The following is a 144,179-nucleotide window of genomic DNA, read 5'->3' on the forward strand; positions in this document are numbered from 1 at the left end:
TCTAAAACAAAAAGGGGGAACTGTAGAGAGCTGCGGAATGCTATGCCTTAAAGATGGAGCTGGTTTCCGCCTTCCACCTTCCCGATGGTGAGTGCTCTCTGTCACGAACAACTCCACATTTGGCTAAGGCCGAGGATCTGGCTTGCTTCCATGTATGTGGACCTATCTGCATTGCCCCCGTGGCACGCCTGGGTTGGCTACCCAGAGGCTATTTAAGCTATGGGCTGGCTTTCCCTGGGGTCCGAGGATTGTTCAATGTTCCTGAATAAACTGCATTGAAAAAAAAAATAAAAAAAAATAAAACAAACAAACAAACAAACAAACTAATAAACAAAGGCTAGGGAGGAAATGTCTCAGTCAGGGAAGTGCTTGTCACACAGATACGAATTTAATCTCCAGAGCCCAGGTAAAGCCAGTGTGGTGATACATGCTTGTAATCCCAGCACTGGGGAGAACGGGGCAGGCCAACTCAGTGAGTTCCAGGCCAATGAAACACCTTGTCTCAAAAAATCAAGGTGGATGTTTCCTAACAGACAACATCTAAGGCTAACCTTCAGCCAACATGCTCATATATGTTCATTCATGTATACCCACATACTCAGACACAGAACCAAAACATGAAAAAGAAAGGAAAAAAAAAAGAAAAAAAAAAGAAAAGTGAATAGTTGGAGAGGAGAGAGGAAGTGAATTTCATTTGAAATGACAGGACTTTTTATTGCAGAAATAAATATTAAGTAGGTACTCATAAAAAGTATAAGTAAAAAAAAAGAGGTAAGACACTACTATAGTTACATTAAATAAGTTAAAGTTAGTCATGCAGTTGAATTAAAATGAAAACCCAATGTACCTTCAATAAACAGTTCCTGAAGTAGTTGTTTCGGGAACTGGTGGGTCCATAGGGCCAACATGTTTCTTTGTGAAAATATATAAAACACACACACACACACACACGCTATATATGCATAGTCATGAGTCCCTAATATCTATGATTGAAAGCTATCTTAGTTAGGGTTTTATTCCTGTGAATAGATGCCATGACTGCAGCAACTCTCATAAAGGAAAGCATTTAATTGGGGCTGGCTTACAGTTTTCGAGGCTTAGCCCACTCTTCTCATGGCGGGAAGCATGGCAGCATCAGCGTGCAGGCAGACATGGTGCTGGAGAAGTAGCTCAGGGTTCTATATTTGGATTAGCAGGCAGCAGTGACACTGAGCCTGGCTTGAGCCTCTGAAACATCAAAGCCCACTCCCCAGTGGCACACTTCCTTTAACAAGATCACACCTCCTAAGAGTGCCACTCCCTATGGGCCTATGGGGGCCATTTTCATTCAAACCACCACATATAAAAGCCAAATGAGCTTTTAGAGCATATTTGTGTTGATAGCTTCGAACCACAAAGGACTGTTTTTAGTGGCTGTTACCAACACCTGGTACCTTACAGATTACAGATAGTGAAATGGTGCTAAGTCCGACTTCTGTTGTTCTGACAAATTCCAGAGAAAGCAGGGCATGGTGTCACACATCTTTAATCCCAGCATTAAGGAGACAGAGGCAGGTGGATTACCATGAGTTCTAGGCTAGCCTGATCTACAGAGTGAGTTCCAGACCATGCAGGGCTATGTATTGAAACCCTACCTCAAACAAACAATACCCAAAAGAGATCTACTTAGATGGAGGAAAGGTTTATTTGGGGTCAAGGTTTCTGCAATTTCTCTCCTGTTCTTGGTTGTTTTCATCACTGTGGGCATGGGATGAGCATGAACATCATGGACAGGTGCAAGTGGAAGAGCAAAGCTACTCAGCCCTTGCTGGACAGGAAACAGAAAGGGACAAACAAGAAGGACCAGGACAAGATAGCCTTCAAAGACATGCTACAACCAAGACTTACCTTGCATGGTCTCACCACCTACCAATGTTCATCAGATCTTGAGTCCACAAATTTATTAATCCACTGATGAAGGCTGGACCCCATGATCCAATCACTTCCCTGGAGCACCACATCTGAACACCAGCTGCATCAGGGACCAAGCCCTTAATATAGGAGTTCATTTGGGGGACTCCCCACATTTAACCATAACAAAGAAGAAATCAAATTTCTTTCTCTTATTGTGTCATTTTAAAGAACTTTGATGAGACAACTAATCATGTTTTAAAGTGTTACTAATATCCTACCAACCCACATTGACCAGAGCTGCTGATGAGACCTGGCAATTTTCTTTCTTGAAAGAGACATATTTTTTATTAAATTGGACATAAGGCAAATCAATTCCTAAGATTCAAAACAGAGTCTATTCTATTTGCCTTTCTGAATGAGAACTAAGCATCTTCCCTTGGGTCCTCCTTGTTGTTTAGCTTCTTTAGATCTGTCGATTTTAGTATGTTTATCCTATATTATATGGCTAATATCCCCTAATAAGTGAGTATATACCGTGTGTGTCTTTCTGGTTCTGGGTTACCTCACTCAGGATGATCTTTTCTAGCTCCATCTATTTGCCTGCAAATTTCATGATTTCCTTGTTTTTTATTGGTGAGTAGTATTCCATTGTGTAAACGTACAATTTCTGTACATCCATTCTTCATCTGAGAGACATTAAGATTGTTTCCAGATTCTGGCTATTATAAATGAAGCTGCTATGAACATAGTCCAACAAATCTGGGCCTATGGTGGCCTGTAGAAGCTGACATACCAACCAAAGACCATGCATGAGGAGGACCAACCCTCCTCCTCTCTGCTCAGATATAGTCAACAGGCACCTCAGTCTTCATGTGGGTTCCCTATTAAGGGGAGAAGGGGCTATCTCTGACATGGACTCTGTTGCAGGCTCTTTGATCACTTCCTCCTGATGTGGAAGGGGGTAATTCATTGCCAGGCCATAGAGGAAGAGGATACTGCCAGTCCTTATGAAACTTGCTAGGCTGGGGTCAGATGGTAGGGGAAGAGGGCTCCTCCTTTCTGAGAAATAGGGGAGGGGAATAGGGAAGGAGGAGGGAGGGTGGGACTGGGAGGAGACAGGGAAGGGGGCTACAACTGGGATGTAAAGTGAATAAATTATAAAAAATTAAATTAAATTAAAAAATGGCAATAAAATAAAAACTTTACTTTTCTAAAAAAAGATTCAAACAGTTCAGTATGATTAAAAGGGCTCTAAAATAATCTGAGAAACACATGGCAATCTCTTAACGAAAGTGTTTGTCTTATTCAATTGGAAGGTTAATTAGTTAACCTTAGTTAATTTAACAAAACTTGGTTTGATGAAGGGCTCTTATCATCTTGGTCTTTCACTCATAACCAAAATTTGACATCTTATTTGAAGTAGTATAAAGAGTAAGAGCCCAAAGGCATGGGGAAGAATACCTGTTAGCTCCTCAAATCACTGGATACTGCCACACTGGGAATCAGCCATCCTGGGCTGATTCAGATCAAGAATGGGTCAGAGTATTGACAAGAAAGGCAAAAGTGACGAACATCCACCAGTTCTCCAATCCCACAACTAGATTTACTGGGGGTGTGCTCTTGTAGTGTTGTTTCCAAGATTTATCTGAATGTCAGTGGCCTTGAGGAGACCAAGACTATGTGTTCCTGGGAAGGAAGCTAATATTTGAAGAGCACACCAAACATCTGGTAGGTATTGTGCTAAGACGTTTACAAATATTCCTTTGTTTAAATTCTGTGTATTTATTTCCTGAGCTTCAATTTCATCTCAAAACAGGGGGAAGGCCTATCTTGAAAGATTATGATCCCAAACTCTTAATAAACTAGTCTAAAAGCAAACAGTTCCTGTATTGAGTGAGACTTACAAACAGGAAGGTAATTGATATTAATTGAACAGCTACCACGAATTAAGCACTCTGTTAGTCCCACCTTAAAAATAAGACAAGTGAAATTAAACAGAAGTGACCCAAACTATATTTCCCCAGTGGAGAAATTTCCAACAAGAACTTAGAAAATATTCATTGAGTACTTATGATATGGCAGGCATTTTTCTTGCTTTTGGGGAACAGAATAAAATAGATTCTAACCTCAAAAAGAATTTTGCCATAAGTTTCTAGAAAAATATCTGGAGACAGAGTGAGGTAATGGGTTGAGGCTAGTGATAAACAGTACATCTTCAACAGAGGCACTATTTAAAGATATTCATTGAAGGAGGTTGTTTAGGAGAAAAGTAGAGATGGAGGGTATGATTAAAAGCAGAAGTCTGACAGGGGATAAATACCCAAGACTACAGAACTGACCCAAGAGGTAAGCAGGGCATTGCAGGCATCTGGGGTTATGGAAGGCCAAAGAAGTGTCTCTAGGAAGAAGCCACCACCAGCAATTCTTTTGAGAAGTACAATACAGAGCTCTGACCTCAAGTTTTGGTGGAAACATGGCTTCATTCAACAAATACTATCAACCATTTACTATTTACTCTCAAACTACTGTTTGAAGAGTAGGGATACATTGAGGGACAAATGTAAAGATTCCTACTTCCGTGTGATTCACATTCTACAGGAAGGAAAAATACCAAAGAATGGGCAAAGTATGTGGAACTGTTGTCTGAAGACAGGGTTAAGAGCAGAGACCCTAGCTGACCTCCTTGATAGTGGGATGATGGGAGATAGTATTGATTATTGACAGACTTTTGGGGTGAGTGGTGGAGGCAGAGGCTGAAGCAGGGGAATCTGTTAAAGCACATCTATAATATATAAGCTAAAAACAACCAACCAACCAGTGGGTGCTGAGCCAGGAAGTAACAGTGAGGCAATTAAAGGCTTGAACTGCAAGTATTTCCTGAGTGTGAAGCTGGTGAGATTGGCTGATTGATTAGCTACTCTATGAGGCTTATCATTCTACCAAGGGTGTCAGCATGGACAACTGGAAGGAAGTGGGGAAAATGTCAGGGAATTGGGGCTTTGAATATATTAAGATGTAGACAGACATTCCCGTGACAATGTCAGAAGCCAGGTAAGAGTTTGGAGATAAGGAAAAATATGTGGTTTAAGACACAAATGTGTTGGCTCTGTGTTGTCTTCTTATGGAGGCTCTGTCCCCTCTGGATCCTTCTGTCCCCCCACTCTTTCCTATGACTCCCTGTGCTCTGCACAAAGTATGCCTCTGAGTCTTGGGGTCAAATGGTAGGGGAAGAGGTCTTCCACTTTCTGAGGAATAGGGGAGGGAAATGGGGGGAAGGTATGGAGGGTGGGACTAGGAAGAGAAGAGGGATGGTGCTACAATTGGGATGTAAATAAATTGTAAAAAATAAATTTAAAAACTAAGTAAGTAAATAAATAATTAAAAAGATATCATGTGTGATGGGCTGGGTGCAACTGGTTTTTAAATCCATGAAAATAGATGAGATTGGTGAGTTTTGGGAAAAGTTGTCCAAGGGATGATGTAGTTGACAGCTGAAACTACAGAGCTGAAGAGGGACCAGCATTATGTGGAGTCTAGCAACCTGAAGAACCAACACAGCCAATGCTGAGTGAAACCAGCAGGGAATCTATCTCTGAGTTTAATGTGTCAGAAGACAGGGTCTCAGTGGGCAGCAGGGCCAGCTTACCTGCCCTGTGTGGAACATGCAGAGGCAGGAGGCTCACAGAAGTTCTCTCTTGATGGTGTCTATTCTTTTCAGTGAAACAGCAGTTGAAGTTATTATCACAGAGTGAGTATGCAGGGAAATGTTTGAATTTCGAGAAGAAACGGTTGACTGGAAGGGGTGTTGGTGAGTGAATGAGCATAATAATATTCAGCACCTGAGACCCACGTGACAGTAACACAGCAGTGTTTCTCTTGTCTTGCTAGGATGCATACACACAGAGGACAGATGGAACTATTAGTAAAAGTTTCCTGGAACATGAAAAAGAAGCAGACTTGATGTTCAAGGGTTCCGCAGGCCTGGTGATGAGACAAAACAGCTTCAGCTGCAAGGAAGTGTCTTCAGGAAGAGACTGGTTTCATTTACAGCATGGAATGGAAAACAGCATTCAGAGGATTGGTACACAGGGAGACCCAGCTAGTCTCAGTAAAAGCTGTTTCAATATTGTGGTGAGGGCTGACTGGTCCAAGTGGGAGAACAGAAAACAGGCTGAACAGTGGACAGGTGTTAAGAGCTGGGTGAAGGCTGAAGGTACGGTAGCACATACCTGTATGTGGAGCATGTTTCAAGAATCTTGGCAAAAGCAAAGGCCTTGAGAAGGTCAGAGGATAACGGGACTAAGGCACAGTGGGAAGATGAGACTTATTTGACCCGGATGAAGGAAGTGATAAAGATGGCTACTTCCATCTACACAATTATATTTACACCAAATAAGAGGGATACATTAGTCTTAATAGTTCATTTATGTTTATGCATCAAATTAAAATAAGAAATTGTTCCTCCCACAATTAAGTAGAAAATTCCCAGAGAATCTACTATTATCAGTGTTTTAAAGATGAGAAGAACTTCTCTGAGAATGCATACAAAAGAAATTAACTTAAAGGCAAATATTTTTCTGCTACAATCTTTAAGCAAATACCAAGTAAAGTTTTTATTCCACCTCCCTGTCGCCTAAAACCGTAAGAATATAAGCAAATATTTAATATCAGAGGAGATTATTTGTAGAATTCAGTATATGTGGTTTTTGGAATTATTCAGTGGCAAGTTAGTGACATCAAGAAAGTTTTCCATTCATTTAAAAGCAGTCAAGTTTTATTTAAGGCATAATAAGTTTGTTTTATTGTTGGAGAGACTTAGGCGTCTACTCGGTTTACACAATTCCACTTTCTCCACGGGGGAGCTGCGCTGGATCCAGTCCCATCTTCTTCATGGAGACAGCAATGTCAAACAGGTAATCATAGCATTCACACCTGCAGAAGAAGAGGCGGGAGAACGGAATGTCTGTCAGGACAAACTTCTTCAGTCCGACCACCAGGTCTCCCAAGGTTAGCTTTGCTTTGTTTCTACATTTTCTACTTAGGTCATACCAAAGTTTCTTATTTTGATCCCAACAATTTTCAAACATGCAGAGGAATCACACTGAACTGTGCAACTACATCATTTACTTCTCAAGAAGTATACTGTACACATAAAGCTACAGTTTTTTATTATGTGCTATACTTTTTAAATGAAATGTAATACTTCCCAGTGATTCAGCAGAATGAAAATCAGGTCTCTACAAATAACAATAATAGATTACTGAAGCTGAAATCAGTTAACCAACAGACACATGAAAACCATGTATTTCATTTTAAATCCTAAACGTGTTGAGTTCATTTTCACATCCTGAGTGTGATTTGTATAAAATATTCTTGGATTCAGTCTTACATGGTTTTTGCTTTCTCCCAGGTTTCTCCCCACACGTACACCCCATGACGTCTGACGAGAACCGCACAGGAGTCTGGGTACTCATTCATGGCACGAGCCATCCGCTCTTTGAGGTCCTTTTCTTCAGGAGTGTTCTCAATAATGGGTACCACTAACACATCATCATATCTACAAGAAAGAACAAGACATTTTCTCCCACTGAAATATCAATATTCTATTTGTAATTTTTCCTGTTAGTAACCTGTCAGATACCCTTTATCTCTAAACAGAACTCCAACTTCTCCAACTTCAAAACAAGATGCTGCAAGTTATATCTTGTATCTATATCAAAAGATAACATTGAAATCTGGCAGGGAGCCCTAAGTTTAAATGGCAGAAATTTGTACAGTATACGAGGACCTCAAAAAGAAATTAAGATCATACAAGTATTTCCTTGAAGCAAAGATGATCATAACATTTTAAACATGAGACAGAAAATTATATACCTTACACACAGAAGTGTAGAAAAGATAAGACTTTGAACTATATCTTAAACAGTAGGAGTATTTCCCAACAATATAAAAAAACCCACTATATTTCATTAGGCATAATACCAAAATGTCTTGACAGGCATGGCAGTCAATGCACCAGGTGTGAAACCAGGTGTGCTTTGTGGCACCAGGATAGAAAGAGCCATCTAGTAACAATCACTAAGGTTACGGCAATCCTTTCAGAAAGTCAAATCTGCCGCATTAGAACTTTTGTTTCTACTTTTTTTTCCTTAGTAAATACATGAGATTAAAGTCAGAATATAATAATGTTCAAAGAAGTAACTTTCCTACAAATGAAACTAAGTTCATTCCTGAGGTCAATTGTAACCCATGCCAACTCAGACAAGTGTTCATTTATACATGGACTTCTCCCATGCTGACTTCTCACCAATGCAGTGAGTAAACTTAGCAACAAAAACGCCCCAAGTGTTATCTGAAATGACCACTTTCAGGCAGGCATAGACTAAACAGCTGTCATGTGATTAATAATTTGGGCGACCGTTATCATAGAATTGCCCATGATTCCACTGTAGTTGAGATGGAAGTAAATACACAATATCCACAGTGAAGGAGCGAGTTGCTGGTCTCCCATCTTTCCTGAAACTAGCCAGAAGGGCGGCAGACTTCTACTTTCCCATAGCGTATGCCACGCAGTCAGATATTTCCAGGGGCAAAATAACTTCAAAGCACAGTGAAACCAGAAAACAAATTCAAGGCGACCCTTCATTTCACCAACAGGATGCTGACCCTCACAAGTTAAGTATGAAATCGAGCTGTGAAAGTCCCCTGACGGACCGCCAGCGTCCTTTGCACTCTAGCAGAGGCATGCTGCTATACTGACGCATGTGCATGCTCCCCTCACCTAGTGCTGACTTTGTTTTGCTTGGCTGTGCTGCTAGTGATGGAGCCCAGGGCCTTGCAAGTGTTAAGCACATACTCCACTGCTTTAACTTTTCCCATTTCTATTTAATTTTCATTGAGCCAGGGAAGGCTTTAGGCATACAATAAATAGTCACGGAAATCAAGTCAAATAAAATTTTCAGCACTCTGACTTAAACACGTCCAGCCTGTTCCCTGCAGTCACAGTGGGACACTACTGGGGTGTCTTTAGTATCAGGGGCACTCTCCTCTGACGGAGGGAGAATCAGGCCCTGTAGGAAATTAAGAAGGGTGAAGGTTCACAAGAATGCTACCAGCTAAAAGCAAGGCTCTGCTTGTACCTGGCCACTGGAAGCCTGTTGCTTCAAGTCACTCAAGTCTAGATTTATGACTGGCGACTACATTTTTGCAGGCCGGTGGATTTATTTAAATTTAGTTACAGGGTTATTGTTCTTCAATTTTATGTCACTCACATCACGAATTCTGAAATACAGTCATTTATCCAATTGAAATGAACAGAAAGGTTTCTCTGTAAACAGGAGTGTATCCTAGAAATAGATGAAGTCAGCATGAACATGGTCCCAGCCCAAGCTTGAGGAAGATAAAGTGGAGGTAAGGAGATCTTGCTCTCTCAGTGCTGAAAAGAGGGCTGCCCCCGCCCACCTGACAGACATCCCAGCCGAGACTTTTGCTCACTTCAGTGGAGCAAAAATTCCATTCTTCCTGTTGCTAATAATTCAGCATGGCTGGGGAAGGGAGGAAGAGTCCATGTCGCTGACAGTGCATCTGAAAGCATAATATTAAGTGGGGTATTACTCAACACAGACCCCCTGCACCTCATTAGAAGCATAAGAATATCATAGTCTGACTTAACAAAGAGAAGGAAAAATGTGTGCCAAATAGTTTAGTAAAAAATTATACCTGTAATACCCTCCTGAGGTACATTTCCGTATTCCTTTGATCATCTCTTGATGTGTAATTTTAAACTCCTGTCCTGGAAACAGAAGGGTGGCCAGCACAGCAGCTTTAGAGTGGGTATGAATCACTGCGCCTGCTCCTGCAGCATGAAGGGTCAGATGCTCAGTGAAGAGAACTTACATCGTTAAAAGAAAACAACATATATCCCCTTGTAACTTTATGTACACATGTTTGGTTATGGACTTAACTTTTTTCATAGAAAAAACTGGTGGTGAGTAAGAGGGTGTTCTAGTTAGTTTCTGTTGCTGAGATAAAATGCTGACCAAATCCAGTGTAGGGCTTATTTGTCCTGGGCCACTGAGAGAAGTCAGCATAGGAACTCAAGGCAGGAAGCTGGAGGTTAGAACTGAAGCAAAGGCCAGAGGATTGCTGTTGGCTGCCTGGTTCTCATGTCTTGCTTAACCTATTTTCTTGTATAATCCAGGACCACCTCCCCAGGATAGCACCACCCGAGTGGGCTGGGCCCTCCCATGCCCATCATTGATCGAGAAAATGTCCCCACAGACCTGCCTGCGGGCCAGTCAGATAGAAGCAATTCCTTATCAGAAGTTCCTCTTTCTAGATGATTCTAGCTTGTGTCAAATTGATGAGAACTAACTAGGAAGAAAGTGGAACAGTGGACCTTCTTCACAGGCTAATGAGAGAACGGAATGAGTCGAAACATTTAAAGTTCTTGTACATATCTGATACTCCAGAGCTGTTAGCTAACGCTGTAACCGCTATCCTTTGGGGAGGCCAACTCTGCAAATGTTCTTTACATCAGTTACTTTCTGCATACCTCTCATAGTATAAGCGTTCATGAAAAGAGGAGTACACTGGCTTTTCTTAAGCTTCTTAGACGCTGGAGGCCCACTTATGTCCTGCTCATTGATGTCACAGATAAACATGTCTTCTGGCTATTTATAGAGAGAAAAAAAAAAAAAAGAAAAGAAGATCTTAAAAAACAACAAATGTCTCTACTGTGTGTACTTATATATGCATACACGAATATGTTTAACATTCAAATTAAATGTTCATGTTTGTTTCCCCACAGGGAGATTCTTTTTTGAGTTTTATACTGTGGCTAGTGATGGCTCTGTAGGTAGGCACACGGGCAGCTCTTCCAGAGGACTTAGATTTGGTCCCCAACACCCACATGGTGGCTCAGCACCCTCTGACCTCAGTTGCAGGGACATGATGCCCTCTTCTGGTCCCCATGGGGACTGCATACACACAGTGTACAGATACACATGATGGCAAAACAAAGTTTTAAACTATCAAAAACTTTCTCGAGAGTTAATAAAAGACATTTCTTTTACAGTTTGGAGGATAAAGCTGGATGTAGAAACAATTATGTAATTAACGATGTTGCTGTCAGCTCACAAATTTGGGCCTGCTGTGTCATAACTATTTTTTAGAAAATCTACATAAAGAAATCAGCTTTCTCAGATGGGTGTTTGAACTTCCTTATTCCTTGAGAAACTCAGTAAAAACACCGCTCTTCGGGAATTCGGGAGTATGTCGACCCAGCTTTTCCTTAGTGATGCTGCGTATTTCTGATCTGCAACTTCCAAACTCCAGGGCTCATCACAGACCACAATAGAAACCTTCATGAAGAAGAAACTTTATTTTTCTTCCCTTAAATCAAAGTTGTATGTATTTGGTTAGATTTGGGGAATTACTCTAGCATTGATAGAGAATGCTACTTCTTAAAATTTTGAAACAAAATTTCCCCACTTAAAATTAGAATAGCTCTGCCATTGAAAATATCCATCAGTTTGTGTGAGCTGAGCCCATCAGCAGGCTCAGCTCACTGGCCTGAAAAAGTGGAAGGATGCCGCCGTTCTAACTGCTGCCTGCCAGTTTTCTGAATGGGATTTTGAAGATTTATTTATTTTTATAAAAAATATGCCTGCATGTATGTCTGTGTGCCACATGCATACCTGGTCCCCTCAAAGGTCAGAAGGGTGGCTTTAGGTCCCCTGCCACTGCAGCTACAGGTACTTGTGAGCCAGTGTAGGTGCTGAGAACCAAACCCAGGTCCTCTGCTCTTAACCAGTGAGCCATCGCTCCAGCCCTGAAGGAAATTTCAAAACACATGCTGGTTATGGGGAGGATCCTGGCCATCTTAAACAAGCACTTCATAATTACTCAACAAATATTTAATAATTACTTGGCAAATGTTTGTTGATTAGTTAAATGATCACAACAGAACCACCCTTCAAAGCTAACATAACCTTTTAGAAGCAATTCCACTTCATGAAACAGCATGAAGGAGAGGGGACAGAGGGCTTACAAAGGGTCCTTTGGCATACCTGAATGCGTTCCTTTTGCACGCCTGAGGGAGCAATGTAGATTTCATTGCTGGTAACAAAAATATAGAAATTGGTTTTCATTTAGCTAAATTTCTGGTTTTGAAAAAAAAAAAAAAGCGTATCCTTGCAGTCAAACCATCAAAGCTCTTTAAACATCAAGTCACAAACAGCTGCTTGTTTGAGTGAAAGAGTTAGGGCACACAGGATAGCTACTTTGCAGCACTGGTGGCCTAGACAAATTCATAGTAGCTGCTTTTGTCTTTCCTGCTTTCACATATATGTATTTCTTTTCATGGGGGTAAAAAAATCAACGATAATAACAGCACTATCTAGAGGAAAGATAAATCTAAATATGTAAGCATATGTAAAATATGTAAGCATTTAGCACTTTTTGGCATGAATGAACAGAATTCTGTATCCTATGTAAAATACAGTAACTCTAAAATACAATCAGGTAAAATTTATGTCTGATTGAGAACATTTCTGCATTGCAAAGAATGAGGTTCAAATTTATTACATGAAGTCATGAAGTGCAGAGCCCTCTCCTGGACAGTTTGCTAAATGACATCAGCAGCACAGGGTGACTTTGTAGAAGACTTTCCTCTATGACACAAATCTTAGACATTATATGGCAGCAAAGCAATCACAAAAAGTTAGAAATGCAAGAAAGGTATCGGAGGCGTTTGCACATGCCTATAGTCACACACATAGGAGGCTGAGCAGGGAAGATCCTGAGTTCAAGACCAGCATGGGGAATGCAGCCAGCAAATATCTGAAACAACACACACATGCATGCACACATATGTAAATGCGCACACACAACCCATACCGAGAAAGAGAGAGAAAGAGGGAGAGAGAGAACGCACTTTTGTTTTGGGTGTTAGATCTATACTTTGTACGATTTTCTGCCAGGTCCTCTATGGTGCTGCTAAATTTAACCTGCAACATGATTTCCAAATCTTCCACATTCTCTCCACTTCACAGGACAGTCCTTTGCCTCACTTATCAGTTTGAGTTGCCAGAGCATGTAAATGAGCTGCCACCAAGACAGGAACCAGGCGAGCACAAGCATCTGGAACTCTAGCGTCTGACATGGAGGCAGAAACGCACAATGGACAAGATCAAAGGCTTCACAGTGAAAATGAGGATGGCCTATATGAAGCTGCTGACATGGTTACTACAAAATATACAGTCTTTACACTGACAAGGAAGGCCGTGAAATGAGTTTCTTGGTAAATCAGACTGTAAAGGCCTGACAGGTGAGCAGAATGCAGGGTGTAATGAGCTCGTGCATGCGTTGGGTCTCCTGAAGCAGCTGCAGCGCACAGGGCAAGTGTGGCCGCCCTCCTTCTATAAGCAACATAACAGACCACAGCCCCAGAGACCCACTCCCCAGCTTTGTAAACACAAAGGAATTCTAGCTGTGCCATGTTTGTCTGTATTGCTGTCTTTGAAAATGGGAATCAATTTAGACTTTGATCTACTTTGAGTAAGTCAAAGACAAGCTAAGTAAATTTTTGACATATTAATACCAACACAAAAAGAGAAATGTGAAAAACATATAAGAATATTTTGTTTTAGGAGATAACATACAAAAGACTGAAGGAAAATATTTGCCTGGCTCTATAAGCCACAAATAAAAAGAAATTTGAAGTTCCGGAGAATTAATTCTGGAATTTCTTTCTCTATATTACTTGTGCTTTCATTCTGTGGGAAACAAAAGGAAACAAATACACAAACAAAAACAAGAGTTGATACTACATCTGTGCTCAGGAGTGTCTATTTTTATCTACCCTCTGGTCGTTAGAGAGCGCTGGAATATTACACTTCAGTGGCTTGGCTACCGTATGGGTTTATCAAATATGTTTCTAACAGCATGCAACAGGCTTAGTGTGGCTGGCACATATCAATGAAGACAGAAAATGCTAAATCTAAACATCACAGAGCAAGCCTCAGGGCAATGGCTGCTGAATGTTTTGGAATTACGTTGACGATTCCTATGCGTGTCCTCACTTTCAATCCAATGTGTGTCTCTGCTGTCACACACACTCACTCACACGCACTTCCTAGTACCATACACTAGTCATATAAGCTGGCGTGGATGAGCCAAACATTGCAATCTGTCAATATTTCTATATTCCCAAAGTCTATTGTCTGCATGACTCCAGTACGTTACATGTCTTTTCAAACTTATTTGCACAGGGAACCAGACACAGAAGACAAAACTATCACCAGAAACGTGAAGATGAGTTATAGGGGCAAATAAAGCCATGTAAATATTAGGGATAACATTCAACACTTTACTAAAAATGCCCAATTTTATGTAAAGCATAAATTTGAAGCCAAACAATGACTTAAAACTTTGGCTCTTCCCACTTGTGGCCTCTAGGGGGAGCTCATTGCCCATTAAAAATAAAGAAAACTTCTATATGCGGCAACTCTCCTATAAATTGATTGTAGTGCTATAAAAGCCACTACATATGAAGACATGGGCCAATAAATGGTTTATGCTGGCCACACACAATCAGTGTGTGGACCAGTAAAGTTCTTATAAAAAGAGAAGTCCTTTACAATTTCTTGCTTTAAAGAAACCACTCCTGAGTTTGCATTCTCCTGTTAACTTTCCTGTATATATATTTTAAAAAGCCAGAAATGACTATTTTTAGCTTAGCTTGGTCGGAGCTTTATTATGATAAAAAAAAAATCCTATTTTCTGCCCATGCAAATAACTAAAGGCAACATTTAGAACATGACTTACTATAAATCATACATCAGGGAAATTAAAGTGCAGGCACTTGTCTTCTAAATAGATAAGTGAAACAGGGACAAATTAGTAAGAATTTCAGGCATATTGTGAATAAGAAAACTTGAACGTTTAGGCAAAACGGTCTGAAAATCTGCACAAAGCTGAACTGGCACATTAGCACCTGGGGTGGTGATGGTGAAAGACAGGACACGGATGGGCATGCAGGCCATGAGGGGACACACTTCCTCTGTACTGAGAATCCTTTTATCCACAGCTGACCACGCCGTTGACTAAGGCACCTCTGCTGTTTCCCACTACTGAACTAATATTTCAGGAGTGACACTAATTTGAAGCAGATGATATTACAAAATCGTCATCTTGTGGGGTGTAATAAAATTCTTTTATTAAGATGTTCTGATTCTATTTTAAAATCCATTTCCTATTATGAAATGCAGACTCCTTGGGGAATACATACACATACATATGTACATTTACACACATACATATCGTGTACATATACACTAAACAGATAAATGTCTTAATAACCCAATTTTGCTAAAGAGAAAGGGTAAATTAGAATGCAAAATAAAATTCAGCCTCCAGTAACAATATTCCTACATTTCGGGAGGGAAACATTAATCATCTTCCAGAAAGCCCCTGGGGAAGGCGGCATCACCTTGACAGTCATTCCAGTGCTGTATTTATTCCTCGTCTGCTGGAGGACAAGACAGTCACTGAATCCAATGGGCAGTAGAAAACGATTCCTTCTTTCTCTTTAAAACCAGTGCCTCAGAGGAGTAGATATCAGTGAGCATTGTGCCTATTAATCCTGATATCTCTGCTTAGAATACATAGCACATTTTTTTAAACTCTGTAAACATGGAGTTTTGAATTTTTAATGATTAATAATCTGTATTTAAGTGGCTTTTAAATATCTCTCTGAACTTTTGGAATCAATCTTTGACTGCCTAGAGAAGATCTTGCTAAAGTCCAGGTACATGAACATCCTTGATGGACTGCTACCTACCTACCTTTGGTATTCCAGAGAGGACTAAATTATCCCATTTAGCAACTGGGATTCAAAAGCCTCTACTTACTATGCTTGTTGCGTCTGCTCCTTGGTTCCACTGGGTTATGCAAATAGCCACTGATCACGTAGAAAGCACTCAGCTTCTGTACCACCTTAAACTGACTATCAGCTGGGTGTGGACACAGCACCCGTGGCCTGCTGAAAGGGAGAACTCCTGAGCCGAGATCAGCCAGAGACTTACCCATGCTTCAAGCTAATTCCTCCGCCGGTGCCGGTGACCCAGCCCAGATGGTAAAACTGTTTGCAAAGTTCTGGGATCAGGAATCTGGGATGCTCCTTGTCCTTAAACAGAACATAATGATTGTTTAAATAGACTCTCTGTAATCTGTGTATCCCAGCTGGCGTTTCTATAAAAACACATTTCAGAATACACAGGTGAGCTTTTCAGACAAAACACGTAGCTAGAACACCATAAATCATGATTATCGCATGTTCAATATAGTCTGTGTTGGTTCAGTTTCATTTTTATCTTAAAGCTGTCCTATTTCCCAAAGTGACTTTAATAACATCTCCTATTACAATTGAAATAAATACTATGAAAACAAAAATAAAACAAATAACAATAAACAAATCCTACTCACACATACATAATACACACATTCACATGGTTTTAGGCAAGTATTATGAAGGATAGTTGATAAAGCAGCCTTTAGAATATAAAATTCAGAGCATGGGAGAAAGCCAGACATTCTGTAAAGTTCAGACCAACACAGGCTTAGGAGTCCAAACTACCTTGTATCTAATTCGCTGTTTCCAGGATGCTGAGTGTCCTGGCCAGTTTTTACGTAGACGTGGCACAGGCTAGAGTCATCCTGGAAGAGGGAACCTCAATTGAGAAAATATTCCCATCATATTGGCCTTTGGTGCGTTTTCTTGATTGATGTCTGGTGTGGGCCCAGCTGCTGCTGCCCCGGCTGGTGGTTGAGCTATAGAAGCCACGAGGAGCAAACCACTAAGCAGCACTCTCCATAGTCTCTGCTTCAGCTCCTGCCCCCAGGTTCTTGTCTTGTATTCTTGCCCTGATTTCGCTGGATGATAAACTACAAGCTGTAAGCCAAAATAAATTCTTTGCTCCCCGTGGTGCTTTTGCTCAGTGTTATCATAGCAATGAGAAACCTTAACTAAGACACTGAGCCTCACTTTTATTCAACCATTAAAGGAGAACACTTTGAGGAATAAGGTGAGAAAAAATAAAGATAAAACACACAGCACAAAGCGGAAGAGGTGGCTCAGCAGTTAAGAGCGTGTACAGCTCTTGCAGGGGAACCGAGTTCAGCTCCCAGCACTTACTACTATCCTAACTCCAGCTCTAGCACACAGAAGCTTCGGGCCTTCTTAGGCATCTGCATGTGCACCTATCTACCTACCTACCGACCTCGAACTGGCCCCTTCCATATAGAGACACATAGACACAGATACACACACAATATAAAATAACAAACGTTGGGGCTGGAGGCATGGTTAAGGCCTACACACTCCTGCAGACGGCTGCAGTTCAGTTCCTAGCACCAATGTCAGGCAGCTCCAATCACTTATACTCCAGTTCCAGAGGACCCAATACCCTCTGCTGGAGTCCTTGGGTGCCCGCATGTATGAGCACATATCACATAGAGCTGCACACGTATATACATGTATTTTAAAAGTCTCTCCAGTACAAACACCCCACACAAAACTGCACGGCACAATGCTGACTTCCTTCCACTTTAAGGAGTTAAAGTTCTTGAACACAAATTATTTAAAGTTAATAATAAAATGGATTTAACTCTTCTCGAGGAATCTAGCCAAAAATTTCTATGCCCCATATAATTTGCTATTTCCTCTTTTTTGGGAACACAAACGATATTTTAATTACATATTAAATACAGCTAATGGAAAGACTCCTGCAGTGTTCCAATCATTAAGACCAAATTTGCGCAACAAATTGCAAACATTACAGAAAATGGTCTATTATTATAGATCCCCTTCCCTTTTGTCTGTTCCCAGTATTGAGGTATTAGAACAATTAGCCGGCTTCCTGCCACTGTAGAGCAATGACAGGGCAGAGCTGTTCCTACAGCTCCCTCTGTCATTCAGATCAGCAAGACACAGCACAGGGAAGGAGTGGAGCCCTGGCAAAGGCACTTGCTGAAGCTGCAGTCATTTAACTGCGCAGTCTCAGCGTGTGAACGTGGAAATGCTGTCTTTGGAACTGGGAAGAGAAGGCTTAGCTTATGTCCACTGTTGCTAGAGAGGGCTTTCAGTGAGCATCACAACTCTATGACATGAAGCTGAAGCCTCACCACAGTGAACAGAAGAGAACTTACGCTGTGCAGAAACAGAAGATGTTACAGACCTTAAAGTGTAAAAAGCTCTCATTCCACTTTGAAGAAATTTCAGCTTTGACTGTCACAGAAAAGTCTACTTATGCCTAACTGTGGGCTCCACTTATTTCCGTTCCTTCCTTTTGTTTCACCTTAAAACCCAGCATGTGCCTGGACCCAGGCCTTCCTCTGGAAGGACTCTGACACAAACATAAACAAGCTCTCAGGCGAAGGGTGACGTTCAATGGTAAAGCATATGTTTATTAGCATAAGCAAGGATCCGAATCTGATCCTGAACACCTCCCCCAAAGGAGAGAGTGTCACAGGTATTTAACTTAGCAGTTAATAAGGAAAGCATTAAGTTATGTTAGAATTGGCTCAAAACAGCATTCAACAAACTTGGGCATAAATAACTAGGAACTTGGAATTTTCAAATAAAGACAAACTGGACAAAATCCACAGGGTAATACTAAGCAGAACCAGCAGTGAGCACAACTTGTCCGCTGTGGACAGGAAGCTCCAGTGCCGGGACTACTCCACAGTTTGCTTAGCTGTGAGCCAGCCTCCAGACAACCCTAAGGCAGTCACCACTATCACCAAGACTGAACCCAGGAAGAGAGAAGGTGCCGCTGAGCTCCCAGGATGGTGTGTGTGGCTGGGCTTTGCTTCCTCCCGCTTTTTCATCCTGTTCTGTGCATTGCTGGCTTCTCTGCAATGGCACCTTCACTCAAAAGAACCCTTCCATGCTTTCACCACACTCGGAAACTTCTTTCCATCACGCAAACGCTGACAGGAGTTCAAAACAGCCTGCTTTCAGCTGTGTTCCCACTTTGTCAGGGATACTTTCTGGGTGGCGGTTTTCTTATATGGATCAGGGATTCCCAGGCATCTGAATTTCAACTGCAGTTTTCTTCCTTTTATTTATGACTGGGGCGAGGGCACACATGTAGAGGTCAAGGCACCGCTGTGTAGAGCCAGTTCCCTCCTTCCCCCTCTATGTGGGCTCCAGAGAATGAACTTAGGTAAACTAATGCAGCAACTGCTTTGCCCACTGACTCAGCTCACAGGCCCGTGGGTAGTTTTACTAATTTTAGGGAATGATATGTGGTTGCCAAGTAATGACACTAATTCTATTTAACTATCCACTATCACTGCCTTCAGAAATGCGTGGATTTTAAACATAAAGAGAGTGAGAATAATGTCAGTATAAAAGTACTTTAACTTCAATGCAATTAATTTGGGGAAATTCGTATTTTCATTGTTCACTTTGTAATCCCAATAAATATTCTCCCAGGACTGACATTTAGGGTAGAAGGTAGGCTTTTCCTGTTTGATCTCTTTATCTGAATTTTCTTCCCCTCCATTCTACCATGAGCATTAAATTAACACAGCACTTTGATCAGTGAGCTTGGTCCCTCAAGTCAACAAACGCTCGAATACCACTTCCTTGATCTGTTATGCCTCTTTCTGTCCTAATCTACTTTTCAAGTACTTTTTCACTGTTGGTTTATATAAACCCCTCAGTTCTAGCCAAACTCCTTATGGAATCCATTTCAAGATGGCTCTTGGGGATCCCTGTATCCTGATAGTGATACTCATGGTCTGCCACCACGGTGCCAGGATTGGCCCATGCACCAACAGGCTCTGGCAGAAGTGGCTACTGTGCCACTTCTCAGATGAGGCCATAAGATGTGCAGGTTCAGTGTCGGGTCTCAGGAATCTCTCTCTGGGGACACTTGTTCTTTGCTGAGCCAGCCCATGCAGAAGGCCACCATGGCCTGCAAAGTCACATGGGTGAACAGATCCTCCTTGTGGAGTACATCCTTGGCATGACTATTGACTGTGGCAACAGCTCGAATGCTGCCTCATGAGACCCTGAGCCCAAGCTCAGCACAGCTGCTCCTAGAGTCCTAATCCTGAACATCTATGGGATACAATCAGTGCTGTTTTCAGCTGCTAAATTAAGGGTGGTTTGCTGTGTAGCAATAGGTAACTAGGTTGTCTTTCTCCCAGGCAAAAATTCAGCTTTGTTTACACTCTGGCTCTTCACACTGGAGCTCCAGTTGTTGCAATTCTCTCAAACCCTGCTGGTCAGCTTTTACTCAGTAAGATGTGGCCATCCTCCCTCCTGGAATTTATTATATACTTCAGTCATTCACTCAGCAAACTGTGAATGCTAATACTTGATAGGCCCTGAAGAAAGAAATATCAGGGCAATAAGATCCACTTTGAGGAGCTTGACCTCATAAAGAATTTCACAGTTATGGGATGATGGTATATAAAAGAAAATGGCTGGGGAATAATGGAAGTAGAGGCTATAAAGAGGAGGGAAAAGAATTGGGAAGAGTGCTTGAGTTGAAGTGTGGTGAGAATGAGCTGTACAGGTGGACAGGAAAACTCAGGAAATGGAACTTGTTGCAAATTAGGTTCTGTGGATACAGCTGGAAAGCAGGATATATTTTTAACTTTGCATGCTTGGTGCCCACAGAGGCCAGAAGATCAGCCATCATATGGGTGACGGCAATGGAACCCAGGTCCTCTGGAAGAACAGCCAGTGCTTTTAACCACTGAGTCACCTTCCCAACTTTTTTTTTTCTTTTTCTTTTTGAGACACCGCCTCTTTTTGAAGCTGCAGGCCACTGTTTCAGCTTGAGCAACTGCCCAACAGATCCTGGGAATCCGCTTGTCTTCATCCTTTCCAGGGCTGGGGTTACAGGAGTGTGTCACTGCATCCAACTTCTACATAGGTACTGAGGATGGATCCGAATTAAGTCAGCGTGCTTACAGTGTCCACTGCGCTTGCCGAGCCATCTCCCCAGCCCTCACACTCTGCTCTCAAACATCTGACTATGGCAGAAGGGAAAAGACAATGAAGGGCAGTGACCAAGAAAACGAAGACTAGACCAGTAAAAAGGTCAGTGAAATATTTCAGAAGTGAACCTGTAAGAGTGACACTGGAAATGGGTTTAGAAGATTTAAAAACTTTAAGAGTGAGAAAGCTAAAGGTCATGCACCTTAGAGAAATGATATCATCTAATTTATCAATCATATGAACCACTCATTATGCCCCTTGGTAACCAATCTCCCCTTGAACTTCAGAAAAGGAAGACTCAAACAATAACTGAGGCCCTTGAGCATCTTCATGTGTGCGAGTATCATTCCACTGAAGTGTATTCTGACCTTTTCTGATATTCTACTTCAACATTTCCTTGCTACTTTTGCAAATCAGTGTGGATTTTTATTATAATTGCTTGAATAAGAAGTCAAGAACCTAGAAATAGCTGATCCTGACCCGGAGTACCAGGAACAACATGAAATGCACAGAAGGGTAAGAAAGTCCCTGTGGGGAACTGGACACTATCAACTGAGGACTACCAGAGAAAACAGCAGGGTTGTCGGCTCTTTTGAGGTCCCTTCTGAGGGTTAAAATAACCAGAACGAAATGGGCAAATGAGCACAGTTGTAGAATGATCCCTAACAATATTCAGCTCCTTGGCAGAAGCACAATGAAGAAAACAGCAGGATTCTGGCTGAGGGCTGCATTAGGTCCAGGGCGTCTGTAAATTAAGTCAGTCTTAATTACCTTAAGTAACATTTTTTTTTTAACTGTTACTTATTTTAGTTACTTGTGCACACTGCATGTATGTATGTGGACATGACACCTGTCAGAGAACAACTTGCAGGAGTTGGTTCTGTCTTACCATGTGGGTCCTGGGGACCAAACTCAGGTGTCAGGCTTGGCAGGGAACACTTCACTGAGCCATCTCACTGGCTCCCTAAGTTTTGAATGCTTTGAAGAACTGGATCTGGAAGCCAGACCAAAGTGGGTTTGGTTTCACTCACTTCATTTAGAAGTAAATGAAATTTGCAGGCATGAAATTCTAAAGATTCTTTCAGTAATGCTGCTATGGCCAGGAGTCCTAGATAAGAAAACAGATGGAAAAACTGGTCAATAAGAACAATTTCCTATCATATGTAGTAGTGGTAGTCGTGTTTTAGACACTATGACAAAATGCCTGAGATAACTATCATAAGAAAGGTTTATTTTGGCTTATAGTTTTATAGGCTCCAGTCCATGATCAGTTGGGTCTATTACTTTTAGGCCTCTGGCGGGGTGCAGGATGTTAATGATAAAGGTACATGGTGGCACAAAAGGCTCTCCTAATGGCCAGGAAGCAAAAGAGAAAGAAGGTACATAGGGTGTTTCATGCCTTTTGAGGCCACATGCTCATTGGTATAAGGATCTCTCAATAGTCTCCATCCTGTGCAGGTGCTTCTACTTGTAAATGGTACAAATCTAAAGAGGATACGCTGTTCATCATACAGGCCTTTGGGGACATTCAAGATCCAAATGATAGCATATCCTAAGAGGCAGAAGTAGAGGATAAGAAGAGATGGAAGGCACAGGAGACCTATGGACTAATAAGTAGGTTCTCTTCTGCTAGGGAAGAGAAACTTTGAGTGGGAGCAAAAGGATGTAATTGTCTTAAACAAGAGGAAGAACGAAGATACAGGTATATATGTGATCAACTATCAACGATAGGAATTGCCAGCATTTGTTGAGTGCTTATTCTGTGTCAGGCACTACTGTTAAAGCTGTATGCACCATTTTATCCTTATACCAACCCTTTTATACTAAAAGATTAATTTGTCTAAGATTACCAGTTAACTAACAGCAGGGCCAGGATTTGAATCTAGGCAATGGGGCTATACATTCCTACTCCTTTACTTTTAAATTACACTGTAGCTGGAAAGAGGAAGAAGCTGAAGTTGAAAAGTTTGTATCTAACAGTTTTCCCTATCATTGCAACTTCCCAGGCTTGGGCCCAAGATGAAGAGAGATTAAAGGTCCTAGAATAGCTACCTTAAGCAGCATAAAAGGTAGCCCTCAAAGGGACAGCACATGGGCAGGACATTACAGTGTATACAGACTCACTGATTCATATACCTGACCTATCCTTTTTTTCTTAAGAGTTCTCAGCAGCTTCGGGAAGAGAAACTCAAGGCACTAGGTGCCCTATAGCGTAAAGCATACTCTGATAGAAGGTATGTAGAGGCAACAATAGGTATGAGAAAGAAAAATGTGTTATGAACAGATGCAGGGATTGATCAGGGCAGATATTATATGGCCAGGGGGATGGGCTGAGAGTAAGGGGAGGTGAAGCTTGGTGGAATGCCGAGAACAAGAAAGACAGAAGGCAGAGATTTAGATGGCCTTTGTAGTACTAGATGGATGTAGTATTAGCACAGAACAAACAACCAGGGTCGCTGCTAGATCTTAGACTAAGTGATGTTCCCCTGCAACTGCCTCCTCGTTGCTAGCAGGAACCTCTGTCAAGTACACTCCCTTTCCTCAGTCTAGGGAGTCAGAGGCAAACTGACTGTAAACACCAGCTATTCATTAACTACATGGGCCTTCTCTCTGTTTCTCAGAAACCTTTAAGAGGGGGAATCCTGCTGTGTCTCCTGGGACCTCACCTCTGTTCAGAATCCCTGCTGTGCTCTGTGTGTTCTTAATAACTTGTTAACAATCTCTAATACAAGAGGGCAATCTGAGTCACACCCAACCAAATCGAACCTTACAGACACTAAATATAAGACATCATGATAGAAGAAGCAAAAGAAAACAACAGAAGTGAAGCCTTCCTGGGATTTCTCCCCAAGCGTGGCTTTCTAAGGAGTAAGAAACATGTTCTTGCTAAGTTATACCTTCCACACTGCTTTGTTCAACAAACAGTGGATGAACTAGGATTGCATTTCTTGTATAAAGAAAAGCCTACGTCAAATGGTTCAAACTGGTATCTTGTGGACTATGCTAACCTGTTTTATGTACTGTTGATGAAGCCTTCCAAGCAGGTAACACATAGTTAAGTCTTTAATGGTACATATGAGTTAACCAAGAGAAAAGGCAATAAGGTGTCTGTGCTGGCTAGTTTTGTGTCAGCTTGATACAAGCTGTGGTCATCTGAGAGGAGGTAACCTTAACTGATCAGGCTGTAGGCAAACCTGTGGGGCATTCTCTTGATTAGTGATTAAGGGGGAGGGCTCTGCCCATTGTGAGCGGTGGTGCCAACCCTGTGCTGGTGATCCTGGATTCTCTAAGAAGCCAGGCCAAGCAAGCCGGAAAGCAGCATGGCCGCTCCACGCATGCCACTCCATGGCAACCGCACCAACTCCTGCCTCCTCTTGTCCTGTTTGCATTCCTGTCCTGACTTCCTTCCATGATGAGGGGTGACATGGAAGTGCAAGCCAAATAAACACTTTCCTCCCCAAGCTGCTTTGGTCCTGGTGTTCCATCACAGCAATAGTCAATAGTAACTCTCTAGGACACAGACCAAATCAAACATACAGCAAGTTTGTTTATTTGATCTCTACAATATGTAGAACTCAAGCTAGTATTTTTAAATCAAGAGATTTCACACAGAATATGACTTTCTAAGTTTCCCTCAAAAAAGCAGAATCTGAAAATGAGCCCATACCTCCACACAGCAAGAAAAGGCTTGAAACATGTAACAGGACCTCCAGTCAAAGTACAGGGTGGCCTTAGAGTTTTCTTTTGGGTCTCCTCAAAATCTGGGCCAATCTAAAATGTTAGGTACTCACAAAGTCTTTCACAAACACTATCTGAAACTACCTTCCTCTTCTGCATTCGAAAAATACCTTCAGCTTCATTACTCTTGGATCACAGCTTATTTTGCTGACCTGGCACAATACTTATAATGGAAAAAAAATTCTGTATTTCTATGATAGCTCTCACCAAGATTTACTAATTAGGGGACATATGTCAATACATCTTAGCAAAGATTCTAATATAATGTTTTCCATTTCTTCATTCCACATATACACCTGCCTAGGGATAACCACCAGTGACCTGTATCCTACATGCAAGATCTCTCTCAGTCTTGCCTAACTTCAAGATTTTCTTTACGAACTTGGGAAAAGCCACTTACTCAAAGACAATAATGGTTCACATTAGATGCTCAGCACTAAAACTTTCCTGTGTTTTATTTTTAATTGAGACCTTCAGCCCGAAGGAAGGCTGAAGAAGGTCTTTCTGCAGGGCTTATCACACCACATCGGAACTGTTTATTCTTCTTTTAGTTCTCTTGTTCACCATTTTCTTAGCACGTAGAAGGCATTCCATAAGACTGCGACTGAAAGAAAAACCCATGCACCCCGAGGGTCCATTCTCCTTAAAGAATCATTTCCATGATCTCCCACCTCGTAATGTCAAGTAAGGCAGGCAAGCACAACTGCCCAAAACGGTGCTGTCTTCGCCATACCAGTATAGTTCCGGTGAAGCAGCCCTAACTTGGGTAGGGAGGGACCTCGGACCGGCGCAGACAAGGCTAGGGGTCAGCCCCACCTCGCGCCGTGACCCCACCCGCGTGCCGTAGACCGCTGTCCTTACCTGCGTGGCACATGGCCGCGAGCAACAGTTTCCTTGAGCTTGACAGACAGACATAGCTCTAACTCCGCTCGGCCACCCGCCCGCGCTCTTTCCAGGCCGAAGCTGCCCGCTCGAACCTTGTTCGGTGACTGAGCGGGCGCCTGGGGGCGGAGCGAAAGTGGGAGGCGGGGTCTGAGAACGTTTCGCCCATTGGGAGAGCGCGCGGCGGCGCAGGCCGACAGGTGGGCGTGTCCATGAGGGCTGGAGGCGGTGCTAGAGGGGCACGTCCTCAAATCCTTAGCAGCGGAGCGCGCCTTGGGGGCGGAGCCAACCCGTAGAGGGCGGGGGCCTGGGCCGTCCTTCAGGCTGCCGCTCTAGCGGTGATATGCGCTTTCCGGGAGAAAGCCGGGAAGATGGCGGCCTCCTGGAGGCTTCGCTGTGACCTGCCGCTGCTACGTTACCTCCTGGGCTTCGGCAGCCGTCAAAGCCTGGGGCTGGCCAAGGGTGCTGCTGCGTGGCCTGTCGGCCGTGGAGCCAGCTGGAGGTGGTTTCACGGCACTCAGCTGCTGCAGGGTGAGTGGCTTGCGCTCTCGGCTTTTCCCTAGCTGAGCGACGGGCCTGGATCAGGGGCGTTCTTGATTGGGGACCCGCGTTTGTGAGTGTAGGTGCCGAGTCGCCCTGTTCCATTCAACCTCCCCCAGGAACGGGCCTGCTGACTTTGCCCATGGATGGTGGCAAAGGACCATCTTCAGACTTGGGAGGGCTTCCCTCGATCCCTGGCCTCCAGAGCTTTGAATGGCTTCTCTGTGACCTTGCTTTGGTTTGAGTTATTTCGATGCCACTTAGAGAGGGTCTGTTTTAAATCCCATTTTAGACCCGTATTAATTGTGTGTCGAAATCCTTTAATTTTATCATTCATCTCTAATAAAGCTGCTCATACATTTAAAGCCACTGTCACCCGTACTTATTCATTCAACGGGCCTGTCCTTATTGAGAAAACCTTAAATCTTCACTTAATGGCTCCTACGCAATATACACGACTTAATTTCTAAATCACAAGCATGGCTAGAATGTTTAAAGTAAAACATGTAGCATGAGAGCCATACAGCGTATTACTTAAGTTGTGCCTGAGTAATGATACTGGCCTCGGAAATATACCCACTGCCCTTCCATTATTTAACATGCAGTATGTAAAATGGTAGGCCTAGCATTATTCTTCCTTACATGAGTGACTGTGGGCTGGGGGTTAGGATGGGGTCAGAGAAGACATTTTTAGAAATCATTAGACACTGAAGCAATCATTTCTTACCGTCCGTCCTCTGGTGCAATAGACATTTCCCACACTTTCTGTGCTGTCTGAGGCCCAGAAAACAAAACAAATCAAAACAAAAAAAGTCAGCTTACACAGTAAAATGAGTGTGTTGAGGCTTCTAAAGAGTAGGTACTAGGGATAATTTACCTAAGTCATTTTGGGTGTAATGTTTACTAAATACCCACTGGATAATGTCTTTAACAACGTAGTGTAAAATATTTTCTCTGCTGTGTCCTCATCCTCATTTGTTAAACTTGAACCTTCCTACACTTAGCAGAAACTGTGACTCAGGTGGTGTTCAGGAATCTGTACCTCTGCCCTTGTGAGTTTTGCTGGGTCACACTTTTGAGACTCTCCACCCCGGAATATCGTGCCATGTTAAAAGCTTAGGACTGGGAAAAATACCCATGAAGGGTCCTATCATTGCTTGTGTGGTCTTTTTGACAGTGAATGCCCTAAACTCTGTATGAAGAGAAAAGAATGTGTGTGCTTACACCCCAAAATGGGTATTTTCCAAGGCTTCCTTAGAGTTGATTGCTTCTGCTTTTGGAAATTCACATAGGCAGTTTTCATCTGCTAAATCTGGTGTTTTGTCTATTCTTCATCCTCTACCACCAGACATATATCTTGAACACCTTGACTGTAAACATCTTCTGTAGAGAAGATGGTTCTGAGTTCCAAGGCAAATTGAATTGAGTAGTTTCTTACCATGGCTACCACTATCCACTTAAAGCACAAATTCATAGTCTTAAAGTTCTTGGGTTAGAAGCGTCTCACGAGGCTAAAGTCAAGGTGTCTATTGGGGAGGTAGTAGAGAATCTGTTTCCTTGTTGTTTCTTTGGTTGTTGTTTTCCAGCTACAGGCTTCTTAGATTGGTGGATTTCTAGTTGTAAAGGAATTTAAATTCAGAACGTGAATTTCTGGTAAGAGATCACATCCAAAGACCTTCTAGGTCCGTGTAATCTGGCTGGAATATAAACACATCTTTAATCTAGGAGACAGAAGCAAGCAGATCTGAATTCAAGGCCAACTTGGTATAGAGCAAGTTTCAAGTAAAGAAAAGCTTAGGTCCAGGACTTTAATTTCAAACAGTGAAGTAGAAGGGAGCACCCACATTTGAAAGTGATGTCTAATTGAGTGGAAGAAAAAGTGACAAATCAGAGAATATTTGACAGAATAGGATCCTTCCAACTCTCAGGAGAAAGGAGTATAGAGAGGAAAGGGAAGACATTTAAGGAGCAATGGAGAGAGGGGGGATGTTTTAATGTAATAGAGACTGTAATAGAGAGCCAGATTGCAAAGAAAGAGATAGGTGAAGACCAAATGAAGCAGAGAATCAGGAACCAAGAGATTAGAGCAGATTGCTGGTGTTGGAGGCCAAGCAGAGCAATTCAGGGGCTGAGAGCGAAGCCAAATTGAGTAAGTCAGCTGAGAGCAGAGTTTGAGCCAGAACAGCTGAGTTGAACCAGCTAACATAACACAAGAAAGGGTGAGTTTAAGCAGTAATTCTCAGAGGCTGAAAACATTATCTAGGCTATGTTAGATTGTATGGAGGCTAGAAGCTTCCAGGATTAGGCTTAGGTTAGCAGAGAGGCAATAAGCCTCCAAGACAACAATTGAAACAGGAGAATAGAAGTTCTTTTTATACCTAGCTCCTGTCTACCCTCCATCTCAGTAATAGCTAGTCTAGTATGAATCACATTTGTATGTCTCTTGCCACTTCTTCCTGCCTTCCTTCCATTGTAAGGATGTGAAGAAGTCTTGTTGGGCCCATTGGGGTAATGGATTTCTCCCCATCTCAAGATCAGTTGATAACAGCCTTAATCCACATTCATCTTAATCCTCTCTTGTTCCATGATATAACATATTTGTAGGTTGTGGACATTCTGGCAGAGACCTCTGGTAGGTCTCTGTAGTGTTATGCTACATATTGAGCTCAAACTTACCAACTCTCACCAATAGTCTTTTGTTTAATACACATGAACTGTTTTAGAAAACATGAATTTACAAGGTTCTTTCTTCATCTTCATGTTAAACTTTAAATATGGTTTAATAAACCTAAGCTGCTTTTTGGATAATCAGAGATTGTAGGAATTAGGTACATTTAGTGAACCCATTTCTCTTTCACATACTTAGTAGGATTTTAAATCTGTATTCATTGGTATTCACTGGCTGCCTTTCTGAGCAATGGCACAGGTTGTGTGCTTAGCACTTCTTAGAGTTTTGTTGTTTTTTTTTTTTTAACTTCTCCTAAATAAAAATTTGGCATTATTGCTATTTATTTGGGTAAAACTACAGAAGCTCAGAAAAATGAAGCCATGTAGTTGTATTGTGAGTGAACTAAACAATGCTCTGTGTCATTATGTTAAACAAATACCTTTTTTCATTCTCTCAACCGAAATGCTTAATGAGAGAGAACACTGTGTTACTTACCACTTGCCTGATTGCGTAAAGGAACAAATGTCTATCAGGTAGTGGGCACATGGTAGCCTACTTAAAGATAGTGATCTCCCAGGTAGGGCACATTCTCGGAATTCTGCCACATGGCCCAGTCAGCCATATTCAGTTCTGGACATGCAGTCCTGAATTTGTTTGACATCTTAATTTTTACAGTATTTACAGACTATTTGGGAGAGAGAAAGCAGTGAAGATAGGATTTCACTGGTATATGCAGTGAGCCCTAGGAAGTAAGTTTATGGTAATGAAGGAAGGTGTCCTTAGAAGAAGAAGCAGCACTCTTTCCAGGCTGAAGGCACAGCTGAAACCCTCAAAGCCACATGTGATAGTTACAAAATGGCACAGCATTTGGAGTTACTCTGTTGCTATGCTTTTAGAAAAGACAGGATTTGGGTTACATTTTTTTTTAATTTATTTATTCATCCATTTGGATAGGGCTGGGAGTGCCACAACATCTGTTTGGAGGTCAGAGAACAACTGTGGGAAGGACTCTGTCCTCTCTTTCCATCATATGGGTTCCACATACTTGGCTGAAAGCTCCTTTACCTATTGAGACTTGGATTTTACTAATGTATTAAGCATTACCCTAGGTATCAAGGCAGAACATTTCTTGTGTTTTGCAATCACTTCACTCACTCTTTTCATAATCCACTTGATAATCCACTTGATAATCATATTTTGGGGTCGAGGCCCTGGGAGGGTTAGAATTAGGTGACACCAGAAGAGTAGTGCTCCCATGATGGATGGCATCAATGTCTTCTTGAAAAGAACTCAAACCCACACCCAAGCTAGCATACTTGGTTACTATACCAAATCCCCTTCTGTTGTATGGCCAGAATTGGTTCATCAATCAGTTACTGACTCAAAAAGTAACAAATGAATTTACTTTCATTAAAGTCACCAACTTTAAGCTCTTCGTTGTTCACTAAAAACATACAAATGAGCCTTGGTGGGGATGTGTGTAAAAGAGTCAGGAAAGATTGGGTTAAAACAATGTCTTCTGGGCAGGAGGGGACCCCTGTACTCCTGAAGCCATAGCGGCTAAGGTTGCCTGTATAGGATCCATACAAGGTCAAGCCAGTCAACCCTCCAGCTTGCGGGTACGGGAGGAGCACTCAGGAGCTATTATCAGATGCTGGCTGCTAGGAGAGGAGAATTCTTTAGGGTTTAGTCCGTTGTAGGTTAACCTCAATCCAATGGATGGCCCCATATTTATGAGTATTTTGGGCAGCACAAATTGGACTCCATGGGCTAAAGAAAAAAAAAAAAGTGTGTCTGAAGTTGGAAGGGGGTAGAGGGTGAGGAGTGGATTAAAAGGGACATGGATCCCACCCACAGTATACCCAGTTGTTCCTGTTTCCAGGAACACCTTGGCTATTTCCTATAAAAAGTATTTGAGCTGCTTTGCAAACATTCTATAAAAATGTAAGAACAAGGAAGATGTATTTTAATACAGAAATTTCAATTGTAAATAAATGGCTAGGTGGTCTATGCATGCGGATGAGCATAGTAACGCCAGTAATTGGAAGTCTTGACTCAGGTGGAGATGTGGGTGAAGGTCACTCATACATTTAGGATCATGAGTCCACCTGTCCCACGTAAACACTGCTTTCTTTTGCTCAGACTCAAGTGGAAGAACTTTCCTCCTCATGTGAATGCCCTCTCCCAAGTCTTTCCATAGAATTGAGAGAGTCCATATGGGAAATAGTGCATTGTAAAGGTAATTGGAGAAGGATTTAGTGACATTTTTGTGAATTCAGGATACTGTTTAGAATGAGGCGCTGTTCCTATTACCTAGAGCAGAGGTCCTCAACCTCTGGGTTGAGACCCCTTTGGGGGTTGAAGAACTCTTTCATGGGGGTTACCAACACAGACATTTACATTATGATTCATAACAGTAGCAAAATTAGTTATGAAAGCTAACATGAGGAACTGTATTCAAGTGTCACAGCATTAAGGTTGAGAACCACTGGCCTAAAGGGGGGCAGTTGGGAAGACCTCTGAGTTTCTGTGTCCTACAGTAAAGGATGCCCCCACCACCTGGCGACCCCACAGGAAGCAGGGAGCTGAGGAAGGACTACCCTGACTTCACCTTTATCTCCTTTCAATTTCCTGACTGTTTTCAGCCCATTGGCTGAACTCAGTTGGAGGCCAAGTACAAGGAGGCCAGTTGAGGTAACCCACTCCATGTAGTGTGCAGGAAGATAAATCAAAGACTTACTGAGTTCTTCCCCACAGTGTGGAATAATTCAAATATATTCTCCTTACTTGGAGAAGTCAAGTATAGCTTCTTAGACTGTATCTGTGGAGCAGTAAGCAGAGGGCTTTACTCTGCAGCCCAGGCTGACCTTGAACTGAAGATGTCTATCAGATATTCAGTCAAGATTTATTCTGTATGTAAAAATAAACACGCACAGCATCTTCTATAGAAAATCGCTTTTGTCTTTAATAAATGATGAAATTGTATACCTATTTTAAAATAGATATCTTTATAATTGTGTGTGTTTTGAGCACATGTACATGTGGAGGTCAGAGGGTAACCTCAGAGTCATGCCTCATACTCCTTCTGTCTTTATGTCTGAGACAGGGTCTGACCGGCCCAGAATGTCTCTGAGTAGGCTAGACCACTGGAGTGGTCTTATAGGGGTCTGCCTCGGGGTCCCTTCACTCTATTGCTGGCACCACAAGCATGCCCCATGGCACCTGACTCTTGTTTTTGTTTATTTTTTTCTTTTTAATTATTTCCTTTATGTTTAGATCATAATATAATCCATAGTTTTCTTCCATTTCCTTCAAGTCCTCCCATATACCCCTCCCTTCTCTCGTTCAAATTCAGTCTCTGTTTTCATTAATTGTTGGTGTGTGTTGTATTATATTTTACTGTATTTTATACATATATAACATGTGTGTATATATAATATGCATTCACATATATATATATTCCTAAATATATCCTTAGTTTGTTTAATGTTATTTGTATGTTATGATCTCAGTGCTGACCATTTGGTAGAGGATAAACAGCTGATGTGCCCTGGCCTTCCCCTTCCTCAGCATTCCTTAGTTGTCTGTAGTTCTTTGTGTACGGTTGAGGTTTCATGGTCTTCCCCTCCTCCACTTTGGCATGTCTGTGGTCCTGTTCAGTTCTTCTTTAGCCAGTCATGTTGGCGAGACTTTATGGGTGTAGCTCCTTATGGGTGTAGATGTAATCTTCCAGCCAAACTCCTGACCCTGTGGCTCTTATGGTCTTTCTGCCCCTTTTCTGAAATGTTCTCTGAGCCTTAGATGGGGGACTTGTTTTGTAGGTATATCCACTGGGACTGGGCACCAAGTCTGTGCATTTTGATTGGTTGTGGTTTTCTGTGGTGGTTTCCATCTGTAGCAAAGAGAAGTTTCCTTGATGAGGGTTGAGAACTGCACTTACTTAACAAATACATTTAGTAATGTGGTTGTTGTAGGTTCTCCTTCAAGATCCATGACATCACTAGCCCTGGGTAATTGGCTAAGTTTCTAGTACCAGGCATGATTTTTCTCTCGCTGAGTAGGTCTTAAGTCCAATTGGGAAGCTGTTGGTTACTCTAATATGCATGTATGAGATATGCATGCCGCCACTGCACCCTTAGTGTTAATGTGCCACGCTAGTTATTTATTGCTGTGGTTTGTAGGTGGCATAGCTGGATAGGACTAGTGGTTGCTTCCCTTCTTTGGAAGCTTGCATGGCACCTTTTTGGTCCTCGTACTCAGGGAGGAGCCTTTTGGGTCAGTTCCAGCTCAGGGGCTCCTGGGCTGTTTCTAAAGTACATGGTATCTTCAGCAATAGGGACTTGCCTTCCACCCCTGGGGAGGGGGGGGTGCCAGAGGAGGGTCCAAGGGCCATAGCAATAGTCTCTAATGTTGTGGCAGTCTCCTGGACAGCCCTGACCAACAACTCAAGAGGGCTTCTCATACCTGGTATTAGATTTTTGTTAGGTGTTCTTTGGCTCTTGGATTGAGCTTTGTCAGGCCAGAGGAGAAAACTTTATTTAAGTGAGATAAGTATTTTTACACAGACTACAGACTTCTGTGTTTATGGGATGGATTTAGGGTTTTTCATTTGTTTGTTTGTTTTGTTTTATTTTTTAATTTTTATTTTTTGTAGGCTAGTTAATAGCATGGTTTCTTCTCACCATGATAGTCTTATATCTACCCTCTGAACTGTAATCAAGCCTTTAACTAAATACTTTCTTTTATAAGTTGTCTTGGTCATGGTGTCTCTCCTAGCAATTGAAAAGTAACTAAGACATCTAGCTATTGTGAATACAGCAGCAACAGCATGGCCTAACAACATCTGTGGGATATAGGATGTTGCGTCCCTTGGGCGTATGCCAAGGAGTGATATAGCTGGAATTATATGGTAAATTTATTTTTAGCTTTTTGAGAATTCACCACATTGATTTCCATAGTGGCTGTACCAGTTTGCAGTCCCACTAACAATGAGAGTTCCCTTTTCACCACACCTTCTCCAGCATTTGTCGTTGGTTGTTCTGTTGATCTTTACCATTGCAGTTGGTAAAATGACATCTCAAAGTTGTTTTGATTTGCATCTCTTAATTCCTAGGAGCAATGAGCATTTTTTTTTCTGAGATATTTCTTAGGGATCTCTTTTAACATTTCTTTTCTTTTGAGAAGTCCGAGTTCAGGTCCCAGGCCTCTTTTTGAAATAGGTCTTTTTTGTTGTTGTTGTTAATTCTTTGTTTATTTTTAGTTCATATATATTCATCATCATTTAGTTCAATATATATTATATATTTAGTTCATTATATATTAGTCCTCTGTCAGATGTGTAGCTGGCAAAGATTCTCTCCCATTCTCTGGGCTTCCTCTTCACTTGATTTGTTTCTTCAGCTGTTTAGTTTTATGAAAATCCATTTGTCAGTTGTTGGCCTTAATTCTTGGGCAAATAGAATCTTATTCAGGAAGTCCTTCCCTACACTTGTATCACATAAGGCACTGCCTGAGCTTTCTTCTATCAATTGCAGTGTTTCACGTTTCATAGTTAGGTCTCTGGTCCATTTGGAGTTAAGTTTTTGTCCAAGGTGTTAGATAAGGCTCTAATTTCATTCTTCTGCATATGGACATCTGGTTTTCCCAGCACCATTTGTTGAAGATGCTTTCTTTATGTTTTCTTTCCTCTATGTTTTTGGCATCTTCGTCAGACATTAAAAGGCTGGATTACATGTGCTTGTGTGGGGGTCTTCCATATTGGTCTGCATATCTCTTTGTGCTGGTGCATTGTTTTTATTACTATGGCTGTGTAATATTCAGATCTGGAATGATGATCCTGCTAGCATTCTTCTTTTTGTTCAGGATGGTTTTGTCTATCTCAGGTCTTTTGTGATTCCATATGAATTTTAGGATAGTTTTATCTATTTCTGTGAAAAATGAGATGGTGATGTTGATTGGGATTGTATTGAATCTGTAAGTAGCTTGTAGTAAAATGGTCATTTTCACAATATTAATTTTGTCAATCCATGAGTATGGGATGTCTTTCATTTTTCTAGTGTCTTCTCAATTTCTTTAGAGGTTTAAAGTGTTCATTGTAGGGGTCTTTCATTTCCTTGGTTAGATTTATTCCTATTTTATTTATTTGAGGCTTATGTGAATGGGAGTGTGTCCATGATCTTTTTCTCTGTATGTTTGTGGTTGGTGTATAGAAAAGCTTTTGATTTGTGCAAGCTGGTTCTGTATCCTGCCACATTGCTGAATTAGATTGTTTCTAGAGGTGTTCTGGATGTTTTGGGATCTCTAATGTGTAGTATCATGTCATCTGCAGATAGGGATAGTTTGATTTCTTCTTTTCCTATTTCTATTACTTTAATTTCCTTCTCTTGCCTTATTATTCTGGCTACTACTTCAAACATAATGTTGAAAAGGAGTGGGGAGAGTGACATCCCTGTCTCATTCTTGACTTTGAAGCAGAACTGCCTCAAACTTTTTTCCTTTCAGGATGATGTTAGCTATGAGTTTCTCATATATAGCTTTTGTTATATTGAAGTATATTCCCTTTTGTTCTGCATTCTATTAATACTTTTATCATGAAGGCATATTGGATTTTGTTAAGAGCTTTTTCTGTGCTTATTGAGGTGATCATGTGATTTTTGTCTTTAAGTCCATTTATGTGGTTTATTATGTTCATTGACTTGCATTCATTGAGTCATCCCTGCATTTCAGGGATAAAGCCAATTTGATTATGGTGAATGCTCTTTTTTATGTATGTTTGTATTCTGTTTGTAATTATTTTATCAAGCATTTTTGAGTCTTTTTATCAGGGATATTGGCCTATAGTTTTCTTTTTGTTGCTGTGTCTTTACCTAGTTTTGATATTAGAATGACACTGACTTTATAGGAGTTTAAGAGTACTCCTTTTGTGGCTATTTTTTGAATAGTTTAAGAAGGACTGTTTGTAGATTTTCTTTGAGTACCTAGTAGAATTTTGCTGTGAATTCATCTGCCCCTGCTCCCCCCCTTTTTTAAACTGGAGGTTTGTTGTTCTAGTATTATTATTATTGTTATTATTATTATCATCATCACTATTGGAATCTCCTCATTTGAATTTGTTATGTGTGTCTGTTTAGGTTGTTGACTTCTTGGTTTAATTTTTGTGGTTTGGCTAAATCCAGAAATTTATCCATTTCTTTAAGGTATTCCAGCTTTTTGGAGTACAGGTTTTTTAAGTATTTCCTTGTAATATTCTGAAAATTTCTTTGTTTATTGTAATGTTTTCCTGCTTAATTCTGTTAATTTAAGTGTTTTCTTTCTTTCTTTTGCTTAGTTGGGCCAAAGGTCTGTCAATCTTGTTTATCTTCTCAAAGAATCAACTTTTTGATTCATTGATTCTTTGTAGTATTTTATTGGTTGGTTCTATGTCACTGATTGCTGGATGCAGATGATCTGGCTTACACCTGAGATCTTCCGGAGATCTGAACTCAGGTCCTCATGTTTTAATGGTCCAGCACTGTGCCATCTCCTCAGCCCTTCTTTTGATTTATTATCAATAAATGTTTGGCTTATATGCTTTTTTGGGGGGAGACATGGTCTCCTGTCCCTCAAGGTAACCCCAACTCTCAGTGCACCCTGTAGCTGAGGATAACCTTTAACTCCTGGGACATAGGCAGTGCACCACCATGCCCAATGCTGATTAATATACTTAGTTTATAAATGTATAAAATATCCCTGGGGTTTCATTAAAGTTTCTCAAATGCAAGGGGCCTGTGAATGAGAAAAAAATTAAGAACCCCTGCTGTGGAAGTCTATGAAGCCATCCCAAAGCACTGCTGTAGCTTAAAGATCCCTTCCACTTTGCACCACTCTGCAGACTACCCCTTAGCTAACAGTGCTTGCCATGTGTGTTTCTTTGCATAAGTGTTTACTTTATCTTCAGTCTCTGTTCTTCCCCTTGCCTTGCTTTGTCTGCCTAACACAGATTTTTTTTTTTTTTTTAATTTTGTTATGCCACAGGAAAGCATGTAGGGTAAAATTTATCATTTTAACTACTGAAGTTGTGTTTTGGTGCATTGACATTGTCATGTAGCTGTCATTACCACTTGTCCCTAGAACATATTTGTCATCCCATTCTGAAGCTGTCCATTAAGCCATAGCTCTCTACCCTGCTTTCTCCAGCACTTGGTAGTGGCTCATGCTCTCTCTCTCTCTCTCTCTCTCTCTCTCTCTTTCTCTCTCTCTGGACCTTATAAGTGGGGTTAATCCTTTTTCACATTATGTAATGTTTTCAGGCGTCACCTCTGTTGTCGCAGGTATTTGAGTCACCATGTTATGACTGCGCCGTTTCAGACATGTTGGTCCATTCTTGTGTTGGCTTTACCTGTGGGCTGCTTTCAGTTGGAAGTATGGGTGGGCACTTATTTGCAAGACTGTATTCAATCTTAGATGATATGCTGAGAAGCGAATTGCTGCATCCTATGGTAATTCTTTGAGTACTTTTTTTGAGTAATTACCATGTTATATTCCACACTGATTATACTATTTTACATTTTCCCAACACTGCACAGGATGCTAATGTTTTCCGCATTGTATTTTGCTTTTTTTTTTTTTTAACAGTTCTCCATCTTGACAGATATTAAATGGTAATGGCTTTGTAGTTGTTTTGCATGTTGATGAATTCTAGTTCTCTGCTCCCATGGTACTTTTTACTATAATCAACTACTTGGATATTTATGTTTCCATCTGAAGTATATATAATATTTTTGAGGTCAAAATTCTGGTTTTGCCTCAGTCTAGGCTGGTGAAACAAACCACTTCATAGGCAATTGTCAAACTCCTAATTTGGCTTTTAGCTCTGGTAGCCAGTAGTATGATGGCATTGAAGGTAAAACCTTTGCCAGTGATTTTAATGAGCGATGTAGTTAGCATAGAGGTGAAATACAGCAGACATCAGAGTTAATGTAGCTTGGCTGAGAGAATATGGCTGGTTGAGGGGGAGAGTTTAGGCTGGGAAGGTGAAAGACACCTGTGACTCTATCTCTCATGAATCCAGGGAGGAATTGTGATGGTCTAGAGTAATCGTTGGGTGTTTATGCAGTGAATGCATCTTCTAAGTTCCTATCCAAAATGTGCTGCATGTCAGTAGTGAGCAGTTGAGACCTAGTCCTCTTCAGAGCCCATCGTAAGGACTTTGTATGTATTGGCATGTCTCTATAAAAGTCTGTGTTGTGACTATACAGAAGAGAGAGCAGGAGAGGAGTAAGGCAACTTAACAACTGATGGAGCTATGATTTGACCCAGGTAGTTTAGTCCTACGTTCTAGTCTTGTTGCTTTTAAAAATCAAGTATTTTATTAATATGTATATACTTGTTACATAAGAAAACATTTCATGTAGTAGAGTAATACATACGCATAATTTTTGCCCAAATACCCATAGAGGCATATAACCCTAAAGTAGAGCTCTGCCCTGTGTCTCCCACTTTTCCAGTAGTCTTCCTGAAAAACTACGTTTTTGACTCTCAGCGTTCTTCTGGCACTAGCCAGTCCTCTTACTTGCACTGGACTTATCTGTGGATGACTTCTGGTCAATAGAGTCCTCTCTTTTTACTACTTGGTATAGTTATTTTGTATTCTCAAGTTTATTTCATAGACACTGCTTGTACTAAACACATACTGTGCCCCAGAGGACCATGATCATGTCATATTTTAATAGCTTGTTACCTTTGTTTTGTATTTCCTGCAGGAATTGCTGTCCTGCAAGACTTTTTGACTCTACAAATGTATTATCAGTCACATGAACAAATGTTTCAGAATACCCTCCAGAGAAGAGTCTCTGGTATGCTGTCAAATGGGATGGGGTTGTTACCTAGCACTGGGCTGAGACACCTGGGTGCCCAGCTCCTCCCTGCTCACCTGGCTTGTCCCTGGTGTAAGCTTTGTAGGGTGTCTTTAGTCAATTTTTAGGCAGTTGTTTACTTTCCTGCTTCCAAAGTTTCGTGCCATTGTTCTCCATTTTCAAAATGATAACAACAAGGGCGTTCCCCCTCCATTAGATAAGCTGGGAGAGGAAATGAGATTCCATAAATTTAATCCAAATCTTACTTTAAAGGGAATAATTAAAAATACCTGTAATCATTAGTCATCAGGGAAATGCAAATCAAAACGACCCTAAGATTTCACCTTACACCCATCAGAATGACTAAGATCAAAAACTCAAGTGACTACACATGCTGGAAGGGATATGGTGAAATGGGAACCCTCCTCCACTGCTGGTGGGAATGTAAACTTGTACAATCACTCTGGAAATCAATCTGGTGCTTCCTCAGACAACTGGGAATAGTGCTTCCTCAAGATCCAGCTATACCACTCCTAGGCATATACCCAAAAGAGGCTCAAGTACACAATAAGGACATTTGCTCAACCATGTTTGTAGCAGCTTTATTTGTAATAGCCAGAACCTGGAAACAACCCATATGTCCCTCAACGGAGGAGTGGATACAGAAATTGTGGTACATCTACACAATGGAATATTACTCAGCAATAAAAAACAAGGATATCATGAAATTTGCATGTAAATGGTGGGAACTGGAAAAGATCATCTTGAGTGAGCTATCCTAGGATCAGAAAGACACACAAGGTATATACTCACTCATAAGTGGATATTAGACATATAGGTTAAACCTACTAAAATCTGTACACTTAAGAAACTAATAAAGAGGGAGGACTCTTGCTAAAATGCTTAATTCCTATCTAGAAAGGCAAAGAGGATGGGCATCAGAAGGAGAACAGAGGGAACAAGTCAGGAGCCTGCCACAGAGGACCTCTGAAAGGCTCTGCCCTGCGGACAATCAGTGCAGATGTAGAGACTTATGGGCAACCTTTGGGCAGAGTACAGGGAATCTTATGAAATAAGTGGGAAACAGTAAGATAAGGAGAGCAACAGAACCAAAAAATCTGAGCACAGGGATCTTTCCTAAGACTGATAATCCAACCAAGGACCATGCATGGAGATAACCTAGAACTCCTGCACAGATATAGCCCATGGCAGTTCAGTGTCCAAGTGGGTTCCATAGTAATAGGAGCAGGGACTGTCTCTAACATGAACTGATTGGCCTACTCTTTGATCACCTCCCCCTTACAGGGGAGTAGCCTTACCAGGCCACAGAAGATGACAATGCAGCCATTCCTGTTGAGACCTAACAGACTAGGATCAGAAGGAAGGAGAGGAGGACCTCCCCTATCAGTGGACTTGGGGAGGGGCATGCATGCAGAGGGAAGAGGAAAGGAGGGATTGGGAGGGGAGGAGGGAGGGAGCTACAAGGGGGATACAAAGTGAATAAAGTATAATTAATAAATAATTTTTAAAAATGAAAAAAAAATACCGTGTAAGAGCTGGGCATGGTGGTGCACTCAGGGTGGCAGAGGCAGGTAGATCTCTGTGAATTTGAGGCCAGCCTGTTCTACAAAAGTGAGTCCAGGATAGCCAGGGCTACACAGAGAAGCCCTGTCTCAGAAAACAAAACAACACACACACACAAACCTGTAATAGAACAGAAAAGCTGTTGTCATTTTGGGTGCATTGGTTTAGTCTTTGCTCATGTGCAAACATGAGTTGGCAGCAAGGGAAGATAATGTATTACTATTGTCTTTGGGATGTTTGTAAGCATGTCAGGCAAGGCCTGTAGTGGCTGTTTTCACACGTAGTGTGTATATTTGTTTCTGTCACAGGCCATAGACGTCTCAGTCTATTTTACCAACACCACGACAAAATAGCGTTGTACAAAGAGAGCTGGGAAACAGTCATTTATTTTAGAGCGACACTGAAATTGCCTTTATTCATTGCAGCGGTCTTACTATAGTCTGTGGCCTGGTGCTAGGTTTAAATCACCTGCCCTTCATTCTGCTATATTCCGTTCAGCCTGCAGATGGCAGGATTGCTTTATTTGTACAGCAATTTTTAACAATGCATTTTATCAGTGGGTTCCTGCATTGGCACGAAGAAAGTATTGGGCAATTTACTTTTGTCTTTGTCTATTCATTTTGGTGGTTTTTTTTTTTTTTTTTTTGTGTGTGTGTGTGTGCGCGCGCTTAGGTTACAGTTTAGTAAATGGGCTAGAGTGTGCTACTTGGCTGTACCTGTGCCATATGTAAACTGCCCAATGTTCTTAATTACTTTTGTTATTGTAATGGAGCTTAGATCTGCTTCATATTAATACCACAAAGCAATTGGTTCTGCATTTGTATTTCAAGTTTCTTTATTTTAATTTCTGTCACCCAGTGACCTTTCAGAATTCCTGTATATTATGAATTGAAATCATCGCTATAATTGGCTTTGCTGAACTAGTAGTTTCATTGCCAAGACAAAAATATACATTTGAGAAAATAAATTACACTGAGATTATTTTGTCACATTTAAAAGTCAGAATTTTGCTGTAGGAGAATTAACAGATTTGAAGGACTATAGTTACTTCAGTTTGGTGATAGATTGTTCTTACAGCTTCTATTGTACATCAGACAACAGCATTCCAAGATGTTGTCATTTCTTATGAGAAAAAAGCACTTGTTCTTATGAGACAGAAAGACAGTAAATTAGTTTAATGGTTTGTGAGACATTTACTCTTAAAAGTTAGTGTTTCAAAATAAAATACTAGAAACATACAACACAGTAGTCTTAACATTTTTAATGATTTATAACTTCTGTATATTGCCTCACTTGCCAACCACTCAGAAATAATCTAACTGGTTAATAAAAAGGAACAAGCAGTGAACCATTAAATTCTAGCAAAATATTAAATTTGTTCAAGTATTATTTTAAATAAACTTGTATAACCAGTTGAGCAGAAACCTGACTTCTTTTATTCTCATATTTCTTCTGTTCTTGCTGATAGCTAGGCAAGTCGGTATTAGTAGGAAATAGTTGGTGCACATTTCACAGCCTTCTCAGTTTGGCAAGAGTAGTGGAATGTGAAGCATATTGGAATGAAGAGGGAGGCCATAAATAATCCTAATGAAAATTAAATAGCATAGGTGCAGCTTAATCCCATCCAGGGAGCTAAAGAAGCATGTACCATTTTCATAGTATTAATAGCAGTCAGAAAGGGCAAATAGTAGTTCTGTGTAGGCCTGTACCTAAAGCCTAGTTTATGATTATAGAGTTACTTTCCCCATTAGGAAAAAAAGAAGACACACACACACACACACACACACACGTTTGGGAAAGAAGTATATAATGTTCCAATTTAAAGATGACCTGTTAGGATAAAACACGCACCCTTGTTAATAAATGAATGCTCATGGTTTGAAATGGCATTTCTAGCAAGAAGGTCTGTGGAGTAATCAGCATATATGACACATTTTACTCTCTGTAATAAGCCAGCACAATCAGTCAAGACACAGCACTGAATAATGGCAACATCTAAAACATCTTTGTTTGGTTTTTGTCACCTTCAAGGAGAGTAAGGAGAGTGATCTACTGTAGGAATTTTACATTTTATTGTCATCATTCAGGAAAGCAATTCCAGTTCACCCATAAAAGGTGACTGTGTGAAGAATGGTTATGATTTCTTTTTTTACTTTTAAAATAAAAATTTTGGAGTTCTTGATGTTGTACTTTGGAAAATAATGCTTAATAAATACAGACATTTCATGATGTAGTCTTTAATGTCAGGAGTAATGGAAATGTGAAGGTCTCTTGGGTGAGAGATTATTATAGGAGATAAATAATGAGTCGTATGATGGCATCTGAGCCAAGAGTAAAAATACTGGAGAGTCTCTGTTTTGAGAGAAGTGATTTAATATTTGTCATAAATTGGGGTATGATTGTGGGAGCACTGTGTCCTTTTATTTCACCTCTCTGAAGTAGAATTCTGTTTGGCAGATTAATATATGTATGATCATGACATATTCTTTCCCATTATGCCAGGCTTGAGCTTTTTAATAAGAGCAGTGTAGTAAGACTTTTTTAAAAGCTATGCTTTTTAGAGAGAGGCTTACTTCTTACCATGATGCTGTTTAGAAGTAAGGGTGTTTTTACCTTTTTATTTTTCCAAGTATAATTGTCCCTATGAGTTTAAAAAATAGATGGTTAGAGTTGAATTTGATAAACATTCTTTTGTTTGTTTAGGAAGCTGTGAAAAATGTAATCAACATCCAACATAATCAGAGATTTAAAAGCTCATTTTATTACTTCAAAATGCATTTCATGTATTAAGTATTGCTCACTTGCTGAAATTTTTCATAACTGCAAGTGTATAATCATTACAATTTGGAATTATACTTGCATTACTTCAATAGGTTTGCATTCATACACACATGTATGTGTCCTTTCTCAACGGATTGTGAGGGAGAGAGAGAGAATTTTCTCTATGTAAGCTCCACACTCCTACTTTCTAGTGGACTTGCGGTTTTGATGGTCCCCTAATAGATAACCGTATTTTGAGGTGGAACATAGACCTTTGCATTGTTTCTACCTATCTAGAATCCTGATATGCTGCTTTTAGTGCATAAATAATTGTTTTACTAAGAAAAAGACATTTTAGAGCTGTTTTGTAGTTGTGATTTGCATCTCAACTACAGTTCACTTGGAAATTAAATGAAATTATTGGTGATAGTTAATTAAAGCCAAAGTGGACAAGAACTGAATGGCATGTGCTCCCGGTCTCTTATCAATAACTATGCTTTAATAATAAATTGGGAGGTAGGAGACCCATTGAATATTTTCCCTCATTTTTTAGATTAATTTTTTCTTTATTTTATTTTCTGTGTATGGGAGTTCTAACTGCATGTCTGTCTGTTTACCACATGTATGCCTGGATCCACAGAGGCCAGAGGAGATCATCAAATACCCTAGAACCAGAGTTACAGATGGTTATATGATGTCATGTGGGTTCTGGTACTTGGACTAAGGTCCTCTGGAAGAGCAGCAGGTGCTCTTAACCACTAAGCTAGGTCTAGCCATATATATCCATCCTCTATTTCTCATACACTTGAAATTAGCTGCTTCCTACTGCATTTGAAATACTCATCATCATTTGTGAAAGTGCTTTTTATTTAATACTATAGTTCTGTATGCTCAAGGTAAAGGTTTATTAGTTATTTTATTAGACTTAGGAAGAATGCTCAAGATAATATGTCTGCTTTGCTGTGGTCTTGGCTGCCAATAACCAGTGGTTAAATGATGATTTGCTTTAAGCGGTATTAAGGGTCAACGTACCTTACCATAGGAGGTGGAAGCCGTGAGTTAGGCAGGAAGACTGAACTCTCTCACTATGAGCTGCAGTCTTCTCATTGAAAATGGGGATTCTGATAGGAAGTGTGGTTTAGACTCATCATTGGGCTATTATGAGTGGCCACTCTGCTTTTCCAGCCTTTAAGACTGATGCCTGTTGAAAGTCAGGTGTTTGGAGATTAGATGAGTAGGTAGAGTCTAAACACTGATGGCTTTGTTGGAATAGGGAATGTCTTAATATTTGAGGATATCTGTGGTTGGACTTCCCAGTCCAGCCCTGTATTTGGGCATTTTGGTTTCAGGCAGGAGGTTGTGTGTAAAAATTGCTGCCTCAAGCCTACAGAGCTCCAGTGATTAGAATAGAAAGCTATGTACTTGTGGACCTGCCTTTGAAGGTAGATTAACACACAGCCCATGGAAGACCTGGGAGAAAACACACAATTTCTACAGACAGAAAATTATTCAAAAACAAAAAAAAAAAAAAAAAAATGAGGACATGGCTCCTTATGCTTTCCCCAGTTTCTCAGAGAGGAATGGAGCACAGACAGAAGAATTCCTGGCTATGTACATTTGTAAGGACTTAAAATGCTTTACAATGAAGCCATAGGCATTCTCCATTTGAAACTATAACATTCATGTTAAATCCTCTTGCTTTTAACCCTATAACATTAACAGAGAAAAAGAAACTGTAGTCCATCCTCTTCATGTTTAGAATGTGTGGCCTGTGCTGCAGTCTTTTGAGAGTTCATCTGGACAGAAGACATCTGTGGAAGCCTTCTGGGATGGCATTTACTGCTATGGTATTTGCTGGAATAACTTAAAAGTCACATAAGCAGTGAAGACTCTTGGAAAAGTCCTGGGTGGTATAAGTGTCTCCTTTAGTTTTCTAAAGAGAGCCATTTCCCAACCGCTCCATTGAGATGTCTCATGGGACAAGGGGTCCTAGGTTGTCCTGCCCAGTCACTCTTGGCTGATGCTCCTGTTCATTCCTACTTGCAAGAACAGTTGTAGAACGAATAGCATAGGATTAGAAGCAACTAAAGCAACCAGGTTCTTAATGTCTGATCTCGAATATCTTGCTGTAGGACATTAGAACCCTGTTTTCATTTTTGTGTCATGTCTTTTGGTCATGAAAAAGAAGCTGAAAATATCCTAAATATTTAAGGATTTTTTAAAAGTTTTGTTTTTTTCATAGTTGACTTCTTTTCCAACTTGCAATACACTTGAGTGTGTGCTTTTTCAACAGGTACATCTTGTGTGTGTGTGTGTGTGTATTTTTCTGTGTATGTTTGGTTAATCCTTTCTTTTTCAATTGCAGCGGATCCTATTAAGATCCTAATGCCATCTCTGTCTCCTACAATGGAACAAGGGAACATTGTGAAATGGCTGAAAAAGGAAGGTGAGCAACTGTGTTCCTGACATCTTCCTTGCTTGTTTATTTGATTGTTTTGTTCCCATTGCATCATGTATTTTACATAATTCATAATATAAAGGATGCAAATATCTTTCTTTGCTGGTTGGTGTAAATTTGTGTAAATAAAAACTTCCCATATTGGGCCAATAGAGTTTGCTGGGTTAAACCATGTCTTTTCACTGTCACAAAATGGTGAACTTTTCAAGGCTTTTCCTTACAACATTTAGTTCTTTTTGTGGCTTTTGGTTTCCAAATCATTGTCATGATGCTTAACTTGGAACCTTATTGTGCTTGTATGTGTCTGCTTGCTTTCCCGGAACCAGGGAGGTTGGGACGTGCTTTCATTAGCAAGGACAAACAAATAAGAATAGAAGGAAAACTCCTAAAAAAGAAATAGCAAAAACAGTGGAGGGCTATGGTTTACTAGTTACTGGGCTATAAGCTTCTACAACTAAAACTGTGATAGATGCTTCAAAACACAGACTGGTGGAACTGAATAGAAAATGGGGCAATAAATACTCATGGATGTTTTGAGTTTGAAAAGCACACAATATTAGATTCATAATTTGTATGTGCCAGGACTAAATTGTGAATGTCAGACACCATATAAAGATAAAAACATTTGTCACGAGTACTAGGAAACAGCTTGCTAGATTCCTCTACAGCTAACAGTGTGGGGGATTCCATGCCTCTCAGAATCTATAAGCAAAAAGTATTAAATGGGATGAAAAAATTAACTTTGTAGGGCTTGAGAAAAGGTTTAGCAGTTATGACACTGGCTATTCTTCCAGGACACCAGGTCTGGGTTCCCACACCCACATGGTAGCTCACAGCTGTCTGTAACTCCAGTTCTAGGGGCTCAAACATTTTTTTTTTCTGGCCTCCATGGGCACCAGGCACATGAGTGCTACACATGCATATATGCAGGCAAAACACTCATACACATAAAACAAAGTAATAAAAATAACTGTTTATTGTTATTAATATTATGTGTTTGTATAGCAGAAAACATGGAAAACCAAATTGAGTCTAGTGACAAACTGAAAGAAGAATATTTATAGCTGATATCACAAAATATGAATATTTCTTAAAAATTCAGTATACGAACAAGTAGGTTACAGAAAAAAGGCTCCAAGTGGCTCTTTAATACAGAAAAAAAAAGATGCTTAATCCATGTAATGATTAAAAAAAATAAGTAAACAATTGCTTCTGAAATACCATGTTATACTATCACTTACAGAAATGTAGAAGTTTGACCAGCTGGTCAATGGAATGGTGAGCTTGCTCTCAGTACTCGGAGTGCAAAATAGCCTAAATGCCAACAATCTTAGTTGCTAGAAAAATTACATTATATGTACTCTTTGGCCTAGCAGCTCTTTCCGCAGAGACTTGCCTTCATGTTACACTGGTAAAAATAAGACAAAGCATACCAGTGTGAGGCTACTTGTTGCAGCCCTTTTTACAGTAGCAGGAAATGGAGACAGCCTAGATGCTGGTCAGGATGAGATCTGTTTTTGTTAACTTTTACCACATCTATAACTATAAAGAAGTGAACAGTATCTCCTCTTAATGTTGTGGAGTGTTGGTCTGTGCAAAAATAGCAGGGCAGGATCGAGGATAGTGTGATTCATCAAAAAGAGCAAGGGCAGTGCCCAGGCGTTGGCAGCCAAGGTCTGTAGTATAGTCAGCAGTAGAGCACTTGCCTAGCAGGTGAGGGGCCCTGGAATCAGCACTCAGAAAAGGATAAGAAAAGAAGCTTAAAAGTAAGTGCCTATGATGGAGAGGACAGAGTGGAGGAGACAGGCTAAAAAGGTAGCTGTCTCTGAATATAAATTTGCTTTTCTCTGTGACTTTGGAAAAATACATGTTTTGCATGATCTTAAAACAAAATTAAAGTGTGAAAGAGCCCTAATGTTGAGACAAATTGAAACAGGTGAATCTGATTATATATCTGATTGCTAGTAAGGTTATTTTAGATGTCAATAATTTTGCCTATAATACCTAGTAGATTCTAGCTGAAGGAGGCCTAAAAACAATCCTGAACTGTTAGGTTGAGTGATGACATTGTGATGGCTGGATTGGTGGTGTTGATGTCAGGCTCGTCTATGTATTTTACAGAATAAATCAAAGGTGTAGTTGAGTTGGTGGAGCTGGGTAACCTGGACTTTGGTGTGATGAGTCACAGACAAAAGAGATGAATGATAGCAGAGGTTAAAGAAAGAACCCATGAAAGTAACTTTCAAGGTCTTTCCTGGAAATATGTAGAAACAGAGACCATGAGCACCACTGTAAAGCATCTATGCTTTAGTCTCTCAAGTCCCAGTTCCCACTGAAGTGAGTGAAGCTCTGTAGAGTGGGGCAACTGTGAACTTAGAATATCCTGCTAACACAGGAAGTGAGGATGTGATCAGATACTTAAGAGGGCATTTTATAGACTTGAGGAGCCAAAGATGGGGTTGTTTCAGGAGCAGTAACGATGATGAAGAGTGTTTGAGTGAACATAAAGTATATTTGAACCCTGAGTTCGCAGTCATACTGAACACTAATAGTAATTGAAAACTTCAGAGGATTCTAGGAAATTAACTTGTTTTGGAACTAGTAATAAATGGAAAGAATCTGGAACTGCTGAAAAAGGGACAGAGATTTGAGCTGGTCAAGAGGTAGGAAAAAGGGAACCAATGGTTAAATTCCAGTTTGATGTGGTTGATCTTGAGAGCTTTCAAAGATGTTGAGCTTGTTATAGGAATTGAAGTTTGAGCACGAGGTGTGGGTTGGTGATAGAAGTGTCGGTCATCAGTGTAGGCAGAGTTCAGTGCTGTGTGACAACTCACAGTTATTGTTGATCTGGCGATCTGTGTGGAGTAATAATGCCCATTCCCTTGAAACTTTTCTCTCATGGGGTTACCTTTGTTAGGCTTTGGAGTTCAAATTTACAGTACTTGGGACTTTGTGAGTGAGAACTCATTGGCCGAAGCAAAGGGTCCTCAACTTTTAATACCTTTAAAGCCATCCTGGTAGGACCAGCCTGTAATCCATGCAGGATTCCAAGGTCAAGTCCCATTTGCTAAGAAATCAATTCCAAACTTAACAATGTGCTCAGAAGCGGTTCTCTAGGGGTTGAAACTCAGTAAGCATAGCCAACAGCAAGGCTAGACGTCTACTTCCAGGATCTGCCACTGGTTGGAATTACTAAATATTTGAACTTACTAAACATATAAAAGAAGCAATTAAAAACAACAACATAGACATACTATGCAAAAACACCCGGCAGAGAAAAGACCAAGTGGGACCTGTAGTCACATAAAGTTGCCCATAATAGTAAAAAATATGGTTGACAGTTAGGTAAGGATGTTATAAGACATAACTGAACAGAAGATCTATGAACTGCAGAACAAGAGTTTTCATGCCACACAAGAAGGAAAAGCAGTAGAAGATTAAAAGAGAAGTTGGGACTGAGAAGAATAAAATGAGACACATCCAGTAGGGCAAAAGGAGAAGATGGAAAACAAAACATATTCAGAGAAACAGCTGGCAGTGCTTTCTAGAGTCATCTAAAGCAAAGCAGCGCTTCACTGAAGCACTTGAGGACTGGCTCTATATGGGTGCTGACATCTTCTAAAATAATTATCAGTGGCTGAGAAGATTCCACATTTATAAGTAATATGATCCATGAGAGTCTGTTTTAGCTTTCTTCCCCTCATGACTTAGAGCTCTGGCTGTTTGCATATTCATTTAAGTAGGGTATTGGCACCCCTAAATAGTGATCTGAAAAGATTACGTCTCTTCACGCTTTGAGAATTTGCAGGCTGGTAGATGTGAGCACTGTAGCTCACTGGCAGTGAAGTGAGGTACTCCCAGTGGACTGGACAGCGTGATCAAGAGTCAGGAGTCGTGCGGCTCAGCCATCTGCTCTGCTTTTCCAACAACACACTTGTTTCATATATGATAGGCAATGATACATTTTAATCATCTGGAGCTTATTTCCCTGTAGTTTGCTCTTTAAATTTTGTATTAAACCAGCTTGTGGGGGGGGGGGTAGGGGGAGCATTATTTAGTAATATATTGGAAGTAATTGAGACCATTCTTAATCCTTGTTTCTTGGTAATTCATGAACTCTTTAAAGACTGTTGCCATTATGATCTAATATGCTGAGTGCAATACATCTATAATGGTTTGGCTAACTCATTTTGTGTTGAAAACAAATTCATGTTGTGACAGGTGGTTTTTATTCACTGTTTTTGTTTGATAATGAGATCTCTATTGATGTATAGTCACTATGATTTATATTTTAGAATATAAAACATGTAAGAAGGTTGAAATTGCAGGGAAAGGCTAGATAATGATCTGAGAGCCTGTGAGCAGGGTGCAATCTTCATCAGCTTTAAGGGTTCCTAAAAGTCTGAGACTTTGTAATTACAGTTACGGCGCACAGTGCTGCTGTGAATACGTATGTGGTAGAAGCTGGAGGGTCGGGGGCAGCGAGGTAAATCCTGCCCTAGAATCCATCATGTCTGTCCGCCGGGCTGTCCTCTCTGGGAGTGAGTTAATGGAATGAAATCTAAGCTACAGCTCAGCTTTGGAATTCTTGCAGAACTGACCTTCATTTCATTTTCTAAGTTACAGAAAAGTAAGATAATAGCATATGTTAGCTGCATCTTTTGAATAGGTGACTCAGAATAGTAGTTTTGTATTCGATATTATACTATTTAATTTCACTCTTAACAATTGAATTAAAAAATACCATAAAATTAGAGAAGGTGCTTTGAAAATGATAGACTGTATCCACATCTTCAGACTCTTGAAAGATGAGGTGAGCTGTAATTCCACCCTGATTGACAGTTTTCTATTTGAGGACATGTTTCAGTATTAACCATGTAAAGTGAGCATAGTTTATTTTTCCTTGACCAAAAGTCAAGTGCATCTTAGAAGATTCTTGTTTCCCTCTGTGTGTAAAAGTCTGTTTTCTGCTCTGTAGAACAAAACCAGACTGAGGTAATGGTGTAAAGTCCAGGTAGTAAGTGCCTGGATGGCACAGGCAGAGTGAGTGGGGAATGTGACTCCTCAGAGCCAGCCCTTAGGCCTTTCCTTACCTCATGCGACTGAGAACTATGAATGAGCCACACCACTTTTGCATAGGTTGTATGATGATTTATAACCTGTGTAGAGTTACTGTGTAAAATTCAGAACCAGTGTATCTGAAGGGCCTGAGTAGGTGCCACTGGAGTCATCAGAGTGGATTCTACTGTGCACAAGCCTTGGCATCTGTTGTTTGTGGCCATGTGTTTGTGATGCTGAAGTGGAAAAATTAGAAAAGTAAATTGCACAAACAACCTTTGTTCAGTATGTCACTATTTTGAGAGTTTTATTGAGCTTACATAGTGTTACAAACATCAATTTTCAGCACACAGTTCCATAAAGGTATACATGATGTAGCTGCCACCTTAATTCAGTTGCAGAGCATTTCTCTCGCCCCGAGGTCACCTGCTGTCAGATGTCTTAGCCTCAGCTCTTCAACCTGATTGTCCTATCTTTAAATTTTCATCGTTTCTCAATGTGTCTTCTAGAACATAGGAGAAAATGGGCTTTTCTGATTGGCTTCTTTCATCGCGTGGTGGTTGCCATGACTCACTGCAGCATGGCAAAGCACATGTCCATACTCTTCCTACAGATCTGACTAACTTGCTCTACAGATAACAGTTGGCTGTCCTCCACACCCATCTTTAAAACAAATGCCTGGTCTTCCTTTTCCGTAGAACAAAATTGTCTTGTAGGAGGCAAGGGACTGTGTTTGTTAATACAATAAACATCGCCATTAACTGTTTAAGACATGTTTAAGAGAGGAGGAAGCATCTGTGGACCTCATCCTCAGTTCCGTCAGCTGCTCATCTGGACAACGGACCAGGAAGATGCTGCTGGCTTCGGTGCTGGGGAGCGGCTCCCGGGCTGGCCTCTCCTCTGGCCCCTCCTGGGGACCGCACTCTTGCTCCAGGCCCGCTCCACCTCCAACACTTACATGAACCAGGAGGAGATGGTGCAGATAGCGGAAGAGCTACCATCTTCTGCAGCCAGCCACGTGATGCTGAGGACTCACCCGTGAGCCTCAGAATGACCCACTAGAACATAAACTCCTGGGCAGAGCTGAATCTTGTGTTGTAGCCAATGCTTTCTTTGTGCCTTCCAGTGTGTGTCTTGTATGTGAATGTTTGCTGAATGATCTGTTTAAATGACGGACTGTGGCATAGGGTGATAGGCTGCTTCTTCATTATTAATGGTTTATTGCTAGAAATATGCCTGCAACTTTATTTTTAACAGAAAATGTTGCAAAATATTATTTAAAGGTGTATGTGAAGTTTTAACAAAACTTAGAGGTCTTTTTTTTTTGATACACATTCAAAATCTTACAGAAAGTTAGAGAGATAAGTAGCTTGCTGGAGATCATCTGTATCAGGGGTTGGGATAAGCGAAGCCGGGGTTGGCACATGTTTCTCGTTACTATGCTTCCAAGCTTTCAATGCTGATCAGTGTGGAGTCGTGGGTTTGGATCTTTGGAACTCATTACATAGTCTCAGATGTCCTGTGTGCACCCACAGTGATTATCGATAGAGCTTCAGTCTCACGACCATTACAGTTAGTGCTTCTTTGTAATAGTTCTGTTTTAAGCTCCTCTGTGACTCAACAACTGACTTGTTTTCCTATGCTCTGCTCTGTTGGTCACGTGCTCCCTGGGTGCCTCAGCATGCTAGTACTGCTGACACAGTGTGTTATATGACTAGAGAGAGATGTGGCTTTAAGAAGAAAAAGAATGTCTTCTTCGGATGTTAAAAATGTGCTGCAAATCAAATGTTATAACCAAGTAAATGTAAAGAACAATTTTGTGTTTTCCTTATGAGAAACTAAGGATTTCTGAAGTTACTGCAGAAATCCTGAAGCATTTTGATCTGAAGTCAGGTGGGGAGCACTGGCCTGAGACTTGGGGTGGGGAAAAAAAAAACACAAAATAAATTCTATTATGAAGAAGCTCGTGACTAGTAGCCATGAGAAATAGCAGTGAAGCATTTCCTGATGTAGTTTGTGATTCTTTTGAGGTTAGCAGAGGAATTTGCAAACAGCAGGAGTCTGTCAGTTGAGTTACTCAGAAACTTGCATGGGCGAAGTAAATTTGTACATGGTTCTTAAAAAGTAGTTGGAATTTAAATGTGAGTGAAAAATAATACTGCATTAGTTTCTTATTTTTCTGTACTGTCTGTGTATCTAAGAAGCATTGAAAAGTTGCTGAGCCTCGCAGCTTCTCCCATTGCTCCAACAGGAACATTGGGGTGGGGGCTCTACTGGAAATAGAGCCTTTTTGCCTCGTCAATAGCATCTGTGATAAGATGCACACGAATGGCTGGAGCGGCCACTCTCCCTGCTGACACAGAGGTCTCAGTTGGTCTGGTGCTGCTGTTCTGCAGCCTACTCTTCACATGGTCCCTTGTTACCTTTGCCAGTGGCCTGAAGTGCCCTGATCTCTTCCTAGGGCTCTGGGTGTGTGCCTTTTGCCTGGTTCACTGCCCTTTTCACTTCCACTGCTCTTTTCGGGGTCAGGGAGCTGTCCTCTTATTCTCAGAAGCTTCTCTTCCCTTCCAGAAATGGAGTTAGATAACCTTCCTGATATTACCCAAGCGTTCCAACTTCGTACTTGCTGTAATTCCCAGTTCTTTTTATGGGGTGTATAGGGAGCTTCTTGAGGTCAGAAGTTCCAGCAAGCAAACCCGCTCTTGTTTCCCACTACTGCATTTTGTGCATACCCAGCGCACAAACAGTTTTCAGTAAAATATATGTTAGCCAGAAGCACCCTGCTGGGGATAAATGAGGTAGGCACCGTTTAGGTGTTCAATATTTACCATCCAACAGCTACATTTACTTCATTAAAATATTTGGTAGTCCTGAGCTACTATAACTGAGGTAAAAAGACCTGACTGTTCATTCTGGTATACAGTGAAGTTTCCATACATTAAACTTTTTTTATTAATCGCAATATTTCGTGGCATGTTTATTAATGTTTTAGGCTTTCCTTTTATATTCTTTTACTGTATCGGCTGGTTAATATCTCTGCTGCATACAGCTGGAAACTGTGTGTGACTAGGTGGTATGTTTATATATCCCATATTTTTATGCCTCTGTAGCTTTGTTTTTGGTCTCTTATAAACCACATTTGCAAAGATTTTAGTTTTGTGTTTATTTTGATGACCTGCTTATAATAGATGTGTTTATATTTATTGTGTTCATACACTAGGCTGATTTCTGTAATTTTTAGACATTTCTGTTTTTATTCTTTTTATTTCTTCTTGTATGCCCACATTCTATTAGACAGTCACTTTATTGCCTTTTGTTTTTCCTGAGTTTTGAATGCTATAGATTTTATTTGTATCTTTAAATCCCTATTTGGCTTCTTAGATCTAGAGTTAATTCCGTTGTTTTTCTTCTAACTGTACCTAAGTTGTAAGCCCAGTTAGCACTCACTACACCTTCTTATCTATCCTGTTATCTTCTATTTTTTTGTTTCACATTTTAAAATTATAAATGTTACATTTTAAATGGGAGACACGTTACCATGTTAGTATGTTCAGTGGTAACTGGTTTCTTGTGTCCACCAGTCCTGTTTAAACTATATTTTGTAAGAGCTCTTTAAAGTAATCTATTAGTAAAGTTTTCTACACTTTATATACCGAAAAATATTTCACAGTTTATTCTTAATTGATGATTTGGCTGCATCTTAGATTCCAGACAATGTTTCCTTCAGTGTTGTGAAAGTTACTTCATTGTCCTCTGACTCTTGCAGCTGCTGAAGTGTGCTCTCAGTCTGTCTTTCCATTGAGGTAAACTGCCTTTTCCTCTGATAGCTTTTTAAATTGTGTTTCCTATTATCAGTTTTGTGCAGTCTCTCTGGTCATTAAATGTGGATTCATGTTTCTACAATCTAATACTCTTTTGTTCCCTGCTGAATTTCTAATCAGATTAAGCTCGTTTAATGTTTATGTGCACACATCCCTTTGTCACCAGCACTTAGGTAGAAACTCAGAGCTTCCCTCCCGTGCCACAGGACACCTCTGTGCACCCATTTTAGTTAGCATAACCATTCAGAGTTCTTCACCCTGACTACTGTCTCTAGTACTGGGAACACCTCAGCGGTGGTCTCTTCACAACTGCTCTGCACTGGTCCCTCTATCCACTATCCCTGAAACTCCTGAGAAGAAGATGCCTCAGGCTGTCACTGGCCTGCTTTTTCCTTCTTTAAATTTTTTCTGTTCGTTCTGCCAGTGCTTTCATTATCGTGCTTTTGCTGTGTCACATTGGTGCCTTAGTTCAGTGGCTTGAGTTTTTTTTCTCTCCACAATTTAATATTTTTTTTCTTTTCTTCTTGATGCCATTTTGTTTCATTTCTGTAATTTTTAAAGATATCTTGTGTTTATAATGGCTATTTTACTTCAAAATGCTCATTTGAAACTAGTTGCTGTAGTAGCTTTTCCAAATTTTAGTTTCTGTTCCAATTATTGATTGTGTATTTTGTCCTTATAACATTAGGTTTCTTACTGTGTTTGAGACACTCATTCTGTGGTTTGTTTTGAGTGGACAGCTTGTTGTTGTTGTTTCCATGTCTTCCCTCCTGCCCACTCTCCACACGCTGTGGGGTTTTGTTCATGTTTTGCCTTCGAGGGTAGCTTGCCACAGCTCATGTGGTTGAAAGATGTTTTAGTTGTCTCATTTGCTATCTGTTGCCTCCTGAGAAAAGCCGTAGTCTATCAGCAAGCCCTGATTGGTCATTCTGTCAGCCCCACAGCATCCCCCCACCCCCCACCTCTTGCTTGCAGAAACCTCCAGATCTGTAGTGTTGCCTCCTGCTTACATTTTCAGTTTCTTTTCTGTTGCATAGAAATGGTCTTTGTTGGCTTCACTGATATATTTTGCTTTCTGTTTATGCTATATTCATTCATGCTGTAGAATGCTAGCAGGGCTTCTGAATTTGTCCTGAAGTGTTAACCAAAAAGTATTAGAAATGATACAGTTTCTGTCTTTATGGAATAGTCAAATTGTGTGTGTGGGAGACCTGAGAGGCAGAAGGATTAGGAATCCAAGTCTGTCCTTGTCTACTCAAGCCTAGCTTGGACTACATAGCATTTCATTTCAAAAAAATAAAGATATGTGGACTGAGACTAAATGCATTTGTTGTTATTATCTCTGTGACTATGAATTCACTTATAATATTTGGTCAGTCTTTGTAGTCATTATTATTATAGCATATATAGCCATTATATAGCTTTTGAAAGACATAAGACATTCATATTCATGTACAAATACAATACTGAGAACTACCTGTATTTCCACAGCACATAATATTTTGTTATTAATTTATACTGTATACATGTTCATATTAATTTTCATATTTAAAAGAACAGAACAGGACAGGTGAGAGGGCTTAGCACATTAAAATACTTGCGTACAAGCCTTGATGACCCGAGTTCAGTCCATGGGACCCATATGGTTGAAAGAGAAAAGCAACTCTCAGGAATTGTCTTCTGACTTCCACACATGTGCCGTGGTGTGCATGCCATGTATACACACACATACACACACACACACACACACACACACACACACGCACGCACGCACATACACACACAGGCACCACTAAGTAATAAATAAAATGCAGTTTTAAATATTTCAAAAACAGAACAACAAAACAAACCCAATCTTGTTTTTTTAGGTGAAGCTGTGAGTGCTGGAGACTCATTATGTGAAATTGAGACAGACAAAGCCGTGGTCACCTTAGATGCAAGCGACGATGGCATCTTGGCCAAAATAGTGGTAAGATGTGGATGTCTTTCTTCATGTAAACTCCCTGAATAAAGCCCCTCCTATGTGTCTTGTTATCTATAGTACCAAAATGTAGTATTGCCTTTTCCCCCTAGATTTTTGTTTTGTTTTGTATATGGTGTTTTTAGGACGGAATTTGCGACTACACAAAGCAAATAACATAACCATTTTTAAGCTTTGTAGGGTTAAAGCATGGCTGTTGGGCTGTGGCATGGCTCACTTGTAGAGTCCAACGAGCATGCTCTCCCTGGAGCAGATAGTGTGGTGTTGGGGTGGCAGCCGAGATTGTAGGCCCCGCAGTCACACCCAGGATGATAGTAACTGAAAAGTGCTGCCAGCTCTACATGATGTGGAGTGAGTAGTAAATTCATTTTGTTGACCACTTTCCCTTATAATGTGGATGATTTAAGTCATGCAGTAGTGGGGACGATTAAGTGAGGGAGTGCATAAATGTGCACTCCAGGACTCTAGTGGTGCTGCCTTGCCCAGCAGTGGCACTGTTGGTGCTACTCGGCTCTTGGTGACCCTTAGCTCCATGTCATTGTGGTGGATTGTGACTGGGCAGTGAGTATTCATTTTGGCCTCTACCACTTGAATTGCACAAGGAAGCTGCCTCTCTGATGGCTGTCCCTTGTGGCTGGATGTTTGGGTCTGAGCCCCCAACTTGTGTCTAGCTGAAGCTTAGGTATAACTACACCTGCCCTTGTCAGTTCTGTCCACACACACAATACTTGGGATTTTATATTCTGGCTCGATGTGGGCCTTTCTCTGTTCTGTGCACACACAGTACTTCAGGATTTTATACTCTAGTTCCATGTAGACCTACTCTCTGCCATTTGTGCTTTTTACTATAAAATGATCTTGTTGGTGGTCTGTTTTCCTAGCTCTTGATGTTTTATTTTTAATAGCCTGGTATTTACAACTTCCATTTCTTGTCATGTATATTATCAGCAGCTCCCTTCAAAAACACTAATGAACATACAGTCAATATACTTGATGGAAATATGATTTAAAGGGAAATTTTTTCTGTCTTTGTAGCTGGAAATTTTCATACCAAAAGTAGTTTGTCTAATAATTTGTACACTGTTTTGCGAAAGAAAAAGATTGCTTGAATTACCATATGCCACAAACTCAACTACGTTTTCCTGTGTGTGCTTTTGGCAGCCTGTTCTTGGTCACAGCTCTGGATTGCTTGGCTGTGCAAATCTTCCACAATGATAGTATTTTCCACTTAACTCCCCAGTAATGCATTTCAAATAGCTAGTCATTCCAGTGGGTCAGTAGTGTCTGTCTTTCTGGTCCTAATGCTCTGAAAAGAAGTAGAAATGGATTTAGTGACAGTTATTTACCCACTGGAGGAATTGAATAGAGATTGTATAGAGATTTTAGGCCTTTGTGACTTCACATATCCTAATGCTTTCTGAGTAATGGGAACAGTAAGCATTGTGTTCCTGCCGGTAGATGTGTGCTTTACCAGGAGAATGGGGACAGAAGCCACGAAGGTGGTATTTCTAGTAGTCTTCTTTCCTTCTATCCCTTCTCCATCTAAGCAAGAGGCGTGCCTTTGCTTTTTCATTATTAAATAGTCCTCATGTTAGTAAACATAATAAAGTTATTTGCTAGGAAGATACACAACAGATTTTTATTCTCAGTCAGGTATTTAGTTGTACTCATTAAAGATAATGGTTCTATAAAACTGCATCCCGCAACCATCATCACTGAAGCATTAATATTTCGTTGGAATTCACATTTTTAAGAAGGTTACAAATGATGTCTTGTTCACTCTTGGTAATACAATTCCTTGGTCATTGAGATGTTTCTGTGTTCTTTTGTACAATTTTATCTTTGTAAGCAGTGTTGCCTACATAGCATGTTAGAAGCCAGACTAGGGCTGTATGAAACCCTGTCTTAAAACGAAGTTCTGTGAATAGTAAAACAATTAAGAAAAGATTTAATCATCGGGATATTAAAAGGAACTGAATAATTATTCTCAGTACTATTCATAGTCTATACTGTCAGCTGTTTCTCTAAATCTATGACATTGCCATTTTGCTAAGACTGTATTTTCTCAGCTCAGCTTTGTTATATTATCCCCTCTTACTTCTCATTAAATTGCCCACCGTTACCTCCATAGATGCATATTAGAGTTTGAAAGCGTATGCTTAAAATTTGAACCTGTGTAACCTTGAATTAGTCTCTTAGAACATGATATTTTTAATTGTGAAAGTACCCTCTCAAAGCTCAGAGAAAATTCTATCAAGTGGAGGCTATTCTCAGTTCTAATCTTTTTATATTGAAGTGGGTGAGCAATGCGTTTTGAGGAAATACGGTTCGTGCCCTGCATGATTTAAAACTAAGTCGGTTTTAAATCCAGTTATGTCCTCTGTTCAGATCCTACCAACTTGAGATGACACTTGGCAGTCTTGAGCAGACGGTTGCAATTTCACTTACAGACATGGTGCTGACATGGTGCTGATCTAAGTCACGCTGTCCATGACTTAGACAAGCTATTCATTTAAATACTAGCGGTGGCATCCCACGTTGTACCCTTGAGCCTCAGGTTCCTCATCTGTTGATCGGAACGAACACTAATTTACCTCACAGGTCGTCAGGAGCATTGAATGTGTCCGTAAAACCTTGCCTGGCACGGGAAGGCAGACAGCTATACCTGGACTTACTGTCTCCCGTCTACATTTTAGCTGTGGTTGATTTGCTTTCCTCGTCATACTTCTTACATTGCTTCCCTTTTAGCTAAAGTTCGCTGTGCTTATAAACCAAGAAGGTAAGACTGAAGAGTGAGAGCCACTTAAAACTGGATAGTTTTACGCTATGTCAGTATGTCAGTTCTGTGACTCAACTTCTCGGCACTAACTTCTGGGGGAACTGCAGTAGTCAGTTCGATTTTAGAAGAGTAAAAGTACTTAAGTAATTGCCTAGGGTGCTGGTTATTTTGTAAGGCCAAAATAAAAAAGATAGCACTTATGATTACTTTCTGTTGTATTTTAAGTGACAGTGGGTCCCACATAGCTCAGGTTGCACTCCAACTCCCTGTGAATACCTGAAATTGATCTCCAGATCCTCCTGCTTCCACCTCTGGAATGCTGGGCTTAAAGTGTGTGTCACCACAGCTGGTTTTATTAGTGTCTTCAGTGTAGTGAACGCGCTCAGATAACCTTTCAGGTTGGAAGTCCTGCTATAGACACTTTACGTCTTAATCTCGAATCTTTAACTCTGCTAATAAGCCTAGGTGAGTTTATAATACTTAGCGTCAGTTTACAGGAGCCTCTCTGGTAAGAGAGAGAGAGAGAGAGAGAGAGAGCGAGCTGGTACTAGGGAGCTAGCCTAGGCTGGGGGATGCAGTTCAGCCTCTATTTAAATATGATCAGAGGCAGCTTGTCTCTTATTATATTCCTGAGTACATCCTGGCCTATTATCCATGCATTTCCAATCCTTACCAAATGTACTTTAGTCTAATATTGGTCCTTGTTGAATATATTTGTTTTAAATTAGCAACTTAACGGCAAACACAGAAATTATAATTATACTTTTACTGTTTATGTGGAGTGACAGGCACTGTTTAAGTCTGGAACTTCTTTATCCCTGCTAACAAGCCTGTGATAGCTACTGTTGCTGTTTTCACTTGGCAGATCACTTGGCATGGTGAAGTAATCATTCTTGCGCACATAGCCAGGTGTTACGCCATAGTAGCAGAGCCAGTGTGGGGACCCAGGGAGCTATCATATGGGAGGGAGGACAGTTGACGTGAACAGACTCAAGATTCAGTATCTCGTTTGTAAGCTATGATAGACCAGAGAGTCAAAATACTTTGTTTTTGTTTTTTATTAAAACACTTCGGCATAAGAACAGTATAGGTTTTTGATTGAGTTAAACGATCAATGGGAGAATCTTGGATGTTTATTATACTCAGACTCCTGGTATTTTGCTAGAGCTAAAAGCCTGGAGAGGGGATATAGCATTTCTAAGTGCGGTTTTGCAGACTATTGTTTCTCTGCCTCTGTTACTGTATCTGCACCAGCTTTGACTATTTGCTAAATGTGATATAAGTAAGTATCTGCACCAAGCTTAGCATGCCTGGAAAAGATCTCTGATTGCATTAAGGAAATAAGGGATGTCTTAAAATCACTTCAAGATTTTATGACTTTAAATGAAACTATAATGACCATTCCCTTCTTTAACTTCTGTTGTATAGTCCGGTTTTAGGGTAGTCTGTCCTCTGTCCTTGTCCATTATATGCTTTGTTCCTATTCTCCACTGATAAGTACTAAGCTTGGAAAGCTTCCTAGCCCATAGAATTATCCTTGTTTTATAGTTAAGGGTAGTGTATAACAAACAACAACATTAGTGTTATTTTGAAATGTCATACCATTCCACAAGTCAGCTTTTCATCGTAATTGTTACATTGGTGAACTTCTTGCAGTCTGTTGCATTATTCATTCAACCAATCTGTAATGAACGTTAGTAGTTGAGAGGGAATAAAAGGAAATCTTAAAGAAACAGCATTGTCTCCCACTCCCAAAGCTATGCAATATTGTCATCCAAAGTTTGCTCAAAACTTATTTTAGTAAGCAAACTACAATTATCCTTTTAAAAACAAGCTTGTGCTGCTGACATGTTTAAAATATTTTTATCTTAAAAAAAATCCATTTAGATTTTCAATTGACAGATACTATCTGAAAACAGTGTTTCTTTAGCTAGGATCTATATCTCTGATGCTCCTGAGATATTTCCTGGGTTTTCAAGTAGATATCCTAGGAAAGACTTAAGTAATAGGCAAAGGCGTAACCTATCCTTAAAATTAACCGAAACCATTAACTAGCTCGATTTGTATTATGGGACATTTTCCCTCCAGAGACTAAATTTACTGAGAAAGTTTTACTTCAGATTATTTCTAGTAGATAGAACTAATTTGGATATCCCTATGAACTCTTAAAATTCTGAAACCATTATAGAAACTAGTGAAGACAAGTAGATGACATCTGTAACCACAGCCTCCATGAATAGCAATTAATTGACATCAAAGAAGTAAGGGAAGCTCCGGTTTTAAAGACTGCCAGAGAAGGGAGCTATTCTGGGTCTTGCTCATTTCCGGAGGCAGCATTAGTACATGGGAGAGGAGGAGGAGTGGGCAGGGGCAGGGGAGAACCCTGTGTTTTGAATGTCCTTTAGCTCAGGTCTTTCTTCTTCACATGTGGAGAATTTGCGACTTCGTTTGACCCTGGGTCTTTCCATTCTGACCATTATATCTTTAAAATACAGGTTGAAGAAGGAGCTAAAAATATACAGCTGGGTTCACTCATTGGTTTGATGGTTGAAGAAGGAGAAGATTGGAAACACGTGGAAATTCCCAAAGATGTCGGTGCTCCACCTCCAGTTCCCAAACCAGCAGTGCCTCCTCAGCCTTCTGCACAACCGCAGACTCCTAGCCCTGCCAGGAAGGAGCACACAGTAGGGACACCACAGTGAGTGTGTTTATTTGAGCATGTATGTCTGATCAAACATGATTATTATCATGTAAAAGGTTACGATTGAAATCAATATCGGGTTCCAAGCACATCCTTCTTCATTCCATAAACAATTTAATGAGTGCCTGTTTTGTTTGGGCCTTCTAAAAGCCTTGATAGTCTCGTACATAATAAATTATCTATATCCGAGTTGAACCTGAATTAGATTCTAAAATTGAAGAATGGCATTCATGAGACCAAACTTTATTTCTTTTGTCTCTTTTCACAGAATTCAGATTACTAAAATGTAAATTCCAGTGCCAGAGTATAATTGGTACAATATGGAATTATCATTTCAGCACGCATTCTTGTTCAAGCAGTTTTTTATTTGAGATGATGACATGGGTAAATTTTTCCAGCTATTCTGGGATAGTACAGGTACTTGTAAACATTGTCCTGCCTCACCCAGCTTTTATGTGGGAACTGGGGATCCAAACCCAGGTGCTCATGTCCCCGCCCCAATATTACTGTTTATAAAGCATACTGTGATATTTGATCACAGAGTACAATGTACAGTGATCAGATCTGGGTAATCAGTGATGATCTTTTAGTTCCATGTGCCATAGAGCATTTCTATCCACATGTCCGAACTCCCTTTCTTTCTCCTTCTCTGACTTATGACATCAGAAGCCATCTCACCTGTGCTGTCTTCAAGGTCTTCTCCATTGCAGAGATAACAGTGTGTGTGCACTGTCTAGCTAAGACTAGACATGCTTAGACACTCATGTGAATCTGCCACGACCTCTTAAAACATGAAACTGCACCATATTGGCCACACAATGACTTTTAAAAATTGTTTTGCAATCAATCCAAGTGTAATCTTACAGAAAAAAAAAATCTTAAATTTTAATGTCTTGAAAAATCTAATAAAGACTTGGTAGCATGACCCTTTGACCTGAATCTACTTTTCCAAAATTCCAGGGAGCATCACAGTTGCTCCCTTCTGTTTGCTCCTTTTAAACTTTTTGACCATGCTTCTTGTACTTTCTTTTTCTGAGTTTATGGACATGTACAGTGGCTACTTTGCTTAAAAGTCTTGATAGGAGAGTCTACAATTACTAGCTATAGGACCACATGTGCCTCAGTGCTTTGCCTGTAAAAATCAATGGAGTTTTCTCCTGGTAGTGATCATGTATATACCATGAACTTGAAGACATGCATAAAAGGTACAATTCGGCAGCAACAGAACAGTCCGGTTAGAGATGGGAGAAAGGCTTAGAGCTCCATCTTCCAGTGATGAGGTGGCAGGGAGGTATGTGAAATGGTCTCTACCACTACATGCCACCAATGCATACCCAGCAAGACTGCTCTCAGAAGCCCCAGCGTGTTGCCAGTGCATGTGGAGAAACTGGAGCCCCTGGGCATTTCCAGTGAGGCCGCCCTGGAAAACACAAAAGGACAAATACTCTATTTTTCTATTTGCATTCCTGAAGAGTTAATTGGGAGAGACAGTTGAACAGTGGTTGCAGGGGCCAGAAGATGAGGAAATCCTGCAGCTGAATGACCATGGTGGCTGCACAACAGTGTCCTCACGCCCAAAACTACTCCATTGCATACCGGAAAGTGCTTAGAGAGGGAAGTTAGCATATAGTTGTTCTATGCTAAGTAAGTGTATGAAGGAGCACCATGGTTGGTTTTCTTTTGGTGTCTGTGATGCAGAATCCTATGCTGTGTAATCAGTCAAATTGGATGCCTTCTCCCAGTGAACACTTACTCTTATTTAAAGATTACTTAGAATTGGTAACTACTTAATGCTTTACAAAAGTGTTTTGACAATAAAATAGATGGATACAGATTAAATTATGTGGCTGTGGCCATCGCTGACAGTCATTTTAGCTTCAGTGTTAAGATTTCACTTTCCTGATTATCAGCAAAACTGTTCACATTTAGATCTAATTGAATCAATATAAGTGATAATTAGTTTAATTCATGTTGGTGTTTTTATTCTTAGGGTCCGCATAAGTCCGGCTGCCCGAAACATTCTGGAAAAACATTCATTGGATGCCAGCCAGGGCACAGCCACGGGCCCTCGAGGAGTCTTCACTAAAGAGTATGTGCATGTATGCATTTTTGTAATTGTCAGTCCCTTCACTTATCTTTTTCTGGTAAACAGCTTCTTCTGTGTGAAGATTTAAAATGAGGCACACTGTTCTTTTTTGGTTTTAATTGCTTTTGTTACTGTAAGTTATATTCTGTGCAAGGGTGTTTTCAATAATTGTACCATTATTAAGAAGTAGGTCTAGTTCAGTGACCAAGCCACATCCTTAAAAAGGGTGATAATGCAGAACATTAGAGCACCAAGCAGGGAGACATACTTCAAGTTGTGTAAAATCAACAGTCACATTTAAACTTCCCAGGTATGGAAGTATACTTTTAAAATACATTCATTCTTAGCTCTTCAGAGCTTGTTTACTTCTTTCAAAGCAATCTCCATCTGCAGTTAATTCTCTTTAGGGATTTCCTTTTCTCCTTCATTGATCTGTGTGTGAGTTAATACCATTTTAATTATAAGTATGCCTTAAAATCTGATAGACACTTCAGCTTTTCCTTAGTTTTGTCACCAAAGTAGCTTTATTTATCTCCTGGATGTAAAAGAGTTTTTAGGCTTCTGTGGGTTGGGGGAAAACATGGTCATTTATGAGATGTATTAAATTGATATCTTTCTAGTCTTTGCAGTCAAGAAATTGGTGCATCTTTGCATTTGTTTTAAGTTGTCGGGTCTATGAAAACAGATGGGCCTTCTCTAGTGGGATGTAGCCTAATAAAGGTACAACAAGGCTATCAAATGGCCTGTGACCACATGTAAAGTCACCACAGCAATGTCTGCAGCTAATACTCATCAGAAATGGTGATGTTGGCTAGAACTTTGATAAATCACATAGAATAGAAATAAAGTGGTGGTTCTGGCCTGGGAAGCTGGTCTTCTTATTCTGGTTTATATTTTTTTAATTACTTGCCAGATTGTGTCTTAGTAGACACTGCAAAAAGCATGGAATAAAACAACCACCTTCATAACAGGATGACTTTGCCCTGTCTCTTACTTGAGAGATAGGATGAAGGGCCTGCTTAATTCATTAGCCACTGAAGATTTGAATAAATGCAAAATAATTATAGCTATACCCAAGAAGGATCAGCTTGGCAAGTTCATGCAGTATAACTTGCAACAGATAATGGCCTCTGAGGTAAGTGGATCAGTTGAGGTAATGCTCATAAAGTAATGCAGGTAGGAGATAATGAATACTGCCCTTAATGTGTTTGGAAGTCATAAAAGAGACGCTAGAGTGTGTGTCTGGGATCCTGGTCTAGATCATGAAAATGTTGGCTCCAGAAGTAGGTTGAATAAGGGGTTTGAGGAATTGTTTGCCTTAGCAGAATAGCTGATGTCTGAAGCTTTCTGTCAGCACCACAAAGCTGCCCAGGAATAAGGACCCATATGATGAAGATGGAGGAGAAAGTTTGAGTAGCCTCAACATAAAACCAGATACTCTAAATCAATTGGAAAAAAAAGTGGGGAACAGCCTAGAACTCATTGGCACAGGAGACAACTTCCTGAACAGAACACCAACAGCACAGGCTCTAAGAGCAACAATCAATAAATGGGACCTCATGAAACTGAAAAGTTTCTGTAAAGCAAAGGATACCGTCATCAAAACAAAACGACTGCCTACAGATTGGGAAAGAATCTTCACTAACCCTTTATCTGACAGAGGACTAATATCCAGTATATACAAAGAACTAAAGAAGCTGAAAAGCAGCAAACCAAGTAATCCAATTAAAAAATGGGGAACAGAGCTAAACAGAGAATTCTCTGTAGAGGAATATCGAATGGCAGAAAAACACTTAAAGAAATGCTCATCCTCATTAGCCATCAGGGAAATGCAAATCAAAACGACCCTGAGATACCTTACACCCATCAGAATGGCCAAGATGAAAAACTCAAGCGATAACACATGCTGGAGAGGTTGTGGAGAAAGGGGAACCCTCCTCCACTGCTGGTGAGAATGTAAACTGGTACAACCACTCTGGAAAGCTATCTGGCGCTTTCTAAGACAATTAGGAATAGTGCTTCCTCAAGACCCAGCTATACCACTGCTAGGTATATACCCAAAGTTCGTTCAAGTACACAAAAGGGATACTTGCTCAACCATGTTTATAGCAGCTCTATTTGTAATAGCCAGAACCTGGAAACAACCCAGATGTCCATCAACGGAGGAATGGGTACAGAAATTGTGGTGTTTTTACACAATGGAATACTACTCAGCAATCAAAAAGGAGGAAATCATGAAATTTGCAGGCAAATGGTGGGACCTAGAAAAGATCATTCTGAGTGAAATATCCCAGAAGGAGAAAGACAAACACGGGATATACTCACTTATATAGACCTATAAGATATGATAAACATAATGAAATCTATACACCTAAAAAAGATAATCAATTGAGCGGACATGGGGTAAGATGATCAATCCTCATTTAGAAAGACAGATGGGATGTGCATTGAACGTATGACAGGAGTCTACTGAGCGCATCTGAAAGACTCTAACTAGCAGTGTTTTCAAAGCAAAGACTCATGACCAAACCTTTGGCAGAGTACAGGGAATCATAAGAAAGAAGGGGAGTTAGTCTGTTGGGGAAAGGATAGGAGCTCCACAAGGACCAAATATATCTGGGCACAGGGTCTTTTCTGAGACTGACATTCAACCAAGGACCATGTATGGTTATAACCTAGAACCTCCACTCAGATGTAGCCTGTGGTAGCTCAGTAACCAATTGGTTTCCCAAAGTGAGGGGAACAAGGACTATTTCTAACAGGAACTCAATGACTGGCTCTTTGGTCTCCCCACCCCCGAAGGGAGGAGCAGTCCTGTTAGGCCACAGAGGAGGGCTTTGCAGCCAGTCCTGAAGATACCTGATAAAACAGGATCAGATGAATGGGGAGGAGGTCCCCCCTATCAGTGGACTTGGAAAGGGGCACGGTGGAGATGAGGGAGGGAGGGAGGGACTGGGAGGGAATGAGGGATCGGGACACGGCTGGGATACAGAGTTAATAAAATGTAACTGATAAAAAAATAATAATAATAAAATTTAAAAAAAAACAAATGAAAGTTTGAGTAGATCGTGAAGCAGTGATTGTCATCGAATCAGCAGCAACCACATCACTTAGGAGACTAAATTTCTGTGCTAAGATATTATAGAATGATCCAAAAGTCAAGGATTATAGGATCTGAGAAAAGGTTCTTGAACTTAGTGACTAGGTCCCCTTTTGGAAAGCAGTTTTAATGGTAGGACAGCAAAGACATGGGACTCTCTGCTCCCCCTACCCTCCACCTTAGGGTGTGACCACATAAACCAGGCTGGCTTTGAAACTGTAGGAGCCTTTCTCCCTGCCTGCCAAATGCATGTGCCACAATGTTTAATGCATGCAGATATTTTAATAACCTGTTTAAAATTGCAGTAATGTTGTTATCTTCTTGATACCTTAAGGAAACAGTGTTAAAAGTTATGCTTCTGATGCTTTTGCCTTCTTTCTCCCACTAATACCCAGTTCTTTTCCTGGCCTTTATGCCTTCACTACCATAAAGAAGTCAACTATGTTCTTCTGAGTATGAATCATTACAGAAGACTTCATGAGAAAAGCATCTTTAATGCATGCTTTATTAAGGATTTTTGCTTTTCTATGCTGATTAACATTAAGATGAAGTTTAGAGAGAGGAATTGCCCTAGTGGCTTCCACAGAAATGCCTTCTTCTGAAATGGTTGTAGAGCTCGAGGCTTTGGCTTAACCACCCTCACACCCCACCCCATGCCTTAGCACAGGTTCTGGAAATGATGAGTGCCATTCTTCCCTCCGCTTTCGTCAGCTCAGAATACAGAGCAGGTGGTGTGACAGCAGTTCTGACCACATAGCAGCACCTCTGATCTGGTTTTTAAATTTCATGTTAGAACAAAAGTAGTGTTCTACTTCTGTATTGTGAAGAAGCTCGGAGTCATGAGTTAGCTTGCCCGAATGACGAGTGCCAGGCCACAGTCAGGCTTGTTAACACAGTAAGAGTCTTTGCTATCAGCCTTAATCTTAATATCCAACAGTTAAATCGGAATTGTACTTAGTGTTTTTGTTCATGTCAGCCACAGCATCAAAAGTTGGCTTGTTAGGTAGTTGTCTAGTTGAAGTAATAGTCTCCAATTAGTTGATGATGCACAGAGGGAACTACCCTCTGAGGTGTGGAAAAGATTCTACTGGAGCTAATTTCCCAAGCACCGTCTGCTTTTTGTAGAGTACATGCTTCATTTGTTTTTCTCCTGTTTTAGAGTTTTTAATCAGCTTAATCTGATTAATTATTTAATAGGCAGAAATCATTAAAATCCTCTCTGCATTATAGCAACTAAATAGTGGACTGTTATTAAACAACACTTAACATTTACACTTCATGGGTTATGTAATTCTAAAATCAATAATAAAACTTGATTGCAATCCCTGGTCAGAATTACTTTTTCCTTGCTTTTTTTTGTGATTAGTGGCTCTTCTTCACTTTGCTTCCTCACCAAGTTCTGGTTTACCCAGTATTCTTAATTACTTCAGGAGTAAAACCAGATCACCTGTTCTTTGACAAAGCACTTGTACAGACAGGAAATTAGAGCTGTGTCTATTTAACGTCAGCACCCTAGCTTGTAGATTGATGAATCCAGATATGAGACATGTAGGCTTTTACCATTTCCTTGTGTGTGGTTTGATCTGATGAGCAAGTGAGAAATCTGTGTAAGAAATGTGTTTGTTATTTGCTGATAATGCACTTTTCTAGATAAATATCTAATTACCTCACATGAAATGGGAAGGGACTATAATGTTCGGCTGGAACTTATAAGTGCTCTAGATAAGAAAAATTCCCTTTTGGGGGCGCAGTTTTGAGTCAGTAGGTCTTACATTTTCATCTAGCTGGCCTTTGGGCTCAGGACAGCAGTCTCCAGGAATTGTGTCCGCTATCATTGACCTTGGCCCATACATGTAAAGTCATAATTTGGATTTGGATTATAAATATTATGGGTAAAAATTGATTTCCAAGTAAAAGTAAGGTGGTTAAAAGCCATAAAGGTCCAGAGATCACTCCCTGGAACACTTGTCGCCTTCACTCCCTCAGCCACTCGGTTGCCATCTCCAGGCTGTGGCCCACCCTTTGAGAAGCAGTACCGCCACCAGCTATTCCCTGTGACTTTGTCTGCTGAGGAAAGGTCAGAGGGTCCTGCCAGTAGCTGTAGGTTAGGCACATCGCAGTTCCTTGTTCAGTCCTAGCATTACCATGGATTACTCTTTAGGTAGTCTGTTCTTAGGAGAAGACTGCTTTCACTCTATTCGATTGCATAGCATGTCCTCGGCTGTTAGAAAGTAGAAAACACAGGCTTTGCAGCTGGCTCCGAACCTGGGCATACACGAGTGTTCTCAGCCCAGGCTGTGCTCAGCTGCCTGCGACTCCACCATGCTCACCACTCTTCTGCTCTGGCCTTTCTTCTCTTAGAGCCCTCGTCTTCTTAGAGCCTACATGTTCTCTACCCACTTCTCCCAGCCCTTCGGCTTAACCCTTCACACCATCCCACGTTAACGACCATCTCCCCAGGCCTCCCCCAGCTCCTCTGTTCTAAAATAACCAGTCCTCTCACTCATTGCTTTCTGTCTTATTCTCTGATTTATTCCTTTTTAAAGATGCAGTTCCGTTTCTCTCGTTTGTTTGTGTGATTGTAGACTAGAGCTTGGTGGGGAGTCTTGTGTGACGTGTAATCCCAGCACCTGTAGTGGCGTGGGTGCTGGAGACAGACCGATTTAGATACTGAGTTTAACTTGTTTGTGTCCAGGTGTGTCTAAATTAGGAGTAATGATAATACTCCCACCTGGATGATTTGAGTGATATAGTACATGTGACACTCGGAGAGGTCTTTCTTTTCTCTTCCCCACTCTTCAGTATTGGGACTCTGGAATGACTTAGCATTTCTATTGCTTTGTTAGTTTGATCTAAAATATTCCAAGAACGTGTGTTCAGAAACACCCACACAGGGACTGTTGCCCCCTTCAGTGGGTTGGACCCTCCTATAGCAATTAACAATCAAGACAACCCCCCACAGGTGTGCCCATGGGCCAGTCCATCCTGGACAGTCCTTTAATCAAGACTCCCTTCTCAGATGACTCTAGGCTGTGTGGAGTTGACAGCTAACTAACCTACCAAACAGAACTGAGGACTTGACAGTCTTATAGTCTTAATTATATCCCTTTATGAACAACTGCACCTTTGTTTTACAAAGTAGTACAAAAGACAGGTCTGTAAATAGTTTAATTATTGTTCATTCTAAGGGATAATTTAGGAAATATTCTAATGAAATCCATAGATATTATGTAACTTGGCACTTTCTCAGTGTCATGTGACAATTATTTCATGAGCATAAAGTAAAACCGTTTTAATTAATGTATTGTTTATCTAACTAATAACACTTGTTTCCCAAAAAGAAACAGGTTTACTTTAATAAAAATTACTATCTTTACCCAATACTGAGGGGTTATTTGGGATATACTCTAGGATCAAAAAGATTAGACCTGTCAAAGAATGACAGCAGTGTCAAGTTGCCATAAGATACTAAGTGAGAGATTTTGTTTGGGAGAGAATTTTCATCTCAGATATGCCCAGTAAGTTCTAATTATTAGGAATTCAGATTATCAATTGGGTTTTGAAAATGTATGACTAATCATCGGATACCTAATAAGAATCAGAAGACTGTCGGGGAAGGACTTGCTTAGATTTTGCAGTATGTGCTTTCAACGTTTATCTTCCGCTCACCTCAGCACCATTTTCTAAGACTGTCTACTCCTTGTTGTTTCATGGTTACCCAATTTCTCCTCATTTCCAGAGATGCACTCAAGTTAGTCGAGCTGAAACAGATGGGCAAGATTACCGAATCCCGACCAGCCCCAACTCCTCCGTCCACTCTCGCAGCATCTGTCCCTCCCCAGGCCACAGCTGGGCCATCTTACCCTCGGCCAATGATCCCACCAGTATCCATCCCTGGGCAACCTAATGCAGCGGTAAGGCCTCAGTAAGACTGATAATTTAGATATGTGAAAAAGGAAATAAAAACATGTACTATGGGCTTTTTTAAGTACTTTTTATCAGTCTATTTTACAATAGCTTAAAGTTGTAAATAGAGAACCCCCAAATGGTTGTGGGGTTTTTTGTTTTGTTTTGTAGATTTCATGACACAAAGGGAACTTATGGCACTGTCTTCCAAGTAGAACTGTGGTTTGGATCCATTTGACTACAAGTTCTCACCCCTTTGTACAGTGCATGTGTGCTAATACACACAGAAACCCTTTCTTGAAAAACCATAGAAATGAACACATACTGCTTCCGTTAATAGAGAAGATGATTCATTATCATGCTCGGAAAGGAATGGGCGCTAAGAGTTTCACAGGCAACACTTTTTTATGTACAGTGACAGAGCACTGTGTACACAGAAATTTCATGTGTCAAATCTTCCTTAAAGTAGGCTGTAGTAGTTTATTCAAAATAGGAAGACAAATCTTTCAAATGCTCACAGAGTATACAAAGTATGTATTCTGTTTGATCAGAGCACTTTGCTAACAGAAAGTATTCTTAAAGTGTCATTTGTAAAAGGAAAAATGAATGATAGGGTTTTATTATCCTTTGGTGACTGTAATTCTATCTTTAAATGGAATAAAGCATGAGGAAGGGGTTAAATGTAATTGAGTGCCATGCCTTTACAAGAAAATTTATATTAAAATTAGAATTTTTATTATCTTGTTTATAGTTTGTTTTTAATACCTAGGAAATAAGATACTCAGGATTATTTTTAAATAACAAAATGCATGTTCTTTGACTGATTATCCATTATGTAATATGTTGCCTCTTTCTGTACTATGCCATTTTTCTAAGCGGTAACAAAAACCACTTTTAGGCTGTCTGAATTATTTCTTTCTGTGTTCTTCTCATGTTCAGCATACCTGTGCATACATAACAATATACGTGTGTACATACCTATATATGTGTGGGTACACATGGTATATATATACACAGCGATGATGGGTTAGTTTCCTTTTAGTTATCTTACACATGGTAATACAAGATACCTCATTCACAACTAAATTTAAATTTTGCTCTTTTTTCTATAGTTGTATAAACTCAAGCCAGATAATTAGGTTTCTTATATTCTCTCTTTCTGTAAAGAATTTTAATAGTACTTTTCTTAAGTTAATCTTTTAAAGAATAAATTGTTAGGTCTCTAACACTGAATTTCAGATAGGTAGTAGAGTAGTTTTATTTATATTGTTCCATTCTACTTATGTTTTAATGGGCAAATTGCCTTTTTTTTTTTTTTTTTTTTGGACAGGGCACATTCACTGAAATTCCTGCCAGCAATATTCGAAGAGTCATTGCCAAGAGGCTAACTGAATCAAAAAGTACTGTGCCTCACGCCTACGCCACTGCTGACTGTGACCTCGGAGCAGTTCTAAAAGTTAGAAAAGATCTGGTCAAAGGTCAGGAAAGTTGAGTTTACTTACTGTAGAATGAACGCTAATCTGAAGATCATGAAGTTCTTTATAGAATGTACCTTTTAATCTCATTTCTTCACCTGACTGCACTGTACTCTGGTTTGTTTTAGCATGGGAGAGAGAAGGGCTTTCTTCCTATTTGAAATAGGTTAGGTGCATAATATTGAATTAATCACAGTTTACTACTTTCTGTACAATCAGGATTTCAATTCTTCTGTGCTTTCATTCTCTGTGATGTTTCCACCTTGTCATTCAGTTTGCATTCATCCCACACTCTGCCACACACAGCCCTTGCAAAGTTTTATGGTGTCATTTGCTCTCTGCTGGTCATTTTCATAAGTAAAAATAGGCTTAATATTTTTGTCTCCCTTGATTTGGTATTTTGTGGGGCCAGGGGTAAGGACAGATGAATGACTTGCTTGGGCTAAATGCTTCTCTTAATTTTCAAGATCTTTTGATAGTTCTAGCTGGACAAGCAAAGCTGGACAAAGCTCTTACCTGATTAAAGAGTATGTGGGTTGTCAGTATATCTTAGACATCGCTTGACTATCACTCTTCTTTATGCAATTTTTAATTGTATTTTCAGGTTGTTAAATTGAATTCTCTCCATAAACATTTTAAACTACAGCTTCAGAGAGGCATGATGGTTAGCATGAAGATTTTATTTCGACTGTCCCAACCCATTTGCACGCTCTCTCGCCTTTTTGCACTGGCTATGCATGCCGGTGCATAGACATGTGTTCCTTACTGGTTCTTGTACTTTGGGTGTGGAGAAGCATTCAGTCTCTAATTTTTACAGTAAGTTTTTTGTAGATCTTTTTCAGGTTGAGGAAATTCCCATTCTCTGTATTCTGAGAATTTTAAGCATGAGTGGATGCTGAATTTTTTGTCAAAAAGTTTTTTTGTTTTTTGTTTTCAGCTTTTGAGATAATCTTTCCCTTTTGGTAAGATGCCAGATTACGTTGGTTGAATTTCAGTTGTTGAATCAACCCGAAATTCCTCATACAAACTTCTTCATGTACTATTTGATTTTATTAACATTTTGTTAAGATTCTTTATATTGGCTGGCTGTTAGTGGATTCAGGAAGCTGGGACAAGAGGAGTACAGACCAAATCTTTAGCCTGTGTTAGTCTTATCATGTCTCCAAATACTGGAAATGCACTTAGATTTCTACTCCTAGAGGAGATTTTAGACAAAAACAAACAAAAACCCCAAACCAGAATGTTTATCTATTTCTGGATATGCAGCTAGACTTGTGATGTACAGCTGACAGTCAATGCACAGCTTTGCAGTGTATAAGCTGGTGCCATTTGTCTAAGCTCTGTTTAAAAGCTAAGCTCTCAGGTGTACTTTTGAGTGAGCTACTGTTCATGTAGACTATCATGATGCCACAGTAACAGCATACATGTTTCTTGCCACATATTATTAACTAGATTTTCACCACAAGGTCTTTCTACAAGTCTTTCTCTTTCTTACAAGAAAGAGGAGTGCCTGCCCCTCTCTGTTGCCATCCTAGCCATTGGCAACAGCAAAAGAAAAACGCAAATGTAGTTATGATTGGGGACCAAGCTTTGCCCTTAAATTGTTATGTATATTGCAAGGAAATTGAGCCACATGAACTCACCATTAATTCAGGGATCCTCAGCATGTGCACTAGGACCAGGGCCAGCATCGCTGCATCTTTGGCAGTTTCTGTATCTTGTGGTATTGAGTTATAAAATAGCTCCCATTTAAGGACTCTGTTTAATGCTTTAAAATGCTTGTCTTAAATTCTTTTTGTCACACACTCTATTAGTTAAAGAAGAAATGTAATCACCCTTTATAAAAACCCTTTATAAGTTCATCTATTTGATGTACTTAGGCAGCTCTTCTAATATTTTTAATATTATATAGTGTGCACTGAGTAAAGACATTTGAAAATGAGGAGAACTGACTGGTGCACAAGTGCAGAGATTCTTTGCCTTCCGTGCCGTGGTTGGGTCTTTTATTTGATTGTATCTGTGCTGTCCTCTTCCAATTTTCATACATGATTTCTGAATACCTTCCCAAAATGCTAAGCAGGGCTTAGAAGTGAGCTTCTTGATAGAAAGAATACTAAAAATTGAACTCAAGGCCCTGAGTATAGTAAGTACTGTTTTACCTCCTCAGCTGTACACTATCCCAACCCCCCGAGAAGTGAGCTTTTGCACCCTCACTTATACTGTGTGTAGGACTTTGTGTACTCCACATTTTGCTGAGCAAGGAAACCTGTTTTACAAAGCAATTGCAGATCTGGTGTTTTTCATTGCTGTGCGCCAGACTTGTCCATAATGTACAAGTTTGAAATCATAAGGGTCAGCGTTTTAAGTATTATAAGTATGGGCTTTAATGTGCTTGTTCTTCTTTCAGATGACATTAAAGTCTCAGTCAATGACTTTATCATCAGAGCAGCAGCTGTTACTCTTAAAGTAAGTGGCCAAAGCAAAGTAACTGGCTTTTAATGTCTCTTGGCTTAAGATGTATATAATTTTACTGCTAAAAAAATATCCTATTGTTTAATTTAGTTTGCTTTACAGGTAAGGAAACCTAGACTCAAAAGGGCTCTCAAAGTACTTAAAGCAGAATAAAGACCATTTATTCAGTCAGTGCTAATTGATCCCCTTGTACTGGGTGATGAGCAAGTCTGTACAGTGCAAACGAATGGCAGAGTAAACAGAAGCCTTCTGCATGTATACCAGCATGACAGAAGAGGGCTCCAGACCTCATTATAGATGGTTGTGAGCCACCATGTGGTTGCTGGGAATTGAACTCAGGACCTCGGGAAGAACAGACAGTGCTCTTAACCTCTGAGCCATCTCTCCAGCCCCCTTCTCTTCATTTTTGAAGCACACATTTTCCCAGAAAGTGGCCCACCTCATGCAGTTTCCCAAACATACTAGCCAGGAGACTCTTGATTGCTGTGATTCTTCAGTGTGTCTGAGATGTTCAAAAAGCTGCCTTGCTTGTATTGGTGTAGTCTTTTTTCCCATTTACTTTGTTTTGCTGTGGGGCTTTTTTTTCTTTCTTTCTTTCTTTTTTTTCCTTAGGTCTGTTTGGTTAGAAAAGTTGAGTATAGAACTCATTCTAATAATTTTTAAAACGGGTTAAAATTATGAATATTGTTTTGAATCCAACTTAGATTATGTCCATGGGTCTTCATTGTGTAGTCATTAATTAAATGTCATTCCAAGATAGTCTTCCGTGTTGGGGCTTTTACCTGTTTTTGGTTTTTAAGTAAGATTTTATTTTTGGTGTGTGTATGTGTGTTTCTGTTTATGTTATGGGCATGTACACGTGTGCATGTGCCCATGGACTCCAGCAGAGGGCTTCGGATCCCTAGAGCTGAAGTTACTGGTCCCTGAGAGGCACCTGGTGCAGATGCTGGGAATCCAATGCTGGGATCCTCTACAAGAGCAGTGTACGCTCTCAACCTGGCCAACCCCCCAGCTCCTTGTCTTTTGTGATTTGTATGATCTGAAGAAATTGGGATCTTTTGAGGGATTAGGACTTTGTTTTCACTATTTCAACACTGGGGCGTTGTTGAGTGAATGCATAATGCAGAGAAATTGTAAAAATAACTGATTACAATGTAAAGGAGTAAAACAGGAATCTAAATAGAGGAAAAAGGTCCATCCTAACAGAGTGGCAGAAGAGACAGGCAGAGTGGAATCAGGCTGTGCTCTGCCATCAGAAAATGCCATGCCTGGACACTTGAATCTTGCTCTGCAGAAAGCAGGGGATTTCTGAGAAGAGAAACTGGCTCTGGATTCTGTATTCAGTACTATTTTTGCCCTGTGGTCTTGGCCCTGTCAGTATACGCCATGTAGGCGTTCAGTCATTTTGTGTATTCTTATCCTATCCTTCAGCGGAGTTAGTTCTCTATGTTAAGTCTATCCCTGCGCATGCATGATGTCTGTCTTCTGTTTGTAACGCTCCGGAAATGGCTTTTAAATAGAGGGCACATTTACTGAGGACTTGCTAATAGATATTCAAATTGTACTAAAAAGTCCAGTTTTCATGCAAAAGGAAAGTAGGTGAATATCACTCCTGTTTTCTGCTACACTGTTCCCGTCAAGCTCATATTGGTCAAAACTCATTTTCTCACTCATACATACTGCTGAAAAGTGTTTGTTCTTCCCAAACATGAATAGCAATCAGTGTTCATTTTTTAGAAACCAGAGTTTTATGTATTTCCTTCTGTCTAGCTGTATACACATGCACAATAATATAAGTCATATTTCTCTGACTACTTTAATCTCAAGCTTCTTCCTTCATATGGGCTTTTTTTTCTTTTTTCTGCCTACAGCAAATGCCAGGGGTTAATGTCAGCTGGGATGGAGAAGGCCCAAAGCAGCTGCCCTCCGTTGACATTTCAGTGGCTGTGGCAACAGATAAAGGTTTAATTACTCCAATCATAAAAGATGCAGCTTCTAAGGGCATACAGGAGATCGCTGACTCTGTAAAGGTACGTGTCCAGAAGACTGTGCTCTCAAACTGATTGCATTTTCATCTTCGTGCCTGCTGAGAGTCTTTTCTTGTGTGGATGTATATGTTAGCGGAGGGTATGTGAATGTGTGAGCGCATGTGCCCTTAGAAACTAGAAGGTCTCCAGATGCCCTGGAGCCGGAGTTGCAAATGGTTCTGAATTCCCCCATGAGGGTGCTTAGAAGTGAGTCCCGGCCCTCCGCAGGAGAGTATACACTCATAACTGGGACCATCTCTAATCCCCATTCGAGGTCCTTGACTCGATCAGGTTTCACTGTGGTTTCTGTGAGGGCAAGGGGAGATCCCAAGTGCCTCTCTCACATATTTAGGCTTTCCGTTTTTATCAAGGTGTTACTTATTTTAAGGATATTTAATATTTCAACATTTTAAAAGTAACGTAGCTAAATTAGAGGTCAGCTCCATTCATGTTCTCTGTAAAAGCTTAATTGTTCAAAGTCCAAAACACAGTCCTAAAGATTGTCTTAGGGTTTCCATTGCTCACAAATGGGGCACAGTTCCATGTGCCCAAAATAACCATGTGCTAGAGTTTTTAAACATAAAGCTATAAACAATGTTCTTTCTTAGAATTTTAGAGTTATACATAATTAAAGGTGAATCTAGTAGGTCTGACATTTTTAGTTCTTCATTCTTTGAGAAGGTTTGCAAACATGCAGCTATACAGATTAAAATGCAACTATTTTCCTTCACTGAAAGGTGGTGAGATGAGTTAAAAGTCAAAGTTAATAGGCTGGCTTTCTAGGATATAACATGAGTTGTTTCTTCTTGCCCACAAAGGTTGCATTCCAAGGTACCCTCATAGATGCCCAAACACACTCTATATGTACAAACAAACCTGTACAAAGCTTAGTGTATGAATCAGTCACAGTATGGGGTTAACAATAACACTAAAGTAGAACAATTATAATGGCCTAGTGTAATAAAATTGCCAGCATCATTATTCCTGCTCATTGGAAACATTTTATGTAAGTATGAATTAGGTGAACATCTAACTGGAGTGAGCAGTCTGGTGATGCCGGGAGACTTGATCTGGTGGAGCAAGCTGCTCAGTGTCTCCTAGAGGGGCGGAGTACACAGCATGAGAAAGCTGGACCAGAGAGGCAGTACACGCTTGCCTCGTGCTACAGAACAGCCTGTAGCTTCAAACTTACTATTCATATCTAGGATTTTCTATTTAATATTTTTATCCTGGGGTTGACCACAGGATAACTGAAATGCCACAAAGTGAAGCTACAAGTTCAGGGGAAACTGTTCGTGAACTTTATTTATCATGTAATATACTTCAGTGATGTGAGAGTGGAATGAGATTAAGTGTTGAAATAACATTTTAAAAATGTTGGGTTGAAATTACTGATCTGTAGAGCTGGGATTTTCCAATCTTGATGTGCATTAAAATTTTAGCTATTATAGGTTTTATTGGTTCTGAGCAATTTGGCAATTCTTACCACTCTAGCACCACAGTGTTAAAATAGCTATGTTAGCATTCTCTGGTCCTTCTCTTTGAAAGAACCGCTGTTTCCGAGGTGAGGAAGCAGTCCCCACAGCCTCCCCGCACCTTTCAGGTTTGCTGAGCACTGGCTCGCCATGCTGCCATGGCAGCCCAGATCAGCGTGCCACTCTTGATCTTATGGACCACCAAGTGCTGAACTAGGCGCAGTGTTTGGTCTCATTAGCCACAGTGATTGAGTTGCAGCCCTCCTTTTAGTAATAAATGCACTTACTTGCCTGTGCCTTCTTGTTGAATTTTGACTCCTAACCCTCCAGGAAAGGTAAGCAATCCATGTTCCAGTTTTGGAAGAAAGTTTCTTTACAATTACCACTCTGTTGTGGTTTCTACATGGAGATTTTATAGCGTGTCTTGTTCAAAAATATGCTGTTGTGTTTGAACAGAAAAAAAAATTAGAATCATTTTAATTCTAGCAATAAAATCACTGGGCATGGTGGCTCATGCCTTTAATCCCAGCAAGTGGGAGGCAGAGGCAGGTGGATCTCTGTGAGTTCTAGGATAGCCAGAGCTGTTATACAGAGAAACCTTGTCTGAAAGACCCCCCTCCAAAAAAATAAAATAAAATAATTTTGTGACTATATAGACTAATATGACTGTCTCTTAAGTAAAAGTTTTGTGAGCTTGTTAGAGAATTTTAAAGTATTTGTATAATTCACAGTGACAACAGTGACTGTAATGAACTCCAGCAGGCATTCTGTATCAGCCTTCCCCCCCCCCCCCCCATTTGAAAGGTGTCTCTCTATGTAGTCCTGGCTGTCTTGGAACTCTCTTTGTAGACCAGGCTGTCCTCTAGCTTACCGAGACCCACCTACTTCTGCCTCCCGAGTGCTAGGACTAAAGGTGTGTACTACCATGTTAGCCTGTGTGTCAGCTTTTCCTGTAAGCCTTTCATATATGTTAATTCTCTTCGGTCCTCTTTAAAGACATCCTGTTGGGGACAAAATAATAACTTTGTGAGATTGGTAAACTGATCAGGAAAACACTTAAGTAGCTTGTGTAAGCTTCTGTGAAGTGCAGTAATGGATCTCTTTTCCAACCCATCCGCTAGGCTCTAAAGCAGAGTGTATGCTGCCAACAGCTAAGCTTTCCGCTTCCCACTGAGGTGTTTAGTTAGCAGTGAGGCCACTATTCCTCTAAATCAGTGATATTTTCTAAATGAACAAGCAAACAAACAAAAATCTCATTTCTTCTGAAGGAGTGAGCAAACAGAGAGTACCTGAAGAATCAACAGTTAGACCACGCACGTGGCAGTGACTCGACTGGCAACATAGGAGAAAGGAATGCAGTTATATAGTTGTGGTGTTCTGGCCAGTAGACAAATCTTGTGGCTCAGGATTGAGATACATGACTGAGACAGAAAGTTAACAAGAATGAGGCCTGAGTTACCAATCATCCACAGAGAAGCAGTAAAGGCTATGCAGGAACGTGAGATCAGGGCTTCAGGCAGCTCGTGAGCAAGCTGGGAGGAGACTAGTGCTCTTTGGCCAGCCAGGAACCTTTTTTATTTTATTTTTTCTTTTAGGAGACCCTAGATCTTGCCAGGTTGGCCCAGAACTCATGCTGGCAGTGCACAGCTTCTGGATCCTAGTGTGGCTGGCTCCTTCTCATTGTTTTGTCTCAGTTCCAGTACTACCTTTACAGCCCTTCCGAATCTTCCATGGCTTATAGAGAGTTACTATATTACATTATATACTGTATGTAGTTAATATTTCCACAAATATAATTATATTTATATATTGTAGCAAACCCTGGGTCCTGTGCTATTTGTTCATTAAAAGACAGAGGCAGGCTTATTCTTATAATCAATGAGACATGTGTACTATAATTCTTCAAAACCTACTGGATTGATAAGAAAGAATGCCTCCTTTTTGTTGTTGTTGTTGTTGTTGTTGTGGTCCAAGAAAAAAAGCTTTATAGCCAATGTATATAGTGTTATGTGGAAGGCACAGCATTTCATGACAAGTCAAGAGCTCCAAAGCTGTTGAAGGAACTTTGTTGAGCTTTAACTTCTCAGGTTGTCTGCTCTCAAGCTTACTGTAATCTCCACAGACAAGTGATTAAATATCTAACACTTGCCCTGAACTCCAGATGGGGCTCTGCCCTATACAAGTGTTTCCAATAACACAATTAACTATAACATGATTTTGTTGCTGTGCTCTGTCCTTTTCTCAGGTTCTGTCAAAGAAAGCAAGAGATGGAAAATTGTTGCCTGAGGAGTACCAAGGAGGATCTTTTAGGTAATATTTAAATTCTTAATTAGCAATAGCATCACACAAATAGAAAAAGACTTACTCAGTCCATGTCAACCTTTCTCATGTTTTCTCATTTGTTTAAGACATTTTTAAAATGTAGGCTCCATCTCATGTACTCTAAATTTAGAGAGCAGGACATGTGACAGTATTGAATGGAGTAGTTAGGCCTTCCTTTCACAGCTGAAGGAGCCTATTGGTCTTACAATAAGTGTTCTTTTTATTAGCTGTTGGCTATCATAGAATGACATCCATGTTCTTAAACTTTTATTTTTTACTTAACTTTATAAGCAAGGTGGGTTTATAAACTGCAGCCATTTCCTTTCCTGTGATTATTAATCTGTGTGTTAATGTATTTGTGTCAGTCTTACTCTCCATGGGTCCTGAAGTTCTTTCCAGATTGGTACTCTCAGAATTATGGCACCATGCACATGCTTACTGTTGTCTTATGGTACCTGTTTTTGCTATATGGTCCTAAAAGTAGAATTCCCGGGTTCAATGCTGTGATAAACTCTGTCAAAGAGTTTTCCAGATGGTGTATAGACTTGTACATCTGCCGTGACAGAAGTGGAGACGGAGTCCCAGTGCTTTGTGTTCTTGACAGTATTTAATGTTAGGCTTCAACTTTTACCATCGGGGTCTGTAGTGCTGTATTTTGTGGTCAGGAACACGCCAATGAATAGTGTCAGACACCTTTTTATTCGTCAGTTGTTTGGTTGCCCAGTAGTTCATCAGTTGAAGTCATTGTTAAGGTCTTGCATCTGCTCTTTAAAACCAGTCCGTAGGCCTTAGCATGTGCAGATGCACAACTTCTGTAGGGTGTGTGTACTGGCTTCAGATCCCTCATCTTTACCTCTGGCTCTCCTGGTGGTGTGGACAGAGACTTTGCATTTTCATGAATTTCTATGTGCCCGTGTTTTTGCTTAGTTAGTGCTGTTTGTCCTCTGTCAGGACTCTGGCATTTCCAATGAAGCTCTTCTAGGTTGTTGGGGGGCGGGCGGACACTGCCTTTCTCCTTCCATTTGTAGCTAGATCACGTCCATCAGACTAAGATCTTCATTTGGTGAAAAGTAGAGGCCAGGGATCTTTCTTTCCCATAGAAACCTGGTGTCAGCCCAGGTCTGTTACTGAAAGGCTTCTCTCTCCCCTGCAGCAAGGGGAGGACGTGACTGTCTTGTTCAGCATCCATGTCATATTTTGCATTGGCTTTGCTTGGCTCTTGCTCGCTTAACACTGAAACACAACTGTCAGATGTTTGGTATGGAGACATTCCAGCTTTGTTCACACTCGTGGTTATCTTTCCTGCCTCCACATAGTCCAACAAGCTTTAGAGTCCATTTGCCATTTTTCAGACACAGACACAGCAAATGCCTAACTGCGATTTTGATTGGGTTTCTGCATTAAACTTGGTTCTGCAGCTGTTAGTGTGTCGAAGTGCTTTGATTTCTTTCATTTGTTCTATACCTTTCTTCATAGAGGTCATAGATCTTCATTAAATCTGCCTGATATCTGTCTTTTGGCATTATGCTAAATGATATGATTTTCACGTTTCACAGTTAGATGTTAATAACTTACATAAAATGTGATTCTGTTGACCTTTTGCCTAGCAGCATAAATCCACTCGTTAATCCTGAGTTTCGGTGTAGAGCTTTAGCTTTTTTCTGCAGACCATCAGTTCATCTGTAAGCACAGCAGCTGCATTCCTTGTCTTCACTAGACACACCTTCCTTTTCTTATTCTTGCTGTCTGTCACTGACAGGACCTCCAGGTTAGTACTGACCGTTCAGGAACAGTTGTGATATTCATATGTATGCTGATAGATGTGTTGCTTGGTCTTTGAGTAGCAGAGTATGAGGTTCAGTAGCATACTACAGTTTTTAAATAAAGTACACACATGTATTTGGGCCATGCCACCTTCAGCAGTCTTTTCCTCCCTCTCTCTAGTATTTCCAACTTGGGCATGTTTGGCATCGATGAATTCGCCGCAGTGATCAACCCGCCTCAGGCCTGTATTTTGGCAGTTGGGAGATTTCGCCCAGTACTGAAGCTCAGTGAAGATGAAGAGGGGAACCCCCAACTGCAGCAGCACCAGCTTATAACCGTCACAATGTCAAGTGACAGCCGCGTGGTGGATGACGAACTGGCCACCAGGTTTCTTGAAAGCTTCAAAGCAAACCTAGAGAATCCCATGCGGCTTGCGTAGCCCTCAGAGGGCAGCCGCCCATTGACTGGCTGGGAGGCAGAGACATGATTGGGTGTTAAGTATGGAGTAGATGAAATGCTTATTTATTTGAGGCGAAAGCCTTTGGCCTGAGCTGGCTTCCTGTTCCCATTATTTTCACTGTAGAAATGTTTGATGATAAATTGTAACTAATAAAGACAGTTTGTTTAGTCAGATGCATTTTAAGCTCAGATGCATTTTAACCTCTGGTGCTGTACAGAAGGGTATTAAACGGATGTAAGCCACATCCATGTTTGGTTCATTTGAAATTTGGGAATAATTGTAAATATATAATATTGTAAAACTTAAAAAAAAATCTTAGAACTCTCCCTTAATCGTGTTGAAATCACAACTGGGCTTCAAAGAGATGTCTGTCCATATTGGGACCTCTCTTTTTTTTTATAAGCAGTGCTCTTGATATACTTGAACAATTTAATATGTACAGTTAGTTTATTCCAGAGTAGTACGTAAGTATTACATTTTATTAGGGGTTGTGACAACATTATTAAACTTTGTGTATATAAAGCCAGGTGTCTTAGCTATATATATTTCCAGTCTTTTCACGTCTGTGATACTGTGAACTTCTAAAGAATACAATAAAAATGAAGAAAGAGGAAGAAGAACAAGAGTTGATTGTCCAGAGACCCTACCTCGTAAAAGTTGGGGGACAACTGGGTTTACACCTGTAACCTCAGCATTTAAGAGACTGAGAAAGGAGGATCACTCATTTAAGGCCAGCTGGGTTACACACTGAGGCCCCATCTCACCGAGGGGGCTGGGAGAGCGTTTGTTTGTTTGTTTGTTTGTTTGTTTGTTTGTTTTTGGTGTTTTTTTCCCCATGAAAAGCTGCATTTGATCTAAACTTCAACAGTGAGCTCTTCACATTCATGCTGAGTTGGAAAATACTGAAATAAATTTTGTTCTCTCTTATCATGCATTGTAAGTTTGTATTGTTCTAAACACAATGTTGTTTGTTAAAGCATTGTAATCTGTTTATATTGTACAATCAAATGTGAGGAAATAATAAAACTCTAGTCTACTTTAACATGACATGCAAAACAGAAAACTGGCCTATACGCTCAGAGTGGTGGGTCACACCTATAATCTTTGTAGTTGGGAGACCAACGCAGGAGGGTTCCCATGAGTTCAAGGCTAGCCTGAGCTACAAAGTGACACCCTGTCTCATAAGAAAGTAGAAGACCTAGGAAAAAGAACAGATGGGAAATATCCCTCTTTTAGTCCATCAGTTGAACCAAATTGTTCCTCATTATCATTAATGTTAGAATTGCTTCTTTCTCTTGGCAACTCTGGCAAGATAACGGTATTTAAATTGAATGGTAATGAATGGTAATTTAATTCACCAGTCACAGAATGGTTCTCCTTTGTGTCAGTTGACATAAATCACCAGAAGAAAGACTATATAGTACAAGTTGTATTAAGTATGACATGATGAACTATAGCCCTAACAAAAGAACCTTTGAAAATAATTAGTGTCCCAGTATATCACTTGTTAAAAAAATACCTCATTCAGTTACTCAGTTTTCACAAGCCGTTTTAAAATGTGCTCTTCAAACCTTGTGTCAAATTAACTTAATATTATTACCAAATGCCATTTTCAAAATAAGTTTGATAAACTGCATCATTTTCAAGGTCAGTCGGACTGAGTTTTAATATTGTGTGGGTGTATGTGTGTGTGCTTGGTTGTGTGGACAGGCATTCCTTGGTGCCTGTGTAGAAGGCAGAGAACAACCTGGAGTGCGGATTCTTTTCTCCTTGTTTAATATGTGATCTCTTCACCGCTGTGTATCCCAGGCTAGCTGACATGCTAGCTCCTGGCGGTTTTCTTGTCTCCATCTCCCATCTCCCTGTGAGAATAGGGAGGGTTATTGTGTCTGGCTTTCACAAGGGTTCTGGGGATCCAAGCCTATGGGTTAGGCCTGGATGACAAGTGCTTTCACCCACCGAGCCCTCTCCTTAGCCCCCTCTTCTGGTTTTGACACCGGAGGACTCCAGCACGAGACAGCCATAGATAACCCTTTACTTGCCCTCTGTCTTCTGTGGACAGGTGTCATTAGCAGTAGTGCCTCCATTTCCTGTAGATGTGAAGAAGGTGGATCCCTCCTCAGCTTGCACAGAGGCACCATTTCAACCGAAGCCATTTCAGTTCATGGGCAACACAAACCAAGTTTCCTCTCCTGGCTTGACTTCTTTAATAATTAGGTTAATAATTGGTACAGATGCTTGCTCGTTTGATCAAAAATAGTATCTCCGTAGCAATTAGGCTCATGTAAGGAGATTGTCATTAACAGAAATATTCCTATTGCAGCATGAGAGCAGAGTGACCTTGATTTTAAGTAGTGTGTGTACATGATCTGAGCTATGTGTACATCAAGAAGGCCTTGCTACTGTTTAGAGCAGACATATACTGAGAGGACCAAAATTAAAAAAAAAAATTATACCTTGGATTTTTTTTTCTCCTATTTAAACAAGGAAGACAACCTAACCATGAATTCTGAGGGAAAAGCAACATCCATTTTAGCTAATGTTTGGTCATGAAATGATCAATGAATATTTGCCTCTACTAGTCAAAACGGGCTCTTCTACTTAACTACGGTTTCTGCTTGGTAGTTAAAGATAATAGTTTGTCCATTATCTTGTGTTGCATTAAAATCATCTGGATGCTGCTGGCCAGACTTGAATGAAACATTACCAAGAAATGTATAAATGCTGTTACGGGTGTTTACATAATATCAAGTGGATCATTTTTTTCTTTATTTTTTGTTTTGTTTTTATTTGATTGTACTCTGAACCTACTTTTACCAATAATCGTTTAAGCGAAACATATGGGCTTATCTGGAAAATAAGCCTTGTTTTCTCCCCTTCCTCTGAAAGGTAGGTGGTGCTGTAAGTTAATATATTGCCATGCAAATAGGAGAGAAATCATATGGCTTTTGATCTTAGCTTTCAAAGAAATTCTGTTCTCATGACTTATGTCATGGGTTAGGGCTCCCTTTGCACAGGGAAGAAATGAATGAACTGCTTGATGCAGATAAAAAAAAATTACAACTTTAAACACAGTGCTATGAGTGGGAAACTGGATTTCTGAAGAAGGGAGGATACAGAATGACTTTAAGATGAGTCTGGCCATGAGGCCGAGTAGGTTATAGCAGAGGATGCTGGGCAGGAGGAAACAGATGCAAGGTAGTGCTAACTGAAGCATGACTGAATCCGGGTTGGCATTGACCTTGGGGAAAGGGAAGTGAGTCCACCATATCAGGCTTGTATTATGAACACAAGGCAGGTGTGCTCTTTCCATGACAGTGCCACAAGAGGGGTGGCATGTGAACAGGAGTGAGGTACATGTAAGTGATACAGCAAGTAGTGTGTTTCAAGACAAACATTTAAAGTTATAATGACTAATAAAGTCCTCTTGAGTAGTTCTATGTGGTGGTTTTTCTGACATCTGCTTTGGTTTTGGATGGAGGCAGTTGGAACAGTGATTTATCCACTTAAGTTACAGAACAGTGAGGGGACTATTTAACTGAAAATACTTTAGTTGTATTTTTATGAGCGTTTCCTTGAAGACATGTGTGGACCACATGCATACCTGGTGTCCACAGAGGCCAGAAAAGGCTTCCTATTGGATCGCCTGAAACTGGAATTACAGGCAGTTGTGAGCTCTAATGTGAGTGCTGAGAACTGAACTTGGGTCCTTTGCAAGAGCAGCTAACCATTGAGCCATCTCTTAAGCACCCTTAACTGAAATTTGCTAAGGTCGAGTGCAGGTGAACTTTAGAAAGTTAATATTGTTTCTTTGACCGGATATTTTATTTTCACATTTTTTAAGTCACTTCTTTGATTTTCCAAGAAGTCTGAGCCGCTTTTTCTTCCTGAGAAAGTGAATATTGTCAAATCTCTGTGATTTAAACTAACAATAGAAGATACAAATTTAAGGGTAATGTGGGCTTGTATTAAAAGTTGAGAAAACAGCACAATCAGTAAAGATTGTCACATCTGAATGTATTTAACTTTTTTCTTTAGGAGATTCTTTTTTTACTCCTGTCACAGACAGGTAGGTCTTTAAAGATTTGGCTGTTGTGGCCAAATGATATGCATTAGTCAAGCCTTTATAAAGCACAAAGTATGGACATAAGGTTAATTTTTACTTGTATGTTACACTTAAACTTTTTACAGGGTCTCGCTATGTAGCTCTGGCTGTCTCGGAACTCACTCTGTAGACCAGGCTGGCCTTGAACTTAGATCCACCTGCCTCCACCTCCAGAGTGCCAGGATTAAAGGCTTGCGCCTGGCCACTGGACCACTGCCTGGCCCACTGTTAAACTTTCTATCCATGGCTCCACAGTGCACTTGGCAGAGAATGCTACCTACCAGGAAGCTACAGGATAGAGCTTGGTAGATAATCACTCTTCCCAATGCATAGCTCTGCTCTCTGGGAACATCCTTTTTCAAGTGCACTTTAATTAAGTTCATATGCTTGTTCATCAGGAGTATTTCACACCAGGGGTCAGCCTAGCTTAAAATTACTACCCAGAAGACTGTGGATGGTTCCTCTGGAAAGCTGTGGCGTGATGGCCACGCACCACCCAGAACATCATCCCTCCATCCCCTGGTGCTGCCAAGGCTGTGGACTAGGTCATCCAAGAGCTGACGGGAAAGCTCACTGGCATGGCCTTCCATGTTCTTATCCCCAACGTGTCTGTTGTGGATCTGACATGCCGACTGGAGAAATCTGCCAAGTCTGATGACATCAAGTAGGCATCCAAGGGCCCACTAAAGGGCATTCTGGGCTACACTGAGGACCAGGTTGTCTCCTGCAACGTTAACAGTGGCTCCCACTCTTCCAGCTTTGATGCTGGGGCTGGCATTATCCTAAATGACAACCTTGTAACGCTCATTTTCTGGTATGACAATGAATTCAGCTACAGCAGCAGGGTGGTGAACGTTTCAGCCTACATGGCCTCCAAGGAGTAAGAAGCCCTGGACCACCCACCCCAGCAGGGACAGTAGAGAAAGAGAGAGGCCCTTGGCTACTGAGGAGTCCCTGCCTCAACTCAGCCCCTGATGCTGAGCATCTCCCTCACAGTTTCCATCTCAGGCCTCCAGAATAGCCGGAGGGGCCCAGGGAGCCCTACACTCTTGAATACCACCAATAAAGTTCACTGCAGCTGCACACACACACACAAATTACTTGGCTTTTAGCAGTAAGCTTATCCTGCGCCTTAATAATTCTTATCTAGGGAGGGTGGGAGAGCTCATCTGTGTGGCAGCTGCTTATCTTACATCATCTCCTCAGCTCTGTGAGGTGTGCCCTGCTCTACCACAGGCCTCCTTCATAGGCTCAGATTACACGTACCGACGCAGAGATTACTTGAACTGATCTAAACTCCCAACAGCTGCACCTGGGATTGAGCTTGAGCAGTATCACACACAACCTTCTGAGCTCTGACTGAGCTGGTTCTACTGAACCTCTTCAGCGATGTCACTTCCTGGACTTTCTGTATCACCACTCTTAGCTCATACTTTCTCTGTCATTCTGCGTTCTGCTAAGATTGCACGGGAGGTATTGGGTTTTGTTTTTTGTTTTTGTTTTTTTGTTTTTTTTTTTTTTCATTGAAAATACACCTTTGAGGTACTAAATGAAGTATCATGACATATATATGACTCCCAGTGAAACCTTAGAAAAACTGAAGCTTCAAAAATCTAAGCCAGTGGTCCTCAGCCTTCCTAACGCTTAGCCATTTAATACAGGTCTTCATGTCGTGATGACCCCAACCATAAAATTATTTCCTTGCCACTTCATAGCTGTGATTTTGCTCCTGAGGTGAATTATAATGTAAATATCTGATGTGCGAGATATCTGATATGTGAGCCCCACAAAGGGGGTCACAACTCATGGGTTGTGGACCCTTAAATCGGTGGTTTAACGGCTTAGTGCCTTTAGGAATGAAAATACGATCTAGATGAGCCTGTGGTGCTTGTGTGTGGTACCAGCTGTGGAGATGCAGATGCACCATCACAGAGTGCGCGCATCAGAGTCCAACCTGGACAACAAGATGAGAGCAAAACAAGAGCTCAGCCAGGCACACTAGCGCGTAACACTTGCGAAGAGGCAGCCAGAGGATAATGACTTGAAGGCCAACCTGGGCTCCAGAGTACCATCCTGTTTTGTATCCAGAAGGAAAAAAAAAATGGTTTAAAAATAAATTTCATAAAGAGAGGATTTTAGTTTTGAATCTGGTCCGTGTTCAGAACCCAAAAGAGTTACCTTAGTTTCAATCCCAGTTGCTCCTGTCTTCTACATGTTTCAGCCTCCAGTCAGTCAAGGGTTAATAGCTGATTACAGCATTCATTGGATTACCCAGACCAGATATGTGGATAGCTAGCAAATATGTAAGCAATCCTCCAGGACACAAGTGAGAGCAGGAGGCCTGGGGCACATGGTGTGTATACTGGACCGACCATCAGTTGGTGGTCACCTGGCCAGGCGAGCGAGGGCTGCTGTCCTGGGCTCTGCAGAATCAGTATCACTTTCTCTCCTAATGAGCTGGGCAGCAGCTGGACCCTGCAATTTTCCTTCAAGCGTCCTCCGCTGAAGAAGTTCAACTTCATGTTTATTATAAAGGAAAAATGACAGAAAGTACGTTTCAGAATTGTAAAGCAGGCAGAATTTAAGGGCAAATTTGAGGCTGAGTGACGGAGGTTGATACAGAGAAGTGAAAGGTCATTAATTTGGAGTAAGACAATGGTCACTCGGTTTTAAGTCTCACATTATAGATGTGATGGCTAGTTTTAACTGTCTACTTGAGACACTCTAGAATCACCTGGGAAGGGAATCTCAGTGAGGGGTCATCCACTCTCGTAGACCCGTGGCAATCCTGTGAGGGGCTTCTGTAGCGGCTTCATGGAAGTGGAAGACCCACTGGAGACCCAGCCAGGTCCTAAACTGAATGAGAAGGATTAGGCTGCCCACCAGCATGCACTCGTTCCTCGCTCTGTGCTCTTGATTGTGTATGTCATCTGTTGTGGTTCGAACACGAATGGCCCCAGGGGCTCATATGTTTGAGTATTTAGCCACAAGGGCATGGAAGTTTTTGATAGAATTAGGAGTTCTGGCCTTGTTGGAACAAGTGGACTTTAAGGTTTCAAAAGCCCATGCCAGGCCCTGGGGCACACCCGCTCTGCTACAGATCAGAATGTAGCTCTCAGCTGTTGCTCCAGGGCGTGCCAGCATGCCACCTTTCCCCACCGTTGGTGGTAATGGGCTAACCCCCCTGCTTTCTTTCAGATGAATTGCCTTGGTCACAATGTCCCTTCCCAGCAATAGAACAGTGACTTAGATGTCACCTGAGCAGCTCTTCAGAGCTCCCGATGTGACATCCCTGCCATGATGGACTTTATAACCTGGGATCACGGGCCATAGAACACTTTTTTTCCCTTAAATCATTCTAGTCAGAGTATTTTATTATAGCAACAGGAAAAGAATAAGGCAGCCTACTATTGGGGGCATAACAAATTAATGGTGTTTATGTGCCTGGAGACAGTTTAATAATTCTGTAATCAGAGTGCGTGTGCAACTGAGGAGATTTTCCTAGAGGAAGTGACGTTTGAGGCCCTTTATTTAATTACTGGTAGCCCTCACCTCTCGTTTCTCTAATTTTAATGACCAAATATGCTAGTTCATTTTCCAAGACCCTGTCTTAGTACCTCTTCAATAAGTTAAATTCCAGAGGCAGCTTCCTTTGCTTTCCACCGTGCTTTTTGAGACAGGGTCACTCACCCTTGCTGTTTCAGCTGGAGTGCTTGGCCAGTGAGCTCCAAGGGATCTGACCGTCCCTCCCTACAGGGCCCCACCCAGTGGTATGGCAGACCACTGAACCCGGGCTTTACTTGAGTCCTGTGATCTTGTCCCCATGCTTGTACAGTCAGCACTTTACTCACTGAGACAGCTCCTCAGCTCCTGCCTTAAGAAAGGAGGAAAAAAGCAGGGGCAGATCACAAAGCAGAAAGAGGAGATGCACAAAATGAATAAATGCTCATGAAAAATATTGAACAAACAATTTTTCTGTTACTGTGAATATATTATAGACAGTTGGGTATGCACATAGACAAAGAGTAATGTGGACAGTCAGTAACTGATTAGAGGCAGCTATTTCAATGCGAGCGTTTGCTTGAATTCTTTTTCTCCCCTGCAGGAAACTCTTCAGTTATTGTTGGTAATTGATGTTTGCCCGAAGTTACCAAACAAGATGGTTAAGTAACAGGATTTGCAAAGTTTCTATACTTTGCCTGGTGATTGTGTTTTATTTTATCTTTACGGAAATATTTTCAAACCACAAACAGTGAAGATTTTGAAATGGATGCAGGGAGCGCAGGGGTGGTGCAGTAGTTGGGAATGCATACTGCTCTTTCAGAAGACCTGGGTTCAGCTCCTACCACCCACACTGGGCAGCTCACAACCACCTGTGCCTCCTGCTCCAGGGGATCCGATGCTCTGTTCTGGCCCCAAAGGTCACCTGCACTCACGTGAACATTCTTACACAGCGATACAAAGATATGCATATAAATTAAAGTATTAAAAAAATAAAAACAAGGTGTTGAATGAAAACTGTGGTGTTCGCCTGCACTCCACTGGAAGGCGGAGAGTTCGCCGTTCTGAACCCTAAACAAGTTGAGGATTTGACAGGGCTATTCAAACTCCTTTGCTCCCTGTGTGGATTCCTCTCCTGCATGATCCTCCAGCAGCCAGCGTCAATTTTCTGACGGCAAAAGCACCGTAAGAGTGGAGGGGTTTGTTTCAGCTCGTGGTTTTAGGGTTATAGTGGGGAAACCATAGCAACAGGAGCACAAAGCAGTTGTTGACAGTGCGTCTGTGGTCGGGAAGCAGAGTGATGGATGCCCAGCTAGTTCTCTTCTCTGTGTTAGCCCGGGACTCTAGGCCATGGAAAGGTTCTACTCACAAATTGGGGCACAACCAGGGGAGGTTATTCATTAAGGCTGTGGCACCAGGGCTACCTTCTCTTAGGATTAACCTTTTTTTTTTTTCCCACATGGAGGGTGTGGTCAGATCAAGCCAAAGCCATCCTTGCTTGACAGACAACCTTAGTAAGAAGGTCCGGATTAGCAGATTAAGTTGTCTGCTTTGAGTCGTAAGGAAAACTTTTCCTTTTGATGTAACTGTTTTGTGATTTTTTTTCTCGAGGAGAGTTGAGGTGAGTGAGGGTGTAGGTCTAGAGGAAAGGAGAGTCCCAGGCAGCCAGAACTTGTTTCTCTTCTTGGCTTTGTGGCCTGGTGCCAAGCGTGTAGCAAGCAGCTCTCTAGGGAAGAAAGATGCTGACAGTATAATTTACAAATAGCAGAGCAAGCAATAATCTTTACCGTGCATTTGACATAGGTCATCCTCACAGAACGCTTCCCCAATTTTACAGAACTCATGTTCAGAACTCAGCCAACCGGAGTTGCATCTGCTGAGTGACCACGGCTCCTGGCAGGAACAGCCACTGGTGTTTGCCTTCTTGGCAAGAATGTCAACTAATGTTTGCCTCCACTTGAAGCAAAAAAAGACTGATAGAATTCTGTTTATCAACGAAGAAAGTACCCTTCTGTATTAGACACTGAGGAAAACATCCTCAAAAGTTCTGCTAGTTACATTGTAATAGTTACGGATGTTGTCTTCAAGCTTAAGCTGCAGCGTTTGGTTGCCCCACCATTTTCTTAAGTCTGGAGGCACTCAACATTTCAAGCCACAGTGTGCACCCTCCATTGGCTCATTTCCATATTACAGATGTTTGGCTTCAGAGTCCCAATATTTTGGTTCTGTTGCTGTCCTTGTGGAGCTCCTGTCCTCTCCAGGTCTTACCATCTCCCGCTTCTTTCATATGATTCCCTGTACTCTGCCCGAAGTTTGGCTGTGAGTCTCAGCATCTGTTTTGATACACTGCTGGGTAGAATCTTTCAAAGGTCCTCTGTAGTAGGCTCCTGTCTTGTTTTCTGTTTTCTCCTTCTTCCAATGTCCATACCGTTTGTCTTTCTGAGTGAAGATTGATCATCTTACCCAGGGTCTTCCTTCTTGCTTACTTAGCTTCTTCAGATGTACAGATTTTAGTATGTTTATCCTATAATATAGGACTAGTATCCACTTATAAGTGAGTATATATCATGTATGTCTTTCTGCTTCTGGGATACCTCACTCAGGATGATCTTTTCTAGATCCCACCAGCTACCTGCAAATTTTGTGATTTCTTTGTTTTTAATTGCTGAGTAGTATTCCATTGTGTAAATGTACTACAATTTCTGTATCCATTCCTCAGTTAAGGGACATCTGGGTTGTTTCCAGGTTCTGGAGAGGACAGGAGCTCTACAAGTAAAGCAATAGAACCAAAATATCCGGGTATAGGAGTCTTTTCTGAGACTGATACTCCAACCAAGGACCATTCATGGATATAACCTAGAACCCCTGCTCAGTATGGCAGCTCAGTATCCAAGTGGGTTCCCTAGTAAGGGGAACAGGGACTGTCTCTAACATGAACTCAGTGGCTGGCTCTTTGAACAATACCCTGAGGGGAGAGCAGCCTTGCCAGGCCACAGAGGAGGACAATGCAGCCAGTCCTGATGAGACCTGATAAGCTAAGGTCAGTTGGAAGGGGAGGAGGGCCTCCCTATCAGTGGACTTGGAGAGGGGCATGGGAGGAGATGAGAGAGGGAGGGTGAGATTGGGAGGGAATGAGAGAGGGAGCTACAGCTGGAATACAAAGTGAATAAACTGTAACTAATATAAAAAATTAAAATTAAAAACAACAAAATCCCAACATGGTGTCATTGTAATTGGGGAAATAAATTACTATTAGCACACAAGTAAAGATCCAGTAGTTGTGAAACTATTCAAGAACACAGGCAATATTAAATGATTAAAGTGTGAGCTCTGAGTGTTTATTTTTGTATGATCCAAATCACTTAACTTTTGGTTATAACTTTTTAACAACCGGCTTCCCCATGGTGCTAACCTTTATCCATTTATTAGTGCCTCCTAATAGGGCTGGGGAAAAGAGAACACAGTGTTGGCTTCTGAGTTATTCTCTTTAACATGAAGGGTTCAGGGCCTCACCTCTGGAGGTTAAGTCTGAGGTGACACATCAAACCACCTTTCGAAAAAACAAAACCACACTCTAAAGAGAGTCATGCTGGGCAACCTCCTTTAGGAACAGGATCCCCAGCAAGGTCCACTCAGCCTAGTGCCCTTAGAGAGTTTGAGGGAGGGCCCATGTTCATGAGAGGCTCTTTCTTCTTCTGGTCTTGTATGTGCATACTGGAATACATGATACCTTTGGGGCATCATGGGTTAGAGAATGGGAAGGAACTGACATGGAGAGGGTTCTGGGTAGCAGACCCTGGGACTCAGCTGCCTATTTCTATTACTGTTGGCACAGGCTATGCTTGCTATTATTGTCCTACAAAGGTTTAAAAAAAATCAATTTTGGTTCCTAACAAGAAGTTAGGTGCAGAAGCCACCAAGGAAGCAGAACTGAATTTGGAGGGCCACGGGTTCTTTAGCTGGAACCCCGAGACCTTTAGCTGAGACTGGTTTGTGACTCATGGGGAAAGTTTCCTACCAGCAGCCCACATTTTAAGTCCTTGTTTAATAAAGCCCAAGGGCAAAGCATGGCTGGCTCTTGTGTTGGTGAAGAGCTTGTTCAACAAACAGAAAAGAATGGTGGCTTCCATAACTGTTTATAATTAATACATGGCCACCTAAAGTCAGAGGACATGAAAGAAAGATAATGTTTTTCTCAAGAGAGTATTTTCATTTTGAAACTATTCAGAGAAAGTTACTTAGAGACTACCCTTTAGATAATTTTCAGGGTTGCTTTAAAAAATCCTCTTGCAAGGGGCTGGGCTTGATGACACATACCTTTGGTTCTAGCATTTTCCAGCCAGAAGCAGCTGGATGTCTATTAGTTTGAGACAAGTCTGGTCTATATAGTGAGTTCTAGAACAGCGATGGTTGCACAGTAAGACCTTGCCTCAAAAAAGAAATACTCTTGGATGTTTTCAGAAATATACCTGCCATAATATACGTAGAATCAATACATAGCACCCCAAACCCATCTCCTAATCATAAAATAGGGACTGGCTCCCTGTGAAGATCAGGCCTTTATGAATGTGAACATGGCCTGGGGAAATGACTCCGCCTGTAAAGTGAGGACTTGATTTTAATTCTCTCGCACACATGTAAAAGAGCTGGACATAGCTCTGCACATTCAAGAGCTGGGAGGTGGAGAGGAGTGCAGCTAGGAGGGTTCTGAAGGCTCGCTAACCAGTCATTGGAGCTGAACTGAGCTCCAAGTTCAAAAAGTTAAGTGGAGGGCAATACAGGAAGCCAGGCAAGGTTGACCTCTGGCCACAAGTACACACCTGCAAACAACAGAAAACAGAAGTATAAGCCAAATAGTAACGAGACAAAAAGCCTCTTGAGCTGAGAGGACCAGGGCAGTATGACTGAGCCAGGAATTTTGAAATTGTTTTTGTGGTCCCTGTGATACATGCTGGCTAGCGAACTCATTAATGAAACTTGATGTACCTTAACTTGAGTGGAAGTTTCAGATTCTTTTAAATCATTGAAAAGTCCATTATGAAATGTATATGTAAGGGGGAAGATTTCAGGCTGCTGGGGAGCAGGTTTCACCATGCTGTGAAGTCTGATGAAAGAACCACACAAGCCTAAATTCTGTGACTGCTAATTGGTTGACTGTTAATTGACATTTTTTTAAGTTTTATTTGACATTTATTTTATTTATTCACATGTCTATTAATGAACATTTTTAAGGGGAAATAAGGATACTAATAGAGAAACATACAAAAAGAGTATTTGGGGGACTGCTGGGACTCTAGCTTCCTTCTTCATTAATCATTAATCAAGAAAATGCCCCATACCCACGTCCATAGGACAATGACGGAAGTTCCCTCCTCCCAGATGACTGTAGTTTGTATGAAGTTGACAAATCAACCAACACACCACATTCTGAAAGAACTCTGGTGTTTCTCCCAAATTTGGAGTTTCTCACTCCAAATTTTTGTGGCCAAAGAGTAAATCCCGTCATGGCCTGGCCTTTGATCCTTGCTTAATTATGTTCCTCTTCTGCACTCACATCAGTCCATCCACCGTTTGCACCTATGCCCCATCCCCAGGACTTCCACCTTTGAGTTCAGGTCAATTATAACCCCTTTTGGCTTTGGGTCATTTTTCTGGCATCATCTGGTGGAACCAGACTCCTCTGTACCTATAACTTACTCCGTGCTTACCTTTCTTTAGAGCACTTTTGCTAATTATAAGCATGACCACTCTCCCTGTGTGTGTGTGTGTGTGTGTGTGTTGTGACATATGCATATAGCTGCATGTTTGTGCATGTGGTTGTGGAGATCAGAGGTCAACATCTGATGTCTTTCCCAATTGCTTGCCACCATTTTCAGGCCACCTTACTTATTTAAATAGGGTCTCTGCGAACCTGGAATTTATCCATTTGGATAGGCTGACTGGCCAGTGCCCTCAGTGACTGTCTCTACCTCTCAGGGCACTGTGAGTACAGATGTGTGTTGCCATGCCTGACTTTTATATGGTTGCTCAGATTCAGACCCAGGTACTCATGCTTGCCTGGCAAGCACTTAACCAACTGGACCATTTTTCTCCCCTCACCAGCTCTCTTGATTTGAGCTTCCTGAGAACGTGCCATGGCATGTCCAGCACCCAGTGAAAGACCCAGAATGTGGTCCTGAACTGGGGTTTAAGTGAAATCTCTGGAATTACTCAGAATTAAAATTAATGACCAAGAACTGGGATGAGCACTGTCTTCAAACTCCAGTCTAAAAGAAAGCGGGATGTTAAGAATACCTACTGGTCTGTGACAGAGAAGATAGACAAGAAACTTGACCCTAGGGCTGAGTTCTGGGAACCTGACCAGGAGTGACTTGTAGCTGTGGCAAAAGCTGTGAAAAGGACAAGCAGACAGGAATTGCTCAAAAGAAAAGCTACTGTCAAACACACACCAAGGGATTGCTGTCTTCGGAAAGAATCCATGCCCTTCGAATGGATCAGGTTCCAGCACAAATAAATCCAGATAAAGAAGAGATTATGTGAAAAAAGAATGTTTTTTGTTTTTTTAGAAAGTTAGGAGGGATGATTCATTCATAACATTTGGATTACAAAATAAAGCCAAAAAAATCCACGGGATAGTAACAAAGTATGCACAGCTTATTGTGTGGTGATTTTAGCTCAAGGAGTATGGTGTTTCCATCAGTATTGTAGCATATGGGTTGATAAGATCAAAGAAAATATTAATGTCTGGAATCCTTTCTGAGTTAGCAACAGTACATGTCAGTGCCTACCAGCAGCCTGAGCTGGATCAAGCAGTGTAGCCTTTCTGGTTTTCCCCTAAAGGTGGTGTTGACTTACAGGTGTGTTAGGTTACATCAGGACAACCACAACTGGAGTTGGAAGATGCCGTGCCTAGCTGCTCCACCCTGATGCCAAAGGATTAATGATAGAAAAGTCCAAGGGCACAAAACTAAATGACACTGAGTATTGTTTTTATAAAGCTCCCCAACAGTAATGTGAGAATGTCAAAGAAGTCCCATTCAGGATGTGGTCCCCAACACAATAGACTCAGGGTCCAGACAGCATGACAAGTTCTCATCATTACCCTTTCAAAGTGCTTGGCAAGTTACTTCCCAAGGAGAGTCATGTTTGGAGTGCAGAATCTTAGTGGACCTGGTTTTACAGCGAGCAAGGCTGTTGCTCTCCCTCTGCCAGGTTCCTGCCCTGCTGGGATTGTGGCTCAGTGAAAGGTCCTTGCTTCTAGAAGACTCAGGTTGGTAGTCAGAAGAGTGGCTGTTTTGAAAATGCCCTGGAGAGTCAGTGTTTTCATCCCCTCTTCCTGGCCTGGTATATTCCCTCACCTAGTAGTGTTGTTTGAGTCTTTCCTGCCTCAGAGCACCTCAGTACCCAGAAAGTCCAATAGGTGACAAAAACATGCCAAGCTGATCATGTCATCTTTGAACCCACACCGCCCCAGTCTGCACCATTCCTTCAAAGTGCTTGCATGTCTCCATGCTGCTAGATAATGTGAGGGAATCTGCTGTGGGGAGAGAGGGCAACTGTAGCCCTGGTCTTCATTCTCTGAAGATACTGTTCTCTGGCTGGTAAACTGGCTCCCACACCGCTCTCTTTTACCTTCTAAGCATGAATGTCAAGAACCTAATCCTCGGATATGCTAATTATCTTCTGTACTTGGTGGTTAGATGGAGATAGCCCAGCTCCAGTTCGATATGACAGGTCTTTACCCAGTCTGCCTTTTTCCTCATCTAAAATGTAGAAGTCATAACTCTGCATCTGACTTACGGAGTTATATTAGATCAGTCAATGCATGTAAAATGCTTACATGTCAAATGGTATCATTTTTAATCCTTTCTGGCATCCACATGTTCTCAGATTGTCAAACGTGCAGTTAGGTTGCAAAGCATGGAGACACAGCACAATGGGTCAGTTGACCAGCCACTCGTTTTTAAAGACCAGAAAAGTCAAGTACATGAGAGGCCTTTTCTCAAGGTCATCTGGCTGGTAGGGACAGAGAGAAACTATCCCATATAGGCAGCTTACCACCGGAGGCACCTTCTTAGAGGTCTGTGGTTGCTGGGCACTGAAGATAGAGTTTTTACAAACTTCTCTTATTTATGCTTGCTTATGCTTTCTCAGTGGATATAAATTGACAGACTTTAGGAACGCAACACCTGTCAGTCAAGGTGCCTCATATCTAAGATATGAGCACTTGAGAGGCCGAAACAAGAGGATCGCTGAGAGTTCAAGACCAGCATTGGCTACACGATGAGTGCTAGTCCAGCTTGAAATACATAGGAGTTCTTGGCCAGCCTGGGCCACAGAATGAAATCCATCTTCAAAACAAAACCAGGTAAGGGTAAAACAAAGACTGTTACCGAATATGCAAGGAGGCACAAGGATCATGAGTTCAAATCTAACATAGGCAATGGAGGGAGACTCCGTCTCAAAAACAACAGCAACACTGTGTTACCACCTAGTAAGTTCAAATACCAAAGTAAATGAGAGCTTCAGAGGATAAAATTTTAGATAATTAATGGTCAGCACCACCATGCTACACATGTCACGGGCTTTTGCTTTGATGGTGGCTGCTACCTAGGTAGCGACCCAGGGAGGCTTCCTAAGAGGAACAGGATGTGGTCACCATCTGAGATAAAACAATGGTAATAAAAAGTTCTGCAGCTGAGGATGTTGATCTGTTTGTAGAGGCTTGATCCATCCTCAGCAGAAACTGGGCATGCTAGTGCATGCTTCTAATCCCAACCCTGGGGAGGGAGAGGGTGCACTTAGAAGGGTCAAATGTTCAAGGTCATCCTTGACTATCTAGCAAGTTCAAGGCCAGCCTGCCTGAACTAGATACTCTGTCATAAAAAGATAAATAAATAAAGACGAATATTTTGGAGGCTTGGAGAGATGGATTAGGAATTAAGAGTACCATTGCTCTTGCAGAGGACCCCAGTTTGGCTCCCTGCACCCTCATGACGGTTTTCAACCACATGTAGTACTAGATCTAAGGGATCTAACACCCTCTTTTGCCCTTCTGGCTTCTGAGGGGTACCCTCACACTCGTGTGCATACTCACACACAGTTGCACACATATGGGAACACATAAATAAAAAATATTAAAACTAAGATGAAATATTGTAAGGAATAAAAAGAAAGAAAGAAGGGAGGAAGAAAGGCAGGGAGGGAGGAAGAAAGAAGAAAGGGAGGAAAGGAGGATGGGAAGGAGGGAAGGCGGGGGAAGAGAAAAGTGAAAGCACCATAGCAGGTGTGAGTACACAGTAGGTCTTTAAAACAACAATGCTTCACCAGCCAGGCAGCGAAGCACACACCTTTACTTCCAGTTTTCAGTGGTGTCTCCGTATCATCTGCACAAAGTCCCCACTGTTTGCCCTCAAGATTATAACCTTGTCAGCTAGACAGGGTTACGCCTGTGGTCCCTCTTTCCTTCCTCGGTGCCCTCCCCTCCTTCTGAACTGCCCTTGAGCCCCTCAAATGTAAGTCACAGAGATTGGCATGGAGGGTCTCTGAATGAACATCTCTGTCAGGACAGGGGATGAAGGAATTCGAAATCATCCTTAGGATAAACCCATCCACAGGTTTAAGTGTAGGCAGAGAAGAGTTGGACTTTTTTCTCAATAACTGTTGACATTGCAGGCCAGAGACAGCTCCCCATGCCCATCCCCACCCTTGGGGCCAATGTATCTTTTTTTTTCTTTACTTTATTCCATCAAGGGTCTCTTCTGAGCTGGCAAGGTGGCTCAGTGGATAATGGTGCTTGCTTCCAACTCTGATGACCTGAGTCTGATCTTGAACCTACATGGTGGAAGGAGAAGAGCAATGCCTGTGAATTGTCCTCTGACCTACAAGATTTTATCAACTAGTTACCTTTTCTACATCACTGAGCCTAGAGAGGCTGGGAAATAGATGACCCTTTCCTTCGAATTAGGATGTGGCTTTAAGCAATAATCACCTAAGAAAGCATACAGGCATGTGGGTGAGTTAAAGAATCCGGGGTTTTCCCCTGGTGTCTTAGACAGAGAGAAACCCACTGCCATAAAAAGTCGTGTGAAAAGTACCATGGTGAAGAACGAAGGGCAAGTCTAATATCAAGACCGTTTTAGTGTTAGGTAAGTCCGTTGAGGGAATTCCCTCCCTTAAAAAAGAGAGTGAAACAGATTACTAGAAACCACTGCTCTTGCTGTTCCTTCCAGGTCTTTGTGAGGAGGGCACTATTGGTGGTTGATCTAGGAGGCCACCACCCTTGTCTCAGCACTTGGTGCCTTTATAAAGGGAGAACCCAAAGGGCTGTCACTGATGTAGGCCAAGGCACTTGAATGCAAGGTTACAGAAGAAAGGCTGGGGAAGAACACCGCTATCTCAGTAACAAAAGGTAGCATCCTAGATTTCTCAGCTAGGGGAGGGACCGGGTTTGAAAGTGTCGGCCACAGACATGAGGCAACCTAATTACTCAGGCTATTCTGGGGCACGAACTGTGACTCCGGAGTAAGGGACAGAGCCAGGGTCTTCTCTTATTCACCCGAATTCAATGTACACATTTGATGAAAGGAATCAGCCAGGCTGCTGACCTGGGCTAGATGTTTAAATTGGTAGCCCTGAAATCCTTGTTGACTCTAATTTCTTGAGGCCTGTTGAACAGAAAACTTAGCAACAAAAGCCTAAAGGAAAGTCCAAGCTCCTCCTCAGTCTCTGGTAAGGGTAGCCGTTGGCCAAGAGTTATGTCTATACTTCAGCAGAGATGGTTACCATCAGATTGGTGCAAGTTACACAACGCCAGCCGCATAAGGAAAGCTGGCCCACACTCCACTGTTGCCTGCTCGAGATCTGTGGCTTCTTTTATTGTCTTCGCTGTTAAACATAGTTTCCTCTTGCCATGGAAACCATAATAAATAAAGAGGAGCGTGGTTTGTCAAAAGTCCCTGGCTGCAGATGCGTGTGGCTTGTGAGATCAGTCAGTAAGCAAGTGTCTGCCCTGGTACCTGAGATAAAATACACCTCCCGGGGATAAAGAAGGGAAAGGGGGAGGACAATCGGAAGCACTGGCGGAGCGAAATGGGGGCTTTGTGTCAATGACTTTAGGTTCCAGTTTCTAATATTCGGTGACGTTTGTTCACAAAGCTTTGTGGTGTGAGCGCTCTGTAATTATTTTTTTTTTCTGGGAAACTGAATTAAATCCAGTGAAAGTTTTTGTTGTTGTTTGATTGGTTGGATTTTTGGCTCTCCCTCATCTCGTTTCTTTAGGGAGATTGTTTATAATTATGTTGGCATGGTGTCACACAGACTCATTTCAGTGGAATCCAGCTAGGTGGTCCTAATGCTCTTGTCCCAGCTGTGGACATGTGTTTTGATTTATGCAGTGCTTGGCTGAACCATGGTATGCTTCATTCCTATGGAAGATGTAATTTTCAGCAGAAGGTTTGGACTAGCATCATGCCACCTACAAAGTTACTCCTTTTAGACACAAAACTTCCCACTTAATCCCCAAATACAAACCTTAAGATCATCCCACTGCAAGTAGTTTATTCAGTGTGGTTCTCAAACCTAGACTTATAAACCTGCCTTGGTAAAACATTAGCCACCCTTCCCACCTCCATACTGCCTACCCCATAACTCCCAGAGATCTGGAGTGTCTTTGATGAATGAGGTTGTGAGAGATAGATAGATAGATAGATAGATAGATAGATAGATAGATAGATAGATAGATATGTAAAGTTTATTGTTGAGAGCTACTGAATTAAAAAAGCATGATCTTTCAAAATCAATTGCTTTAATGACAAATAATAGATAAGCCTAAGGCTAGGAAAGAGAAGGATACAGAAATAAAGCTAGTTTAAAAAAAAGTGTCTGTGTTACTGGAGGCTTTTCTTCATGATTATGACCAGCCCTTTCCTATGTCATGGAGTCATTAGACTTTGCAAAGACTTGAGTGCTTTAAAACTATACAGTTCTGGGAAGGAGCGATACCTCGGTTGCTAAGTGCCTGCCTTGTAAACACAAAAACTTGATTTTGATTCCCAGATCCTACAGAAATAAGCTTGGACATGGTGGCATGTGCTTGTAATCTTAGCACTGGGGAGAGAGAGGCAGGCAGAGCTCCATCTAGCACAATGAGTGAGAGCCAGGCCAATAAGAGACTCTGTCCCCAAAATAAGGTGTACAACTCCTCAGTAACAACAGTCAAGGTTGACCTCTGGCCTCTACTAGTGAATACACAATGAGTGAATATATGAACACACAAACACACAAACACACACATATCACACACATACTGCCCACCACAACCACTATGAAATCCCATGCATGGAAGTCAGAGTCATGGAGAAGAGTCACGTGCAAGTTTAAAGAAATAATACTTATAAATTAAATAACAGATTACCATTTCACTAGGGTAATATATCAGTGGATTTCCATGTAAAGGACCTGGTTCTTGGCCAGGGCAGCTCCAGCATGAATGGCTAGGACCTTAGAAGAAACGTTCAACTCTTACCTGGGCACACATGCTGATAATGACCATTCACCACGTCCTCCGCACTGACTGAGGCTTTGCTCACCTCATCTTTTAGCATCTTTGTAAATGAGGAAGTTGGCACAGACACTTGTCTGCAGGGATAAGAGCTTGTGTTTGTGTTGCTCAAAGCCAGCCTGCAACTATAGAACGAACCCTTGGCATCGTGCCCTGCCCTGTGGAGAGAGCCATACCGGAACAGTAAAGACCATTAGCTGACTGATAAAGTAGCGACTTCAGGGAAATACCAAGAACACATACAAGCATGCGTTCAGAAGAGCAAATATTCTGGTAAATGTGCCAGAGGTGACGGAGAGCTTTATTAAAAATGTATCCAGCAACCATGAAAGAGGTCTAGCCTTTGTTAAATCTGGGTGGTTCTGTTTACCTCTCTATCAGATATTCAGTGGGTTTGAAATATTTCATCACTAATTATTCTTGGGACATAGAAGAAAGATGATAAGCTTCTTGGTGTAATGAATTATTCAGGTGGTTTTTTTTAAATAAACTAAAGGGCAGATAATAGCTGATATGACCTCAACAGAGAGATAAGGCGGAGAAAGGGCTGTTCTCTAATTAACTACAAAGAAGAAGGGAATATGAAAATAATTAAATCACTGGCTCTGTGTTCTGTGCTATGTATTTCCCTCCAAGCGTTCTCCGCAGTGTGACTCTTCATGTTTAAAGACTAAGAGCGATTAGCCAGTAATACACTGAAGAAGGGGGAAAAAAGACATTAGTTCTATTTTTGATGCTGATTTTTTCCAGCAAAATATTAGTGTTCATGAACCACAGTCACTGCACTCTACAGTCTCAAAGCTGTGAGTTCAGATATCGCCAATATTGGCCTAGCTATTTTTGTTGCTGTTGTTTAGTGTGTAGTGTATGTGTGTGTGCATGTTTGCACTTGAGTATAAAAGCCAGAATCAATGTTGGGCACCTTCCTCTATTGCTCTCCACATTATTTTTTGAGATGGGGCCCCCCCACTGAACTGGAGTGCTGATACAGACAGACTGGCTAGCCAGAAGGCCCCAGAAATCCCTCTACCTTCAGCACACTGGCGAGCGTGGCTTTTCACATGGGTGCTGGGGGTCTAGACTCAGTTCTCCAAGCTTGCACAGCAAGCACTTTACTGGCTGAGCCATCTCCCCGACCCCAGGTTGTCCAATTTTCTTAAAGAATATCACAGGCAGCCCATGGCTATAAGAAAAATCTTCCAGAATCCAGTGACCTTTGTTTGATGGAACCTGAACCGTGTTGACTTTCCCCAAGCTCAGTGTGACCCAGAAGACTGTCCTCTGGTGTTCTTTCTCGGTTCATGAAGTGAACAGATGCCACTTATTTCCTAATCTTGCACTTGGGCACAGCTGAGGCCTCTCAGGCAGCACTCACTGTGTGTGCTATAGAGGGAGGAGACGCTTATCTCAATCATGCTCTTGCTGTGGGGCGGGAATGTATATGTCCTGTTAGCAGGAGCTGTTGATGGCGGCGAACTTACCTCTATAAACAAGTCTTAATAGAGGAGGCTTGGCCAAACTTTAATGAGACATTACTTCCCCTCTATTAAGTTCAAGCAGGTTCATTGACGTCCTAATCCCCAGGACAAGTGGCCATGGAAATAGCAGTTAACCCAGCATTCATTTTTAAGACTCCAACACCTTTCACACAAACGGAATCCCACTTTCTAGAGAAGCACATAACTAACTAAATGAGAGTGGGAGGGTATTCACAGCTGCTGACTTTCTCTTAAAGGTATCAGTTCATACTTTAACTCATCCCAGCCCCCTTTCCTGTATGTTCAGTTTCTCTCTATCAAGTCTATGTAGCTTGCTGAGTGGGTGAGAAACGTATCACATGTTTAAAGGTTAGAGGAAAAAAAGAAGAAAGGAGAGTGTGCATGCACTTGGTTCACCAGGCCAGTTCTGGGGATGAGACATTTCCAATCATGCTTCCTCATTTGGCAAATGGGAAACTCAGTGTTTCCCATGAGGTCAGTAACCGTGGTAGTTGGGGTGTTACTCCTGTCGGTCTCTGACAAATCAGATCTGAACCCCTCCTCCCAAAAAAGAATAAGTGGAGGCTTCATAAGGAAAGGGGAAAAATGTCGACAGGTGAGAAGGGAGGCCGTCTCCTCTCCCCCACCATGAGCAACAAGCAGCAGGATGTAGCATGGCGTGTCTTGGCATCTTGCACAGAACAGTGTTCAGGAAAGCTCAGTGACAGTGCTGTCTTATATCTTGGTGACGTATGACATCACAAAGGCATGCAAAGAGATTTTAGCAGGCGTGTGGTTCAGAAGGCTCCCTGGCTCCCAGCAGGTTATCCCAGGGAAATGCTGATAGGTTGTCCACTCCCAAGTGGTCATCCCTAGACACACACACACACACACACACACACACATATTAACAATGCCAAATGGACTCAGCAGGCTGCATCTGTAGATACATATTTGCAATGGTTGTATGGAGTCTAGAAGATGACATCTTTTCACTGCACACCCTATCTTCTGGGTTCCTGTTCGTTGTTTAGAAATGTTCTCTGACCCTTAGAGGGGATGGTATAAATGTCTTGTTGAGGGCTGAACTCAAAGCTCTCACCCATTCTCGGCATTTGGGGCACTCCTGAGTCTCCGCATTCACCCATTCACTGCTGTTCATTATAAAGAGGGGCATCTTTGGTTAAGGTGGGGAGCAGCTGTAGTCTATGGTGTAAGCATAGATATTTAGAGGGCAGCGTGACACTGTGCCAGCTTGATTAAGCAACAGTAATAAGTTTCATCCATGCCAGACCTCAACTTGTTGACCATGCTTACAGTACCCAGCAGTCTTCCCTCCCAGCATGCAGCAGGCCTCAAAGTCAATCAGAGGGCAATTGGCAACACCAACAACAGTCAAGCTGCTGTCACAAAGGTGGGTTTGTAGGGTTCGGAGCTGGAGAAGACCAACACAACCTATGTTAATTCTTTTTCTCCTCCAGCCAGCCACTCAGCACCCTCCTGTGGTATAAATGCTAGTCAGCAAGAAGGGGAAATCTATCTCAGTTCTAGCCTGCTTTCTCTGTGTCTTATGACCAAGGTGCCATTCACCACAGAATCTTATCCTATAGTATCAGGGGACAACCAGGAGGACTGAGAAGATCCTGTATTGCGGGCAGCTCCTACCACCTCTTGGGAAGGTATCTCCTGAGACTAGGCTCTGAAGTAAACCCCTGCTTCTAGGAGCAGTGCCATCTAGCCATAGAGGGTAAGCCCCTTCGTGCCAGCAGACTTCCTAACCACCTTTGGCCCTGGTTACTCTGTTCCATCCTGCCATGGCTCAAATCCTCTCTAACTCTCTGTTTAAGCCTTTCCACCCACTGTATTCTGTAACTGCATGTTTTTCTCCCACACCCAAGTTCCCAAAGTAACGACTCTGAGACTGTATTGTTTCCGAATAAATGCCAAGGCTATAAGCTTTACCTCGTTCCCTGATTAGTTAATAACTTAAACTACCCATTTATTCTATTCTATGTGTGCCACACGGCTGTCGTCTCTCCTCAATTTCATGCATTCTTCTTTCTCAAATTCTGTGGGCAAAATCTCTTGCCTCTCTCCATCCCAGAGTCCATCTCTCTCTGTGCCAGAACTCGCACTTTTTATCTCCTGCCTCAGTTAATAGGCTAACACCTTTTTATTGCCAGGCGATGCTTCCATGCAGTACAAAAAAAATTCTACAGTATTCTCCCCTCCTTCATCTACATTCTACAACGCCCATTTTAGTAACTTCCTATGCCGCGACCAAAGGCAACTCATGGAAAAGGGAGTTCATTTTGGCTTGTATTTATTAGTCTTTTTTAACTTTTGCCAAATTAAGATGCTGAAAAAATAAAACAAAACAAAACAAAACAAAAAACCCAAATAAGACCCTTAAAGGTTGTGACATTCCAGGACAGAATATAAATTTATCTGATTAAAACTAGAAGTCTTATCCAAATGCTACCCCTTGATGCTGGGATATGACATGCTCAGTTTTCAATATCAAGTCATATACCATGTGGAGATACAAGCATCCTGGCCTCTGATTGTGACCATAGCATTTTCTCTTATGATGTTTGCAGGACCAGAAAGGGAGATCTAAAGAAAAGCAGGTCTTTGTGTGTTTGTTTTGTTTTCTTTCTGGTTTTTCGAGACAGGGTTTCTCTGTGTAGCACTAGCTGTCCTGGAACTCTTTCTGTAGACCAGGCTGGCCTTGAATTCAGAGATATACCTGCCTCTGCCTCCCAAGTGCTGGGATTAAAGTCATTTGCCATCACATCTTGGCTAAGCATATCTATTTTTTTGTAGCAGACAAATTCTTGGAAATTTTCATTAAAATAATAGTCACAGTTTAAATGCTATATTAGATTTTACTGAAAAACCAGCATCACTGTCTCCATGGTTCTTCTCTGTCACTGAACACTAGATAAAAACCCAATTGAAAGAATGAGCTAAGAGCCTGGTGTGGTGGTGCATGCTTTTAATCCTAGCAATCAGGGAGAAAGAGGCAGGTGGATCACAGTGAGTCCAAGGCCAGCCACCAGGACAGTCAAGGCTACACAGAGAAATCCTGTCTCAAAAAGAACAAAAATAAATAAAGTAATTAATTAAATAAAAGATGAACTAAGGGCTGGGAGTGGTGGAACATGCTTTTAATCCCAGCACTCAGGAGGCAGAAACAGGCTTTCCAAGTTCAAGACCAGCCTGGTCTTCATAATGTGTTCTGTATCAGCCAAAGCTATATAATGAGATCCTGTCTCAAAAACACAACAAACAAAAAAGAATTGACTTAGCTTTGAGATGTGCATGTGAATTCAGAAGTAGCTCTGGGCAGCTTGGGTGCATGGGGTTTTTAACTGCCCAAGCCTTGCTTTGTCATGGTTCTCTCCTTATGAGGAAAAGTCAAATTGCCTCTGTTTCTGGAGTGTAGCTCCTGAGTTTTCCACAATGAATAGAATGATTCATTTGTTGGGCTTGCTACTGTATCCATCAAGAGAAAAGCTATAGCACTTCGGGGGTTTCCAGTGGTTTGCCTGAGACAAGGCATCTGCTGAGTTCCAGCAGTGTTAGCAGGGTGTTTGAAGGGTGTGTGCTCTGTCTGAAAGAAAACCTGGAGTTAGATATTGTCTTATGGGGAGATAGAAAGACCTGGAGGGGACTGGAGATGCACAAGGAGAGCAACGGAACCAAAAATTCTGGGCCCAGGGGTCTTTTCTGAGACTGATACTCCAACCAAGGACCATGCATGGTGATAACCTAGAACCCCTACACAGATGTAGCTCATGGCAGCTCAGTCTCCAAGTGGGTTCCATTGTAATAGGAACGGGGACTGTCTCTGACATGAACTCAGTGGCTGGCTCTTTGATCACCTCCCCCTAAGGTAGGGGTCTGGGCAGCCTTAATAGGCCACAGAGGAAGACAATGCAGCCAGTTCTGATGAGATAGGCTAGGGTCAGATAGAAGGGGAGGAGGACCTTCCCTATCAGTGGACTGGCGGAGGGGCAGAAGAGGAAAAGAGGGAGGGCAGGATTGAGACAGAATGAGGGAGTGGGCTACAGCTGAGATACAAAGTGAATAAATTGTAGTAAATTAAAAAAAAAATATTTGTGTGTATGTGTCTGTGCCTCCCAGAAGTCAACTCAGGAGCAGCCCCACCCCCAGCTTTCTCCTCTGTCTCAGACAAGGTATTTTACTGGGATCTCCAGCTTAATAATTAAGCTAGTTTAGCAGGCCTCTGAGCCACAGGGATTCACCATCTCCATCTCCCCAGCTCTTGGATCACAAACATTTGCCACCCTGTTGGGATTTCCGTGTGTCCTAGAATTAGGTCCTCCTGCTTGTGAATCAAGCACCTCACTGACCGAGCCATCATACTGGCTCCTACAAACAAGCAAATAAATAAAATAAAACATAAATAAGGGAGAGAAGGTTTAGATAATTTGGCAGACTTGGGGTTGAGATTTGGAAGCCCACAGTCTGCCTGAATCCACCAGACTCAGGACGCTATAGAATAAAAGCAAAACTTTAGGCCACATTTGGAAAAGCATATAAAGGGACTAATTAAGTACAGTCTCACCTTAAGAACAATGACAGAGAAAGTGTTTGTAGTGAAGGTAAAATTTTTATCTTTTTAAAAAGTGTTTGTAGTGAAGGTGAAAATCTTATCTTTTTGCACGGACTTCTTGTGCCAGACAGAGATGTCTTTAGGCCGAGGGCAGATGGCCAGGGGCTCGGTGACTTCCTTCTCTAGCAGATTCCTGTAGTCCTTGTAAAAGGCTAGATCCCAACTCCCAGGATGAAGCTCAGCAGATGTCAGGCTGGGGCTATCTGTATGTTACAAGTGAGTTCCTAAGCTAGCTCCCTTGAGCTGACTCACTGGATTTCTCATTATAACTTGTCTTGGTTGTTCAATGGCTTCCAGGGACATATTGAGTCCTGGATTCTGTGGACCATCCGTGTTTAGCCAACTTGCATCTCTGCTATGGGAATATGGAGGAGGCTGACACACTCTCTCAACAATCTGAGTAGTGCCTCTAAGAGTTTTCATAGAAGCTTAGCAGCCTCTGAACAAGCGGCCTTGGGTCCTGGCTACTGTGACAGTTTACCTATCCTGCTTCTGGTTTTAGTCTTAGCAGCATAACTGCTACAGAACACCTTGACACTGTGAGAATGTTGTTGTCCTGGGGGCTGGGGAAGGGGAAGAAAGGTATCAGACTCACTGATTCGACCTCCTGGCTCTCCAATAACAGTGGGCAAAATGGAAAACTGAGGCAGAAAGGGACTGATAGATGTCTTACAACACATGGGAACTGAAGATACCTCAGCAAGTACCTGTATGTATGATACTGCCAGAGGGAAATGTAGATATGGACAGGGTTTCTCAAACAAGAGTGAGCTTGACCCAGAATGTTGGGACAGTTGGGGCCTGAGAGGTCTTACGTTAACTGGTATCCTTCACAGAGCAACTATGGGTCAGAGAGACCAAGTGACTTTCAAGCATTGTACTGTCGATAACACCTCACTTATTCTCAGTCCCAACCTGCCTTTTTCATCTCACAATGGGTATCTGCTTCTGTTCTAAAATTAAAAGAACTTCTGTGTTGCAAATTCACTTGTTTGAAACGGAGGTGGGCTTTTCTTTCTCCCCTTTTAATAGGCACCTTCAGCATTATTAGGTATCCTGTATCTAACTGAGGTCTTCAGCACGTGAACCCATGCCCAAGGTTCTGCTGCCACACAGAAAACTATACCGATAGCTCACAGCTTAGGACTCTGCGACGGAATGCTACCAAGACCTCAAAATGCCACTAACTTCTCAATGTTCCTCAACTGTTCCTTGATACTGAATTACAGAACTGAACTCTTGATGGGAAAGGATGGATAATAGGAAACTGGGAAAAGGGAAATAAACAGGGGTTGGACTAAGTTCCATCCCGTATCAAACTTGTCACAGACCCATATTATCTTCCCAGTGTAGATAGAGGTTCAAAATCAAAGTTGAATAAGTATCTAAAGCTGAGCAGAGACATGGTTCATGGAGGGCAGAGCAAGCAAAGGAAGTGGAAGTTCAGGGCATGAACAGCAGAGAGACTTTCTACTGCCAACACTGATCAGCCGATAGCAGCTCCCAGAGCAGTGAACTCAATTGGATGGTTCTGTGATAGACTGGTAATGTCTGCTCTGAGGGAGGGAACACTAAATACATATGTGTTATATACTTGCAGCATATGGCCATATGATTAGGGCTGAGTGTGTAAGCTCAGTAGATGGTCCCTGTCCCCTACGGATGATGACTGTGTAAAAGTTACTTCCTCTTCAGTGTCTCATTTTATCCCATCTGTGCTTCTGGTGCAATTTCTGATTTGGACCCTTACCAGAAATGCCTTCAGAGGATCTGTGTTATATAAGGACGTGGGTAAGATTTAAAGGCCATAGAAGTCAACTTTGGGTTAGTTGGACAACTTCTCTTTTCCTGATAATAACATGTGAGGCATTCTGTGTTTACAGGATTTAAGACAAAACTTTACAGCTGTGTGTTTAAAGCAAGGTGCTGGAGGTTCCAGGATGTGTGCATTCCATAAAAAAACAGACTTCACCTAATCCTCACTGGCACGAGCTTGGGTTTCCATTTAAATCACTAGCACAACTTACTTAGTGTCCTCTGTGCTTATTTTGTCCACACACCTCTGACAATCCTCCCTTCCCACTGGCAGTGAGGAGCAGGATGAGAAAAAGGAGTGATGAAAGCTTGGAAGAAGACCTCGAGTTGTGTAGTGAGTTTGCTTGTACAGAGGAGGGTAGGGGAGCTGGTGAGTCTTCTCTGAACTCTGTTCATCTCGCTAACAGGGACTTGGTGGTTGGAGCCCAGCACCTCATCCCTGAGAATGCTGAACTTGACAATTTATTTGCCCACACCCACGGACTTCAGGATCAGGTGGTGGGCGAAGCCTCCTCTTGTTCTCGGTTCTTGCCCACCTTTCTCATTCTCTGCCTAAAGTCCCCTTCTGGTTGGTCACATCTTAAGGACTTAAACCTCTATTGTCCCCTCTTGGCCAGACACCAGTGTCATCCTCAGTGACAACCAGCCAAGTTCAATTCAAGCTTTTCAGTTCCTTGATCCTTCAACATTGTTTTTCCACCACTCCCCAACTCACCTGTCCATATTGTGGCTACATCATCCTGATGTACACCAGGCCAGGTGTTTTGATACCAGACATGCAGATACAGAGTTTGGAGTTTGCCCTGTTGGTTTTAGGTCTTAACTTTGGTCTAGTATATCCTCATTATGCTCCCTTTCCTGCCTTTTGGAATAGTAATGTGTGTGTGTGTGTGTGTGTGTGTGTGTGTGTGTGTGTGTGTGTTTATAGTGTGTTTATAGTATATTAGAAACATGGGATCTGTTTTTTTTATTTTGATCTTACAGGGCATTACAGTTAAGAGATTGCTATCAGTATCAAGAGACAGTACCTCTGAAATATAGGTGTAGCTAGGGGGTACTCTGATCTCTTACTCTTCCTTCTCACTTCCTCCATCACTTTATGCTAACATAAGATAGATCCCTGATTCTCTGCCACTTTCCCTCCATATTAGCCCTGTATTCACATCTCACCTCTCACCTTAGAGTCCATGTCCCATTGTTGTAATTACTGTTTTGCAAATACCTTTTGGTCTTGTCCTATTGATATGACAAAGCACCAGCCACTCAATATGTCCAACGAGAATTCTTTTTTCTGAACAGCAAGACATTGCAAGAGAAAACCAGAGCCCTATTACCCCAATCTGATCATTACACATTGTATATATGTATTTGAATGTCACAAGTGTCCCATATACACATACAATTACTATGCAACAATTGAAAATTTAAAAATTGGGTTCACCATATTCTCTTAAAACTCATGATTATAAGCTTCAACAGACATCTACAATGCTACCATTTATCAATAGCACCCTCGATTTCCAAGGTGAATGTCTGTATTCAAACACATAATGTATTCTACTTACCTATGGCAGGACCTCACTCAGCACTTCACTATGAAAATGGTTATAGAGTTGGAGGAAACGTGTCACTGGGAGTGGGGTTTTGAGGTTTTCAGAAGCTCAAGCCAGGCCCAGTACTTCTCTCTTCTCCTGCCTGTGGATCTGGATGTAAAACTCTCAGCTAATTCTTCAGCACCACATCTGCTTGTGTTCCACTGTGATCCCCACCATGGACTAAGCCTCTGAAACTATAAGCAAGTCCCAATTCAATGTTTTTTGTTTTTGTTTTTGTTTTTTTGTCAGAGTTGCCTTGGTCATTCTATTTCTTCGCAGCAATAGAACACTGACTAAGACAAAAGTCAGTACCAGGAGTGTAGTTCCAGTTTTATTAATTCATTTGTTTGTTAGCTTCTGTGACATGGTTCTGGGTTTAAAATTATGAATAAAAGAAAGGAATTGTGTAATCTCCTTCCACTGTTAAGGACAGCCACTGAAGCCAGGTATATGTCAGGGATGTCCTGCATGGAGACCAAGAAAGTTCATTGTGTAAAGCTGTGAAAGTGAAGCCTGGTTTTAATTGGAGACCCCAAGATGTTGGAGATGCCAGGGTTGTGGGAAACCTGCTAAGAAGAGCTGCAGACCAGGTGTGGAACTAGCCCAAGAGAAAGAAATGTGCTGCAGTCAAGAAGGCTGACAGAACTTGGAGATCTCAAGGGTGTTTTGATACCAGACATACAGATATAGAGTTTGGAGTTTGCCCTGTTGGTTTTAGGTCTTAACTTTGGTCTAGTATATCCTCATTATGCTCCCTTTCCTGCCTTTTGGAATAGTAATGTGTGTGTGTGTGTGTGTGTGTGTGTGTGTGTGTGTTTATAGTGTTTATAGTGTGTTTATAGTATATTAGAAACATGGGATCTGTTTTTTTATTTTGATCTTACAGGGCATTACAGTTAAGAGATTGCTATCAGTATCAAGAGACTTTGAACTTTGAATTTTTAAACTATGTTGAGACTGTAACAGATTATAGGACTTTTAAAGTTGGACTGACTACACGAGGGAGTGAAATGTGTTGGTTTGAATAAGAATGGCCTCCATAGGGTCATATATTTGAATGTTTAGTCATCAGGGAGTGGTACTACTTGAGAAGGATTAGGAGGTGTGGCCTTGTGGCTCCCTCTTTTCCTGTTGCCTGCAGATCCACATGTAGAACTCTCAGCTACTTTTCTACCACCATGACAGTGAGCTAAACTTTTGAAACTCTAAGCCATCTGTTTTGAAGTCTTGTCTCAGGATAACTCTGAGAGGCTCCTGTCTGCAAGCATAGCACTGTATGGTTAATAGTGTAAAGGGTTGGGTCTCTTCCATGTGATGGGTTTTGGATTGGGCCAGGCATTGGTTGGACAATCCCTCAGTCTCTGCTCTATCTGTTCTATCTTTGTCCCTGCAGGTCTTGTAGGCAGTGTAAGTTATGGAATGAAGTCTTTGTGGATGGATTGATGTTCTCTTCCCTCCATTAGGAGGCAACACCCAGCTACGGCTCAAAACAGATGCTGAGACTCAGAGTCGAATATTGGACAAAGCATAGTGAGTCTGATGGAAAAAGTGGGGGGAAAAATAAAGGACCTAGAGGTGACATGAGCTCCACAAGAAGAACAACAGAGCCAATTAACCACGGCCAAGGGGGGCCTGTGGAGTATGAAGCACCAACCAAAGGACCATGCATGGACTGGAACTAGGTCCTTGACATATATTAGCTGATGGGCAGTTCAGGCTTCATGTGAGTCCACCACTAAGGGAGCGGGGGTTGTCTCTGACATGGACTCTGTTGCCTGCTTTTTAATCACTTCCCCCTGATGGAAGTGATCTTCCCTCTTGCAAGGCTACAAGGCAAGAGGATGAACTCAGTCTCATGAGACTTGATGGGCTGTGTTGGGTGCGTAGGAGGGCTCCCCTTTTCTGAGGAATTGGGGAGGGAGGATGGGAGAGGGAGAGTGGGACTGGGAGAAGAGGAGGGAAGGGACTATGACTGAAATGTAAAGTTAACTAAATAAATTATTTAATTTAAAAAGAAGAAACTGTAAGCAAGCCCCAATTAAATATTTACTTTTATAAGAGTTGCTATGGTTATGGTGTCTCTCTACAGCAACAGATCACTAAGACACTAAGTGTCCAAGCCATCATCATCTCTTCGCTGATTTACATTCTAGTTCTCTACCCAGCCTTTTTTTTCCACACTTATTCCAATTTTTTAGTTTATTGTCCACAAAGCAAACAGAAAATAGAAATAAGATTATATTGATCATCTGTCTGAAATGGCTAATGCTTTCTTATTGAATATAGGAGGAAAATGTTTACAGGAAAACACCAGATTTCCACTAATCTTCATGTGCTCTTGCCTCTGTCAAACTTACCTCTCATTTCACTGGCCCACCCGCTTTGGCTTCACTCGGGGAGGACTTTGTTCAGCTCTTAGAATCTGTTGCACTTTCTACCAACCTGCCTTCCTTCATCTAGGAAATGGGCTGCCTCCTCTTCTCCACAAACAGGCATTCTGGATGCTACAACTGTCCTGCCTTCATCTTGTGAAACCGTCTGATGACCATGTTTCAGGTCTCAGCTTTAGTGCCAGAGCCATGGGCAAACCTCTTCAAATCACCACACAAAGATGTTTAGCCTTGTCCCTGCCTCTCTATTCACCATCAGCATTGAACCTTATTACTTTTTATACTGTCTCCATTAGAGTCGTACTTTCATTTGTACGTTTTTAGTCTCCCACATTACACTGCAATGTTTTGTAGAGCTTGATCATGGTCAGTCTTGTTTAGCATGGATTATCAGACCCTTCGCACAGAGTCTACTGGGCGGATACTCAGACAGTCACTCCTTGAAGAATTTGAAGATTGCATGGCACTTAAAATTTAGAATGAGAAAAAAATTTCAGATATTTATGAAAAGTCTACTTGTTGATGGAATGCAAGTCTTGTGGGGAAGGATGTTAGTAGAAGGGAAGCTAGCCACAGCCAAGATTTCATCAGTCAGGATAGCTTATCCTGGGAAAATTGGAAATCCTTGCTGGACAACCCTATGAATCCACAAGCCAGAGCTGTGAACCTGCCTGCAATAGGCAGGCTTCTTGTTTCTGGCCACTGTTACCTTCTGCTGGAGGTCTTGGGTAGCATGGTTTTCTCCTTTTCAGTTTGTGGTTGGAATCTGGCGGAAGTACTCCCATTATCAGTCTTGCTGGACTCCCCAGACAGGAGGTTAGGAAACAGGAATTAAGTGTCAGCCCCTTGGAGTAGTTTCAACTGTTGTGGTTTCTGAGGGAAATGCTCCTTTCTGAGAGCCAGCTTCAGAAGAAGAGGGAGGCCCGCAGCCTTGCCAATGTAACTTTGCTCTTAAACCAGACAAAGCATCATCCTGATGTGTGTACATGCAGATATTTCTGTGTGCTAATGATCTGGGCATTTCTGAAGCTCCAAATCCTCTGGAGATATGTAGCCCCACCTTTTCCATTTTTGGAAGGACACTGAGGCCCTGAGAAATTTGGCTTGTCCACTGTCAACACTGCTAGTTAATGGAAGAGTTGGAGTCACACAGAACTCAGCCTTCTGCCCCAACTGTATTGTTTTAAAGGCTTGTTTGAAAACAGAGCTTCTGCTTGTGTTTTGTTGGCAGACAAGCTTCCAGAGATTTTATTTTGGCTGTTCTGGGTTCTATGAAATGTAGAAGGGCCATTCTTTCTTCCCTCCCAAAAGGCCACTGTCAGTAGCAGCAGTCATAGCTCCAGATGAAAGCCCAACCCTGCTGATATCACCACCTCTGTGGTTTCTTCATTGCTGTTTTGGACTTACCAACAACCAGACTGGGTTTTTCCTTGTATCTGCCCATTGTGATCCTGCTTCAGCCACCTGCCAACCTCCCCTTTGACTCCAGACCCCTTTCCTGACCTGGTCCTTGCTTTTTAGAGGTGCACAGTAGCCATGCTTAGTACCTGAATATCAGCTAACCCATTGGAGTGTCACTCCCAAATGGTCACTTGTTGGCAGAGGACTCCCTTGACCAGCCAAGAAAATAAAGATCTCAGGCTGATTTATCTTGCTCATCTGCCTTCCCTGCCCTGGAAGTTCTTAGAGGCCTGATCATCTAACAAAGCAGGGAATCTTAACTCTTCTCCACTTGGGACATCTTTTGGCCCAAGCAATTTCTATGTAAGCTCAGGTGTATAGGTATAAAAAAATCATTTACAATAAATCATAAAGACATTTTATTTTAAAAGCAGTAGTTTAGTATTAATAACATTTACCATTTATTAAATTTGCCATTTATTAAAGATGAAAGAAAAATGCATGCTAATAAGATGATGTGCTCCTTTATTTTTCCATAAAGAATTACATCTTGGCTGAATATTTGATACTGCAGGACATAGAGCACTATCAGTGTTTGTCAGAGTAGACTGATATTTTGATTTTATGATCACAGATGCTGAGAATAACGCTTCATGAACATGTGGTATATAAACAGGCAGAGACATTCCCAGAGTCATTTTAGAAATCATTGAAAATCCTATCCTGATCCCAACTGAAATTAATGTAATGATTTCTTCATTATGAACTGAGCCCCAAGTCAGAGATCCAAACAGAAACTCTTAAGAAGCCAAACATTCAAAGCCAATTATAATCAACTGATATTGTATGCTGAGGAATAACGGCAGGACAGCATGAGGTGTTTGTTTTTCACAGTTAAATCATTACATTTCTGTTAGAGTGGAAAGCATTGCCAGGAGAAGCCGGCAGTCCATCACATACAAAAGTCTTGAATCTGGCAGGGCTTTGCATGCCATGCTTGTTGGTGTTGTGTGACATGATGGCCCACACACTGTAAAGCCATGTGTTCAGAACCAAGAGAAGTCATAGGATGCACTGTGGGTCAGCATTGTCAGAAACACTGTGGGCTCACAGTGTGTTTGGTTTGAAATTAATTTTTGTCGGGACATGTTCAGAAACCTTGGGCTCCTGCCATATTTTTCCACAACCTCCTACATTTGGTTACACGACCTCATGAAAGGTCACAACCCACAGTTTAAGAAGCATGACATAGAAAACAGGGGCATTTCAGATGGGCAAAAATTCCTTTTTATTCTATTTTTAAAATATATTTTATTTTGTGAGTCACTTTTTTCTTAGAATGAATATATGCATTTCTATCTGTTGGGAACCAGATAGAAGTAAAGAGAAATCATATATTTACTGTGACAGAATTGGTCAAAAAAGGCCAAATTATCTGAGGATAAAATGAGAACAACAAAACTCAAAACCATGTCCTTTGAGCTAAGGCTCTTTCTTATGAGCATTGCTTGAATGCTTGACTTTTAAAAAGAAGGTAGACAAGTCACATAGGGAATGAAGAGTGGAGTTGGCTTTGGGAGGGGCAAGATTGAATTTATTATAGGTACTTTTCTTTTTCTGTTTTGGCTCTCCCTCCAAGCTCCTCTTTGGGGAGATTTTCTCAAATTACTGGGCTTTTTGTAGGTCTAAGCCAGTGATCTACCTCCTGTAGAAGCCACAAGAGGTAACTTCAGAGTTCTGACAGCATGCGCTTGTGAGCTTGTCCAGCAAGACCCGTCTGTTTGAGTTGTGCATGGAACGCGGGTTGGGGCTGCACACAGAGACAGGTCCGTCCTAGCAACTATATCGGTAATGATAGTGGTGACAGCAGCAGGAGGCAGGAGGCAATGGCGGCAGCAATAGAGACACCTGCAGCAGGCCTTGGTCAAGGTCTTCCTTGGGAAATGATGTCGATACTGCATGTTGCCCCTGACATCTCTGCGTATACTCTGCACATTCACACACCTGCCTTGCTTACCTGTTTTAGTATCAGTTTTGTGAGTTTCCCTGAACTATTCCAATTCTTTTCAAAAGTTATTTTATATATATGTACATATATATATACTTATACATATATAAAGTTTGTATGTATAAGTTATTTTTATATATGTAATATATATGTATGTATGTATGTATGTATGTATAGACCATTCAGAAATCATGTAGAAAGCAAGCAGAAGGCAAGTTCTCTGAGACCTGGTCGGTATTTATGCAAATGAACTTCCTCCTAGCCATAGTCCCAGCAATGTCATTTCAGATAAACCTGTTCCATTTTATGCTCAGGGAGCAGCTCCATGTGCTCTTGTGCTGCTCATTTTATTTCAGTGCCCCTGAAATAGGTGTGAATTGGAATCCTTCACTAAATCCTATTGACAGTATTTTCTCTAACAAACAAACCTCACCGTGGATCGGCTCCAGAAGAGTACAAGGTGTCCCCTCCTCTGAAAAGTGAGGCATTTCTTTAGGAAGGCCACTGCAGAACTGCTCACCACCTTCATGGAGTTGTGAAGATAAAGCATGCTCCTTGCTGCATTGAAATTCAGTGACCACGTCCATAAGGCTTGGTAGATGTGAAAGCTGAGAGCATGTCGGAGTTGTCGCTGGAAGCACAGAGAATGGCTTGGGTCTTGAATAGAGACACATGGGTGCAGGGGAGTATTTCAAGCCTATGTGAGTCACCAGGAGAGCAATTTACCATCTCAGGAAGTTGGAAGACTCAACGAGAGCAAACATAGATAGGAATTTGGAAACAGTTAAGGGAAGAATCTGATCTTGCTGAGTAGCATCCTTCTCATTTACAAGGTTCCAGCATCACATTAGAGATCCTTACTTTGTCAGATCTTAAAAGACTAGACCTTGGGTGAATTGGATGAGAAAAGACATCCAACTATTTACATTTAACATGATATTTTGACTATCCTTATGTCCTCTTCAATCAAGATATAAATTTTCTCCCTCCCTTTACACTACTCCCATTTAAATCTCTTTTTTCACAGGGATTGAAGGAAGAAATTTCAGCTGCCTGAATTAGAGAAAGTCTAAGCTCACCTTTCAAATATATTTCCTTACCTACACAGTGAAAAGAAGGTAGAATTCATGGCACATTGTCCTTTTTTTTTTTAATACCATTTCTCTAAGGAACTTGAACTCTCAATTTAATGGCAAAAGCATATTTTCCTTTGCTGGCTAAAGTTTAGGGTGCAGAAAAGAACAGAAAGTTACCTTAAGCGCCGCTTCCTTCAGAGGATTGGCCAATGAGAATTAAAAGAGGGCCAATCTGAAAACGTGGTCAAAAGCCTATGGCTAGGAAGCTCACAGGTCCTAGCTGTATACATACGCTTCTGATGTTTCATTAAATGGGCATGTTGTCAAATTGTCTTCTAAATATGTAGCTTATACTCATACCCGGATGCTGCTTTTAACCAGAGACTCTGGTGGACAGCAGTTAATTCAGAGATTCATAACTGGCGGAAGTACTGAGAATCAGTAACTGTTGAGTGCTCCGCTCAGAATGAGACATCTGTATCATCCTTTCTAGGTCCCAGGGAACACTGTAGAATTTGGCATCAGAAAACTGTGAGGGCTAGAGGATGGGGAAGAGTGCTATCAAGCTGCCTTCTGGGTGACACAGCCATTGTACATCATGAGCATCCAACAGCATGGCTACCTCCATCCACGAGACCTGCACAAACAAAGATGAGAAGGTAGGGAAGGGGCTAGTCGGGAAGACAGAGAGAGATCAGCTGGAGCAGGAAGGAGAGAAGAAAGAATAGTGTTGGGGTTCAATATGATCACACTGCATTGTATTTATAAATATATATGTATTTATAATATATATATAAAATAAGAGAGTGTTTGGAAGACAAGGAGAGATTTCCCAGTAAGAGCTGTTTGAATACGTGGTGGCCCAGACTGCCTGAGATCTGCACAGAGACAAGGGTACAATAACACAGTGTTTTGGAAACTGTGGTAGGAAGGAGGCCGTGAGTCAGTACTTGCTGACACCAGAAAAAGATACTGCTTACAGGGAGGTTTGGGACAAAGTCTGTACATGAATGTGGGGTGGGGTTGGAAAGACAGACTGGCCTATGGGAACTTGGAAGAAGAAAGTCGGGGAGAGGGATGTGAGTGAAGGGAAAGATGAGGAAACACATGGGAAACAGTTCTGAAGGTGGGTCTCCCCAGGCAGGACGAGCTGTAGAAACAGAAGAAAAACTCCCCTGTTGCACTGAGAGGAAAGTGACATTTGCAAGCTGTGTGGGAAGCTCATGGGTGTCCGTCTTGTGTTGTCACACTTCCAATTTTTGTCCATCCAACATGTGTGAAATGATTGTGGCTTGGAGCAATACTCTTTTGGTAGCCTTAAGGCTATACTTACCGTCTGAGTTTAGGGCTGACCCAAACATAGCATACCTGGAAACTGTTCCTTATTTATCAGCAGTCGGAATAGAAGCTGAGTCACAGCAGTGACACCAACACACCTGGTTTCTGTCTCATACTTCCTTATTTCCCGGGTTAGCAACCTTTCTTTTTGCTTGTTCTGAACTTGAAATATCCCGTCTCGATAACCACACTCATCCTGCTTGAGGGCGATGCTCTCAGGTCCTTCTCCTCGACAGCAGTGCTTTTGTGTCAATGGCTGTCTTTCATGGTTAAACTGTACAGCAGTTCCACAACTAACTGCTCAGCAAGTCTCGTGGTTAATTTCAGACACTGGCCAAGTAATCTCACCTATGTGTAAACTGGATTTTGTTTGTGTTTAAAGGGAAGCAGGGAAAGAACTCATTGGGGAAAGGCCTTTGTCTTGTCTCTTCCCAGCTTAGTAATCAACCGTAACCTATTCATCCTATCCCATGCCCCATCCCCACTTCAGAGGAAGAAACAGATGAACGTGGGGAATACCACCATCTTAGAGGCTCTGAAGCTGGAAAAAAGGTACAAAATGGGAGATAATTCTTTCACGAACTAACATCCTTTCTAGCGCAAAAAAAAAAAAAAAATTAAATTATACTTCCTTTTATCTTATCATTTTCTATCATCTATATTGTGTGCATGATATAATGTCCATTATATCTTAGTATATTGGTAAATGTTCTTTCTCTCCTTCTCTCTCTCTTCTATTTGTCCCAGAGTAGCCCCTTTCCTAGAAGCATAAACTCTTGTAAGATTCTTAGTCAGATCCAACTGTGAACTAGTACTTGTATTTATCTATTTATCTGTCCTCACCAATGAGCCTTTACTCAGTGTAGCGTTATGTACTATCCTGACACAGATGACAACTGAGGAGGGCTGGGCCTGGCCTCTGTGTTTCCTTTCACTTGTTCCCTCCTTTGTAAACTACTGTGCTAGCTTTCCAGATGCATCTTGGAAGAGTAACTGGTTGAGTATCTCAAATCAGAAAATAAGATAAGGCCTGGTTCTCAGGTTAGATTTCTCAGGCATCCCTCACCAGCTGGACTCATCTCAGCCTCTCATATGTGCCATGTGTTAACATATGCTCACAGCCTCGGCTAAGGGAAGGGGCTCCAGCAGCTCACGCATGACTTGGGATAGCCCCTGTACCTCCACCCTGTGTTCTCCAGTCCTTTTCTTACCTTCTACTGCTTCCTTCTTCTCAGCACAATTTGCTCCCCAGTAGTAGTGAGTCATCACCATCCAAGACTATAGAGTATAAGTCATATGTGGTAGAGCAAGCGCCTCACTGATCTTATTTCAAATGTGCTCTTAGTTCTCTCTGCAGAAGGAGACTCTGCTCACACTAAATACGGTCCCACAGTCTGGGAGCACCTTGTCCGCTAGTCAATGCAGCTATGTTCCCTGCTGATTGGCACCTGCTTTCTGAATCAGTGATAGCCTATTTCCCAAGGAAAGTTCACATTGTCATCCACAGAGCATAATGCTGTCTTTATAACCTCAATGGACCAAATTGCCTGATGGATTTAGAAGGAAATGTGGGGTGTGGTGAGTGGAAACACTACTCAGGCCTTCCTCCAATAACTGTTCACAGAGTTGTCAGGAAGCCTCCTTTGTCACCCTACTCAGGAAGGCCCCAGCCAATGGCTGGGTAGGGCCACAGAACAAAGACTGTTTTCTTTCTTTTTTTTTAAGATTTTTTTAAATTTTATTTTATTTTATTAATTACACTTTATTCCCAAATAAGATTTTTCCCTCCATAAGCCCCTCCCTCCTCCCCTCCCGATCCCACCCTCCCTCCCCCTTCTTCACGCATGCCCCTCCCCAAGTAGGACCTCCCCTTCCTTCTGATCTTAGTCTATCAGATCACATCAGAAGTGGCTACATTGTCATCTTCTGTGGCCTGGTAAGACTGCTCTCCCCTCAGGGGGAGGTGATCAAAGAGCAGGCCAATCAGATTATGTCAGAGGCAGTCCCTCTTCCTATTACTATGTAACCCACTTAGACACTAAACTGCCATGGGCTACATCTGTGCAGGGGTTCTAGGTTATCTCCATGCCTGGTACTTGGTTGGAGTATGGGTCTCTGGGAAGACCCCTGTGTTCAAATTTTCTGGTTCTGTTGCTCTCTTTGTGGGGCTGCTGTCCTCTCCATAACCTACTATTTCCCACTTCTTACATAAGATTCCATGCACTCTGCCCAACAGTTGACCATAATGTCTCAGCATCTGCTTTGAAAGACTGTTTTCTTATTTGCCTAAGACCGTTGGCAGGGTTTACACTGCCACCAGTAGGCTGGGTCTGCCTACATCAGTCATGAATCAAGAAGATGCATCCTCCTACACACACAGGTCTGTCTACAGGCCAGTCAAAGGAAGGCATTTTCACAATGGCGCTTCCCTCTCCCCAGATGATTCTAGCTTGTGCTAAGTTGACAATGAAACTAACCAGCACGTTAGGTTTATGCGTTGTGATTCGCTAGACCGTGCTGCCACGAGGACTATCACAGATGTTAGTGGGTTGACATGAACTTTTATTACTGTGTTAACTGAATTTTACTGTAGCTCTGGGTGATCTCAAGGATACTTGTCCTTCACTTGGTGCACCAGGGAGGAATCCAGCCTTTGATTGAATGGCATCTCTACTTCAACAAAGGACTACATCATTTTCAGAGCTCATGTGTGGAACTACAAAAGGGTCACTCACTAGTAGTTAATGCCAAGAAGATGTACAGGTCGCTGTGACAGGGTGTTATGTTAGAGTTGAGGAGAGAGAGATAAAAGTGAGCACTGAACATCTCTATCTTTCCAGGCTCCCAGAGTGCCATAAAATCTTAGTGACTGTTGCTAGGGAAAACCAAAAAGTTCTCTAACAATGGTGATTTATTAAGTGGTTTTTGATCAATAGCATCTAAGTTCTGATTCAGTTCATTGGTATCAGTCACTAAAACCATAAAAAGGAATAAATATGGGGGAAATATAAGATCCTGTGCTAGTGGTAGTTAGGTTCCTCTTGCTGTGATTGACACCACGACCAAAAGCAACTTGGGGAGTGAAGGGTTTATTTCAGCTTACAGTTATAGTCCTTAGTGAAGGAAAGTCAAGACAGGAACTCAAATCGGGAACCTGAAGGTGGGAACTGAAGCAGAGGTCTTAAAGGAACGTTGCTTGCTGGCCTGCTCCTCTATGACTTGCTCAGCCTGCTTTCTTATACAACCGAGGACCATCTGTCCAGTGGTGGCGCCACCCACAGTGGGCTCGGCTCTTCCAAATTAATCATTACTCAAGAAAATGCCCCCAGGCTTACCTACCGCCCAATCTAATGGAGGCATTTTCACAACTGAGTTTCCTTCTTCCCAAATGACCCTAGCAAGTATCATGTTGACAAACAAACAAACAAAAAACTAAGCATAACAGATCCTTTTTAAATAAAAAGAAGACAGTCCAGTGACTTGGTCAGGCAGGACAGAGTTTGGACAATGGAACTCCTGGTAGACCTAGCAATTGAGACTCGTAATAGCCAATGGCTGTGCCTCTGTAGCAGGGGAAAGTGCTGTAGAAGGTAAAGGCTGCCCTTGACCATAGTTTTTGAAATTACCACTCGTTCTTATGTTCTTCATGAGCAAAGCTCTTTTCAGATGTCTGTGGTGTCATTCAAATGATGCCAAGTTTTATCAAACCTCTAATCTTCTGTTTGTCTGCCTCTCCCTCCTCAGCTGTCTCATACTACTTTAAAAATAAGTTGCAAGCCTCAACTTTTGGGTTTCCTGTCACGTTTCTCATATCTGCAGTGTTAGGGGGACTGTGATGGCAAGATGAACCTGGTGGAAGGAAGTCAGGCCTGATTTATCAACTGATTTATTAGCTCCTTGACATTCCATAGGCTGCTACTTCTGCTGGCTCCATGCACCCATGAGAGGTCACCCTTCCAGCCCGGGTTTCTGTTAGTCTTTCAGGGCAGGGTGTTTATTCATGTCCTTAAGCCATCTAGACCTGGAGACTGGACTTGGCCACCCTCTTCCTTGGAGTTCTTCCTTCTTTCCCTTCCACAATGGAATGGTCATCAAGAAACCACTTTCACTACTTAGTTGTTTGCTCTCTGATGAAAAAAACGAGGTAGAAGTAGGAAGTCAAATGAGAACCAGAACAGGACCTAAGAGTCTTGTCAATTTATTCTAATGTTTTTCCTCAAAATAGAGATAGAGCTTACTGGTCCAGAACAAGACTTTGGAGTCAGACTTCTTAGGTTCACATCCTGGCTCTACCATTTACCATTTATGTGGTAAAGCTCCTTAATCACTTTGATACTCGGGTTTTTTTTTTTCTTTTGAACATTGAAATATGCATAGTTGTGTCTGCTTTGGTAACTTTGAAGCTTTTAAGGGAAGCTACAAAAAGCATTATTATTGTTGCAACATGATGGGATTCTGGGAACAAGACACTTGATAAATTCACACCTGTTATTATTGTTATTACTGCAGGTGGCCATGCCACGAGACTTAAGATGTTCCAACTAATAGGCATGACTATTCCCATACCCACAGGTGCCTAATGTTATCAGGCCTTCCTGTATTTCTACATTCTGGCATATATCACAATGAGTAAGATATTTCTTGAAAAATAAATAATGTTAGACACTACCCCCTCTCTTAGTACATTTGGGATAGTACAATAGAACATCACAGACTGGGCAACTTGGGAACAACAGAAGCTTAGTATTCTCAGTCAGAAGGGTGAGAAGTCCAAGATCAAGGCATCAGCTGGTTTAATGACTGGTGAGGGCTCACTTTTTCACAGATGTGCCTTCTTACTATATCCTCACATGGTAGAAGCTGCAAAGCAACCCTCTGGGGCCTCTTTTAAGAGGTTGTTGTTGTAGTTTCATTTCTGTTGTTGTGACAAACACCCCGACCAAAACCAGTGCAGAAAAGTAAAATGTTTATTTAGCTTACAATTCCAGGCTACAGTTCATTGTCCTGCCTACTTTTTTGTCACCTTGACACAAGTTGATAAAAGAATAGAACCTCAATTAAGAAAATGTCCCCTATAAGATCGGGCTGTAAACAAGTCTTTAGGGCTTTTTTAAAATTAGTGATAGATTGGGTAGGGCCAAGCCTATTGTTGGTGGTGCCATCCCTGCGCAGGTTGTTCTGGGTTCTGCAAGAAAGTAAGCTGAACAAGCTACAAGGAGAAAGCAGCACCCCACCATGGCCCCTGCTTCAGCTCCTATTTCCAAGTTCCTGCCTTTCTGTGTTCCTGCCTTTGCTGCTTTTGATAATGAACTATTACATGGAACTGTGAGTGAAATAAATGCTTTCCTTTCCAAGTTTGGTCATGGTGTACCAATGTATCACAGCAATAGTAACCCTAGCTAAGACATCGGAAATTGAGGGAAAATCAACACAAGAACTCAAGCAGCTGGGCACATTACAGTTGTAGCCAAAAGCAGAAAGAAACAAGATCACTCATGCCAACTATTTGCTTGTTTGATTATTCTCAGGTAGTTTTTTTCATATAGTCTACCTTCCTGCGGAATGGTGTCAACCTCAGTGGGTTGGAGGTTGAACCCTCCAGAATCGGTCAACAATCTGGACAATCCCTCATAGACATGCCCACAGACCGACTTGATCTAGCAGTTTCTCAGCCGAGATGTTCTCCCCAGGTTATTCCAGTCTGTGTCAAGTTGGCAATTAAAACCAACCAGTATGTTCACTAAGACGAGCCTTAATGAGTTATTAACCTTCCCAAAGTCAACACTTTCTAATACCATTACCTTGGTTGGGCTACACAATATGAGTCTGGTGAGGGGTCAAACATAACGTTTTATGAAATATCAGCAGCAGTGGCAGTGGGGACAGTAGTGTCACCATTAATCCTCTTAGCACTTTCTGCTGTTTCTGTGTGGCTGTCACGGAGGCCATGTTGTGTGGTATACTGCTGGCTCTTATGGTACTGCCTTTGACAAAACCTAGTCCCATTAATAATGCTGGATGCAGAAATTGTGGTACATCTACACAATGGAATATTACTCAGCAATGAAAAATAAGGAAATCATGAAATTTGCAGGTAAATGGTGGGATCTGGAAAGGATCATCCTGAGTGAGTTGTCCCAGAAGCAAAAAGACACACATGGTATATACTCACTCATATAGACATACAACATAGGACAAACCCACTAAAACCTGTGCATCTAAAGAAACTAAGCAAGAGAGAGGACCCTAACTAAAACAGTCAATTCCCATCCGGAAAGGCAAAGAGGATGGACATCAGAAGAAGAAGAAAACAGGAAACAACCTAGGAACCTACCACAGAGGGCCTCTGAAAGCCTCTGCCCTTCAGACTATCAAAGCAGATGCTGAGCCGGATGGGCAACTGTTGGGCAGGTGAACGGAATTTTAGGTAAGAACTGGGAAATAGTAAGAGCTGGAGAGGACAGGGTCTCCACAAGGAGAGCAACAGAACAAGAAAATTTGAACATGGGAACTTCCCAGAGACTCATACTCCAACCAAGGACTATTCATGGAGATAACCTAGAACCCCTGCACAGATGTAGCCCAGGGCAGTTCAGAGTCCAATTGGGTTACATAGTAATGTGAAGAGGGACTGCCTCTGACATAATCTGATTGGCCTGCTCTTTGATCACCTTCCTCTGGGGGGGGGAGCAGCCTTACCAGGCCACAGTAGAGGATAATACAGCCACTTTTGATGTGAACTGACAGACTAAGATCAGAAAGGAGAGGAGAACCTCCCCTATTAGTGGACTTGGGGAGTGGCATGCAAGCAGAGGGAGGAGGGAGGGTGGGATTGGGAGGAGAGGAGGGAGGGGCTTATGGGGGGATGCAGAATGAATAAAGTGTAATTGATGAAAAATTAAAAAAAATAATGCTGCTTTTCACATGGACTACCTCATGAAGTCTGGGGCTCTTCTGTTAGGGGCTGTGAGTCTCTGAGGGGCCATTGAGAGAGCCTAGTTCAGAACTGGGAAACCTTGGGATGAGAAGATTCTGGAGACATGGGGCCTTGAGGCTGTGGAGCACTGTCTGTGGAGCATCATTTGCTCCTTCTTCCGGTGTGCCTCTGAGGCTGGTGCTTTTTAAATACTTCTAGTCAGTAAATAGTTCTCATTCATGGAAAAGAGAAGGAAAAAAAAATCACCAATGATTTCATTCAACGCATTACGACACAGTTCCTGTTTAAGAAGAAAAACTCCATTTCCCCTTAGTTCAAAATGTCCGAGAAAGAGGAGAGCTTGTCCATCTAGAGCAGGAATCTACTGAATTACATAGTGAAGTATGTTGACTCATTTTAGGTGGTGTCTGAGTTTCTATTTATTTATATTGAGGTGAAAAGATACCGTGACCAAGGCAATTCTTACAAAAGAATGCACTTTTAATTTGGGGATTGCTTATAGTTTTAGAAGTTTAGTCCATGATTGCAATGACAGGAAGCAGGTCAGCACGGTGCTTGAGCAGTAACTGAGAACTTTACACCCTGATTCACAGGGAGCAGACGCAGAGAGACAGAGAGACAGGGAGACAGAGATACATACAGAGATGGAGGGAGAGACACACACAGAGAGAGGAAGAAGGAAACAGAGAGGGAGAGGTAGAGAGACAGAAAGAGAGAGAGAGAGAGAGAGAGAGAGAGAGAGAGAGAGAGCCTGGCATGTTTTTTTGAAACCTTATGGCCCACTCCCAATGACGCACTTCCTCCAATAAGGCCACACCACCTAAATCCTTCCCAAACGGTTCCACTAACTGGCGACCAAGCACTTAAACATATGTCTATGGGGCATTCTCATTCAAACCACCACACACGAGTTCTTTGATTCTAAGTAAAGCTTTGGTGAATTTTTGTAAATAAATAAAGAACTACACACACCATACATTTACATACATAAATGTTGAAAAAAAAAAACCCTACAGGATAGCTCGTGTAACCAAATAAAAGGCTAAAAACCTGGTTTTACATAGGCTATGAATTAGGAAGCCTTGGTAGGTGACACCTATCAGCCAGAAACTCCATGGGTCAAGTCACTCAGGATTTCATTCCCGGGACCTGTTCGTTGGTGCGATTCCAGCGATCCGAGCAGCAGAAGGTGACATGTTTTCTTGGGAACCCCTACAAGGAGAAGAGCAGCTGCTAATGGGCTATGTTGGGTCTGCCAGCTGAAGCAGAGCAGACTGCTCAACAGGCCCTGGTAGCAGACGTCTACCCCAGTTACCGTGTACATCATCAGCCTCGTGGTTACAGTTTGCTCCATGGGGCTGCTGGGGGCCCACACAGATCCAAATGGGCTCAACCTGCCTCTGTCTGTACAGCGTGCGAGACAACATGAAGCTGTGTGTGAGGGGCGCTGCCCTCTTCTCAGTCAGCATCAGAGCTCTGTGTCTACTGTTTGGGGGAAAAGCTGCCAATCATCCCCAAAGCCTTCTCTGCTAGTCTCACCTCTCCTTCGAAAGGTCCATGCTTAGAGTCAAGGGTGTTGGGCTCCTGAAGTCTCTGAATACCCAGTCTGGCACTTTGCTTAGACTGAAAACTAAAAATACTTGTCCGCAGGACTGTTCCTGTTGGCAGAGACAGTTGAACCATCACCTCACCACAAAGACACTTGTCATTTGGGGGTTTAGAAAAGGGAAACACTTAAGTGATAGTTTATCAGACTAAAAAGAGTTACAGCAACAACCCCAAACACAGTACCCAGCCCACCCACAGCCTTCTGGTCAGAGGTCAGAGTCTCAGCTTACAGGAAAAATTTGAGCCTGTGACCCACACAAGGCACAGAGGCCTCTCTTTACTTAACACTATTGAGAGGAAAGGTGAGGTGATGTGAACCCACAGCAGCTGCCTTTTAAAAGTTCCCAGGGAAACTTTAGAATAAAACAACAGAGTTATTTAAAAGGCACTAGAAACATCTCCAAAATATAGATCAGAGAGAGAGAGCCTGCAGCTCTGTACATTATTAATATTTTGGGGTGTTTCTCATCCTGACTTCTTTGATCAGTAGGAAGACCTTAGGGTTCAGTGGCATTGTGCTGTAGATCAGAGCTTCTCATATCCTTCAATTGGGAATGATGCTGCTGGCCCGAAGCACGGGTTTAATGAGTACTAGTGTGAGGGACATTTTAATGTGTCATTCATAAGCTTCCTTGACCCCAGCCCCTTGATTTTATAGCATCAGGCTTTCCCACGTTTTAACATTTCTTAGCTAGTTTTATTTTAATGACTTTATGATATTCCATAAAATTACTGGCTTTTGTATAGTATAGTGAATCAGGACCCAGGCACCAGACAAGTCTTTCTGTGATGGATATCTGTGGGAACTAGTTTTCAAAGGAAAGTCCAGCTTGAACCCTGTTGGACCTGAGGCCTGGAGGTTGATATATCTCTATGAAAAGGCGAGTTTAATGGGATCAAGTCTAATGATGCAGTTCATGGCTCATTTATTCAGTGACCAAGTTTTTGTTCTTTTTCTTCTCAAGTTTGGAAACTATCCCTCAGTGGGTTAGCAAGGAGACTTAAAATTTTAAATGAACACCAACTAAAGTACAGAAGAAAAAAAAAAAAACAACCCTTAGGGGGTCAAGAAACCAGACAGACATAGTTTCTGCTTTTAACAATACATGTTAAGATTTTTTTTAGCATGTAAAAAAATTAATTCTGTGCTGCTCTTTTACCATTTATTTCCCCTTGACACTTAGCCTGTTTGTGTGACAATCATAGTACTAACTAATAAGGCAGAAAAGAGAGTTTGTAAACCCACATTCTTTTCCTCTGAAAATATCTAACTTTTCTTTCTGGAAGTTTCTTGGGATCTAGACACGGATGTGATGCCTCTTTCCTGTTCTACTTGCTTAGTTGGAAAGCATCATTTTTAAGAGTAGTGACAAGAGTAACAATGAAGATGCTCGCAAGGGCGAACACTGAGACGCTGTGTGTTTAACGTGTGCTAGGTAGTCATTTAAGACTCTGAAGGGATGGACTGCCATACATGATTTTAACAGAGAGGGATGTCCGTTTAAGAGGCAGTCACTGGAGGAGGTTGACAAATGCAGGAAGAATCAGGGAGATGACTGAGTATGGGGAAGGGCATGACCCCTTCTTCCATTCCTTGGAATTAATGACAGAGTTGGAACATGGCATCAGTTCCAGCAAGAAGACTCTTTGTCAACACAGAAGCAATAGAGAAATCATGTCTTAATATGGCATATGCCTTCCAATTGGAGGTGGAGGGTGATATGAAATAGAGCGAATATAACAGGGCGCTGTCAGTGTAGCCAGAACAATAGATGGCACTTGCCTGGACTTAGGAGCTTCAGGTGGAGAGGGACAGAAGTCAACGGCTCATGATGCATTTCAAAGATAGAATTTGCAAAATTTGGAAAACTGAAAAAAAAAGAGATGGGATAATAAAAATAAAAGTTAAATCCTAGGTCATTAATCTGCCCAATTAGGCAAAATGGTGCTCTACACAGCTGAAGATGAGCAAGTCTGGGGCAACAGCTGACTCACGGGTGAGAGAATAGAAGGTTCTTTTCTTGCTTTGCCCATTTACAGAACTGATGCTCTGGCCCAGAATAGAGAAGACAAAGTTAGAAGTGTTGACCCCTCTTTATCCAATGTAGTTAGGCAGGAAGAGAGAAAATGTTGGATTAAGAGTGATGTGGGGCGTGACTGTTTTCAAGTCGTTATTTAGTCATCTTCCACTGACACTTTATTTTCCTAAACTCTACAGGAGAGTTCATCTTGCCTGTTCTGGACTATTGTTTACAAGATATACATCCAATCCTTCCCACAACATCAGGCACAGAGAAAGTGCACTAACTCTTGCTTGTTGGGTCCTGTGCAGTCTTTATCTTGGTGACAGAGTCTGATGTAGATAAAGAACTTCTAGAAAGTAGTGATACTGCTATTATATATGCCACCTGTTGCCTAAATTACTGCAGGGGAGTGTTCTGTTCCTTCACCCGAAGGCATCGTTTTTTACTAAAATACACAGCACCCTGTAGATCATAAACATTTAAGGCATGCTTGTCAGAGATAGAAAGTTACAATGCGTCGATTGGGAGCACTGATTCTACAGGCAACTTCCTGGGTTAGACTCTCATGTCTATCCTTTATGAGCTGTGTAACCTAAGGGAGGTGACATGACTGAGCTGTGATCCCTACAGCTGTGAGACTCAGGACCTTAGGAATGCCTGAATCATAGGATTTTCTGTGAGTTTTAATGGGACATACACACACACACACACACACACACACACACACACACACACACCTGAGAACTAGTAACCACTCTATAAGCATATATTCAATAAAATAAAAATACCTAAAGTGTCCCAAAGTGTTAGAAAACAGATGACTTTGTTTGGGCACAGGACACTGAACTTCTGGGTGGAGCAGAAGCAGACACACATGATGGGTAGTCGTGAAAGGAGCTGAGAACAGCCTTTCTGCTTCTGTCTTGTTCAGCCCCCAAGCAATGAGGATTCTGGGGACAAACATTAAAGCCAAGCTGGTTTTGTCTCTGGGAAGCAGCTTTTAGCCCAACCTAGGGTCAGGAAACATACCATGTCCTATCCAACTGCAGAATAATCCCTCCAGCTGAGGATCATGAAGACTCAGTGAAGACACTCCTACCTACCTGCTGTGGCCTGAGCATTGGGGGTTCCCCACAGAAGATCACCATATCCAAAACAAGAAATGAAAGGAAGTAGTGAGAGTGTCAGAGGAGGGGTGACGTTTGACAGAGAAGTCAGGGAAAACCTTTCTTAGTGGACAGCTAAATGATGGACAGAGCCACAGTTATGGAAAGACCATTTTTGCACTTCTCCTGTTGCACGAAGAATGTATCAAAGGCAACCAAGATTCAGAGCAAGGGAACCAGTTCCCAGGCTGTCACAGTGGCTTCCTTGGCAACAATGGTGCCAGTTCCTTATATGAGACAGTCTTTGGTGGTGGTGGTGGGGGTCAGGTTGGTTGGGAGAAAGGAGTAGAGAGTGCTGATTGCCATGCTCATTTTTCACAGGTCAGAGATAAAGAGGCTGGCCCCTTCCACAAACTCCAGCCAGCCTCTTTGTCTCTGTCTTGCTAGGCCTCTGTAAGTCAGCTCCAGGTTACTCTTCCATTTTCAGATTTCAATGAAACATTGCCACAAGGTGGCTTCCTGAGAGGCAGCACAGGGTTGATTGTGCAGATAGGAATTATAAAGTTAGCTCCCAACAAGAGAAAACAAGGGCTGAAAAAGAGCCAGGCAAATAAGTTCTTCATTTCTCACTTTCCCATGGACTGCTCTCAGGTCTAATGTCTCAAAAAAAAAACAAAAAAAAAACAAAAAAAAAAAAACCAAAAAAAAAAAAAAACAAACAAAGACTCCTGTGAACCTCTGGGTGATATACTGGGTCTCTTAGCAGCCCCTGTGTAGGGTCAGGAACATGGTGATGTAGTTTAATCCCTTCTCACTCACTTTTCTTCCAATCGCACCATCAGTACCTCCATAAATGGCCTAGGCTCTGTTTTGTAGAGAAATCAAAAAGAAAACATCCAAAAGGAGTCAAACAGAACTTAGAGTCTATATATAGCTGAAGGGAAAACTCAGGTTCAGAACTATTAACTTAGAAAACATGATATTCAAGTCCATGTGACTGTGCCATCACTTAAAGAATGTGTGGGGGTTGAAGGAAATACAGGTCAAGGAGCAAACCATAGGTTTTGCAACACCTCCTGTTCATGTAGAGGGGGTGAAGCCAGAAGACAGGAGTTGAGACAGAGTAGTCAAAGATGTAGAAAAAAAAATTCCACAGAGTGTAAGAACAGATCCAAAGAAGGAGTGACCTAAAAAGATGAGAACCCCTCAGAGGTAGGGTGGGAACTAACTGAGATCCCAGATAAGAGAAAAAGAAAACTACAGGTATGCTATACTTTGTATTAGTCAGCATCTTGGTGCTGTGCCAAAACAACCCTGAGATTATCAATTTATATATTTGATTCATAGTTTGAGGGCACAGTTACTTTAGACATCGTCACTTTAGACAGTCCTTGGTGGCAATAAGTATATAATCATAGGAGAAGGAACTACTCATCTCAGAGTGGTTTAAAAGCGCTAGAGTAGGGCAGGAGTCACAACAATTTTTTTTTCAAGACCAGATGCCCATGACCTAATTTTTTCTACTAGACCCCTACCTCCTAAGGATGCCAGCACCTTCCAATGTTGCCAAAGGCTGTCTACCAACTCTTTAGTGTATGAGTCTTTAGGAGTGAAGCTATAAGAAATGGCAAGATGCAAGTGGTGGGCAGCTGGGGTGGGAATTCGTTCAGTGAGGGAGTAAGACTATATGGACCAGGGAGGGAAGGAGGAGAGGAAGTGGAAGCAGCCAGCATCATAGATCTGTGAAGAAACTTAAATGGAAATAGGAAGGAAACAAATTAAGCAACAGGAGGCCTTGCATTTGCTAGATACTAGAACCATAGACTTCAAGAGACATGAGTGCTTATCTTTTCTCTGCTATCACCAGCTGAAGAGGGAAAATCGCTTCCCTCTCTGGGCATTTCCTCCTGTTGAGCATCTTTTAAATCTAATTAGAAAGTTGTTGGTTACCAACACAGTATGTGTGCCACTTTTGCACCCTTAGGATTATCCTGCCATGCTGGTTGTTGTTGTAGTTCATAAGCATCATAGCTGGCTAAGATTAGTGGTTGCTTCCTCTTTTGGAAGCTTGCACATCACCTTTGATACCATAAAAACTAGTCTTCAAGAAGGATGCTTTCAGGTCAGACCCAGTTTGTATTCTCTAGGTCCTATGTCTGAAGTGTATAACGTAACAGTCTCTAAGTGTAATATAAGGCACTTACTTTGTAGGATACTGTATGTATTAAGTAAGGCGGTACATGCAGAGAACTTTACACAGTACCTAAAGCAATCATAAAATATATACACTTTATCCACTGAAATAACAAAACTTATTAATGGGAAAAACTTGTAGCATATTGTAGCCTGATATACACGGAAAGTAGCATCTGATGATAAAGAAGAAAAGACTAGAAGAAATGTAGGTGGACCCAGATACAGGCAGTGAAATGATACCAGTTTGGCTATGAGGATCACACTTCAGGAATTTTAGAGAAGATGGAGGAAAGACCTCATAATGTCAGCCAGAGCTGGGTGGTATAAAAACACACCCAAACAGGAAGATAGTTGATTTTCAAAATTTCCTGTATGTGGACATGTGTATCATAGTGTGCATGTGGAGGTCAGGGGACAGTTTGTGGGAATCAGTATTCTCCTTCCACTGTATGGATGCTGGGGATCAAACTTAGGTCAACAGGCTTGGCAGCAAGTGCCATTACCTGCTAAGCCATCTTGCTGGCCCAACATTTGAGTTTTAAATACATTTTCTACTCCAGGTGAAAGTAAGGTCGTCATAATACAAAAAGCCAAAGATATCCAAGCTCACCTCAAAGCAGAACAAAGTTAAAAGATATCAATATGTACCATAAAGCCACAACAGTTAAGACAGTATGGCATTAGTATAACATAAAAACCAACAGAGAACAATAGAATCCAGAAACAGACTTGTGCATTATAAGTGATTTATTTATGACAAATGCAGCAGTTCAGAGAGGTTCAGAAAAGATGATCTTATCAGTAGATGGTGTTAGGCTATCTGCAAGAGCAAAACTCAACCTCTGACCCACACAAGAAAAAAAGCAAAATGTCTATGTGGTTTGTAGATTTTAAATACAAAATCCTTTTAAATACAACCACTTGAATGTACCAGATCTAAGAAAGCAAGCAGCATCAAACCTACATGTCAATGGATGCTTGGATAAGAGACCTCCTGGAACACCAGGTGCTATAACATTTTAAAAGGAGAAGTAAATGAAAGGAAAGAGAAGAGAGTAAGGGAAACGAGGCAACAAATGTGTGTGTCTAGGGATTGAGAATATAAGGAAAGAAAGGTTATTATTATTATTATTATTATTAGGTGTATAAACACTATAAATTGGACACAAAAGTTACTAAAATAAAGAAGTTCAATTTCATCAAAGTTAAATCTTGAGTTCATCAAAAGATTAAGAGCAAATACAGAGGGCAATTACAGAGTGTTGTGGTTGATCTTCATTGTCAACCTGAGAGAGTTTAGATTCACCCTGGGAAGACACCTCTGGAGTGTGTCAATGGGAGCGTTTCCTAAAAGCTTTAACAGAGGTAGGAAGGTCTATCCTGAATGTGGGCAATGCCAGTTCACACACTGGAATCCCTGGATGAATGAAAAGATGAATGCTGGTTACCAGTCCATCCTCTGCTTCCTAACTGTCGATACAATGTAACCAGACATTTCACATTCCTGTGGCCACACCTTCCTTTGCCTTGATGGGTTGTACTTCCTAACTGTGAGCCAAGACAAATACTTCTTTCCTGAAGTTACTATTGTCAGACATTTTGTCACAGCTATGAGAAAAGTAAATAATACACAAAGTAGGAGAGTAGATTCATAGCTCATGTAACTCTAAGGTTACATCTCCAAATCTGGGGTTATAAAGAATTACACAAGTAAAAACAGGCAGCCCAATTAAAAACACACAAGCAAAGTCCTGGACAGGTAGGTTCCTTGTGATGGTAGAGGGGTGTCTTACTTTGTTTCTATTATATGGTTTCTATTCTATTACTTTGTTATTTCTATTCGATAATTTACTAATCTATTGCTGTGATAAACCACTACCAAAAACAAGTTGGGGAAGGAAAGGGTTTATTTCAGCCTACATCTGACATTCCATCACAAAGTAGGCTCCAGGGCAGGAACCTAAGGCAGAAACCTACAGACAGGAACTGAAGCAAATATTACTGGTTTGCTTATGTTTTTATCACTATGGTTTAACTGTTCCCACAGATTTGCTTACAAGCCAGTCTGATGGATGTATCTTTTCAATTAAGGTCCCTTCCTCTCTCGAAAAAAACTAACCAGCACAAGTGATCAGTGAGCATTTTAAAAATGTGTTCACTTTCATCAGTCATCAAGGTAACAAATGGAGATCAGAATGGGATTCAACTAAGTTCTCTCAGTAACAAGAACTGATGATATCAGGTAGTACCAAGTGTGGGTGAGCACATGGAAGCCAGACCTCTTCCACAGACAATGCTGATGGTAATTAAAACGAGGCAACAATGGAGGAGGAGGGATGGCTGCCCCATCTACTAAACCTAAACAAAGTGTGTACAAAGTCCATTCCTGACAGAAATGAGGATATGAGTTAATTAAAGACATACAAAATGCATTCATTACAGTATTCTTCATTTTCAACAGTTCAGTGGGTCTCCAAGAATGGAGCAGAGTTAGGAATGGCTGTTTGCTCATAGAATGGAATGCTTTACTCCATGGAAACAAACGAACCACTATTACACTAGACATTGGTGACTCTCTCAAATATTATGTAAACTGAATGAAGCCAATTATCAAAAAGAACATGTTGATCTGATTCTATGCATATAAAGTTCAAAGCCCAGCAAAATTGATCTATGGTGTTCCATTTCGAAGTGTAGGAAGCAGATGTATGGAAGAGAGAGGAGGGAGAGAAAAGGGGAATGAAAGAGAGAGGGACAGGGAGAGGGGGACAGGGAGAGAGGAACAGGGAGGGAGGGAGAGAAGGACAGGGAGAAAGGGAAAGGGAGAGAGAGAGAGAGGAAGAGAGGGACAGGAAGGGAAGGACAGGGAAAGAGGGATGGGAAGAGAGGCACAAGGACAGGAAAAGAAGGACAGGGAGAGAGGGACAGGGAGAGAGGGACAAGGATAGAGGGATAAAGAGAGAGGAACAGGGAGAGAGGAGGAAGGGACAGGGAAAGGGAGAAAGGGGGAGAGGGACAGGGAGAGGGAGAGGGAGAGAGGGAGATAGAAGGAGTTGGAGAGAGGGAGAGAAACAGGGAGAGGAAGAAAGTGAGAAGGAGAGGAGAGAGGGGGAGAGGGAGAGGGAGGAGGAAGAACACTCTGGCTTCTGGCCATGTTCTACTTCTTGACCTGCTAATACACACATAGCTGTATTAACTTAGTAATACTTAATCAATAGTTTAAAGTTTCTGCACATTTCTATCTGTCTTCTCTGCTCAAGAAGAGATTTCAAAAGGTTTAAGAAATTTGATGAGTGATGGAGGAAGTGTGAACTTCTACAGACATTGTGGAAATCAGTATGGCAGTTCCCCAGGAAGATAGGAATAGATCTACCTCAAGATCTAAATCACTGTTGGTCATATACCCAAAATATACTTCATCCTACTACTATTGTTCAAACATGTTCATTGCTGCTCTATTCATAATAGCCCTAAATTAGAAACAATCCAGATGTCCATCAATAGATAAAGAGATAGAGAAAATGTGGCATGTTTATACAATAGAATATAACAACCACTGAAAAATAAAATCATGAAATTCACAGGTGAGTGATTTGAAGTAGAAAATATTATCCTGAGTGAGGTAACTCAGACCCAGAAAGACAAATATGATATTTATCCACTTATATGTTGATGCTAGTTGTTAAGTCATTGATAAGCAAACTACAGTCTACATAACTACGGAAAGTAGGTCGGGGATAAGGGACTAGGGGGAGGGAGGGATCTCCCTAGAAAGGTGAAATAGAATAGATTGCTGTGCATGGATGAGGAGGGGGACCAGAATGGAAGGATCAAGCAGGTAAGGGGTGGGAAAGTTGAGGGAGGAAATGCAGGGAGAGACAGCTAAAATTAAGAGGCGTTTGAGGGGTCATATGGAAACCTATACAGTAGAAGCTTCCTATAATATATACATATATAAAGGTAAGCTAAATGAAATCGCCAAATAATGGGGAGACGGAGCTCCAGATATACGTCTCTTATCACTAAACGAATCTTCCACTGACAGGAATGGGTTACATCTAATTTAGTTCTAAGCCAAAGGAGTCTCGTAGGGAATCCTCAAAAAACCCAGGCTATTGTCAAAGCTGTGGCTGGCTCTCCATAGTCTGTTGGCAACACCTATTGCTCAGGACGACACCTGCACAACTTATTGAGCACAGTGAAATCTGGCTAGTGCCTACCTGGAGGTTTCACCATTATAGACTAATATTCATGGTACTGGAAGAATTACACAAGTAATTCTTGTGTAATACACACAGCCGAAGGAGAAACATCAACATAGCTACAAACCCTTCAATCTATGAGAGTGACCTTTCTGCGAGATACGCTGGTGCAATCGTGGCAACAAAGCTTGTGGGGATAACAAACCAATATCTGATCTGAGTTAAAGCCTACTCCATCAGATGAAACTCATACCTGACACTGCTTGGTTGACCAAGAACTTGAAACTCGACAGCTCCGGGACCTAGAGGTAAACCAAATACTACCGGTCTGGTAAAGCATAGCAATCAAATGACTCTGAAAGATATTGTGCTATACAAATAGATCTGTGCTCTGCTTAGCCATCATCAGAGAAGCTTCCTCTCGCAACAGATGGGAGCAAAAATAGAGAGCCACAGCCAGATAATATTGCAGAGTGAGAAACCGGAGATCCACAGCCAGATAATACATAGTGAGAGACCTTAGAACACTCAGTCTTAAAAGGAATGTTTCAATCAAATCCCTCTCCTCAGACCTCAGTGAAATCTGCTGGAAGAGGATGAGAAAGGAGGTGTCTGAGAGCTAGAGGAAGTAGAGGACACTAAGGGACCAACAGGCCTTCTACATACGACATGCACATATGAACTCACAGAGACTGTGGCAACATGCTCTGGGCCTACATGGGTCTGCACTAAATAAGGTTCTAGAGCTGAATGGAGAAGTGGACACACACATAACCATCATTAACCCAGAAGTTATCTCCTTCTGAGAGTCATTTGAAAGAAAAAAGTTTTCTCCAAGAGAGTCTCACTGGGGAAGCAAACCACCAATAAGGAAGGGTAGGCCTCAAGCCTGGCACTACATGGCTAACACAAAACAAACCCAAGGGTGTCCTTGGAGGTCCTTTGTCTCATGATGTTAAGTCAGGGTGGTTGTCTGTTTGTTTTCTACCTTACAGGTCCTTTCAGTATATAGTGTGGCTTCTGGTTGATCGGTTTGTTTTTATGGGATTCCTGAGTGTACAAATTTGTGTGTCTTCATCTATGTGCATTTCTTGTGCTTCTTCTTCTTTTTTTTTTTTTTGGCTCTTTTTCTTGTTTAGTTGTTTTCTCATATTCTGATTTGATTTGTGTGTTTGTTTTATTTATCTTCTTATTTTATTTTACTATCCCTTAGATGCCTGTTTCTTTTCTAAGGAGAGACAGGAAGAATGTGAATCTGGATGGGAAGGAAGGTGGGGAGGAACTAGGAGGAGTAGGAGAAGGGAAAACTGTAATCAGAATATATTGTATGAAAAAAATCTCTTTCCACTTAAACAAAACCCAAAAGAAATTGATGGGTGATTTCTGTTTAAATAAGTGATAAGATGTTTCATCCTCCTTGCTCTGACCTCATTCTGCCACTCAAATTCCCTATCATATGTGAACTTGTTCTCACTAAAAGTCAGTCAAGTTGGGGAAGGGTTAATGGATTACAACAAACTTTTTTTTTTTTTTACTTTAAAATCCTCCTCGCAACAGTGTTAAAAAACACAACAACAATAACAAAGGCAAACAAACAATAACCCAAAACTCCAGCCAGATATGATGGCCCATACTTTTAATGGAAGCTCTCAGGAGGCAGGCAGATCTTTGTGAGTTTGAGGCCAGCCTAGTCTTCATAGCAAGTTCTAGGGCATCCAGAGCCATATAGTGAGACACTGTCTCAGGAAATTTAATAAAAAGGAAAACAACAGCAACAACAACTTACCCTTCTCTGACAAAATCAGCAGATCTCACTCTCCTCTTTATTGCTGAGGAAAGAGAAATAGTGGGTCCAGCAGGAATCCTGGCATCAGAGGGTGGAGAGATTAAAAATTCATTCTATTACTTACCTGTCAAATGCTTATTCAACACCCATTGTATCCCTAGTTCCATTCTATGCATTACATACAGAGCAATGAAAAGAGAGTTAATGTCTTTTGGTAGAAAACACATGGCCTGAAAACATCATGATGTTTTGACATTTTAAAAAGCCTCTCTGGCCTGGAAAGTAACAGAAGGTCTTGCCTAGAACAGGCCTTTGATGTGCAAATCACTAACTTGGACCACGTCCCCTCCCTCCGCTTGCCCTCAGCACCCCAAAAGACTGTATGTGTAATCATTCCAGGGTCAGACACCAGGGCAACTAGGAACAATTCAATAACTTAGCGCTTGCTGAATTATGCAAACTAGTTAATCTTGAATTCTTTGCCCTGCCAGTCTGTCCATCCTCATAGAAAGACCCAGAAAGTATGGTCCCTAAGGCTTTTCCTGGCTCCTGTCTTCTGCCCCATGACCACCCTGTGTTTTCCCTCAGGTAATATGCTGAGTCTGTGAGTCTAGGAAATCTATTTTTTCCTGAACCTGACGTGTGTCTGAATATGTCTGACCATCACAGAGAAGATGGAATGTCTCAATGTGTACAGCAAGGACACACTGAAAGAATCTTCACCCTGCGGGTGCTGGGTAGTGGGGTCCAGGAGTGATACTTTGCTCCAAATAGATGACAGTGGAGAATGTGTCACCCAAAGGTGAAGCCTGAAGGAAAAGATGAGTGTACTGAAGAATATCTGGGAGGACAGCCAGGAAGCAGGTGTGGCAGGAGGGTTAGCCAAGAAGGCATTGGTGGGAAGTGAAGTCAGAGGGGATAGCCTAGGCAGGTCACCAGAGGGGGTGAGGCTTGGCTTTTCTCAGAACACTGTAGAAGGCCCTGAGGGGTGTGAAGGGGGGTGGGAGGGTGGTAATGGAAAGAGTGATGTGCTCTGACTTCAGTTTAAGTCATATAGACTGCATGGGGAGAATTCACAGAAGGTAGATGAAGATGGAAGAGGCCCAGATAAAAAGTAAAAATGATGAGAGAATCTATAGTGGAGATAGTGAAAACTGGATGTATCTTATGTCAGTGACAAGACAGGATTTACTGTTTGGAAGCCGGCTGGGTGTCAAAGTGAGGTGGCAAGGTTGGTCCTGAGCAGCTGAAAGAATGGAGTCCTTGTCAATGGAGACGTGGGAGAGCAAGTATTGTGGGAGTTCCTGAGCTGCTGTTTGCACTGGCTAGAGGGGATGTCTCATAGATATCCAAAATGGGAGTGATAAGGAGGCAAGTGAAGATAACGAAGATGGAGTTTGAAAGTCAAGCTGAGGTGTTGGTGTATCTTGAGACTGGATAAGGTCACCTTGGGAGAAGATAGATGGGGATAAGAGAACCTCTCTAATGAAGGGTCCTCTGGGATTGGCTCTGCCTCCACAGCAGGAAGGGAATGTCCTGATGGTGGAAGAGCTGCCCCCAGGCTAGCTCTGCTCCAGATGGCTGCTTTGTTAAAGGTGTCAAGATAACTGAGGAAGTATAGTTGGCCCTCAATAGGGACTAACCTTTTGCCATAGCAAACCTCCTTAGTCACTCTCCTCTTATCTGTATCCCTAGCTCAGCTGGGATTTGAACAAGGGGGCACGCTAGGACTTTCTCTGACACTGCTGAAGTTTCCTTCCATGGTTTTTCTTTAACTTCTGGTCCAGTGCAGGGCATTCCACCCTCATGGTAGAGCACCCAGTCTCGGGGCAAGGAGGCCATCCTTCCCACAGTGAGCTGTGGCTGAGAGTTGGAATCTGGAGAGGCACTGTCTCACACACTTTACTCATTAGCTGAAAATCTCCCAACGGTTTCCATTCTCCTCACAGTGAGTCATCAAATGAATAGAGTTCTGCTCAGAAGTTAATCAGAACCACACAGAATTGTAAGGTTTGAACAAAGAGGAGAAGTGTAAGGACAGGCTCCAAGGTTGAGCTTTATCTCTACAGCTATATGACAAGGCTGAATGAAGTTCTTTAAAGGCTTGTCAACTTTTCCTCTTCCTCAGCTTCTCCGTCAGGCCAACAAAAGCACATAAAGACAAATTCAGAAAAATCAATTCAGCAGAGATGGGGTTAATTATCCCAGACTTTCCAGTTCCTCAGCACACTTTTTCCGGACTCCATCATTTTCCCACCAAAGTGGTCATTGTTCTCATTTTTTTCTTTTTGCTTGTTGTCTTTATTTTTTTTTTAATTTATTCATTTTACATCCTGACTGTAGCCCCCTCCCTTATCTCCTCCCAGTCCCACCTCCTCTCCCTATCCCCCCCTATCCTCATCCCCCCTATCCCTTTTCCCCCAGTCCACTGAAAAGGGGAGTTTTCCTCCCTTGCCATCAGACCCTAGCTTAGGAAGTCTCAGCAGGACTGCCTGGATCCTCTTTCCCTGTGGCCTAGTAAAGCCACATAGCCAGGGGTAAGTGATCAAAGAGCAGGCAACTCAGTTCATGACAGAGGCAGCCCCTGCTCCCCTTACTTGGGAACCCACATGGAGACTCAGCTGCCCATCGGCTGCATCTACATCTGAGCAGGGGGTTTAGGTCCTCTTCACGCATGGTCCTTGTTCTCATTCTTTCATGTGTATTTTTCATACATGCTTCTTTCCTTCTGTGGAATGGAAACTGTGACCAGATACCAAGCCTCTCATGATCAGTCCTGAAGGCCTTCTACCCCCTCATCCCCAGCCAGTCCTTAGGGATCTACTCTGTTTTTCCTACTAGGTGTGAAAGTGGTCCAAGGATATCACTTTGAAAGGCAGTGTCTATTTCCTTCGGGAGATGACTCCTTCCAAATTACCAGTAGGAATATGGTGGGGGATGGCACAAGCATGCAGATCTGACTTTAGATCCCCAGCACCCACATAAAAGCCAGCCATGGTGACACTTGCATGGTGGGCCTATAACTCTAGTTCTAGGTGGGAATCAGACTCAGGCAGATCTCTGGCACTTGCTGGCCAGCCAGGCTAGACAACTGAGTTTACTGAGAGAGCCTACCTCAACAAATAAAATGAAAAGAAATTGAAGAAGACACCGGTACAGTTGTTATATCTGTATCTATATCTATATCTATATCTATATCTATATCTATATCTATATCTATATCTATATCTATATCTATATATATTGGTACACACACACACACACACACACACACACACACACACACTGGCGAGTTTAAGATCTCTGGAGATATGGGACAAAGAAAATTCTCCTTTCAACCAAGATTCTAGAGCGTTCAGAAATAAATTACAGTTCAGTCTCTGCTTCTTGTGGCTGACGAGACAGCTACTGTGCTGCCGATATCCCATCAAACAGTGTTACAGATGAACAGAAATAGCACCTCTCTTGCCCTCTCCGTGATGACGTTATCAAGGAACTTTGATAGGACTTTTCAAAGGGGAATTATTACAAGCAGCTTTTTCTCTTGACAAACATTTAGTGGGGACATTGCCAGCATGGGCGTCTTTTCTATGCCAGATATTTGCCTC

At 41.6% G+C, this 144,179-nt stretch overlaps 2 protein-coding genes across 5 annotated transcripts; one reads left to right on the forward strand and one right to left on the reverse strand.

The window, feature by feature from the left end:
* Window positions 1–6,638: 6,638 nt before the first annotated feature.
* On the reverse strand, window positions 6,639–25,676 carry Apip (APAF1 interacting protein). 3 transcript variants are annotated; one of them, XM_021656494.2, is made up of 7 exons: window positions 25,511–25,676; window positions 15,981–16,081; window positions 11,964–12,012; window positions 10,448–10,565; window positions 9,613–9,748; window positions 7,283–7,450; window positions 6,639–6,825 (listed from the first exon to the last, which is right to left on the reverse strand). In XM_021656494.2, exons 1-7 carry the CDS (start codon window positions 25,562–25,564, stop codon window positions 6,726–6,728), a joined length of 726 nt encoding a protein of 241 aa, XP_021512169.1. In that variant the 5' UTR covers window positions 25,565–25,676; the 3' UTR covers window positions 6,639–6,725. The 3 variants fall into 3 exon arrangements, with proteins under 3 accessions (XP_021512169.1, XP_060227984.1, XP_060227985.1); XM_060372001.1 differs by having other exon boundaries at window positions 9,613–9,685; window positions 25,511–25,653; XM_060372002.1 differs by lacking the exon at window positions 25,511–25,676 and adding an exon at window positions 11,592–11,725 and having other exon boundaries at window positions 15,981–16,062.
* A 173-nt stretch (window positions 25,677–25,849) lies between these two features.
* Pdhx (pyruvate dehydrogenase complex component X) lies at window positions 25,850–83,728 on the forward strand. Of its 2 annotated transcripts, XM_021656493.2 has the most exons (11): window positions 25,851–26,062; window positions 45,282–45,362; window positions 56,122–56,222; window positions 61,509–61,711; window positions 63,705–63,803; window positions 70,640–70,814; window positions 72,137–72,284; window positions 74,689–74,747; window positions 76,625–76,783; window positions 80,501–80,565; window positions 82,522–83,728. In XM_021656493.2, the coding sequence occupies exons 1-11, from the start codon at window positions 25,903–25,905 to the stop codon at window positions 82,778–82,780; spliced, it is 1,509 nt and encodes a 502-aa protein (XP_021512168.1). In that variant the 5' UTR covers window positions 25,851–25,902; the 3' UTR covers window positions 82,781–83,728. The 2 variants fall into 2 exon arrangements, with proteins under 2 accessions (XP_060227983.1, XP_021512168.1); XM_060372000.1 differs by lacking the exon at window positions 45,282–45,362 and having other exon boundaries at window positions 25,850–26,062.
* The last annotated feature ends 60,451 nt before the right edge of the window (window positions 83,729–144,179 follow it).

Source organism: Meriones unguiculatus, chromosome 18 (assembly GCF_030254825.1).
Source record: "Meriones unguiculatus strain TT.TT164.6M chromosome 18, Bangor_MerUng_6.1, whole genome shotgun sequence".
NCBI classification, from domain to species: Eukaryota; Metazoa; Chordata; class Mammalia; order Rodentia; family Muridae; genus Meriones; species Meriones unguiculatus.

Coding starts and splice junctions, on each gene's coding strand:
- Apip (XM_021656494.2), bottom strand. CDS start 25,564: ATGTCTGTCTGTCAAGCTCAAGGAAACTGTTGCTCGCGGCCATGTGCC. Junction 16,082..25,510: donor CGCGGCCATGTGCCACGCAG/GTAAGGACAGCG, acceptor GTTCTGTTTAAG/GACAAGGAGCATCCCAGATT. Junction 6,826..7,282: donor TGGGAGAAAGCAAAAACCAT/GTAAGACTGAAT, acceptor CTTCTTCTGCAG/GTGTGAATGCTATGATTACC.
- Pdhx (XM_021656493.2), top strand. CDS start 25,903: ATGGCGGCCTCCTGGAGGCTTCGCTGTGACCTGCCGCTGCTACGTTAC. Junction 63,804..70,639: donor CGAGGAGTCTTCACTAAAGA/GTATGTGCATGT, acceptor CCTCATTTCCAG/AGATGCACTCAAGTTAGTCG. Junction 80,566..82,521: donor TACCAAGGAGGATCTTTTAG/GTAATATTTAAA, acceptor CCCTCTCTCTAG/TATTTCCAACTTGGGCATGT.